This window comes from Bos javanicus, chromosome 1 (assembly GCF_032452875.1).
Source record: "Bos javanicus breed banteng chromosome 1, ARS-OSU_banteng_1.0, whole genome shotgun sequence".
NCBI classification, from domain to species: Eukaryota; Metazoa; Chordata; class Mammalia; order Artiodactyla; family Bovidae; genus Bos; species Bos javanicus.
Window position 1 is genome coordinate 148,481,393 of NC_083868.1, and position 143,815 is coordinate 148,625,207.

General features: G+C 44.7%; 3 protein-coding genes across 6 annotated transcripts in view; 2 read left to right on the forward strand and 1 right to left on the reverse strand.

Moving 5' to 3' along the window:
* Nucleotides 1-449: 449 nt before the first annotated feature.
* Nucleotides 450-44,673, forward strand: MORC3 (MORC family CW-type zinc finger 3). The gene is made up of 17 exons (XM_061424507.1): nucleotides 450-540; nucleotides 13,430-13,502; nucleotides 16,044-16,176; nucleotides 17,120-17,332; nucleotides 17,866-18,015; nucleotides 19,466-19,613; nucleotides 21,631-21,759; nucleotides 21,984-22,106; nucleotides 25,214-25,311; nucleotides 26,661-26,765; nucleotides 28,365-28,487; nucleotides 28,595-28,669; nucleotides 29,537-29,582; nucleotides 30,751-30,917; nucleotides 34,323-35,211; nucleotides 38,454-38,611; nucleotides 41,500-44,673. The coding sequence occupies exons 1-17, from the start codon at nucleotides 502-504 to the stop codon at nucleotides 41,651-41,653; spliced, it is 2,823 nt and encodes a 940-aa protein (XP_061280491.1). The 5' UTR covers nucleotides 450-501; the 3' UTR covers nucleotides 41,654-44,673.
* Nucleotides 44,674-53,119: 8,446 nt separating this feature from the next.
* On the forward strand, nucleotides 53,120-81,103 carry CHAF1B (chromatin assembly factor 1 subunit B). Of its 4 annotated transcripts, none has more exons than XM_061424521.1 (14): nucleotides 53,120-53,226; nucleotides 53,851-54,065; nucleotides 54,962-55,094; nucleotides 55,794-55,911; nucleotides 56,917-57,020; nucleotides 61,230-61,326; nucleotides 63,135-63,219; nucleotides 64,522-64,615; nucleotides 72,298-72,367; nucleotides 72,469-72,593; nucleotides 76,018-76,165; nucleotides 76,920-77,351; nucleotides 77,938-78,032; nucleotides 78,910-81,103. In XM_061424521.1, exons 2-14 carry the CDS (start codon nucleotides 53,940-53,942, stop codon nucleotides 79,008-79,010), a joined length of 1,728 nt encoding a protein of 575 aa, XP_061280505.1. In that variant the 5' UTR covers nucleotides 53,120-53,226; nucleotides 53,851-53,939; the 3' UTR covers nucleotides 79,011-81,103. The 4 variants fall into 4 exon arrangements, with proteins under 4 accessions (XP_061280505.1, XP_061280522.1, XP_061280509.1 ...); XM_061424538.1 differs by having other exon boundaries at nucleotides 72,469-72,560; XM_061424525.1 differs by lacking the exon at nucleotides 53,120-53,226 and adding an exon at nucleotides 53,237-53,766.
* A 49,147-nt stretch (nucleotides 81,104-130,250) lies between these two features.
* The window catches only part of CLDN14 (claudin 14), a 23,283-nt gene continuing 9,718 nt past the window's right edge, over nucleotides 130,251-143,815 (reverse strand). The window contains exon 2 of the mRNA XM_061424616.1: nucleotides 130,251-133,635. Coding sequence (XP_061280600.1) covers nucleotides 132,877-133,635 — 759 coding nt within the window. The 3' untranslated portion in view covers nucleotides 130,251-132,876. The remainder of the gene's footprint in view (nucleotides 133,636-143,815) is intronic.

Below are 143,815 nucleotides of genomic sequence, written 5' to 3' on the forward strand. Positions count from 1 at the left end.
TGATGTTGGAGAAGATTGAAGGCGGGAGAAGGGGACGACAGAGGATGAGATGGCTGGATGGCATCACTGACTCAATGGACATGAGTTTGAGCAAACTCCAGGGGATGGTGATGAACAGGGACGCCTGGTGTGCTGCAGTCCATGGGGTCGTAAAGAGTCGGATACGACTGAGCGAGTGAACAACAAAATACAGATTACTGTTTGGCAAAGCCTGTAGGTTCAGTTACTACAGTCACCAGGTTGAGCCTTACGCATGCGCCTTACTCTGCAGGGCCCCCGCCCGGAGCCTGAAGCCCACCCACCTCTCTAGCCGTCCCGGCTTCCTTAAACCCCCGGGGGAATTTACCTGCCCTACGCTCCCAACTACAAGGCGCCGGGAGGCGGAAGTCGGGGGGCGGGGTCAGCTACGCGCGCCCCGCCCCGGAAGTAGGCGGGCGCTCCGCAGCCACCTCCCAGTCTGATTGCGGCTGAGGCCGGTCCTGGCTTTGTAACTCGCTCAAGATGGCGACGCAGCCACCCAGCGGGATCCGCCTCAGCGCGGTGAGCAGCCGCGAGGGGTGGAGCGGGCCATGTCCCAGGAGGGCGGGCAGGCGGGCAAGCGAGGCGCGAGGGGGGAGAGGCCGGCGGTGGGCGGGGGCGGCTCGTCGGCCCGGCGCGGCGGCTTGGGGCCGTGGCGGGGCCGGGGCAGGCGGCGGCGGCCATCTCGCACCCGACGGCTGAGACGCGCGGCGGCGGCGGCGGCGGCGGCGGCGGGGCAGGGCCGGGCCGCGTCTCGTTTCGTTTCCTCGGGTTTGGGTTTCTGTTTCGCCTCCGCGGCTTCGGGGCGGGGAGGCCCCTCCTCCTTGGCTCCCTCCCCCGGTTTGCCCCGCAGCTGTCGTCCGAGGGCGAGGCCTCGGCGGCCAGCCCGCCCCTCGGCCCCCGGGGGCCCCTGACCCGTTCCCGGCCTCTGCGGGCCCCCGGAGCGTCCCGGACTGCGGGGGGAGTGGCCGTCGGCGGCCAGAAATGCCCCGCGGCCTTGACGTCCTGGCGGCTGGCCCCGGGGTGCTGCGAGCTGGGACTCGTCTTCCTCATTCATTTCAATTCCTGCCGCCTTCCCTCCTGCTTCCCTGGGTGGCTGAGACGGTCGGAGCGTCCGCTCGCAATGCAGGAGGCCCGGGTTCGATCCCTGGGTGGGAAGATTCCCCTGGAGAAAGGGAATGGCAACCCAGTCCAGTACTCTCGCCTGGGAAATCCCATGGACGGAGGGGCCTCGTAGGCTGTACAGCCCACGGGGTCGCCAAGAGTCGGACACGACTGAGCGACTTCACTTTTCCCTCCACTTCATCCATCGGGAATCCAGATCGCTCCTAGGTGGTCACCGAGCTCTCCCGGTTTGCCCCGTCTCGTCTCCTGGCGGTGTCTCGTTCCGGAGCTTCTCGGCCTCTTGGAAATCCTTGAGCGTGTTTTATACCTGTGCGTTTTTGTTTTTTGTTTTTTTTCCGGAGGGGGCAGCCACACAATAAATGAAAATTTCTCTGCCTCAAGAGTGTGGCAGAGAACCCCTACCCGATTCTCCTGAAAAAGTTGGCCTTGTTATGCAAAAATATACCTCTTCTCATCAGGGTGTTTGCTCAGGCCAGAGATTGGCTGTGCCAGTCTCATTATTCGAATGGTAATACCATTGCTTTAAAATGGTATTTTTGCCTTTTGACTTTCATTTGGCGAGATTCCTAACAGACCCCTGCTATCTTCTGACTTTTAACATTTTTTCCTGATGAGTGTGAAATTTTGCTTTACATTTGACTGAGAAGCTGAAAGTTTGTCACACTTCATTCACCCTTTTGATTTTGGGTTAAAAGAAACCTTCGTATAAAGAAAAAAAAAACAGCCCTGCATATTCCTTGCCCATTTTTTTATTTTCTGTTTCTTTTGAGGGGAACTTTTAAATTGGTTTATGAGTATTCTTTACATATCTTTAATAAAGGCTCCTTGGTTCCTAAGTGGTTTATTGAATGAGCTTGTATTTAGTAGATGGAATACAGAGAGCAATTTTATTCTTTCTTACCGCTGGCCTTAGACATTGTTGCTAATTCACCGGAGTGAATCTGGGCATATCCTGTTGCTTTCCAGTTAGCCTCAGGTACTGTTTAATCTGGGCTTCCCTGGTGGCTCAGACAGTAAAGAGTCTGTCTGCAGTGTGGGAGACCCGGGTTCTATCCCTGGGTCTGGAGGATCCCCTGGAGAAGGAAATGGCAACCCACTCCAGTATTCTGAAGTGACTTAGCAGCAGCCAGTATTCTTGCCTGGAAAATCGCATGGACGGAGGAGCCTGGCAGGCTACAGTCCATGGGGTGTAGTCCGACACGACTGAGATACTTTACCTGCACTTTCACTGTTTAATCACCGGGCTTCCCCCGTGGCTCAGATGGTAAAGAATCCACCTGCAATGCTGGAGACCTGGGTTCGATCCCTGGGCTGGGAAGAGCCCCTGGAGGAGGGCTTGGCAACCCACTCCAGTTATTCTTGCCTGGAGAATCCCCATGGATAAGGTAGCCTGAGGGCTATGGTCTATAGGATCGCAAAGAGCCGGACACGACTGAGCGACTAAGCACTTTAGCATTGTTAAATTACTTGAGAAGCTCTTCTTCAGTTTGAAGCCCGCTCCTTCCCTCAGATTGGGCCAAATTTTGGTCCAGAAAACTGGTGAGGAAAAGTGAACTGGGTTGTTTTTGTTTTTGTTTTCTTTCCCTTGCTGTTTCTGTACTTTGATTCTCTTCCCCACTCCCCAGCCCCTCCCAAGTTGCTGTCTGTCTCTTCAGGATTGAGAAGACAAAGAGAGCAAAGATAAGGGTCAGTACCATCTTGAGAGACTGGCACTGCGGTTAGCTGGTTCTCTGGGTGCAGCAGCTGCCCATGTGCTACATCTTTGTTTTGTGGCAAATACGGACTGTTTTGAAGCTCACTGTTGGAAATCTATCTGCAGCTTCTGGACTGTATTCCAAGTGGTCTGTTGCTTTAGGACAGGAGTTGGCAAACTGCAGTTTATGGGCCAAATCCAGCCTGCCACCTGTTTCTGTATGGCTACAAGATCCTTAAATGGTTGGGGGAAAAAAAGATCAAAGAATAATGTTTCGTAACATGAAAATTATGTGAAATAGATATTTCCGTTCCCATAAATAGTTTCATTTTTGAAGGTTTGATCATCCCTTTGGTATAGCTCTCAGATGTTGTTTATGGATTTGTCAAAAATCATAGAACATAAAGTGACACCCATAATGTGTGCAAATTTAAAAAAATCATTAGGTCTGTAAATTCTGAAATGGAATGCAGAGTGACAGAAACTTAAAGCTTTGCTTTTTGCCTCCATGATTCTAAGTAAATGCTGATACCATTTTGTTGTTTTCCAGAAATCCTGCTATAGATTTAAGTGACACATACGCACACTCTTCAGTTCACTTTTTCTTTTGGTTGAATTACCATATGATTTATTATCACTCTTAGCATTATTCAGAAATGAGCCAGCCAAAACTGTGATTGCTTTTTCTTTGCTGTATAGCTTTGTGTTTTCCTTGAAGTTAGTAATTGATTTGTATTTGTTTGCTTAGTTTTTCTCTGTACTGATTACTCTTTCATCCAAACTTTCAGACAACTGGAAAATTTTTTCCAGATGTGTTCAAGCACACCCAAATTTTGTCATTTTTGCTGGCTCAGTTGTGAGTTGGGGACTTCCCTTTATCATTTTTATGGACATCTCCTTCCCCTTTTCTTTGTTTCTCCTGCCTATCACATATTCCTCTTCTGGGGTTTACTGTTGGCCGCCACCAATAGCTTAGTGACTGAGAGCATGGGTTCTGGAGCCCACGTGCCTGGGTTCAAAGTCTGACAGATAACTGGATGTGTGACCTGAAGAGAGAATAATCATCTTACCACCTAAAAGGGCTGCTTTAAAAACTGAGCCAATACACATAAAAGTCTTATAACAGTCCTCTGATTGCCATAAATACTCAGTAAATATTTGCTGTCTTTGTTACTGTTAACAGTGAAGCCTATCCGTTTTTCCAAAAACAGATGTAGCTTCTTGAGAACAGAGTACATGGGAAGAACATTTATGTGTCTTTTCTTGGAAATACGTTTATGCTACCCTTGCTCTTTCTTTACATATAATCTGGCTGGGCTTGAAATTCTAGATTAGAAGTGATTTCTTGTCAGAATTTTCAAGGCATGCTTTATTGTTTAATAGAGTCCTATGCATTATACTGGGCTTCCCCTGGTGACTGAGATGGTAAAGAATCCACCTGCAATGAGGGAGACCTGGGTTCCATCCCTGGGCTGGGGAGATCCCCTGGAAAAGGGCATGGCTACCCACTCCAGATTCTTGCCTGGAGAATCCCCATGGACAGAGGAGCTGGCTGGGCTACAGTCCATGGGGTCTCAAGGAGTCAGACACAACTGCGTGACTAAGCACGCCTGCAATACATTGTTCTAGTACTTAGGCTATAAACCTGTAATAATATCAGGGAAATTTTCTCAGATTTTTGACAGCAATTTCCTGTCTGTTTTTCTGTTTTTGTTCATTTTGTTTTCTCACTGCTTTTTCTTTTCTTTTGGGGAGATTTTCTCCATTTGATTTCCTACCTTATACCATGTATATTAGAAACATTGTCTTATTCTCCAAATATCTTTAAAAACGTTTTCTCCATTTGATCTACCTTTTACCATGAATTTAATTATTAGAAACATTGTCTTGTTCTCCGAATATCTTTAAAAACATTTTCTCCATTTGATCTCCTACCTTTTACCATGAATTTAATTATTAGAAACATTGTCTTATTCTCCGAATATCTTTAAAAAACTCAACAAAATATTTATTCTTGTCACTGGCTGTATTATTCATAGTATTTTTGAAGTTTTCTTTTGTTCACTGCATTGCCTCTGTCTTCTTTATGTTCTTTTTACTGTGTGTTGTTTTTTATTCTAATTTTAACATTCTCAAGTGTGCTTATGTTTCCAGATGAGACACTAAAAGCTGGATGTTCATCCCTGAATAGAGCTTGTCGTTTGGTGGGTTTCAGTATTGGGTGATCAGGTAGGAAGAGCCAGCTTGTCGTTGGAGTACTCTGTGTCAGAGTCTGTTGATCCTAGATAATAAAAATGTTAGACCAGAAAATAAGGATGTTTCGAATAACTTTTGGAGAAGGCAGTGGCACCCCACTCCAATACTCTTGCCTGGAAAATCTCATGGACAGAGGAGCCTGGTAGGCTGCAGTCCATGGGGTCACTAAGAGTCAGACATGACTGAGCGAGTTCACTTTAACTTTTCACATTCATGCATTGGAGAAGGAAATGGCAACCCACTCCAGCGTACTTGCCTGGAGAATCCCAGGGATGGTGGAGCCTGGTGGGCTGCCGTCTGGTCTGTGGGGTTGCACAGAGTCGGACACGACTGAAGCGACTTAGCAGCAGCAGCAGCAGCAGAATAACTTTGGGGCTTCCCTGGTGGCTCAGTGATAATGAATCCACCTACCAATGCAGGAGTTCAATAGGACAACGGGGGCGGGGAAAAAAGCAGTCAAAAAGCAAGGAATTATCATTCCCCAAATCTGTCTTCCCATGTGGCTTAGGAGATTCAGGTTCTATCCCTGGGTCAGGAAGATCCCAGCAGAAGGATATGGCAACCCACTCCAGTATTCTTGCCTGGAAAATTCCATGGACACAGGAGCCTGGTGGGCTACGGTCCATGGTATTGCAGAGATTCGGATATGACTGAGCAATTGTGCACCAGTGCAGGAGACCTGGGTTTGATCCCTGGGTCAGGAAGATCCCATGGAGAAGGAAATGGCAACCTACTTCAGTAGTCTTGCATGGAAAATTCCATGGACCCAGGACCCTGGCAGGCTACAGTCTGCAGGGTTGCAAAAATGTCGGACATGACTTAGCGACTAAACAACAATAAAATAACTTTTAAAATAATTTTTTTTTAAGTGAGGGGGGAAAATGCTGTTCAGAGTAGCATGGTACAATTGTAAAAGAGCCAAATAAAAATTTTAGAAATCATTCCTTTTTCCCAGAGGGGAATTCTGCATCTGGTCTCCAGCCATGGCATAGATAATCCTGGCTCCTAGCTCTTCTGGTAGCTCAGCAGGGGACAGGAGATGGAGTGTCACGTTGTTCAGTTTGCTCACCTGGTTTTTGTTTATTATTGTGGTAAACTACACATAACATAAAATTTACCGTCCTAACCATTTTAAGCCTGTAGCTCAGTAGTGTTTTGTACATCCACATTGTTGTACAGCCAGTCTCCAGAACCCTTCATCTTGCAAAACTAAAACTCTGAACCCATGAAAAAATAACTCTTCGTTCCACTTTGCACCAGCTCCTGGCAGCCACCATTTTACCTTCTGTGAATTTGACATCTATGGGTACATCATATAAGTGGAATCATACATCATTTGTCTCTTTATGGTTAACTTATTCCACTCGGCATAACGTCCTCGAGGTTCATGCATGTTGTAGCGTGTGCTAAAGTTTCCTTCCCTTTTAAGGCTGAACAACATTCCGCTGTATATTCAAGTGTGCCACATTTGTTCATTTGTTCATCAGTCGGTATTTGTGTTGCTTTCACTTTGGCTGTTAGGATAATGCTGCTCTGATCACAGGTGTGCAAATATCTCTTCAGGACCCTCCTCTCACTACTTTACACAAAATAAACAAACAGTAAGGACCTACCTACTGTACAGCAGCACAGGGAGCTATATTTAATATCTTATAATAACGTATACTGGAGAAGAATCTGAAAAAGTGTATATGTGTGTGTGTATATATATGTATACATGTAAAATCACTTTGAAATACATATAAGACAGAATCACCTTGCTGTACACCTGAGACTATCACAGCATTGTAAATCAACTGTATTTCAGTTAAGGGGAAAAAGACCCTGCTTTCAGTTCTTTTCAGTTTATACCTAGAAGTCAAATTCCTAGATCATATGGTAAATCTACATTTAATTTTTTGAGGACCTTCCATATTGTTTTCCACACTGGCTTCACCATTTTTGTTGTTCAGTCGCTAAGTCGTGTCCGACTCCTTTTGAGTCCATAGACTGAAGCATACCAGGTTTCCCTGTCCTTCACTATCTCCCGGAGTTGGTTCACACTCATGTCCACTGAGTTGGTAATGCCATCCAACCATCTAAACTTTCTGTCGTCCCCTTCTCCTGCCCTCAATCTTTCCTGGCATCAGGGTCTTTTCCAGTGAGTCGGCTTTGTGCATCAGGTGGCCAGAGTATTGGAGTTTCAGCTTCAGTCGTTCCAGTGAATATTCAGGGTTGATTTTCTTTAGGATTGACTGGTTTGATCTCCTTGCTCTCCAAGGGACTCTCAAGAGTCTTCTCAACACCACATTTCAAAAACATCAATTCTTTGGCACTCAGCCTTCTTTTTGGTCCAATTCTCACATCTGTACACGACTACTAGAAAAACTATAGCTTTAACTGTACGGACTTTTGTCAGCAGAGTGATGTCTTTGCTTTTTAATACGCTATCTAGGTTTGTCATAGCTTTTCTTCCAAGGAGCAAGCATCTTTTAATTTCATGGCTGCAGTCACTGCCTGCAGTGATTTTGGAGCCCAAGAAAATAAAGTTTGTCTCTGTTTCCATTGTTTGCCTATCTGCCATGAAGTGATGTGACTACATGCCATGATTTTAGTTTTTTGAATGTTCAGTTCTAAGCCAGCTTTTTTGCTCTCCTCTTTCACCCTCAGCAAGAGGCTCTTTAGTTGTCCTCGCTTTCTGTGTTAGAATGGTATCATCTGCATGTTGGAGGTTGTTGATGTATCTCCTGGCAATCGTGATTCCAGCTTGTGATAAGTTAAATAACCAAGGTGACAATTTTCAGTCTTGACAGACTCTTTTCCCAATAACCAGTCTGTTGTTCTATGTCCAGTTCTAACTATTGCTTCTTAACCTGCATACAGATTTCTCAGGAGGCAGGTAAGATGGTCTGTCTGATATTCCCATCTCTTTAAGAATTTTCCACAGTTTGTTGTGACCCACACAAAGGCTTTCACATAGTCAATGAAGCAGATGTTTTTCTGGAATTCCTTTGTTTTTCTGTGATCCAGTGGATGTTGGCAATTTGATCTCTGGTTCTTCTGCCTTTTCTAAATCCAGCTTGAGTATCTAGAAGTTCACGGTTCATATACTATTGAAACCTGGATTGGAAAATTTTGGGTATTACTTTGCTAGCTTGTGAGATGAGTGCAATTGTGCAGTAGTTTGAACATTCTTTGGCATTGCCTTTCTTTGGGACTGGAATGAAAACTGACCTTTTCTAGTCCTGTGGTCGGGTGCACAGGAATTCCAGTTGCCTTACAGCCTCTCCAATACTTGTTATTTTCTGTTTTTGTTGTTGTGGGGTTTTTTGTTGTTTTTAATAATGATCATGCCTTTGAGTGTGAGGTGGTATCTCATTGTAGTTTTGATTTTCATTTCCTTAATGATTAGAGATATTGAGCATCTTTGGAGAAATATCTTGAGGCCTTTGCCCATTTTTAAATCTGTTGATTGTCTTCTTGTTATTGAGTTGTGAGAATTCTTTATATATTTTGCATACTACTTGATTTGCTGGGTTTTTTCCCCTGTTCTGTAGGTTGCCTTTTCACTCTGTAGAATGTGTCACTTGATGTAGAGAAGTTTTAAATTTTAGTACAATTCAATTTATTTTTTCTTTTGTTTCTTGTGCTTTTGGTGTCATGTCAAAATCATTGCCAAACCCAATGTCATAAAATGTTTCCTCTGTGTTTTCTTCTAAAGATTCTAGAGTTTCAGCCCTGAAGGTAAGGTCTTTGATTCATTTTGAGTTGATTTTTGTTTATGGTGTAGGGGAAGGGTATGACTTTTTGTACTGTCCAGGGGATTCTTGTGGCAAGAATACTGGAGTGGTTTGCCATTCCCTCCTCCAGTGGACTGTGTTTTGTCAGAACTCTCCTCTGTGACCCGTCTGTTTTGGGTGACCCTCCACAGCATGACTCGTAGCTTCACTGAGTTATGTAAGCCCCTTCGCCACGAGAGGGGTATGATCCATGAAGGGGGTTGAAGGCAAAAGGAGAAGAGGGTGGCAAAGGATGAGATAGTTGGATGGCATCATCGGTACAATGGACATGAACTTGAGCAAACTCTGGGAAATAGTGGAGGATAGGGAATCGGAATCCTGGCGTGCTACAGTCCATTGGGTCACAAAGAGTCAGAGACAACTTAGTGACTGAGCAGCAACAAGGGTACAACTTGATTCTTTTTATGGATATCAAGTTTTCCCAGCACTATTTGTTGCAAAACTGTCTTTTCCTCATTAAATGGTCTTTACACCCTTGTGGAAAGTCATTTGACTATTTATTTCTGAACTGTTGACTGGCTTGCTTTTAATCCACCTGTTTTTGGTTTTCTCTGAGTCCATGGCCATCAGTTTCTCCAGAGAACAGACCTCTTGTCTTTTCATGGTTTGCTGAGTGTAGTTGAAGGACTTGCTCAGGGTAAAAGGATCTGGGAATCTTTCTTCTTTAAATACTTTCAGCCTTTCCCATTTTTCATATGACATCTAGTATCTTTGACTTCAAAGGAGCAAAAGTCTTATTTCCTAAATCTTCCTGGGATTGCCAAGGTTTCTGACCTACTTGTTGGTTTTCCTGTTTCCTGCAGGCTTTGGGTTTAGCTCTTTCCAGGATATTGAAGTAGTTGTCACTCCTCTGTACTCTCCAGTTTCCAAGCTGCTATTTTGTCTACTGTTGTCAATCACTGCTTTGGTTCTTTTTGTTCTCCTGTGTTTATGCACCCCCACTCCCTTTCCTTCGTTAGGTAGCAGCTCCAAGAGGGAGCCGAGGTAAACACTGTCTGTGTGTTCAGGCATCCACATTTAAAGTCTTATATTTAAAGGATTTTTAAAATTTGGGACCGTTTGTTGATTCTAAAAATTCTGTTCATTCTTTAAAATATATGGTCTTCATTGCATCTCCCTTTTTGTGTGTTTTTTGGAGGGGAGTCTTACTTTTTAAAGGTCTAGCTATTTCAAGGGATTCTTATTTTATACGGCTTCCCTGGTGGCTCAGTGGTAAAGAATCTGCCTGCAATGCAGGAGACCCAGGTTCGATCCCTGGGTTGGAAAGATCCCCTGGAGGAGGGCATGGCAACCCACTCCAGTACTCCTGCCTAGAAAATCCCATGGACGGAGGAGCCTGGCAGGCTACAGCCCATGGGGTCTCACAGAGTCGGACACAACTGAAGCGAGCAGCAGCAGCAGTTTTATAGGCTGATATTTCTTTTTCCCAATGTTGAAGTTGGGGGTGCACTAAGACTACTGTGTCTTGTCTGCAGATATTTTCTCCTGGTGGATTGTTCCCTTAAACGTTATTTTAGATTGTGTACTCAAATATTCCCCAAGTAATGACCCAGAGAATTGTGTGCAGTCTGGTTGAGGCTGTGTCTCCACAGTGGTTCTGCAGGTTAAATGGAAACACTTAACCCAAGTGAAGGCGTGCCTCTTTACAGAACTTTATGGTACACTTTTTTTTTTTTTAACCTTGACTGCAGACCGAAACAGACAAGCTTCTCGTTGGGCATATTTCCCCTGCCCTCCTTTGTATTGAGGTAGGAGGGGGCAGCTACCTTCAAGTACATGCTTCTCTGCCATATTTCCAATCCACAGTCACCATTAAAATGGAAACCTTCATATTCCAGTTAAGCACCCCACTCTAGTCCCTAGGGTATCCCTATTTTCATATCTTATTTTTGTTTTTAATTTCTTCTTGACTTGAGGCCCTTGAGTATTATCTTTATTTATATGTGAGCTCAGTTGTGCCTTTAAAGGTATGTTCATAGTTCATTCATAGTCGCTCAGTCGTGTCCAACTCTCTGCGACCCCATGGACTGTAGCCTGCCAGGCTCCTCAGTCCATAGAATTTTCCAGGCAAGAGTACTGGAATGGGTTGCCATTTCCTACTCCAGGAGAATCTTCCTGACCCAGGGATTGAACCCATGTCTCTTGCATCTCCTGCTTTGGCACTGGGATTCTTTACCACTGCTCCACCTGGGACTTGAACGGTATGCTTACCTTAAAAAAAAAAAAAAAAGAACACACACTTATAATGCTTATTATGTCCCAGGTGTTCTTCTGAGTATTTACAAATATTAAGTTATTTAATTCTCCTAACATCTTGGTAAGCTGCTGTTACTGTCATCCTCGTTTTCACAGACGATAAAACCTGAGGCACAGAAGGTTCAGTTGCTTACCTGGGATCAGGATCACACATCTAGTTAAAAGATACTCCAGAGGCTGTGTGTGTGAGATCAGGATCATGAGTCTAATTAAAGATATTCCATTGGGCTCTGTGTGTGTGTGATCGGTGTGTATGATCTGTGTGTGTGTGTGTGTGTGTGTGTGTGTGTGTGTGTGTGATCAGATACTCCGTAGTCTGTCTGGGGTGGGTGGGTGGGTGGGTGGGGGTGTGTGTGTGTGTGTGTGTGTTGGCTGTTCTAGGGAGTTTTTCTTTCCAGCTAATTGTTTTAGAGATGAGAATTAATAATAGCTATACATAATGCTTGTGTTTAAATACACCAAAAGCCACTGTTTAGCATTCATCATTTTTCACTGACGCCTTCTTTGCTTTGTTCCACTGGGACTCTTACCCAGGAAACAATGTGTACCAACTTTTGGAGGTGGTGTGTAGAATGAAGTCATTAAATGAAAGTTGACAGTTTGCACACAGTCTGCCAGATATCTAAAATCCAAGTATTACAACAGGGACCTAAATACCCAGTTTCTAACTCCAGACTTCACCCCAGTGTCATTTGTGCCCAGTTGTGTCCGGCTCTCTGAACCCTGTGGACTGTAGCATGCTGGGTTTCTCTGTCCATGGAATTTTCTAGGCAATAGTACTGGAATTTTTGCCATTTCCTACTCCAAGGGATCCTCCCAACCTAGGGATCAAACCTGCATCTGCTGCAGAATACCCAATTTCTAACTCCAGACTTCACACCTAACAAATTCATAAAATAGAGAACAAAGACAAACTCTTCTAAGGGTTCTGGTGTCGATTAGTCATTCTTTCCTTTGGTAGCCGACACCCCAAGACCATACCCCATAGTAGGATTTAGAATGGCTGAGGAGTGTTCTTTTATAAATGGAGAAGTGATGGTTGCACAAGAGGAGGGCCTGGGATAGGACTCGGGTGGACTAATTGACAGGAGGTTTCTTGTAGAAGATGAAGGTCTGGAAATTGATTTTCTTTGTAAAAACTCTTTGTTTTAGGAAGTTCTGAAATTCCTTGTACACCGTTATTACATAGATAAATGCTGTAGAAAGTCAGAATTCCATATACTCCAGTTTGCAAACCACTCTTGTACAGAATACCTTTTCTCACATGTGTACTTCAACCTGATGGTAAACATGCTTGAGGATTGTCTAAAATCGAGGGTGGACAGAGGAAAAGCAGAGCTTTTTCTGACACCTTGTGGCAGCAGCTGAACACTACAAATGTTTGGTTATAGTCATATCTCTAGGCTCTTCACATGAAACACTTAAATTGCCTCTTTTTTCTTCCTTAAATATGAGATAATCTGTTCAAAATGAACACAGAAAAGCCCTCATTTCATGAAAATTCTCTGCATATTGAAATATCCAAGCCTCAGCCTTTTTAAACCATTTGTGCATTTTTACACATTTGATATCTACATTAGTCAGGATTAAGAGAGTGCCCTGTATGATTAACATACTCTTCCATACTTTATTACGATGAATCAGACAAAATCTCTGGAAGTCAAGGATGTTTGTTGCATTTGAGCTGTTACTTGACATTGTTTGAGGACTTTATAGATATGTTTATTAAGCTTAATGCACAAAAGGTGAAAATATCCCTTTGACAAAGTCTTAGTTTTATCTCATGGTAAATTTGAGGTGGCTCTAGTGGTAAAGAACCCACCTGTCAATGCAGGAGACATTAGAGATGTAGGTTCGATCCCTGGATCTGGAAGATCCCCTGGAGGAGGACATGGCCATCTACTCCAGTATTCTTGCCTGGAGAATCCCATAGACAGACGAGCCTGGAAGGCCCATGGGGTCTCAGAGAGTGGGACACACCTGAGCAACTAATGCTCTCAATTTTGAGGCAGGTCCAGCAGGGTGGGGCACTTTGGAATTGGGCCGTTTCTGATATGACTCTGGATTGGTGGGCCCAAGGAGGCAAGGAGTTTGTCGCCCATCTTAATGAGAAACTGGCTGATTTTCAGCCTCATTTTCCAGGAATCGAATCTGGGTTTTATCTTCCAGGTATCTCCTGGCACAAGCAGTTAAGTCATTTTTGCTTGATCTTGGTGTTAATACTGTGATGGAAGATTATTTTGGCTTCTATTTGCAAAAGTGAGACCTTAATTAATTTACATGAATCATTGATTTGTTTCAGCTTTGCCCGAAGTTTTTACATACAAATTCTACAAGTCACACTTGGCCATTTAGTGCAGTCGCTGAATTAATAGGTAAGTAAATTGATGTTTCATATATAATCTCCTGCTGGCAATTGAAGTTCTAGAAAGCTTTTTATTGAAAAGTAACATGAAGATGTGCTTTTTGAAAAAAACCAAGTGTGTCAGTGATAACATTAGTAAAGGTTACCTAGCATCACAACCATTCAGACTAGTCTCCGATCGGTCGTTGCCCAGGTTTCCCTGTATACTATTGTTTTAAGTATTTCCCTATACTACTGTCAGAGCAAAGTATTTTAATTTGCAGAGTTCCTGAAGCATTTATGTTGAAAATATTTTTTTGTCTCATCATAAAAGAAATAGGTCTGTTGCCAAAAAATGAGAATTATGTTTAAAGTTGGAAATTATTTATAGTACTTTTCTGCTATTAGTAATTAGGAGGTTTTATTTATACATACATATGTATTTGGCTGTGGTGGGTCTTTGTTGCTGCACGTAGGCTTTCTCTAGAGGTGGTGAGCAGGGGCTACTCTTCCTTGCGGTGTGTGGGCTTCTCTCGTTGCAGAGCACAGGCTCTCGGTGCACGGGCCTCAGCAGTTGCAGCTCTCAGGTTCCATCGGCTCGGTAGTTGTGGTCTACTGGCTTAGCTGCTCTGAGGCATGTGGGGTCTTCCTCGACCAGGGATCAAACCAGTGTGCCTTGCGTTGCAAGGCGGATTCTTAACCACTGGACCTCCAGGGAAGTCCTAAAAGTGTTCTAGTGAACATGAGAAAAGAGGCAAGGTCCTGATTGGATTTGCATTATGGTTTTTCTTTGGTAAAATTCATACACATGAACTGTTTGATTTAAATGTGTTTAAGAAACAGATAATAAAGGAAAACTATATTTTTGGGAATTCTTAAATACACTTTAGATTATTTGTCAAGGAAGGGTTCTAAAGTGGATGCACCAAGAATAAGGAAAGAAAGAAAGAAAATTTGAGAACCCTTCTTTTCTTTATTCCTGATAGTTCAGTTGGTAAAGAATCCGCCTGCAATGCAGGAGACCCAGGTTTGATTCCTGGGTTGGGAAGATCCTCTGGAGAAGGGATAGGCTACCCATTCCAGTATTCTTGGGCTTCCCTGGTGGCTCAGCTGGTAAACAATCTGCCCGCAATGTGGGAGACCTGGGTTTGATCCCTGGGTTGGGAAAATCCCCTGGAGGAGGGAAAGGTTACCCACTCCAGTATTCTGGCCTGGAGAATTCCATGGATTATAATAGGCCCTGGGTCACAAAGAGTCGGACATGACTGAGTGGCTTTCACTTCCTTCTTTTCTTTGGTGTAGTTAGATTTTCCAAAGTCCCTAACATGTTCTGTTGAGATGTAAACTCTGAAGTGTAAATGAGATAACATTGCAGCTATTCATGGTCACTCTTTTTCCTTTTTTATGGCAACCCAGAGGAACTACTCAGCTGGGATTGTTCATTCGTACATAGTACTTATCTAGTTTTGGGATAGGACAACTGAAAGCCGTTTTGCTCTTTGTGGTGTATCACATTTTAAGTGTGTGTTTTTTTTTAATGATGCTGAAGTGGTTGATGAAAAAGATTTATTTTGTTTTAATTGAAGGCTTACAAGAGTTTGAGAGCCACTTTTTATATTATAGTAAAGTCTTCAAAATATATCTCAAAAGTATTTTTAGTTAGTTAGAAATATTCAGATAGATTTTAGATAGTTTATAAGTTGATTTTATTACTGCTACTGTTGAAATTTTTTTCCTTTTTCTTTGCTGTATTCCTTAATACTTAATAACTGTTCTGAGAGAAACAAGTATGCTAGACAAGGATGTTAAATGATGAGGTGTACAGAGATGGCTTCCCTGGTGGCTCAGATGGTAAAGAACCCGCCTGGAATTCTGGAGACCCGGCTTTGAGCTCTGGGTTGGGAAAATTCCCTGGAGAAAGGAATGGCTACCAACTCCAGTATTCTTGCCTGGAGAACTCCATGTACAAAGGAGCCTGGTGGGCTACAGTTCATGGTGTTGCAGAGTAGATACCACTATGCGACTGTGACTTTCACGAAGATGATAAAAATGTACCTGTCGTCAGAAGCTTATGTTAGATTAAAAAGGGCTAAAATTTGAAGAAATGTGTTGTAGGTAAACATCTGTGTGTACGTTAGCATACTGCTTTCTCATTCAGTAATCCTGTGTGGACCTTCCGTGTCAACTTGAAGTGCTGTTGACACTCAGCTCTCAGTTTCCTTTATGATAGCTAGGCTAGTTCTTTGGGCAGAGACCTTCCTGTCTTGATCATCTCTTCATTGCAGTGATTCTTCTGGCTTTACACTTCTTTAGTGTAGTGGGTTCCCATCTCCATTCTTCATGTAACAAATGGAGGGCTTTAGATAGAGTTAATTCTTTAAGAGTCAGTGAGCAGTATACAGCATGGTACAGGTTAGTTTCATGTCATCAAATCTTAGGAGTTTGGAAACATTTCAGCTTTTAAATTTTCCTTAAAATATATTATTCTGTTGCTGGTTATAAAGGGTTGTTCAAAATGGATTGCTCTTCTTTAAAATCCAAAATCAAAATTTTTCAAACTTTTGTTTCCCAGATAATGCTTATGATCCTGATGTGAATGCTAAACAGATATGGATTGACAAAACAGTAATAAATGACTGTATATGCCTGACATTCACTGATAATGGGAACGGTATGACTTCAGACAAATTACATAAAATGCTAAGGTACGTAAAAGCGTCACACTCCTTAAAATCATTGTTGCTGCCTAGTTGAAGTGTTTCCTGCGCCATACTTACTGCCTGTAGTTCCTGCTTTTTAAACATGAAATGTTGTACCCATAGTGTGCTCTGTTCTCTAAGTCTTCCATCATTTTCTACTGCTGTCACGTTATTGGGCAATCCCGGCCATTCTCCTCATCCCTCCCATGCCTTAACTTAACCTAAAATTCTACCGTCCCTTTAGAGTTGTGGCACATTGTCCTCTGTTGTTTGTGCTTTAGTAGAAAGATAGTTTTAGCTACCATATCCAATAAAACCTAACACTTTGGGGAATGAGAACTAGTAAATTTAAAGTGATTCAAAGGATGAGGAAGTAGCATAGCCGTAAGGCCCTGGGCTCTAGGGTCAAAGAATAGGATGTCAGGATGAAGCCAGATGTACCTGACATGGAAGCTAAAATACATAGTACAGAATTGAGATAGAGGGAGGGTTTGGAGCAGAGGCCCTTCTGCTGTCCTCCAGCACTCCGTATGCCGCCAGAAAAGGCAGGTTCTCCCCATCAGGAGGAAGAGGTGAAATCTCAAGGTCCCAGAAGCCTAAATTAGTTCATCCATCTAGTTAGGATGTGCCAGGCAATGAACTCCTGTTTTAGTGTGTGTGTGGCAACCACTCCAGTATCCTTGCCTGGGAAATCCCATGGACAGAGGAGCCTGGTGGGCTAGTCGATGGGGTCACAAAGAGTGGGACATGACTGAGCGACTAAAAACAGCAACAATCCTTACATCCCTATAGTGTGGATTTGGCTTCCTTCACTTAAAAGATGGGGAAACACATCAGTACAGATCTTCCAGCAAGCAAGGACAGGGCCAACATTCAAACTTAGGCATTTTACTTGATATTAACAATGTTTGAATTAAAATAAATGAAATTTATACTTTTTTCTTTTTAGCTTTGGCTTCAGTGAGAAAGTCACCATGAATGATCATGTCCCAGTTGGATTGTATGGAAATGGCTTCAAGTCAGGATCTATGCGTTTGGGTAAAGATGCAATGGTTTTTACCAAAAATGAAGAAAGCATGAGCGTGGGTTTCTTGTCTCAGACGTACTTGGAAGTCATAAAAGCAGAACATGTTGTTGTCCCAATTGTGTCATTCAACAAACAACATATCCTTTTGATTTTGAAATGGAAACTGAGGAAGTGGTCTGGACCATCCCATCCTTTTGGCCTCCTCTGGTTCTTGTTTTTAAATCATACCTTCCATTCTAGCTCTTGTTCCTATCCACTGCTTCTACTCTGCATCTGGGCTAAATGTTTGTCCCTCTCTGGTCTCTGTTGGAATTGTGCCATGGAAATACTCAATATAAGGTGATTGCATTTTTATTAAGCTTCCCAGAGCTCACCTTTTTATTTCAGTCTTTTTGTGGTCAGTAAGACTTATGGTCTGGCTTGAAATTTTCACCAACAACCATGGAAAACAAGATATCTTTAGGAAAATGTCTTCTGTATAAACATTCAAATATTTGAAATCATTAAATTTGTTAGGAGTCATAATATACTTGTTCATACTGCTTGTTCATTTGAAATCACGCTGTGATTTTAAAATTTAGAGGATAATTTAGTAGTTTTTCAGTTTGAGTTGATTTCCACATTGTAATTGAAAAATGTTATTGGTCTAAGTCTTTAACTTACGATATACGACAGGTATTAGATTCAACAGAATCAAAAGCAAGCCTTGCTGCAATTCTGGAACATTCTCTATTTTCTAAGGAACAGCAGTTACTGGCAGAACTTGATGCTATCATAGGCAAGAAGGGAACCAGGATCATCATTTGGAATCTCAGAAGGTAAATGAAACGGTAACCCTCAGCTGGTTAACCATTTGGGAAGTAAAGTGCATGGAGTAATTTCATTATGTTCATCCATTGTTACACCGAGTAGAAATGTATTGGAAGGTCCTCATTTTGTGGCATATTTAATGATTTACCTTTTCCCAAGAGTGTTTCATTGAGGCTTCTTTGGCTTCAATTTGAGATAATTTTATATTATTATAAATAAATTTCCTGGCCCTGTCACTCTATCTACATAGCACTGTTTTTTTTTGCTCTTGGTTATACCATCCCTCTCCTCAAAAAAAAAGACATGACAAGATAAAGCCCAGCCAACAGGTCCCAACTTGGTAAAGTTAGAAAAATCCTTTTGGTTTATTACATAAAGCTAAGCATGATTCAGCATCTGTTGAGAAAAGTAATATAGATGAGACTTCTGTGTTGCTAAATCTTTCTGAGGATAAAATCCTTTCCAAATGAAGCTATGAACTTTAGGGTGAGTGTATAATATTGAGAGATCCAATTGATCTGTTGAACAATAGGAGTTAAGCCGAAAAAGTGATAATCTTAAAATCCTTTAATTCTTATGCTTTTCTGACCTCTTGCATTCCCTTTTTCTTTTCTCTTCCTTTCTTCCCTACCCCTCCCATCTTCACCCCCATTTTTTTTTTTAAACTTAATTTTGAGGTACTTGCAGACTCCTGTGTAGTTGTAAGAAATCTCAGGTACTCCTTCCCCAGGTTCCCCCCAGTGGTAACATCTTGGAACACTGTACTAAGATAGTACTGTTGATACTGACATTGATACAGTAAGGACATTTTCATCAACTCAAGAACCCTTTTATATCCACACCCACTCCTTCCTTAATCCCTGCCAACTGCTAACATGTTTTTCCATTTCTATGTCTTTGTCATTTTAAAGAATATTATTATATAACTGGAATCATGTAGTGTGAAACCTTTTAGGATTGGCTTTTTTCATTCAGCTTAATTTTCTGAAGATTCAGGTTCTTGCGTGTGTCTGCTTGCTCCCTTTTTCTAGCTGAGCAGTAGTATTGCATTGTATGCTTGGACCACAGTGTGTTTACCAATCTAGTTGTTTACGATTTTCAGTTACTACAAATAAAGCTGTGAAATAAGTGCAGAGAGGTTTTTGTGGGAATATGGTCATCATTTTATTGGATAAATGCCCAGGAGTGTAATTGCTGGATCATATGGCAGTTGCTTGTTTAGTTTTTTAGGATGCTATCAGAATGTGGCTCTCTCATTTGACATTCCCACTGGTAACATGAGAGTAAATACAGTTTCTGCACCTTCCTGGACTCCTTGTCTTCCTTCCTCCCTCCAACTCCTCAGATCTTGACTCTTACCATGTATTTGTTTGTGCTTTGTTTTGTTAACTAAAGGTTACTTGCTTGCTTCTCTTATGGTGGAGTTAATATTTAGCTCTTTAAAAACTTTTTTTACAGCTACAAAAGTGCAACAGAGTTTGATTTTGATAAGGATAAATATGACATCAGAATCCCAGAAGATTTAGATGAGACAGCAGGGAAGAAAGGGTACAAGAAGCAAGAAAGGATGGACCAAATTGCCCCTGAGAGTGACTATTCCCTGAGGGTGCGTATTCTGCTCTCTGTGGGAGTGAGAAAACCATCAAATGATGGAAATTACATTACCCACTTGTGTTATAAATGCTGCCAGAAATCTCTAAATGAAAGTGTCTCAGACATGAAACAGTGTATTAAATTTGTCATGCTCATTGGCTGTTTTATTTTCTTAGAAAAGTTTTTAAATTGCAAAGTCATCAGGTCTACAGTGGTTGTAAAAGTTCTTTTACTGTGTGATTAATTATTTGAATTGGGAATATTGAATCAAGATGCCCTGGTGACCATATTGGTTAATTCAATCAAAATACCAAATTGTCCTTTTTAAAAATTAAAATATTCTAGAATACATGCATTAATCGGTACTCTAAAGCAATTTTACATATAGCCTACAGAAAATGTGCATTAATATAATTTTGTGGTAAATATATGTCAGATTTGACCTTAAAGTGAAATATGCTTTTAAGATTGAAAGAATTAATATCTCAATATAATAATGTTGGTATGATAATACTGCTGTTTCTTAGTCACTGTGAGACATGCAATACTGACTCTCCCCGCCCCCCTCCTTTTTCCCTTTTGGTCAACCACATCATGGCGTGTCAGATCTTCGTTCCCAAGCCAGGAACTACAGGCCTTCCGTGCCCCCTGCAGTGGAAGTGCAGAGTCCTAACTACTAGACCTCCAGAGACTTGCCCCATTCCCTTTTTTTGTATTAAAATTATCTCACAACCCAAGCTAAGGCTAACATTTAACATTGACAGCTTTACTATGTAACTTGTTCTGAGATTTCAGCAATTACAATGGCAGATGTTCCTATTTCTTGCCTTACCCCAGTGTGATAGGGAAGTATCTTAGTGGTTAAGAAAGCCTTTCTCAAGAATATCCAGAAACAGCCAGAGCAGATGGAATAGTTTTAGTATACCACAAAGTAAAATGTCTTAAAATATCGGTAATAAATTTTATAAGTGACAAAACACTACTTTTGAAATCAGGAGTCAGGAGGAAAAAAGTGAGAGAAATGTTCAAATTTTAGTTTCGTATTGAATTTTTCATATTAATATATCCTTATTGAGTTGTTCACTTCATTTCCTTTAGAGACTTCTGATAGCTTGCAGGCAGGCACAAGAGATCATATTCTAACATGTTTTAAGATGCTAAGTTTGGTTACTATTCTCAAGTATCTAAGCTCTGATGCATTAAGAATTAAAAACACATGTACCCTCACAGCGCAGTGGTTAGGACTCGGCGCTTTCAAACTGATTGTTCAGGTTCGGTCCCAGTCAGGGTACTAAAAAATAAAAGAATTGAAAGCACATTTGGATGACTGCTGATTGTTACAGTTCCATATGGAAAAAGTGTTGTCTGTCCACTCCCGTTAAATACTGCTGCATTTCTTTTTCTTTTCAAACTTACAATAGTCCCCTTTGTTTATATTAGATTTTTGCTTATTTCTGCACAAGTAAAATTTATTGATGCTTTAAAATTACAATAACAATATATGTTTTGACAGCAGAGTCAGAAAATATAGGTCCTTTTTTGTATATATAGACATTTTTTACAAATTTATTTATTTATTTTAATTGGTTTTCGCCATATATCAACATGAATCAGCCACGGGTGCACATGTATTCCCCCCCTCCACCCCCCTCTCTGGTTTGTCCCAGAGCACCGACTTGGAGTGCCCTGCTTCATGCATTGGACTTGCACTGGTCATCTGGTAAAATGAGATTATACCATACATGCTCTTTTTAAACTTTTTTCCACATAACTTATCAGCATCTATGTGGGTCAGTTGATTGTTTTCTGTAAACCCTTTTTACTGGCTCCAGTATATTGAGCTTGTTTTTAATACAGTAATCCAATACTAACTACAGCACCTTTATAGTCTGTAGTATTTTATTGAAGAGTTAGTATTTTATTGTCAAAGCACTGTGGTAGCTTTCTTTTTAAAAACATATTAAGTAATGTTGAACAAATGCATTGGTAATTATTCAGAAACGAGAGTCAGTTGTTGTGTGTCTTTGCAGGCTTACTGCAGTATATTATATCTAAAGCCACGAATGCAGATCATCTTGCGTGGACAGAAAGTAAAGACCCAGCTAGTTTCGAAGAGTCTTGCCTACATTGAACGTGATATTTATCGACCCAAGTTTTTAGTATCCTTTACTTTGTTACGATGCTGTGTGTATATATATAGAGAGAGAGAGAGAGAGAGAGAGAGATCAAGTGTATTTCCCTTCCCCACTTCTCTTTTTATCCTGACAACAGATTCTAATCCTGTCCAACTTTGCCCTTTTTTATGCACCGTTGAACTCTATGAAATAGAGAGGATGAATTAAAGGAAGTGAGATGGTGTGTTCAGAAATCCTTAACATTTAAGACTAATAAAACTGTGAGAATTACTTTTGGATTCAATTGCAGAAATAAAGATCATTACGGAATAATGATGTATCACAGAAATAGACTCATCAAAGCTTATGAAAAAGTTGGATGTCAGTTAAGGGTAAGCTTATATCTGAAAATGTCTGAATCTTTTGTAAAAGTTAGGATAACATGTTTCGGGTCAAACATGAAATAATGTGCTTTTTGCCTAATGATTTTTATTTATTTGTCTTAAAATATGTATTTATTTGGCTGCTCCGTTTCTTAGTTGTGGGATGTGGGATTTCTTTGTTGTGGCATATAGGATCTTTAGTTGCGGCACGTGGGATCCAGGTCCCTGAACAGGGATCGAACCCAGGCCCCATGCATTGAGAGTGCGGAGTCTTAGCCACTGGACCACCATGGAAGCCCCCTGCCTTTGCCTCAACTTCTAATATCAGTGTTTTTAACAGCATTGGTGTGGGGCTTGACCGTAGAGCACTTGTGTATTATTTTCTAATTTGGTCTTGAATAATCTTACAAGGAGGACAGAGCATTTTCTCTGTTTTACAGATGAGGAAATTGGGGCTCATATGTAGCTTGCCTTAGATCTAAAGATGAGTGTGGCTCTCAGGCACAGATGCATATCTTGTCGTTACACTTGGATAAGGATCCTGGATTATTTTATATGAGAATAAAATTGATCGATTTTAATTCATTGTTGCTGCAGTAGCCTAAAAAATAGTATCTGATAGGTGATTTACTTTTCTGGAGTTAGTTCCTAAATATGTTAGAATTTTCCTCCTAAACCACTTTCATTTTTGTGGAGTTCAGTTTAGGATGATGAACATTGCCTACTGTGTCAGTCTGTTTATCTTTTACATGTTTCCACAGAAAGGTTTTTTTGATGTGTGTGTGCTACGAATTTAGTGTTAAATTCTAAAATTCAGCTGTGTTAAAAAGATTTTAAGTCCAGGCATATTTTGTTTTCCAGTTCCATGATTTTCATTTTCTGCTCATTTTATTTTACTCTGAATTCTTTGCGACAGTGTAGATGGACCTGAAGAGTATTATGCTTAGTGAAATGTATTAGAAAAAGACAAAAGACTGTATTATCATTTACGTGTGGAATCAAAAAAATAAACAACTCAATAAATGTGATGAAACAGAAATAGACTCAAATATGGAGAAGAAACTAGTGATTACCAGTGGGCACAGGGTGGTGGGGAGAGATGAGGCAGGGGATTAAGAGGCAGACTACTATGTATAAAATAAGCTATAAGGATGTATTGTACAGCAGAGGAAATGTAGCCAATATTTAATAGTAACTTTAAATGGAGTATAATTAAAAATACTGGATGTGTCATATACCTGAAACTAGCATAGTATTGTTAATCAGCTATACTTCAGTTTTTCAAATTGGGATTCAAAAAAACCAATAGGGTCTGCTACAAAATCCACATTTTTTTTTCTTTTAATGAATTTGACATAAGTAAGATGTGTAGCTCATTTTTCTAGCCCAGCTAAATTTGTGTTATTTTTGGTTAAGTTTGACCTCATAAAGAAATAAGCTTTTACAGCCAACTTTTAATGTTTTTCTGTACCAGAAGATGAACTGGTCCAGTATTTGGATTCAGTAAACAATTTATTAAGTATTTGGTATGATTTGCCGTGCTAGATGTCAGCAGAAAAAGAGGAAAAGATACACATGCCCCCAGAGCTCTTTTTGCTGAGGGGAATATGGTATCTCCTTGGAGCATCAGGCTTCCCTGATAGCTCAGTTGGTAAAGAATCCGCCTGCAGTGCAGGAGACCCCGGTTTGATTCCTGGGTCTGGAAGATCCACTGGAGAAGGGATAGGCTATCCACTCCAGTATTCTGGCCTGGAGAATTCCAGGGACTGTATAGTCCATGGGGTCACAAAGAGTTGGACATGACTGACCAACTTTCACTTTCACTTGGAGCATCAGAATGGGCTTCTTGGAGAAAGTGGTGATTGAGAGGAGACTGAGTTAATTTACTGTTTTGGAAAGTCTAACAAGAGTTTTCTAGGTCCAGAAAAGAAGGTCTGCAAAGGAAAAGAAAGAGGCTTCTGAGAGAATGGCAACCTTAAAGGGATTATTTGGACCAGATGGGCTTCCCTGGTGGTTCAGCTGTTAAAGAATCTACCCAGCAATGTTAAAGAATCCCCTGCAGTGTGAAAGACCTGGGTTTGATCCCTGGGTTAGAAAGATCCCCTGGAGAAGGGAACGGCTACCCACTCCAGTATTCTGGCCTGGAGACTTCCATAGACTGTATAATCCACGGGGTCTCGAAGAGTCAGACACGACTGAGTGACTTTCACTTCACTTTGGACCAGATGGTAATTGGGAATGCAGTAATGGGGGGAGAGGAAGGTAAGGCCAGAAACAACATGAAAAGAACTATAAGTGAAAAAAAAAAAACTATAAGTGAAGGGTGCTGTGATTTACAACTTGTATGAAATGAGGAACCACAGATGGCTTTTAGTAGAGTCACATTGTGATTAGGTTTTTATGGTTTTGACTATAGCTGTATCTATGAAAATTTTCTTTTTATGTGTCAGTATTTTACTTTTTATCATTGTACTTAGACTCAGCTACACTTACGAATAAAATACACATGTTGATCACATATAGATAATCAGAATATGATTCAGATATGTTGAGTTCAATATTTTAGCTAGCAGGTTTGAAAAATAAATTATGTCAGTTGAATTTAAAGTTTTTATTTCATCACAATTAGCAACTGAATATGTAACTTTGGATAAATGACTTTAATTTCTATCTAGCAAACGTATGGAATATTAATGTGCCAGAGCCTTTGCTAGGCCCTGATATAGGAAGGAGTTAGTTGTGGTTTCTGCCTGCTAAGATATTGCATCCCAGTAGAGAGGGGTTTTTTCCCCTTGTATAAAACTGGGAATGATAATACTTGTCTTTAGTGAATGCTTGACAGTGGAAGTGGTTTTGGAGGAAAGCTATTACATTTTTAGGAATTATCTCCCCCAGAAGTAAGTTACACTCCAGATACTGTTATTCAATCTAAATGTCATAAGACTCATGAGATTATATAGGAAAATGTTTCATAAAGTTCTTAAATTTTGGTGAAGGAATAATTGTTTTGAGCATCATGAAGCGCTTCCCTTGTGGCTCAGGTGGTAAAGAATCCGCCTGCAGTGCAGGAGTATCATATCTAATGTTTAAAATGCCAATTTCATTTTCTTTTTCAGGCAAACAACATGGGTGTTGGAGTAGTGGGGATTATAGACTGCTATTTCCTAAAACCAACTCATAATAAACAAGATTTCGATTATACTAATGAATACAGGTATGTTACCTATTAAAATGATTGATGACTGACTTTTACAATTTATTTTGGAAATACTTCCTTAACTTTTTCTAAGCTAAATTTGTTTTGTGGGAGGCTTACCTAGAAAACACATGTAATCATTGTTTTCCACCCTAGGAATTATATTCTACTCCATCGCAAATAGAAATATATTCTCCTCTGTCTTTACTAATGAAATATTTCTGAGATTTGTACTAAATAGAAGAAGTTCATGCTTTCTTGGTAACATTTTTTTGTGTAGTATAAAATCTAGAAATTTCCATCTTGGTTGGGAACATCAAGAAAGTTTAGTCCTCTGTACTTTAGACAGAAATACTCCTATCTTCTAAGAAGGATTAGAAGCCATAAAGTAAATATGATCATCAATTTTACTTGTAAATTTAGGAAGCACCAACAGCTGTCCTAATGAGCATATATTACAGAATAGAATGCAAACTTCTTATAAATAAAGAACAAATAAAGTGGAAGGAAAGGAATAATAGCAGAATCAGCAAATTAGGAAACACATGATAGAGAAAATCAATAACTATATCATTCAGAGTATAGTCCTGAGACTACAGCTACCTCTGTTGTTTAAACAAAGAAAATATAAGGAGCTGTTAACCACAGTAGTAGAAGGTGATTGCTCAAAGGGTTAAAAAGGACAGTAGCTTGTCCAGAACTGTCAGGAGCAAAAATACAACTGTTACCTCTGGGTTGAAAAAGAGTAGACAGTAAAGGAACTAGGAGAGGGTTCCCAGTCCCAGCAGTCAGAGGTTCAGATCCCGGTAGAGGTTGTGACCGACACAGGAACACAGTACCTGCCGTGGCAGGGAGCTTGCCAGAAGGCCCGATCAGTCTCTGTCTGTAGACATGGCCTGCTGTTGGCAGGAGATGTGGGGCTGAGTTGTCCTTAGAGGAAACCTGTCTCTGCCCAGGGGTGTGTGTAGGCTGGAACAGTCTCTGCTGCTGGAGCAAAGAGGGTGGCCTGAGAGCACAGCTGGAGCTCCTCCGGAAGGGCCACCGGGTTGAGATTCAGAAAGTAGTTGGTGGGTTGGTTGGCAGCATACTTTCTCAGCAGAGCACCTGAAGTACTAGTATTTTCTGTCTTATTCCTGGTGACCCTGGCTCCGTTCTATGAACTTTTAAAGATACTTAGAAGATTGCCATGACTCTGAGTGTTACTTAACTGAACATTTTGGAGAACCTTCCACTCTGCCCTCCCCACTCCCTAGTGTTCACATGATCAATAAATACTAGGTTGCTTATGCTTTCTTTGTGTTTGACAGAGATTTAATCTTTATCATTTTTTTTTCTTGAATTGATTTTATAATTTACTTCTTTTTGAGGTTAACAATAACAGCACTAGGAGATAAGCTGAATGATTACTGGAATGAAATGAAAGTGAAAAAACATGCAGAATATCCTCTAAACTTGCCAGTTGAAGATATTCAGTAAGTACATTTAAAAAATTATTGACTTTAATATCAGGATATGGTATTGGAGGGCTGGCGGTTGTACAGTGTTCATAAACTTTGGAATCTAATTCATGGTAAGAAATAAGTCCCACAGCTCAAATCAGCATACTGTAAGATGAACATATGCATTTATACACAAAAGATTCTTGAAACAGTATTTACCTGTATTATTAGTGTTGATAACACTTATTTTATTTAAAAATGCTCATCTTGACCCACTAAAGTGACTTCATGATCCACTAATGGGTTGTATCTCGTAGTTTGAAAATCTCTGGTCTTGTGTAATAGGATCGAGAGCCTAAAGCCAGATTTCAGATTACATTGTAGTTCTTGCTTAAGTAGCTGTGTGACATTGAACATGTTATTTGACCTCTTACAAGCTTCCATTTTATCATTTGTAAAATGGGAACAGTAATAGTCTTTACCTCGTAGAGTTGTAAGAATGAAAAGATAATAGTGCTCCACAGTGAAACACATAAGCCCTCTGAATGAATAATAACTCTGTGTACTGATGGAAGGATGTCCAAGATAGATAACGGAAAACAAAAAGGATGCAACTCAGTGTCTTAATTTTTCCATTGTGTAGGTTTTTTATTGTCCACATACATATGCATACTTTTATAAGCATAGAAAATTTCTACCAGGATTAAAGAAGTAAGCAATAATAACCTCCTGAACCAAGGGGTTTATATTTACTCTATAAAATTTTGGATTGTTTGAAGTTTCTATAAAACCATTTAAATGTATTTTTTAAAACTAGATTTTAAAAGTTACTAGCGTTAAGGTGAATTATTTGTATGTTAAATGAGTCTACGTAAATTCTTCGCAGGATCATAGTAATTTTTGAATGATAAAAATGTGAAAGCCTTATTTTATGAACTAAAGAAATACGCAAATTTAAGTTGTTCAGAGATATGCTATAGTAGAGGGTAAAATGTAATACAGTTATGAAAATTGCTTAAACTGCAATAATACAACTTGCCTATTTTCTGTACTTGAGTTGTTATTGTGCTAAGAAGTATATTGGATTTGACACTACAGATGCTAACTTAATATGAATTTCAGAGTAAGTCATTTGTAGTATTTTCTTAGGTTTTTGAGTTCTTACTATAGAAAAAAATTAATAATGTGCTATTAAACAAGACATTTAAATCACTTTGTTTAAATTAGTCTGTCACTTCAATAGTAGCCAGAATTGTTTTTAAAAACTAATTGTCCACCAAAGTAGTTATGTTACGGAATTTTCAGGGACAGAATTAATAGAATTTTGCGGGAGAAAGTCCAGTGGAAAGTCCAGTGAAGTACTTAGGTCGGTGAAAGTGAAGTCGTTCAGTCATGTCCTACTCTTTGTGACCCCATGGACGATAACCTACCAGGCTCCTGGTCCATGGGATTTTCCAGGCAAGAATACTGAAGTGGGCTGCCATTTCCTTCTCCAGTGGATCTTCCCAACCCAGGGGTCAAACCCAGGTCTCCTGCACTGCAGACAGACACTTTACCGTCTGAGCCACTAAGGAGGCCCTAATACTTAGGTCGGTATTTCCATGTTAACATTGAGCTGTTATTTTGTTACAGGAAACGTCCTGATCAGACATGGGTTCAATGTGATTCCTGTCTAAAGTGGCGAAAATTACCAGATGGGATAGATCAACTTCCAGAAAAATGGTATTGCTCCAATAACCCTGACCCACAGTTCAGGTACCATATAGTTGGTAGTACCCTTTTTTGGAAAGGCAGAAACTACTGTTCAAGATGTATGAATAGGCACTGGTGACGTGTTATTCCCATGTGATTTTTCTGACTAGAAATTGTGACGTTCCAGAAGAACCTGAAGATGAAGATGTGGTGCATCCCACTTACGAGAAAACCTACAAAAAGAAGTGAGTGTTATATTAATGTATGTGGGAGGATAAAACCCAGATCATCCGCAGTGCTTTGTCTGCAGCATCAGTCAGTGCGTTTCTGAGAGACAGCAGTATAGCCACAAAAGATGACTCCAAGATGTGGAGTGTATACCATCAAGTGCTTTTTAAGTTTATGCTGTGGATACCTGCTGGTTATTGCTGTCCTGTCTACAAGATACTTTGCATATGTGGTATAGTTTTGTCTTTTTGGGCTAAACACCAATGAATCAGAAGTGAATACAGCCCTTTTAACAGAGAAGGTGAAACGTGTGTCGTTACCAGTGTGAAGTTGACGACTCCTGTAAAAGGCCTGACTCTGTCCTGTGAAGAAGCCCATAAGGATAAATTCCTTTGGCTGGGGACATGGATCAGGAAAATTCCTGATGGGTGGAATTTGTTGGGTGGAGAGCAATGGGATTTGTTGGGTGGAGAGCAATGGTTTGTTCAGCTTAACCAGAGTAAATAATGTGAATGGACCTAATGGAGAATAGAGGTGCAGAGAGAAGCTGGGAACAGCAGTGAGCCACGGGGAACATTAGGCTTATGTACTGCTCGTGGAAGGTCGAGTTCATGAAGATTTATAGTGCACTATTCTTGAAGATAAAGTTTGAAGCAAGATTGGAAGACATTAGGGTGTTACTGAGATAAGAGGTAGAAAGCACCTACCTGCCTAGGGCTCAGCCCTGATTATAAGGACACTGAAGCAGAGTTCAGTGTACCTACCTGTCTTAGTGACTTAGTAGAAGTGGCAAGTATGTCATTGGAAAACAATTGGAAAATGAAGTAAATTTAAATTTGTTCATTTTTCTTTTTCTTTTTCTCTCTCTCTTTTTTTTTTTTAAGAGACAGGGAAAAGTTCAGGATCAGACAACTGGAAACAGCCCCTCGGGTAATGAGGCCTTCCATGTTACAGCTGTGTCCTGGATTGGGTGGTGATTAACTTAGTACTCAACTTTAAACTTAGGAGTTATATAGCAGATTGAAGCAATCTTGTTCATTGAGTTCACATTCTCTCTCTTCTTGTACCCACTTCTTACCCTCTTTCCCAACCCTGACTTCCTAACCCAACAACTTCACTCAGATGGTTCAATTTATTCTTAAGTTGGGCATCTGGGGAAAGACAGATGTTCTTTTAAGAATCTTCTCGTTAGGTAGACAGTCAAGGAAAAATTAATAGGAACACCCAGGGGGCTGCATTCTAGTACTGACTTAGACCAAAGCTACATCATTGACCCTCCCTCCTGTTCTCTCTCTTTTTTTAATTGAAAGTATAGTTTATTTTGTAATATTAGTTTCTGGTGTGCAGCATGTGATTCAGAATTTTTACAGATAATACTCCAATAAAAGTGACTACAAAACAATGGCTATAGTTTCCTGTGCTGTTCAATAATGTATCCTTATTGCTTGTCTCTTTTATATATAGTAATTTGCCTCTCTTAATCCCATAGCCCTATCTTGCTTAATGGTGGTGAGCTTTTTTTTGGTGTGTTAAGTAGGTAGTTGTACTTCTTATATAGGAAGTTGTGGGCTGCTGCATTGGTATATGTATGCTTATCAATACATTGAAATGTTTTCTTATATAAAGGCTGAGGGTTTGAGAGTGAGAACAGAACTGGGAGAAAAAGAATAGTGGGCTTAGGTTTTTTAAAGGCAGTGTCTTTGTGACTTGATCTTCCTTTATATTTATGTTTCTTTCTCTTGGAAAAATGTTTTTATTACGTATCTGTGTAAGCTCTCTATATAATCCAAGGTCAACAGATCTTTCTGTAAAAGTCCAGGTGGTATTTTAGGCTCTGTGGACCCCACATACAGTCTCCGTGGCGTATTCATTCTTTGTTTTGTTCATGCGTTTAAAAATGCGAAACCAGTCTTGACTCACTTGCAGGCTGGACTTGGCTCTTTGTCGCTCCCTGGTGCAGTGTACACAGCACAAGCTCACGTGGTTAGGATAGTTCTCAGTGCCTCTGGTTTAGGGAACGGGGAAAAAGTACTTTGTGTTTGGGACAGGACACATTTTAAAATCTCTTCTTAAGATCAGTTTTTTTTTCCTTCAACAGATTCATGCCGAACTCCTATTTCCAAAAACCCCTGTGTCAAGTCAAACCTTTACTCCCGTTAAGGAAGGTGTTCCACGAGGACATCTTTCAGAAGTAGCAAATACTTACTCAACAAGGCTTATAAATCATCATCGGGGTTCACCCCAGTCTGAACCTGAGAATAACAGGTCAGTGGCTAAAATGTGTTTTTCGACTTGGGAAACAAGTATGAGACAGCCTTTACTTGACACTTTTATGGCAATAATGCACTGCTAAGAAAGTGTAGTTTATACGCATATTAAACAATTCTTACGGATGAGTTGGTTTTTGTTCAGTTGCTAAGTCATGTCCGACTCTTTTGCAACCCCATGGACTGTAGCGCGCCAGGCTCCTTCTGTCCATGGGATTTCTCAGGCAAGGATACTGGAGTGGGTTGCCATTTCCTAAACCAGGGGATCTTCCCGATCCAGGAATCAAACCCATGTCTCCTGGGTGGGCAGGCGGATTCTTTACTGCTGCGCCACAAGGGAAGCCATAAGGATGAGGTATTTTGCTTTTATTGTCTAAACTTACCTCTACCCTACTTATGTTACTGTTTAAATCAATTAAAAGAATATTTTTTTTCATTGTGGAAATTGATCGTATTGTCACTTCTTTGCAGTTCTGTATAGTGAGGAAATTCCTGCTTTTAAGATTATCGGTATCTGAGTAAAGAAGAACACGAAGCAATGGCAGCTCACAGTGCAACAGTATAATGTCAGCTGTGACCCATACGTTCTCAGCATAGCCCGTGACATGTTATGTACTTGGATGAGTGGAATGAAGAAGGAGAGAAAGATGTATGATAACCTGAAGTGAACAGTTAGCGCTCTTGACCGGAATGGTCAGGGAATGCTTTATGATGAGGCGGTGCTAGGTTGGTTCCTGAAATTCTAAAAGCAGTACTCTGCACAGGTTGCCTTTACAAAGTGAGTAGAAGGAACACAGGTGAAGAATGAAGACTGTGATGCCAGTTAACTAATGCATCAGACTCTGGATGGATTTGTTGTTTGAAGAGAAACACTGAAACGAGATTCTCTGAAATAGTGATACCAGACGTTCTGAGAGGTTTTTCTTTAATTTGTTAATTTCTTTTTGTCTGTGCTGGGTCTTCGCCACCGAGAGGCCTTTTCTCTAGTTGCGGTGCACGAGCCTCTCGTCGTGCAGTGGCCCCTCTACTTGTGGAGCAGGCTCCAGGGCTGCGGGCTTCGGCAGTCATAGCATGTGGACCCAGCAGTTGTGGCGTGTGGGCCCCGCTGCCCCAAGGCATGTGGGATCCTCCTGGGTTAGGAATTGAACCCACGTCTCCTGTACTCGCAGGTGGATTCTTTACCACTGAGCCGCCAGGGAAGGCCTTCAAAAGAATGTTTGAAAGTTGTGAAAAGATTCAAAATAACTGCCTTTATGCATATATACATCATGGAGGGCATGTTTTGAAATAGTTTGCTGTTTATATATAGCCTGCATTTTGAGATCTTGTTTTGTGGCTGGATTGCTGCTTAACTGAGAACATGTATGAATTTTTTTAAACTAGTCTCCATGATATTCTTGGCTTTTCTTCATAAAGCTGGTTCCAGACAAAGTAAGAAAAAAGTAAATTTTTTGTAATGTTTACAGACAAGGTAATAGAATTTATCTTTAAAAGTGACTACCATCACTAGAGGAGGGTATGACAACCCACTCCAGTATTCTTGCCTGGAGAATCCGGTGGACAGAGGAGCCTGGCAGGCTACAGTCCATGGGGTCGCAAAGAGTCAGACAGGACTGAAGCGACTTGAGTGCACACACATAGCCACCAAAATGGTAGAAGAGAACAGAGCGAGATTTTTCATTTGTAAACCTCTGTTCCTAAATTCATAGAGCCAAAGTCTATGGGGAGATGGTCCCTAAACTAAGTCTTGACAAACAAATAGGAATTAGCCTGGTAAGAAAAAGAACAGGGCAACTTCTAATTAAATGCTCAACTGCTTGGATCACTAGACTGTCTCAGAACTTGGAAGCACTGGACATTTCTGAAGGTGGGAAACTGGGGGTAAGACCAGGAGGCTACTATGAGAGTTCAGGGGAGGGTAGTTCCCTGGGCCTTTTCACAGCCTGCAAAGGCCAGAAGTGCTGCTGCTCTTCCTCTGTCAGAAGGTAGGGAGCTTACTCTCTGGAGCAGCTTTCACTGCCACTGTTTCGGAAGCAGAAGGAGTCGGGGAGTGTTTGAATACTGAATGGTGAGGGGCCTGTCTCCCCTCCTCCCCTCCCTGGCTCCCAAGAGGAAGGCCCTAGGTGGTGATGATGGCTTCCTTGGGCTCCCACACCCCGCCCTCACTGCTTCCAGTCCGAAACAGAGATATAGCCGAGGGTCCCCAGAGGCACATAGCTCAAACAAAGGGAGCAGAAGAGACCATGCGGAACTAACTTAGAGCTGGGCAGATGTTTAACAGGTAACTCTCCCAGAAGGAGGAGATAAATGGAAGACAGGAAACAGAAGACAGGGTACTGGAGGGAGCAACCTCTGAATAAGGGTATTCCAAAATGGGACATCAGAGAAGGGAGGAAATAATGGAAGAAAGGCTTAATTTCCACAGTGTAATGTCTGGGGAAAGATAAGAAATATCATCATGAAGTTTTAAAGCACTTGGGGAAAAGAATTTTTTGTTTAAGAGAGAACGCAGGCTATATTCAAAAGATCAGGAATCAGAGTGGCAGGAACAGTGACTGGAAGGTAATGATGGGATGATGCTTTTAGAGTTTCGAGAAAGTAATTCCCAACCTGGAAGTCTGTATAAAAACCAAACCATTAGTGAACTTGAGAGGTGAAAAGAATATTTTCACTGTGCAATATTTTACATTTTTTATGTCATGTGTACCCTTTCTCAAGTTCTTATTGAAGATTATGCCCCACCCCCATACGAGAGAGTAAGCCTAAGGAAAGGGGAGATCTTTCTCGAGAAATGAGGTCTTAACACCTAAGACCCAAGTGGCAAATCAGTACAAATATCCCTCTTAGGTGGGACAAAAAGTGATCAATTGGTGATAAATTCACAGAAAACTAATCAGATGAAGAAAACAAGGCAGTTTTTAATGCAGGGGAAATTGTTTTCCATGAAAGGGTAGGGCATGCTGGTTTACCTTGTGACCCACCTTTGATCCCTGAATGTTGATGGAATTATGATGGACAGATGGGAATGGCAGTGCCGTTCAGTGACCTCTAGGTTACAGACAGCACTCCTGGGGTGAGTGGTGGTATTCTGTTTCAAGATGTTAAATTGAAATGCCAGAAGACATCAAATGAGATAATTGGCAGTATAAGGATGTGGTACTTTGAAGAGGTCTTAATAGTCTTGTTTCCTCATCTGTAAAAGGAGACAATAATCTCTGCTTTATTAAATCATTGATATTTTTCTTTTGATATTTTGATATTCAAAATATTCTGCAAATATATTGTTTAAAAAAATGAACGTGGGCATTTCTTAGAATTCAAGATAGATTACTTCAAGGTCATCTTATTTTTTTCCATATCTACATTTTATAATCCTATATTTCATATATGAAATTTTTTCCAGCCTGAAACGAAGACTCCCTACTCGCTCCTCAATTTTGAATGCAAAGAATCGGAGATTGAGTAATCAAGTATTTGAAAATTCTCATCAAGATGATGATGATGATGAAGATGTCATCATCTTAGAAGAAAACAGCACTCCCAAGCCTGCAGGAGATGACGATACTGAAGTGAAATTGCAGCAGAGCCCCATGGAGCAGAGTGGTGTGGAAGTGGAGCCTGTGGGTGACAGTGAACCTTGTGGCCAGACTGGCTCCACAGGTACTTCGACATCCCAGTGTGATCAGGGAACTACCACAGCCACCCAGACTGAAGTGCCAAGTTTAGTCGTTAAAAAGGAAGAGACTGTTGAAGATGCGATAGATGTAAGAAATGACGCAGCCGCACTGCCAGCCTGTGTGGAAACTGAAGGAAAGACACATGAAACCCAGGGAACCTTTGATAAATCTGCTAGTGACGCTAGTTGCCAGTTAAATGAACTAAGAAATGAGCTGCTTCTCGTTACCCAAGAAAAAGAAAATTATAAAAGACAGTGCCACATGTTCACTGAACAAATCAACGTGTTACAGCAGAGGATACTGGAAATGAATAACAAATACGTGAAGAAGGAAACTTGCCATCAGTCTACTGAAACTGATGCTGTATTTTTACTGGAAAGTATTAACGGTAAACCTGAAAGTCCAGACCATGTGGTGTCTCAGTATCGTCAAGCCTTGGAAGAAATCGAAAGGCTGAAAAAGCAGTGTAGTGCTTTGCAACATGTAAAGGCTGAATGCAGTCAGTGTTCCAGTAGTGAGAGTAAAAGTGAGGTGGACGAAATGGTTGTGCAGCTTGATGACGTATTTAGACAGCTGGACAAATGCAGTGTTGAGAGGGACCAGTATAAAAGTGAGGTGAGTTATATCCCTCAGCGTAAGGAGAGGTGTAGGTGTCCAGGGGCATCCCAGCCTTAACTCCCCAGTTGCTAGATTGCAATAAATCGCTTCATAATATTTCCATTTCTCGACTACCTGCTAATCCACTGGTTCTCGACTGGGAGTGGTCCTGATGTGGGCATCTGGAAATGCATAAGGTCATTGTGGTTCTTTCAGCATCTTGAAGGCATGGGCAGTGATGGAATTGAAAGGATGGGGACCACGTCTGGTAAATGTCCTGTATATACAGGACCCTGCTGTACCACAAGGGATCATCCTGCTGATTGGCCCTGAGACAGTCAGTTACTAATACGCTGGGAGTTCCATGTTATTTGTAAGCTTGAAAATAACCATATGAGGTAGATGACGATGTTTGTTATTGTTGTTCAGCCACTAAGTCGTGTCCGACTCTTTGTGACCCCATGGACTGCAGCACACCAGGCTTCCCTGTCCGTCACCAACTCCTGACCTTGCTGAAACTCATGTCCATCAAGTTGATGATGTTATCCAACCATCTCATCCTCTATCATCCCCTTCTCCTGTCCTCAATCTTTCTCAGCATCAGGGTGTTTTCAAATGAGTCGGTTCTTCACATGAGGTGGCCAAAGGATGGGAGTTTCAGCTTCAGCATCAGTCCTTCCAATGAATATTCAGGACTGATTTCCTTTAGGGTGGACTGATTGGATCTCCTTGCAGTCCAAGGGACTCTCTAGAGATTTCTCCAACACCACAATTTAAAAGCATCAGTTCTTTAGCACTCAGCCTTCATTATGGGCCAACTCTCACATCCGTACGTGACTACTAGAAAAACCATAGCTCTGACTCCTTGGACCTTTGTTGGCAAAGTGATGTCTCTGCTTTTTAATAGGCTGTCTAGGTTTGTCATAACTTTCTTCCAAGAAGAAAGTGTATTTTAATTTCATGGCTGCAGTCACCATCCCTGGTGATTTTGGAGCCCAGGAAAATAAAATCTGTCACTGTTTCCACTTTTTCCCCATCTATTTGCCATGAAGTAACAGGACCAGATGCCATAATCTTCTGTTTTTTGAATGATGAGTTTTAAACCAGCTTTTTCTCTCTCCTTTTTCACCGTCATCAAGAGGCTGTTTAGCTTTCCGCCATTAGGGTGGTTTCATCTGCATATCTGAGGTTAGTGATATTTCTCCCCGCAGTCTTGAGTTTCATCCAGCCTGGCATTTTGCATTACTCTGCATGTAAGTTAAATAAGCAGGGTGACAATATATACCCTTGACGTACTTCTTTTCCAGTTTTGAACCAGTCCATTGTTTCATGTCTGTTTTTAACTCTTTGCTTCTTGACCTGCATACAGGTTTCTCAGGAGGTAGGTAAGGTAGTCTGTCTGGTATTCCCACCTCTTTAAGAATTTTCCACAGTTTGTTGTGATCCACACAGTCAAAGGCTTTAGCATAGTCAGTGAAGCAGAAGTAAATATTTTTCTGGAATTCTCTTGCTTTTTCTCTGGTCCATTGGATGTTGGCAATTTGATGTCTGGTTCCTCTCCCTTTTCTAAATCCAGCTTGTACATCTGAAAGTTCTTGGCTCACAAACTTTTGAAGCCTAGCTTGAAGGATTTCGAGCATTACTTTGCTAGCATGTGAAATTAGTGCAATTGTACAGTAGTTTGAACATTCTTTGGCATTGCCCTTCTTTGGGATTGGAATGAAAATTAACCTTTTCCAGTCCTGTGGCCACTGCTGAGTTTTCCAAATTTGCTGGCATATTGAGTACAGCACTTTCACAGCATCATCTTTTAGGATTTGAAATGCCTCAATTGAAATTCTGTCACCACTACTAGTTTTGTTCGTAGTGATACTTCCTGAGGCCCACTTGACTTCACATTCCAGGATGTCTGGCTCTAGGTCAGTGATCACACATTGTGATTATCTGGGTCGTGAGGATCTTTTTTTGTACAGTTCTGTTTTCTTGCCACCTCTTCATGATATCTTCTGCTTCTGTTAGGTCCATACTGTTTCTGTCTTTTATTGTGCCCATCTTTGCTTGAAATATTCCCTTGATATCTCTTATTTTCTTGAAAAGATCTCTAGTCTTTCCCATTCTATTGTTTTCCTCTGTTTCTTTGCATTGTTCACCGAGGAAGGCTTTCTTATCTCTCCTTGCTATTCTTTGGAACTCCGCATTCATATGGGTATATCTTTCCTTTTCTCCTTTGCCTTTAGCTTCTCTTTTCCCAACTATTTGTAAGGCCTCCTCAGACAGCCATTTTGCTTTCTTGCATTTCTTTTTCTTGGGGATGGTTTTCATCACCACCTCCTGTAGAATGTCACAAACCTCCATCCATAGTTCTTCAGGCACTCTGTCTATCCGATCTAATCCCTTGAATCTATTTGTCACTTCCATTGTATATGCATAAGGGATTTGATTTAGGTCGTACCTGAATGGTCTAGTGGGTTTCCCCTACTTTCTTCAATTCAGGTCTGAATTTTGCAATAAGGAGTTCGTGATGTGAGCCACAATTAGCTTTCGGTCTTGTTTTTGTTGAATGTGTAGAGCTTCTCCATCTTCGGCTGCAAAGAATATAATCAATCTGATTTCAGTGTTGACCATCTGGTGACGTCCATGTGTAGAGTCGTCTCTTGTGTTGTTGGAAGAGGGTGTTTGCTATGACCAGTGCATTCTCTTGGCAAAATTCTATTAGCCTTTTCCCTGCTTCATTTTATACTCCAAGGCCAAATTTGCCTGTTACTCCAGGCTCTTGACTTCCTACTTTTGCATTCCAGTGCCCTATGATGAAAAGGACATCTTTTATGGTGTTGGTTCTAAAAGGTCTTGTAGGTCTTCCTTTAAGTGAAACTAAACAAGTGAAACTTTATTTATAGCATGCTGTTTTTTGTCTACGTTTTCTTGGTTTTCTTTTTGAGTGTAAAGTGAAAGTGTTAATCGCTCAGTCATATCCGACTCTTTGCGATCCTGTAGACTGTAGCTTGCCAGGCTCTTGTGTCCATAGAATTCTCCGGGCAAGAATACTGGAGTGGGTTGCCATTCCTGTCTCCAGGGGTTCTTTCCAGACCAGGTCTCCTGGATTGCAGGCAGATTCTTTACTGTCTGAGCCACTAGGGTAGTGTCTTAATTTTTTGATGGAGATTTTCATCAAGCAGGGTTTTGTACATTTCTTAGCTTAAATTTGCACTTTGATAGTAGTATTTTAAAATTTTACAGTTATAAAATTAATTTTTTGTCAGATTGAATTATTGGAAGTGGAAAAATCACAAATCCGTTCGCAGTGTGAAGAACTGAAAGCTGAAATTGAACAATTAAAATCTGCAAGTGGACAAGTAGGAGCTGATGTATCAACTTCAAGTAACATCGAGGAGTCTGTAAATTACACTGATGGGGAAAGGTAATATGAGATGAGGCAGTTTGGCTGGGGCTGCAGTTCTGGTTAGCATGATACTTGCTGCTGCTAAGTCGCTTCAGTCGTGTCCGACTGCACAACCCCACAGGCGGCAGCCCACCAGGCTCCCCCGTCCCTGGCATTCTCCAGGCAAGAACACTGGAGTGGGTTGCCATTTCCTTCTCCAATGCATGAAAGTGAAAGTGAAGTCACTCGGTCATGTCTGACTCTTCGCGACCCCAGGGACTGCAGCCTACCAGGCTCCTCCATCCATGGGATTTTCCAGGCAAGAGTACTGGAGTGGGGTGCCATTGTCTTCTCCCTAGTACTCCTCAAAGCTTGTTCTATCAAAAGAAGTTGCTCACTGCTGTTATCCCAGCATTACGATAGATACGAAAAGAAGTACATGTCATCATCCTTTCCTTCAGGGAACTAACAGTTTAGTGAACCTAAGTAAAATAGGAATTGAAAGGAATAAAGCTTTGATTGGTCAGAGTGGTTAGGAATATTTTGGGGTGAGAAACTGAAAATTGTCCCAGATGTTAAAGAATTAGGCAGTGACTAGAGGATAAGGGTCCATTTCATGAAACTTAGTTTTTTACCTTGATTTCTTTCTGTATTTACTTGGCAATACTTATTTATGGTTTGCTATCTCATTTAACTACATGCCTTCTGCAATTTTAACTTAGGAAATCCATAATTACTGAAAATTGCCATTACAGGTGATAATAAGGAAGAAGTTCTGTGAAAATAAGAAAACAATAAATGAATGATTACTCTCAGTAAGGTATTAAATGGACTTGGGGTTCTGACAGTATTGGTGGTTATTATTCAAAAATATTCATTAAGAAAAAAGAAAAGTCAGTAAGGGATAAAATTGTATAACCCTTCCTACTAATGTAATAAGACTTGGTACCTAAAACATACTGTTGTTGGGAAATAGTTTACCATCCTTACCTGACATTTAAGTTTTTGAAGGATTTCACTAAACCTGTTTATGGAAATAGAATGAATAGAATAGTACATATAACTATGGGGCCAAAAGTTCGGAAAATAAACTCCCAACTGGTGTTTCGGAAAACGTTAACCACAAACATCTGTAGTACTTGTAAAATACAGATCCTTGGGCCAAAGTATGGGTTATTGAATTGGAAACTTTTAAACAGTTTTCCAGATGATCCACTTGCACACTGAACTTTGAGTCATTGATGATCACTTAGATTTGTGCTTTCCAAGACAGTATAGCCACATTTGGCCACTGGCACTTGACATGTAGCTAGTCTGAGTTGAGATGTGCTTTAAATATGAAATACATGCTGGATTTTGATGCCCTCATATTCAAAAAAAGGAGAAGAAAACGCCTCAATATTTTGATTATATGATGAAATGATATTTCATATGTCACTTAAATTTATTGCTTCATTTTAGTTTTTAATGTGGCTACATTCTTTAAAATTGCATGTGGAGCTCACAGTGCTTTCTCTCAGTGCCGTTACATACCCTGAAATAGGGTCTTGTGATGTGTCCTGTAGAGAAGGGGAGTTAGCCAGGACAGTCCAAAGACTTAAAGGATAGGAAGGTCAGAGATGGCCGTAGGGTCATCCTGGGACTTTGTCTGTTTTTTATATAGAAATTAGGCATCTGATTGAAGATGAGTGGGTAAGCTTGGACAGAAAGCAACTGTTATGGGAATGGTATAAAATTTTATCCAAGATCCAATGGAATCCTAAGATAAGCTCACAAACCAAATGTAAAATCTCATTTTTGTGTGTTGTCAACCTAAAGATGAGCATCTTGTTCCTTCAGAGATTTCTACCCTAGAAAGATCAGTGTCTAAACTAAAGATGAGATCAGATCAGTCGCTCAGTCGTGTCTGACTCTTTGCGACCCCATGAATCGCAGCACGCCAGGCCTCCCTGTCTATCACCAACTCCCGGAGTTCACTGAGACTCACGTCCATCGAGTCAGTGATGCCATCCAGCCATCTCATCCTCTGTCGTCCCCTTCTCCTCCTGCCCCCAATCCCTCCCAGCATCAGAGTCTTTGCTTCTTATACTTTGGAGGAGACAGAATAGAAACAACTGTAACATTCTCTTAATCCATGTGTTTCACTCAATCTTCAAGGAAAGACCACTTGCTGAATAGTTGTAGGTATGTATCTAAAATCCAGAATGTTGATATTCAGATAGCTACATGTATGGAAATCAGGAAGGAATGATAATGATCATTTAATCTAGAGTTTCCCAGTGTTTATAATGAATTCATAGTACAATTAATAGTGAACTTTAGTATGTGATAGGTTCAGAGAAATCCTGCATTTAAAAAAGATCTTGTTTAACATTATTTAACCCAAAGTTTATTAAGCTTAGTTAAGCACAAATCCATTTATACAACTATGGATATCTCATAACCAGATATCTCATACCGTAACCAGAACATGGTTTAGGGAACAGTTGAGTTTACTTTCCTCAGAAGGAAGCTGAAACTCAAAGAGCTACGTCTTATTCTTAGACCAGTGTTCTCACTAGTATATCAATACTCTTTTCCAGGTAATAACAAGATTTTCAGTTGTAAATAGCATCTTGTTATTTATGTATTTACCAGTCCACATTTTTTCCAGTCTCGAATTAAAATTATATTAGTTGGAACCAAACAGAGCCACTAGTTTTACGAAACATTCTATTTACCAACAGATAAATATTTAGTTGTTAAATAATAAATTATTAAGTGAATTATTAAATTCAGTTCTCTTGAGGAAGTTTTGCTTTTCATTTAGTTTGTGTGCCATTCTAGAGACTCCATTTTAATATTTCTCTTAAATTTTAAGCCCTACGTGAATATTAAGCTGTATTATTATAATGTTCATCTAATAGGTGTAATATTTGTATTTTCAGCCTCAAACTTCGATCTCTTCGAGTTAACGTAGGACAGCTCCTGGCCATGATTGTACCTGATCTCGATCTTCAGCAAGTGAATTACGATGTTGATGTAGTTGATGAGATCTTAGGACAAGTTGTGGAACAAATGAGTGAAATCAGTAGTACTTAAAGTGTATTTGAGATAATGAAAAATATTTGCTCAGTCTTCGGGTTGTACAGCTTTCAAAATGTAAACAATTTTGTTATAAGTATGATAGGTAACAGACTGAAGAACCATATTCTTTGCTGTATTCTATGCATTCAAGTGTGGACACAAATACTGTGTTCACATTATCACACCTTTTGAAATGCCTGTGAATCATTGATATTGAGCAGCTACACAGCTAACTCATGATTCTGCTTTGAAATGTAAATACTTATAATTAAGTCTGCACATATTTTTTTAATCACCCTAATGGACTCAAGTGTTTTTCACCAAGAGGTTTTCAGGTTGCCCCTAACCTTTGTGCAATCTTTTCTGGTTCCCTAAAGTGTATTTTTCTCTGACTTGGGGGCTGTGCCATAATACAAATGGAAATGTTACCTTTGATTTTCTTACAGAAAAGTTTAAAACAGGGTTTTTTAAAATGGAATAACATTCCTGATAAGTTTGAAGTGAATTGAGCATTAATGTTTCTTTTTTTATAAATTCTTATTTCCTGAAGTATTTTATTCATGAAAAGAAAGTAAAGCAGAAACTCCATTTTTGCCGGGATGTTTTGTGTGTTGAGATTGCCAATCATGATCAAACGCAAAGTGTTTTTTACAGAAAAAAGCAACGATTTTTAGTATAAAAGTATCAAAAATATTAAACGTCCCACCACATTTACCTTGAAGCCCATTTTTGGCTGCTTAGTTCGCATGGAGTGGGCACAATAATTGTTTAATATTTCTTTTTGTGAAATTTCCTGTACAGCCTTTTGTAGAATTACTACAGGTTAATATGAGTTGAGGAAGACAATCTTTCTCCAGCAGTACTGCATACTTTTTATTATATTGCAAACCTAAGTGTTTTGTATCCTGGAGTTAAGCAGCAAACAACCTAGGATTATAGTATTACATGCCCTAAAAATTATGCTTTATTGGTCCCATGTTTTGTGCAATTATAAAGAGATGGCTTTCTATTAAGTATAACTGTGTATATAATTAAGAATCGTATTTTCCACAACTAAAATGTGCATTATTTTTTTCAAAGTTTTATCATTGCTATTTATTTTTACTTTTGTTTCTGAACATTGAATACATGTTCCTTTTATATGCTTAATTACATGTCTGTCAGGTACAATGTTAAATTTTTATTGTACATTAACTTCTAGAAAAAGCAAATAAGTGAAATTTTATTTGCTTGATAAGGTAATTGAAAGTGTATTTTTGGTATGAAGCTGGTTTTCTGTCACAATTGTATCTCCTCAGAATTTAAAAATCTTGTAATAAAATAAAAATATATATGATGGCTAACATTTCAGATATTACTTTTAAGGAATTCTATATTCAAGTTATATTTTGAAAACTAAGATTGTGTCTGTTAAGACCCTCAAGTTGAGCTCATTATATTCATTAGAAGTTACATTTAGAAGACTAATACTGTTTGTTTCCATTACGATTCTCAGACTGGGCTCACCTTGAAAGTGTGTGTGTGCATTTTACACTGAAAAAGAAACTTTCTTTGTATAAATCATTTTAAAAAACCTTGCCTAAATGAGAGCAGCTGTGTATAGCATGTCTAAGTTTGTGAATATTTATGTAGCACTTATTTCTGGAATTTGCAATTTTCCCTTTCCTTTTGGTCAGCTATATTCTTGCAGAAATCCATATTATATGGCTGTTAACTGGCTTAATGGGAAAATTAATCATAGAATTAGTAAGAGAAACTTGCTTGCTAAGTTGATTCTTTGACTATATTTAACCTAATATTCACTCTTTAAGAAAATATTGCCAAGATAAGACTGAAAATGTGGCTAGCAGATTTAAGAGAACAACATGGACCCACATCGCATATATTGAGGTACCTCTACTTCTTTTTTGTTGTTGTTAAATTTTTTAAAAGGCTAGTGTGAGAGGAGTGTGCCGCTTAAACCACTTGTTTAAAGCTTTAAAACAAAAGCAGTATGAGGACATAAACTAGAATTGCCCACAGTCCCTACAGACAAGACCTCAACAGAGACTACAGACTCAGCAAACGCTAAATGTTCTCACAGCAAGGCCAGTGTGGCACATCGCTGTTGCCTTTATTTGGCCTCAATTCCTACTGTGAGCAGGAGGCGCTGGTGACTGCCCACAGTCTCTGACACTTGACTTGTGCTATTGCATGACCCATTAGGTCATTATTTGACATGGAGGAATAATCAAAGGTGATACGTACTGGTGGTTCTCCACTGGCTGCATTTTAGAATCACTTGTGGGGTTCTTAGGAATCCCAGTGTGAGGATGCTCCCCGTACTATAAGAGTTTTGAGGGTTGAACCAATTGTCAAGACTTTTTTTAAGGCCTCCCAGTGCACTATCAGAGCCAAGAGCCATTGAGCTACACCCTCTAGTGATGAGTGTGAGTGTTGAAGTCAAGTGGTTCCTGAAACCAACCCAGAATCTGCATGGCCACTTTCTCACTGGGGTACGAGGTCAGGGAAAGGGAAGCAGAGCTGGTGCCCAAGTTAGAAATATAAATAACAACAGAATGGTATACTGTGAAAAGACTTCCCCACTGCCTCCCTGAAGGTGACCAGTATTTTTTTGTATGTCCTTCCAGAAAATATTAGCTGCATACATATACACATTCATATATATGCATTCAGTTTCTATTAAATTTTATATCTTTATATTTGATTATATATTTGTATCAAATCTACACAGGTATTATACCATGTAATTGGTAACATTTCCATATTACTCTTTGAACAGCTTTAGTAGCATTTTAAAATGACATGAATACGCTCCCAGTGTTCCTTTTCTTTCTTTCTGGAAAAAACACTACTGTGAAAATAAATACCCACCACACATACTTTTTCAAGCGTATCCAGAATGTAAATTCCTTGTCATGAATACTGATTGGTCAAAGAGTATATGGTATGTTAATTTTAATAAATGTTGCCATCCAGAAATCGTTGTACTTAAACTCCTATGAAAAATAAATGTACGAGTGTGTTTCTTCCTATCTCCATCAAACTTACTAATAGTATGTTGGAAAATGGCAGCTTGCATTTCTTTGTCCCAGGTTGAACATGTTTTCATGTTTTATTGGCCACTTTAATTCCTTTTTCTGTGTTCTCCATCATAACTCTCTGCCACCTCTTTTGGATTCTTCGGTTTATTTTTTTAAAGAAGCTGAGTGTCTGTTAATGTGGCCACAAATGGCTCCAAGCTTTCAGAAAACCTACTGTTGGTTAAATCTTACTTTGCACGGTGTTACACAGATTCATTGGGATGGAATGAGAGACTCACTGGAGTCGTGTTTTTCTGGCCCTTGAATAGCATGTGGCTTTATGGGTGCTGACCCCCATTTAGTAAAAAAATCCACATACTTTTGACCCCCCAAAGTTACTAATAACTTGATCAGAAGACTTACTGATGAATAGTCAAGTAGCGTATGTTATGTGGATCATTTACTGTATTCTTAAAGTAAGCTAGAGAAAGAGTCATAAGGAAAATGTTTAAAGTACTGTACTACCAGAACTTGTCATTTGTTTACAAAAAGATGGACCATCTCAGTGTGTACGTCAGTATTGTCTTGTGTGATAGATACTGAAAATGGGAAGGTAATGTGAAGAATTCATATTTATTTACAGGTATAATGATTCATGCACCGATAATGAAGAAGCAATAACATGATTGCTTTATGGCAGCCTAGTGTAACTGATATAATTGCTTCCTGGTAGCCTATTCTGTACACTAATTATTATCAAATTTTTATGGCATACAGTATTATAGTCATATTCTTAATACAGCATTGGAAATGTTGCAATTTTTTTTTTTTTTTTGAAACTTACCTGTGATGATACGCAGTTCTACCATACTGTATGGTAATATAATTCTTTGAGAGCAAAGTTATAAAATAGGAAACAACACATTAATTTTATATTAAGTTTCACTCACCCTATAGTATCTATGTATATTTTATACTTTTATGACATACCTAAATTTTCCTTATTAAATAAATCATGCACTGTTATATATGAATTCTGAAGTATAAATGATTTACAACATGTTAATTTCAGGAGTACAGCACAGTGATTCAGTTATATATGTATATTTTTAGATTCTTTTCTCTTATAGGTTATTACAAAATGCTGAGTATAGTTCCCTGTGCTATACAGTAGGTCTCTTTTGGTTAGTAATAAGTATATATTGATGCCAGCCAACTAATTCAGCCCTCTCCTCCAACTTTTTCTCAAATTTTTAGATATTTCTGGGTCGTGCAGCTCAACTGTATTTTTAAATTGTAATCTCGCCCCCAAATTTTCAGTATATTGGAAAAAATCCGCATATAAGTGAACCCAGGCAGTTCAAGCCTATGTTCAAAGGTCAACAGTATTTGTCTTTCGGACATTGGTCACAGCTCACAAAGAATGCCGTTAATATCCTTCCATTTGGCATAGAGGAAAATATATACTGTTTTCCAGGATTAATTTTGTGATCACAAAGTTAATTTACATATACTGGCCTCTAGAGAGAAATTCAAGACCAGAGAAGACGTCTAGTCCTGGTAAATTCAAGCCATTCAAATGCAGGTGAAGTTTTCAGGTGAGTGGAGTCATAGAGAATGAATTAGCTATTATAATGTGTGAATCACAAGTTAAATTTCCTGCACAAGCATTCTACTAAGAATGGGCTGAGTAAATTTAATTAGCTATTTCAAACAGATAAAACAAGTTGAAAGTTCAGTGTTAATTTCTTGCAAAGCTGTCAGGACTCAGTATTACGGTAACAATACATAGACTCAAAAGAACTTTGTACCACAACCTGGCTAATCCTTAGGTTGAGTGTCTTCAATAGGTAGGTGTTATCCAGAACTCATATCCTCATAACAGTGTAATGGTGCTTTATGTTCACAAAGTATTGAGTACATGAGTCAACAGTCTTACCTATGGGTTTCTTGTTAAATAGTGTTGAAAATTTTGGCCTGTGTTTTCAACTATGTGGCCGGTTTTCAAAGTGTTTGCTGTGATCTGAACCAGGGCTGACTGGAAGGAAGTTTGAGCTTTTTGTCTTCTTTTTTTGAATAGACAGTTGTCCCATGTTTTTTCGAGTCCCTTGGTGGAGTGTCTCTCTGTGCAGACAGCTGAGACACTAGAGGGGGCTCTTCCCAACTTGCTGTGTAACTTGTGAGTTGTCTGAGTAGCTCACAGTCTGACCTTTTCCTGGGCATAGAATTAGAGGGGTCTAGGGTCCAACTCAGCAGTGGCCACAGGACTGGAAAAGGTCAGTTTTCATTTCAATCCCAAAGAAAGGCAATGCCAAAGAATGCTCAAACTACCGTACAATTGCACTCATCTCACACGCTAGTAAAGTAATGCTCAAAATTCTCCAAGCCAGGCTTCAGCAATACGTGAACCATGAACTTGCAGATGTCCAAGCTGGTTTTAGAAAAGGCAGAGGAACCAGAGATCAAATTGCCAGTATCCACTGGATCATCAAAAAAGCAAGAGAGTTCCAGAAAAAGATCTATTTCTGCTTTATTGACTATGCCAAAGCCTTTGTGTGGATCACAATAAACTGTGGAAAATTCTGAAAGAGATGGGAATACCAGACCACCTGACCTGCCTCTTGAGAAACCTATATGCAGGTCAGGAGGCAACAGTTAGAACTGGACATGGAACAACAGACTGGTTCCAAATAGGAAAAGGAGTACGTCAAGGCTGCATATTGTCACCCTGCTTATTCAACTTCTATGCAGAGTACATCATGAGAAACGCTGGGCTGGAAGAAGCACAAGCTGGAATCAAGATTGCCAGGAGAAATATCAATAACCTCAGATATGCAAATGACACCACCCTTATGGCAGAAAGCGAAGAGGAACTGAAAAGCCTCTTGATGAAAGTGAAAGAGAATGAAAAGTTTGGCTTAAAGCTCAACATTCAGAAAACGAAGATCATGGCATCTGGTCCCAGTGGAAACAGTATCAGACTTTATTTTTTTAGGCTCCAAAATCACTGCAGATGGTGACTGCAGCCATGAAATTAAAAGATGCTTACTCCTTGGAAGGAAAGTTATGACCAACCTAGATAGCATATTGAAAAGCAGAGACATTACTTTGCCAACAAAGGTCTGTCTAGTCAAGGCTATGGTTTTTCCAGTGGTCATGTATGGATGTGAGAGTTGGACTGTGAAGAAAGCTGAGTGCCGAAGAATTGATGGTTTTGGACTGTGATGTTGGAGAAGACTCTTGAGAGTCCCTTGGACTGCAAGGAGATCCAACCAGTCCATTCTAAAGGAGATCAATCCTGGGTGTTCATTGTAAGGACTGATGTTAAAGCTGAAACTCCAATGCTTTGGCCACCTCCTGAGAAGAGTTGACTCATTGGAAAAGACTCCGATGCTGGGAGGGATTGGGGGCAGGAGGAGAAGGGGATGATGGAGGATGAGATGGCTGGATGGCATCACTGACTCGATGGACGTGAGTTTGAGTGAACTCCGGGAGTTGGTGATGGACAGGGAGGCCTGGCGTGCTGCGATTCATGGGGTCGCAAAGAGTCGGACGTGACTGAGCTACTGAACTGAAGTGACTGAACTGAGGGTCCATGGAGTCGCTAAGAGACAAGACTGAGCGACTTCTCTTTCACTTTTCTCTTTCATGCATTGGAGAAGGAAATGGCAGCCCACTCCAGTATTCTTGCCTGGAGAATCCCAGGGACAGGGGAGCCTGGTGGGCTGCCGTCTATGGGGTCACACAGAGTCAGACACAACTGAAGCGACTTAGTAGCAGCAGGGCAATAATAAATACTTACTGTATATCATTACATATTATCTATAATTACATTATGTAAACTATATGATAATATTCACTGTAATCACTTAACCGGTAGTTTCTCATTTTCTACTAGTTTACTGTGTTCTTAAATTTTTTTTTTCAGTATCAGATATTTTAAGCTCTATAATGGAAATTTTGGGGGGGTTTTTTTGGGAGGTGCATACTGGGTGGCTTATGGGATCTTAGTTTCCTGACCAGCAATGGAACCAGGGCCCCCAGCAGTGGAAGCACAGGGTCCTAACCACTGGACCACCAGGGAATTCCCTCTATAATGGGAATTTTCAAATGTATACAAAAGTACAGAAACTGTTCACTGCAGCCCTGTTTACAATAGCGAGGACATGGAAACAACCTAAATGTCCATCAACAGAAGAATGGATAAAGAAGATGTGGTACATAAATCCAATGGAATATTACTGAGCTATAAAAAAAAGAATGAAATAATGCCATGTAGAGCAATGTGGATGGGACCTAGAGAGTGTCATTGCGAACTAACAGAAAGACAAATATATTGGTTATATGTGGAACCTAAAAAAGATACAAACGAACTTATCTGCAGAACAAATAGATTTATAGATGTAGAAAACAAATTTATGGTTAACGGGGTAAAAGGAAGAGGGAGGGATAAATTGGGAGATTGGGATTGATATATACACACCACTATATATAAAATAGATAACCAAGGACTTACTGTATAGCATGGGGAACTCTTCAGTACTCTGTAATGGCCTATGGGGAAAAGAATCTAAAAAAGTGGGTGTATGTGTAACATTCACTTTGCTGTACACCTGAAACTAAAAACATTGTAAATCAACTATACTCCAATAAAAAGGAAAGTAGAAAAACTGTTACAATGAACTCATGTGCACCCATCACTTCAACAGTTTCCAACTCATGGTCAATCTTGTTTTACCTGTATTCCCATTAACATCCCTCTGGTAATAATTTGTGTGTGTGATTGTAAATATTGACTAATTTTTTATTGTGGAAGTATATACCATTTTTAAGTGTATGATTCAGAGGCATGCAGTACATCCATATCATTGGGCAGCTACCTACACCATCCATTTCCAGAACTTTTTCATCATTTCGAATAAACTGTGTATCCTGTAAACAATAACTCCCCATTCCCACCTGTCCCCTGGTGGCCTCTGCTTTCTGTCTCTACAAATTTGCTTATTCTAGATATCTAAGTGGAATCATAACGTATTTGTTCTTTTGTGTCTGGCTTATTTCACTTTGCATAACATTTTTAAGGTTCATCTATATTGTTGCAAATATCAGTTTGATTCCTTTTTAAGGCTGAATGATACTACATTGTATGGATGTACCATATTTTATCCATTCATCCATCCATGGACATTTAAGTTGGTTCCACTTTTTGCTATTAAGAATGCTGCTATGGACACTATTGTATAAATATCTATTGTTGTCTTTGCTTTTAATTCTTTTGGGTACATACCTAGGAGTGGAATCTTCCTTTTTTTCCCTCCTCTTATCTGTGCTTTTCAAACAACTAGATTATCTACAGCACATATTAGTCATTCCCACTCCCAAGTCCTCTAAATTCTAGCCATAACTCAAGAGAACATCTAAAAACTACATTGTCCTAGCTTCCTGTAGACTTAAGGACCATCCAGTCGTATTCATCAACATGAGACATCGTTTGTAGACAATTTGTATACCTTTTGTGAAACTGGCTAAAAGTGTTTGACTAGCATTTATGTAAGAATCCATGACAACTCTTGACTAAAAATGCCAGAAAAGAAAAATTTTTTAAAAAGTCATCACAAGTTGGCTGCTCAGATAAACTTGTATTTCTTTTCATCAAGGCTTTGCATCACAGGGTATTTGTTTCCTTGCCTTCCAGGAAACTCACAGGTAAAATGTCACATTCGGAAAATTAACCCATTTCAAAAGGCCATGCTACATCCATTTCTGCCTTCTGATTAACAACCTCACTTTAAAATGTTAAATTCTATTTTAGGAAGTGTTCATAAGCACATCTGTTAATTGAGGTACACTGTAAGCAATCCAGGTACTGAACAATCGCATAGTTTTGAATTCTCCAAAATTATCTAGAAAAAAGCAAAATCCCAATTTTTGTTTGCCAAAGGAGCAAGAGACCTGATTGAATTCAGGGCCAAGACATCCAGAGAGAGAAGAGCGGAAAGCTGGGGAGTGGGAGAGTCACGGGGGGAGGCTGGCAAGCCGTCTTCTGCAAGGTTGCACAGGATAGGACTTGCTTTACAAAACCCCTTGGATTTGAAGGCCCAGAAACCTGTCAGTCAGCACAAGGAGATTGTCTGTTTATCTAGACCAATGTCATTTCAACCAAACTCCCAGACTAATGTATGGAATCAGGATTCCAATTAATTTAAGGAGAAATGAAACCCCTTGAAGAGGGCATGGCAACCCACTCCAGTATTCTTGCCTGGAGAATCCCATGGACAGAAGAGCCTGGTGGGCTACAGTCCATAGGGTCACAGAGAGTCAGACACAACTGAAGCAACTGAGCACACATGCTCGCACATGAAACACACATGTCCACAAGACCTGCTTGTTTATGTCCAGAGACTTCTGGGTCATTGATCCACCCGTCCTTTCCCACGGCCAGGTCCCACTGCCTCTTTGTATCTCTATTGTTGACAGTGAGTTTCTTAACCTTCAATTCTCATTTCCCAGAGCTGCTCATTCCAAAACTCTTATCACTTGAAACCCACTTTAAGTGTCTCCTTTTCAAACTTTCTTTGATCCTTCAAATCTAAAGTAAGCTCACATTCAGGACTGTAAAAGCACATTCTTCCTTTCATGTTCCTTTTCACTGTATTTTGTTGCTGCTTTTGTTCAGTTGCTAAGTCATGTCTGACTGCAACCCCATGGACTGCTGCCTGCCAGGCTTCCCTGTCCTTCAGTATCTCCCAGTTTGCTCAGACTCATGTCCATTGAGTTGTTGATGCCATCCAACCATTTCATCCTCTGTCACCCCCTTCTTTTGCCATCAATCTATTCCAGCATCAGGGTCTTTTCCAATAAGTTGGCTCTGTGCATCAAGTTGTCAAAGTATTGAAACTTCAGTTTCAGCATCAGTCCTTCCAATGACTATTCAGGACTGATTTCCTTTAGGATGGACTGATTGGATCTCCTTGCAGTCTAAGGGACTCTCAAGAGTCGTCTCCAACCACAATTCAAAAAATCAGTTCTTCGGCGCTCAGCCTTCTTTATGGTCCAACTCTCACATCCATACACGACTACTGGAAAAAGCATATCTTTGACTATATGGACATTTGTTGGCAAAGTGATGCCTCTGCTTTTAAATATGCTGTCTAGGTTGGTCACAGCTTTTCTTCCAAGGAGCAAGCATCTTTTAATCATGCCTGCAGTCACTGTCCACAGTGATCTTGGAGACCAAGAAAATAAAATCTGTCACTGATTCCACTTTTTCCCCATCTATTTGCCATGAAGTTATGGGACCAGATGCCATAATCTGTGTTTTTTGAACGTTGAATTTTAAGCCAGCTTTTCCACTCTCCTCTTTCACGCTCATCAAGAGACTCGTTAGTTCCTCTTCTCTTTCTGCCATTTGAGTGGTATCATCTGCACATCTGAGGTTGCTGATATTTCTTCCAGCAATCTTGATTCCAGCTTGTGATTCCTCCAGCCCAGTATTTCGCATAATGTACTCTGCATATAAGTTAAATACACAACCTTGACATACTCCTTTTCACTTTATTTTTTAATTATAATTATTTGGATACATGACAGGAGGCCTGAAGACCATTTCTGTGGTTTATTTATTTTGAAACACTAGTGACCAAAACAGGTTATAGCTGTCAGATAGTCACTGCACTAGTGAAAGTCGTGGTAGTCTTGGGTGAGCCTCAGAGTTACAGTGTCGCCACCTGTCCTAGAGGAGGGCCCTCCTTTTTGTTTTACCAGACTGCAAATTCTCCTGAGGGTAAGTCTGCTTTTGAACTGTGGTGTTGGAGAAGACTCTTGAGAGTCCCTTGGACTGCAAGGAGTTCCAACCAGTCCATCCTAAAGGAAATCAGTCCTGAATATTCATTGGAAGGACTGATGCTGAAGCTGAAACTCCAGTACTTTGGCTACCTGATGCGAAGAACTGACTCATTGGAAAAGACCCTGATGCTGGGAAAGATTGAAGGCCGGAGGAGAGGGGACGACAGAGCATGAGATGTTTGGATGGTATCACCGACTCAATGGACATAAGTTCGAGTAAGCTCCGGGAGTTGGTGATGGACAGCGAGGCCTGGAGGTGCGGCCGTCCAAAGGGTCGCAAAGAGTCGGACACGACTGAGCTACTGAACTGAACTGAAGTCTGTGTCAGCTTCGCTCTCCACTGTGTATCCAGGTCCAGCATAGGGTCCAGCATATAGCAGATGCTCAGTAAATGTTTGCTAAGAATGTTTGCTAAATTAACAAGGGAAGAAGTGATTGGACTCCCTCATTCTTCCACCGATGCGTCGGTCCGCAGGGAAATAAACCGGCGGGAGCCAGCCCAGTGTCTGAGGGCGCTGGTCACGCCTCCGCGGCGGGGCAGGGCCTCTGTGGAGCCCCGCCCACGAGGAGGTGAACACTCAGTCTTTAGAGCCCCGCCCACGAGGAGGCGGGGAGTCCCGAGGCCCCGCCCACAAGAAGGCCGGGCCTGCGGCGCGCGGGAAGCGGTGCGCGCGCGGCGGCGGGAGCTGGTGGCCCAGCGGCCTGAGCGTTTCTCTTCAGGTACTGGTTCTCCCGCGCGGACTCTCGCGTCCCCACGCTTTCCAGGCCGGGCCTGGGTGAGGGGTGAGGGGCCAGGTGAGGGTGGCGAGCGGCCCTCGCCGAGGGCCAGCCGCAAGGACCCGGGAGAGCTTCGGAGAAGCGCGCGTGTGCGCGGCTGGCCCCCGGCCCGGCCTCAGTGCCCCCGGCGGCCTCCTCTCAGCCAGGTCTCAGGTCCGGTTCCGGCTGCCCCCTCGTCCCCGGCCTCGGTCGGCTCGCCGAGCAGCCCTTCCCCCGCGGCCCCGGCCCTCCCTCACCCCCGGTACCCGTCGCCCCGGGGCGCCCACCCCCTGATCCCTGGGCTCGCCCCCCTCTCAGCTTGGCCTGGCCCGGCCCGGGCCTTGCTTTCCCCTCCCTGGGTGTCCGTCCCTCGTTGCTTTTCCGGACGTTCCCGGAGAATAAACTGAAAACAACTGAGGACTCCGCGAACCACTTAAGGAGGAGCTGCGAGGGTTGCGTCAGAGGGCCGCACTGACATCCTCTCCCAGGGCAGTGTCTTTAATGGTAGGCAGGGCTCCTGGCTCAGGCTTGAGCGTTCAGTGCCTAATCCTCGGCTCGAAGATTCATCTCATCACTAACCATTTGCAGCTCTCTCTCCTCCGTCTTTGGAGAACCAACGGGGGCACTCCCCACCACCCCCTGAGGAACTGTGTTTCGCTCCTTGAAGACCCCGGAGGATGAAAGTCATCACTTGCGAGATCGCCTGGCACAACAAGGAGCCGGTGTACAGCCTGGATTTCCAGTATGGAGCCGCCGGGAGGATCCACCGGCTGGCCTCCGCTGGGGTGGACACGGCTGTCAGGGTAAGTGGGGCACGGGGAATGGGAAGGGCCCAGGAAGCAACGTTGAAGTGGCGTTCTCCACTCTTGTGTTTTTATAATGACTGTTAAACGCAGGGCTTCCCAGGTGGCCGGCTCGGCGGTAAAGAATCTGCCAATGCAGGAGACGCAGGTTCGATCTCTGAGTCTGGAAGATCCCTCTGGAGGAGGGAATGGCAGCCCACTGCAGTATTTTTTTCCCCTGGGAAATCCCATGGACACAGGAGTCTGGGGTTGCAAAGAGTCGGACAGGACTGAGCATGCACACTGCAGGCAATCATCACAAATTATTGTACTAAGTTACCTAGCCCAGGGGCTTCCCAGGTGGCACTAGCGGTAAAGAATTCGCTTGCTAAAGGCAGGAGGTGCCAGTTGGATCCCTGGGTGGGGAAGATCTCCTGGAAGAGGAAATGGCAAATCCACTCCAGTATTTTGGCCTGGAGAATCCTATGGACAGAGGAACCTGGTGGACTACAGTCCATGGGGGTCTCAAAGAGTCGGACACAACTGAGCAACAAAGTGTATGTATATGTGTGTCCAGCCCAGATGGATAATTTGTCAGGACCTTGAGTCAACAGTGAGGCAATAGAGAGCAACTTTCTTCCTAGGGTCCTGTTACATAGACTGATGTCACTGGATGTGGTGATGTTATTATTTCAGAACCCTGAGGCCAGTTTCCTCTAGGGGAAGAGTTTGCACAAGGAGGAGGTGGGAGGCAGTGGCACAGGAGGTTTATGTTTCAGATAGGAGTTACTTCCTCTTACGTTTCGAAACAGAAACTAAATTTTCTTTCTGAAAATCAGTACAGGGTTGTTTTAGTAGGTGCAGTATGAAGCCTGCTCACTACATGTTTCTCTGAATGAGTGTTTTTGTATCAACAGGTCTGGAAGGTAGAAAAAGGACCAGATGGAAAGGCCATCGTTGAATTTTTGTCCAATCTTGCTCGCCATACCAAAGCGGTCAATGTTGTACGTTTTTCTCCAAATGGGGAAATTTTAGCATCGGGAGGGGATGGTGAGTATTTTACTTTGAATCTTTAGAAACCAGATACACACATGTCTCATAGTCAATACTGAGATTTGAGCTAGATATACTTTCTCATTTCAGAGGTTGCTTGACCCTCTGAATCTGTCATTTAGATAATTTAGGGGAGTTACGGGGATATGTTATGGGGAGTATTTCATTCTTTTTTTATAGCTCAGTAATATTCCATTGGATTTATGTACCACATCTTCTTTATCCATTCTTCTGTTGATGGACATTTAGGTTGCTTCCATGTCCTCGCTATTGTAAACAGGGCTGCAGTGAACAGTTTTTGTATACGTTTGAAAATTCCCATTATAGAGGGAATTCCCTGGTGGTCCAGTGGTTAGGACCCTGTGCTTCCACTGCTGGGGGCCCTGGTTCCATTGCTGGTCAGGAAACTAAGATCCCATAAGCCACCCAGTATGCACCCCCCCAAAAAAAACCCAAAATTTCCATTATAGAGCTTAAAATATCTGATACTGAAAAAAACAATTTAAGAACACAGTAAATTAGTAGAAAGTTTTGTTCAGAAGGGAAACTTGCTGTTCCTGCCAGAATTCTTAGAGGTAAATCCTCATGGCCATAGTGTCTGTAGATATTGTAGATATTGTTTAATGTCCTAAAAATCCAGAAGTGAAGAGGCCACACAGGAAAGCATGACTTGCGTTTAACCGACTCACTCTGCAGATGCTGTCATTCTGCTCTGGAAGGTGAATGATAACAAGGAGCCGGAACAGGTTGCTTTTCAGGACGAGGATGAGGCTCAGCTGAACAAGGAGAACTGGACTGTCATAAAAACCCTGAGGTAACCTTGGGAGGGACCTGCGGAGGGGTTAGCTTTAGGACCTGAATGCATTCAGCTGATAGGCATTTAGACTTTCATATCTCACTTAAAACTTTTACTTGTGCAAGACAGTAATGCAGGCATAGTTTAAAACAGCAGCCCCCCAATATTTTTGGCACCAGGGACAGGTTTTGTGGAAGACAGTTTTTCCACAGACTAGGGGTGAGGGGTGATTTCAGGCTGATTCAAGTGCATTACATTTTTTGTGCACTTTATTTCTGTTATTATTATGACATTATAATATATAATGAAATAATTATACAGTTGTCACTTGCTGCTCAGTGATAGAGTTTGCATATGAGTCTGCAGGCAGTTGATTCTTCATGGTCTCCCGCAGTCCTTCTCCCCAAGCCACTCCCCAGAGCTCACATCATGGCCTGAGCTCCACCTCGGATCATCAGGCATTAAATTCTCACAAGGAGCCTACCACCTGGGTACCTCTCAAGCACCATCAGGGCTCGAGGCCCTGTGAGAATCCAGAGCCACCTCTGACCTGAGAGGAGGCGGGGCTCAGGCAGTAATACGATCGCCAGGGAGTGGCTGGAAATACGCAGGAAGCTTCACTCGGCTCCTCCTGCCTCCTCAGGCCTCCTCCTAGCCTCCTGCCGGCCAGCTTAGTTCCTAACAGGCCACGGGCTGGTACCAGTCCAGGGGTTGGGGACCCCTGGCTTAAAAAGATAAAAATATGGATTAAAATGGATTTTCCATTAAAAGCCATTAAAATAGGTTTTCCTAGTTTCTCTTATAAAATTTTCTTTAGTAAACTTGAATCAATTTTAAAGATACAAGTATCCTTGAAGGTAGTAGTTTATAGCTACAGCTAATATAGCTATGTAGCTCTAGTGGGAATTCTACAATCCCATTGCATGGGCCTTGAGTTTGCCTTTAAATTTTTGACATTTGTTTTTTTTCCTCTCCTCAAGACAAGAATTGCTTTTTCTTTTCTTTTTCCTCTTTGGATTCTAGGGGCCACTTAGAAGACGTGTATGATATTTGCTGGGCAACTGACGGGAATTTAATGGCTTCTGCCTCTGTGGACAACACGGCCATCATGTGGGACGTTAGTAAAGGTAGCTGATGTGTTTTTGCTATTGTTGGGGGAAAAGTGCAAGTGTTAGTCGTTCAGTCATGTCCGATTCTCTGCAACCCCGTGTACTACAGCCTGCCAGACTCCTCTACCCATGGAATTTCCCAGGCAAGAGTACTGAAGTGGGTTGCCATTTCCTCCTCCAGGGGATCTTCCTGACCTAGGGTTGGAACCAGGTCTTCTGCATTGCAGGCAGGGTCTTTGCTGTCTGAGCCACCAGGAAAGCCCATTATTAGGGGAGCAATATTCCAAGTGGCTGAAAAGCTGAACCATGAAACGCTTCAGAAGAGTTTCTTTAGCGAACTGAAACAGAAGTTTAGCTGGACAGCTTAGGGATTATCCCCGTATGCCAGGGATGCAGTCGGAATGTATGAGGTTTAGCAGTGGTGTTATGAGTCATGAGTTGCTGATGCCAAAGCAAGGTAGACACCGAACGCCTGGGGGTGCAGACATGACGAGGGAGCAGGTGGGGAGGGACAGGGCTGATCCCGGCCTTCACGGACCTGAGGATCTTGGAAGGTTATCAGGTCATCATCATCAGTGGGGCATTGCCTGCTCAATGTAGTGGTAGCTGTGATCAGGTTTCCCTTGTAGCTCAGCTGGTAAAGAATTCACCTGCAATGTGGGAGACCTGGGTTTGATCCCTGGGTTGGGAAGACCCCCTGGAGAAGGGAAAGGCTACCCACCCCAGTATTCAGGCCTGGAGAATACCATGGACTGTATAGTCTTTGGGGTCACAAAGACTCGGACACGACTGAGTGACTTTCACTTCACTTCATGGTCAGGTTTACATTTCAGGACATCAAATAAAGCAAAGGATACCTCGCTGCTTTGAAAGAACCTGTTTTGGAGGGGTGTTGGAGGAGGTGGGAGGTAAACATGTGAGAAGTTAACTACAATTTGAAAGTAGCAGTGGTGGCCAGTGCCTAACCACTTTTCCCCGCCGCAGTCCTGCAGTCAAGCTTGGTGTTTTCTCCCAAACCTCTTCCTCTCCTCTCCTTTATCTGGTCATTCTCCACCAGCCCAGATACCCAGGTCAGGGGTCAGGCTGTGGCTGTTGGCATCCTCTGCAGTCTCAGTGCTGCATCCGCCCAGTTTCCGTCCACGCTGTAAAAGCCTCTCTTGTGTTAATAGTTCCGTGCTGTCCACTGAAGCAGCTTCTCTTGCCTCCTCTGTGTCACACACACTCTTTCTAATCAGTCCGCGACATTTCTGCCGAGGGGAGGACCAGCGTGACCAGCATCCTCATCTTCTTTTTCCCAAACCTTGATATTTTGGTGTCTGCGGACACTCCATCCAGCACCTCTGAAACCAGCTGTAATGACCTTGAATGCTGCCAGCACTCTGGGCACTCTTGCAGGTGCTGGAAAATACCCAAATATGATGGTCAAGTTCTAGCAGGTTGTGAATAAGTATGCAAACGTCCATCCAATGTTAGGAAGTGATAGCGCCCTGAGGGGGTCAGAGAGTGGTCGGGTGATCAAGAAGGCTTCTCTGAACACGTGGAGTTTGAAAAGAAACTGGAATGAAGTTGGGGAGTGAGCTGTGTGCATTGTTTCGGGGAACGGTGTTCCCGCGTGTGGGAACAGCAAGTGCGGAGGCCCTGTGGCTGGAACGGCTTGTTGTGTCCAGGCAACAGGAAATTGAGGGTGTGCAGGAGCAGGAGGGGGAAGGAGGACCTGAGGCTGGAGGGTGGTGGTGGGCCCAGCCACCCGGGTCAGGTCTCAGGTTATCCTAGGTGTGATCGTGAGCTGCCAAAGGGCTTTGAGCAATAGAGCAACCTGATTTTACTTATTAGCACATGGCATGCTGATCCTGGGACAACAGAGAAGGGGGCAGGGGGAGGAACAGTTTTTAAGGAGTGTGGAAATAGAGACTTTATTGTAAGCCTTTGTTTTAAACGTGTAACATGGGCAAGGTTATTCAAAGTCAGTAAGTTTTTGTATTTGTGGATTTGCACGTGCTGTGATTCTATCTACTGCCCATCACCTTCAGTTCAGTTTGGTTGCTCAGTCCTGTCCTACTCTTTGTGACCCCACAGACTGCAGCAGGCCGGGCCTCCCTGTCCATCACCAACTCCCAGTTTACTCAAACTCATGTCCATTGAGCCAGTGAGGCCATCCAACCATCTCATCCTCTGTCATCCCCTTCTCCTCCCGCCTTCAACCCTTACCAGCATCAGGGTCTTTTCAAATGAGTCAGTTCTTTGCATCAGGTGCCAAAGTATTGGCGTTTCAGCTTCTGCATCAGTCCTTCCAATGAATATTCAGGACTGATCTCCTTTAGGATGGACTGGTTGGATCTCCTTACAGTCCAAGGGACTCTCAAGAGTCTTCTCCAACACCACAGCTCAAAAGCATCAATTCTTTGGCTCTTAGCTTTATTTACAGTCCAACTCTCACATCCATACATGACCACTGGAAAAACCATAGCTTTGACTAGATGGACCTTTGTTGGCAAAGTAATGTCTCTGCTTTTTAATATGCTGTCTAGGTTTGTCATAACTTTTCTTCCAAGGAGCAAGTGTCTTTTAATTTCATGGCTGCAGTCACCATCTGCAGTGATTTTGACTCCAGAGCTGAAAAATGCCCACTTGGTCCGCACTTGTCTTGTCTGCTGTCCGCTGTCCCAGAACTGGGCATCTGTCTCTGAAGACCTGTTCTCTGACAGCTCTGATAGGGACACCTCAGGCCAGGCGGCCTGCCCCCCACATCAGCACATCTGCGGCTGGTCCCTCAGCACCTCCACTTCTTGCTCGTCTCCTTCCAGGAGCCCCGCAGTCCACTGAGCCCTCTGCTTCCTGGTCTGTCGGCCCCTCCGGCCTCTTGTATTCTCCCTGTCCAGCTTGTTTCCCAAGGGGATCATGTACGAACACAGACCGTCTTCGTCCACCTGCCCCACCAAGACAAACCCCAGCCCAGGATCGGCTGTGGTCCTGGTCCCGGGCTGAGCACAGCTGGTCATAGACCCACACGCTGCACCCCGAGCCCCTGCAAATGCGTCCCCAGCAGCCTCCGGGGGCGGGTGGGTGGTCCCAAGGTCCCTGCCCCTTTTGCTTGTGAGGTCCAGTCCCACCCCTGTTTCTTCAATAGCCTCCCCCACAAACCTCCGAAGATCTCCTGAAACTACTTCTTCACCCCCAGCCACCTTAATCTCAGCAGACTCCCAGAGAAGAGCCTCATGAAGGGGAGGGGGACGGACAGTTACTCTGACATCTGTGGTGTGCACACGAAGGTCCCTGGCGACCTCGAGGCCTGCGGTTTTAGGGGGCAGTGGTGGGTGTGGGGAGCGGGTGCCCCTGGCAGAAGATTGAGTAAGTGAGAGGCGAGGAAATCGCCAGAGTGAGTGGCCAGGTGTAGAGTGCTCCCCCCAAAAGAGGGTTTTGTTTCTCAAAGACTGACCAAGGCTTCCTAACCCCCTCCTCGGTTCTTCCAGGTTGTCTTTGTGTGTGACTGGTTTTATCCTCCACGTTTCTCCCCCACAGCCCTTTCCCATCCTGGCCCGCCTTGCTTTGGGGCAGACCCTTGGCTCTCACCCAGTCTCCTGTCCCCTTCCTACTAGTGACACTTCCTGTGTGTGCTCTCTTCAACCCTCAGCTTCATCCTTGACATGCAGGTCACTTCCCAGCTCAGCGTTGCGCGAGCCTCACTGTGAACCCCCAGAACCTTTCTCTCGCACATGAGGGTGTTGCACACACCAGCGGTCTCAGCTGCCTGTCATTTCCCCGAATGCCAAGCTGGCTTTCACCCTGTGGGTTTGCTCAGAATGCTGCCTTCTCTCCCCGCTGGCCCCGCATGTCCTGCCTTACCTGGAGACCTGAACTCTGAGCTCACGCCTTCACCCTTGCCCCCTGCTTTCTTGCGGCTGCCCCTCGTCCTCCCCATGGTGTCTGTGTGTGCCCTGTGGTGGTCTGTTCCCCCCTCCCACTGACCCTGCCACTTGTATTCTTTCTCTCCAGCTTGCTCTCCAAGGGGATTGTGTGTGCATAGCTGCCACCGGGAGCTCTGAGCTCCCTGGGAGCGGGCACCACGTAAAGTTATCTTTGACCCCAGAGCCTGACGTGGGATTTGGTACAGAGGCTCAATCGCCCGGTGCTGAATGATGGAACAGCAAAGGAATAATACTTAAATTGTGGTTTATACCATTTGTGCATTAGCAGGTTTTAGTAATGTGTTGTATGCTTTATCCATAGGCCAGAAGATCTCAATTTTTAATGAACATAAAAGTTACGTACAAGGAGTAACCTGGGATCCTTTGGGTCAATATGTTGCTACCCTGAGCTGTGACAGGTAAGTTAGTGTTTGATTAGTTGTCCTCATCTCTGTTAGCTTTAAATTTTCTTCAGAGGTATTTTTATTACAGCTTAACCAATATAAACCACAATCTAGCTTTGATTCTTTTGTTCCTGATTTCATAGAAAGCGTTTTATTTTACTGTTATTCTTAAAACAGAGTAAGAAATTGGAAACTGATTAGGACAAAAGCCTTACACAAAGTTAGTACTTAAGTCTTTATTGAATGGGTGAGTGAATGCAGAAATGGCTCTGAGTTAAATCTGAACTTTTTTAAAGAAAAAGTCTTTTATAAATATGACTTAGGAAAGAAGAGATACCTAGTGGTAAGGTTGGATATTTATTTCATTTTTTTGATTAGTGTTTACTGCTGCAGTGATTTTAACAACTCCGTTTAAATTAATTTGAAAAGAAGATATTTTGTCTTGTTTTCCTCCTTGTTTCAAAGAGGTCCTGTTGCTGTATTTACTGGTGTAATTAAATACAGTAATTTAATTGTGTTCTTGGAACAAAGAATTTTTTAAAAAGCCAGGAGGATTTCCCTGGTGGTCCAGTAGTTAAGACTCTGTGCTCCCACTGCAGGGGACCTGGGTTCAATTCCTGGTCAGGGAACTAGATCCTACAGCTGCAACAAGACCTGGTGTGGCCAAATTAAAAACAACAGCAACAACAGAGGCACCAGTCATTGCTCACCAGTCATAACAGTCCTTTTTCACGTCTCTTCAGCTTTGCTTCTCAGATTTATAATGGTCCTGCTCTAGCCATTTGCAGATTTGTTTTAGATTGAAAATTATCACCAGAAAAAAAGTACATAATGACATTTTTAATATAGAGCATATAGAGCCAAATTATACTAAAGTCTTTTGTTAGGTTTATTACTGCCATAATTGAGAAGTGCCTCCCCTGGTGACTCCAATGGTTAAGAATCTGCCTGCAGTACAGGAAACCCAGGTTCAATCTCTGGGCCGGGAAGATCCCCTGGGGCAGGAAATGGCAACCCACTCCAGTGTTCTTGCCTGCAGAATTCCATGGACAAAGGAGCCTGGTGGGCTGCAGTCCATGGGGTCTCAGAATCAGACACAACTGAGTGACTAAGCACATATGGCTAATTTTAAGTATAACAAACTGGATTTCAGATAACCCTGGAATGAAAACACTAAGGAAGAATTAGTGTTTATCTTTTGAAGAATCTCCTGTGACATTTCAGATGTCATTTATTTTCTGGTATATGTGGGGGAATTCTTTGGCTTTGCCCCAGTGACGTGTGGGATCTTAGTTCCCCAACCGGGGATTGAACCCATGCCCTCTGCAGTGGAAGGGCTGAGTTATAACCACTGGACTGCCAGGGTAATCCCCTGGTGTATGTGTTTTATTCAACACTCAGGAGTGAAACAGTCTGATTGGCTTGGGGAATAATATATTACCAACAACCAGTTTACCTGCTAGTGTTTTCCTTACTCTTGCAAATCCCTGAGGCCAAGACCCTTCCACACAAAATCAACTTCACAACAGTCGTGCAGATGGCCATTGGGCCACACGTCCAAGACCCGAAGTTCATCTCCCTTGACAAGTTGAAACATTCCATAAAAAAGTGAAATTACAGCGTATTTCCCCCCTTCATTAGCAGTAGCCTTTCAATTGTTAATATTTGCCCGAGTCATTCAGTTAAGTGTGAAAGTCTTTGGTCAGTGGTTTTGCAGGCCGCAAGTTGTTGAAGCAGTCTTTAGTTCTGGTACTAGATTGTTTCTATGGGAAACGTAATTCACTTACTAGAAGAGATAGGTCAGACTTGTCTTCTTTGTTTAGGATCCTGAGGGTGTACAGCACGCAGAAGAAACGTGTGGCTTTTAACGTCTCAAAGATGCTGTCTGGAGTGGGGGCCGAAGGAGAGGTACAGGATTGACATTCATCCCACCTGTGCTTAAGTTGGGACCCAGGAAGCCGTGAGCACCTCTGTATCCTGCGGCTAAGCCCCTGGCGGCCAGGCCCCCACACCTGAACTGCAGTGTGACTTCCTCTCAGACTGCCGAGTCTCAGTGTGGGGGTGCTGGGCTGACCTGAGTGGGAGTGGGGACCTCTGGGGGCCAGGGGAAGAGTAGGTGGTGAAGCTCAGTGGTTTCCAGTCCTGCATGAGCTATGGAGTCACCTGGGCAGCATGTAAAAGTACAGGTGCCTGGGCCTCACCCCCAGAGATGCGTTTCACGTGGCTGGAGGCAGCCAGGGCCCCAGGTCTGAGGTGCAGTGAGGGCCAGGAACCACTCACCAGGAGCATCCCAGCCCTAGGCAACAGGAAGGCAGGTGGGTCCAGCACCTTCCAGGCAGGTAGAGGGGCAACGCGGGCCACTGGGCTGGTACCCAGGAATGGGAAGTGTTCTGATCTTTGGGAAGAAGCGGCAAATAAAGGTAGCACCCTGGTCCTTGAGATGTCAGATGACGGAGTACTAAGGCAGACAAGGAGCTGAAAGGGAGCGAGCTGGTTACTGGAGCAGAGGAGGGATAACTGCAAAGCAGTCCTGGGCAGCAGGTTAATAAGGCAGAGTGAGCTGCGGGCTGGGCTGGGTCTGGAGGGTTAAAAGCTTAGTGTTTGTAAAGTGTTAGGTGCATGGCAGCAAAAACTGTTCCACATAGGTGTTCAAGCAGTGTTGTCTGGGAAGATGATGGGGTTCCTGTTTTCTTTTTAAAAAGGGTTCATTCAGTGGGAGATTCTAAATATATACACACAGATAACAAACAAAAGGGCTCCTAGTTACCTTCCTGCCTTTTCCCAGTCTCATTTCCCAGGCAAAGCACTGTTCACAGCGTGGTGTGTTCTTACAGAGGTATATCATTTAATAATTGTTAAACCACACAAACACGTAGACCCACTTCGGTATTCTTGCCTGGGGAATCCCAGGGACAGAAGAGCCCGGCAGGTCGCAGAGTCAGACACAACTGAACAAATTTACACTTTCACTTTCAAACACGTAGATACACACACACACGCACACGGCTTTCCTTACCAACAGTGGGAGATGAGTTCAAGACTGATGGCCTTTGCAGTCCTGTGTGATTATTTGAGTTGTAATGTGTTTCAATTTCATACTTATTATTATGTCAGTAATAGATGACAATATGTAGTGAAGAGATAGGAATTGGTAAGCCTTTATTGTGAATGTGAAGATTCGGGATAACATGTAAACTTCATGTGCTGCAGGCGAGAAGTTACCGGATGTTCCACGACGACAGCATGAAGTCGTTCTTCCGAAGACTGAGTTTCACTCCTGATGGATCTTTGCTCCTCACGCCAGGTGTGTTTCACGAAGCTTTGGATTTGAGGGCAGGAGGGCAGCAGTGCTGGGGTCTGTGCTCCTCATTCTGGGCTGCTTTTTGCAGCTCAGGGAATTCTGATGAAAGCACTGATCCCAACTTGTCCACACACTGAACTCTGTTAAGTCGCTTCAGTTGTATCTGACTCTTTGCAACCCCATGTAGCCCGCCAGACCCCTCTGTCCACAGGATTCTCCAGAAAAGAATACTGGAGTGGGTTGCCATGCCCTCCAAGGGGTCTTCCCGACCCAGGGATTGAACCCACGTCTCTTAGGTCTCCTCCATTGGCAGATGGGTTCTTTACCACTAGCGCCACCTGGGAAGCCCTTCCAAAACCTCCAGGGAGCTTCCAAAAGTCCTGGTACTTGGGTCCCACCCCGCTAGAGATTGTATTTTAACTGGTTTGGAGGGTGTGATCTGGGTTTTGGAATTTCAAAAAGATCCCCAGTGGTATTAACACACAGACAATTTGGGAGCCACTAGACTAGAGTGATAAATGCATTCTCTTAGATAAATTCAATTAAAAAAATTTTTTTAACAAATTCCTTTTCCCTAGACATGTATACCGAGGTCATAGTTCTAAAACTAATGAGAAAGTGCCCTTATCGTGTTTATTCTGAGTAATGAAGCATCCTATTGTGACAGGGTCTAGACACAGACATGTCAGGTCGGAATAACTTGTGGCAGTGTAGTGGTCAAGTCTGACAGGTCAGCAGAATCAGTGAGGACATGTCAGGCTCGTTGCCTGCAGGAGGGCAAGAGGGTGAGCCTAGCAGAATCAGCCAGGACAGTGCTATGGCCAGCGTGGTCTCAGAGACCAACCCCTGCGCTCCACTGCTCAGGTACCATCCTGTGTGTGATTCAGTGATGTGAACCCCGGGCTCAGCCAAACGGGAAGGCGTGGGTCAGGTTTGCCATTACGTGTTCCAGCCAGGCTGGGTGGGGGCCCCAGGAGTGTGTGAATCACACAGACGTGTGGATCAGACTGTAAAAGGACAACAGAGAACATGTGGGAATGACATTGGCTTGGGGGTGGTCCCAGGACCAAGAGTAAATAGTTGCTTAAGTATATTAAAAGTTACTTACTAAACTCAGTATCAAATCCTTTTTCTAAAGGGCAGCTCTAAAGACATTTTCAGTTCAAATCGGATACCAGATGGGTTTCTACTGTCACTGTTAACGATTCTCAGTGGTGTTAATAAATGCAGGAAATGCAATGACAGAGATTGGAAAAGAAGAGAGAAAACGTTGTGATAGGATTATGTTTCTAGAAAATCCAAGAGATTAAAAAAATACTATTGGGATAAAAAAAGAATTTGATAAAGTGGCTAAATATTGTAAAAATACATAAATTCTGTATCTGCTACACTAGAATAAGTACTTAGAAATGTGAAAAGGACAGTTGTTCCATTCATAATAGTGCAAAGTCCAGAAGACATGGGACTACATAGGAAAAAATTTAATAAGGCACAGAGCCTTGATGAAGAAGACTAGAAAGTCTTATTGATGGTTATAAAACAAGTTCTGAACAAATAGATATTTCGTGTTCTAAAAATTAACATACTCATTGTTTTCCATTTAGGATCCCATTTAAGGTTTTTTTGGTTGTTTCTTTTGGTTTTCTGTTTTAATTGGATGACATCTCAGATTTGTTTAGTTGAGTAAATGCAAAGAATAATGCAACCAGCTTCCCATGTGGCTCAGTGGTAAAGAATCCACCTGCAATGCAGGAGATGCAGGTTCAATCCTGGGAGTCCTCATCCAGGGAGTCCGGAAGATCCCCTGGAGAAGGAAATGGTAACCCACTCCAGTATTCTTGCCTGGAAAATTCCATGCACAGAGGAGCCTGGCAGGTTACAGTCTATGGGGTCACAAAGAGTCAAACATGACTGAGCGACTGAGAATGTAGCACATATGAAAGAAGAATAACACTTGAGCAGCATCTCCTTGTCTGAATGTCAGAGATTTTATAGTGCAAAAAAAGATGTGCTTTTCATCATAGGGGACTAGAATGCAGAAGTAGGAAGTCAAGAGACACCTGGGGACAGGCAAGTTTGATCTTGGGATACCAAATGAAGCAGGACAAAGGCTAACGGACTTTTGCCAAGAGAACACACTGGTCATAGCAAACACTCTCTTTCCAGCAACACAAGAAAAGACTATAAACGTGCATCACCAGATGGTTAATACTGAAATCAGATTGATTATATTCTTTGCAGCTGAAGATGGAGACGCTCTATACAGTCAGCAAAAACAAGACCAGGAGCTGACTGTCGCTCAGATCACGAACTCCTTATTGCCAAAGTCAGACTTAAAATGAAAAAAGTAGGGAAAACCACTGGGCCATTCAGGTATGACCTAAATCCCAGCCCTTACAATTATACAGTGGAAGTAAGAAATAGATTCAAGGGATTAGATATGATAGAGTGCCTGAAGAACTATGGATGGAGGTTCGTAACATTGTACAAGAGGTGGTGATCAAAACCATCCCCAAGAAAAAGAAATGCAAAAAGGCAAAATGGTTGTCTGAGGAGGACTTACAAGTAGTTGAGAAAAGAAGAGAAGCGAAAGGCAAAGGAGAAAAGGAAAGATATATCTATTTGAATGCTGAAAGATATACGCATCTGAAGAGTTCCAAAGAATAGCAAGGAGAGATAAGAAAGCCTTCCTCAGTGAACAATGCAAAGAATTAGAGAAAACAATAGAATGGGGAAAACTAGAGATCTTTTCAAGAAAATTAGAGATACCAAGGAAGCATTTCACACAAACAAGGGTACAATAGACAGAAATGGTATGGACGTAACAGAAGCAGAAGATATTAAGAAGAAGTGGCAAGAATACACAGAAGAACCATACAAAAAAGATCTTCATGACCCAGATAACCACAATGATGTGATCACTCACCTAGAGCCAGACATCCTGGAATGTGAAGTCAAGTGGGCCTTAGGAAGCATCCCTACAAACAAAGCTAGTGGAGGTGATGGAATTCCAGTTGAGCTGTTTCAAATCCTAAAAGATGATGCTGTGAAAGTGCTGCATTCAATATGCCAGCAAATTTGGAAAACTCAGCAGTGGCCACAGGACTGGAAAAGGTCAGTTTTCATTCCAATCCCAAAGGAAGATAATGCCAAAGAATATTCAGACTGCCATACAGTTGCACTCATCTCACACGCTAGTAAAGTAATGCTCAAAATTATCCAAGCTAGGCTTCAACAATACGTGAAACAAGAAATTCCAGATGTTCAAGTTGGATTTAGAAAAGGCAGAGGAACCAGAGATCAAATTGCCAACATCCATTGGATCATAGAAAAGGCAAAAGGATTCCAGAAAAACATCTGCTTCACTGACTACGCCAAAGCCTTTGACTGTATGGATCACAACAAACTGGAATATTCTTAAAGAGATGGGAATACCAGACCACCTTACCTGCCTCCTACGAAACCTGTTATGCAGGTCAAGAAGCAACAGTTAGAACCAGACAGAGAACAATGGACGGGTTTCCAAATTGGGAAAGGAGTACGTCAAGGCTGTATATTGTCACCTTGCTTATTTCACTTATATGCAGAGTACATCATGTGAAATGCCGGGCTGGATGAAGTTCAAGCTGGAATCAAGATTGCGAGGAGAAATATCAATAACCTCAGATACGCAGATCACACCACCCTTATGGCAGAAAGCCAAGAGAAACTAAAGAGCCTCTTGATGAAGGTGAAAGAGAAGAATGAGAAAGCTGGCTTAAAACTCAACATTTAAAAAACGAAGATCATGGCATCCGATTCCATCACTTCATGGCAAATAGTTGGGGAAATAATGGAAACAGTGACAGACTTCATTTTTCTGGGCTCCAAAATCACTGTGAATGATCACTGCAGCTAGGAAATTAAAAGACACTTACTCCTTGGATGAAAAGCTATGACCAACCTAGACAGCACGTTAAAAAGCAGAGAGATTATTTTGCTGGCAAAGATCTGTCTAGTCAAAGCTATGGTTTTTTCCAGTAGTCACATGGATGTGAGAGTTGGACCATAAAGAAAGCTGAATGCTTAAGAATTGATGCTCTTGAACTGTGGTGTTGGAGAAGACTCTTGAGAGTCCCTTGGACTGCAAGGAGATCAAACCAGTCAATCCTAAAGGAAATCAATCCTGGATATTCATTGGAAGGACTGATGCTGAAGTTCCAATACTTTGGCCACCTGATGCAGAGTCGACTCATTGGAAGAGACCCTGATCTTGGGAAAGATTGAAGGCAGGAGGAGAAGGGGATGATAGAGAATGAGATGGTTGGGTGGCATCACCAACTCAATGGACATGAGTTTGAGCAAACTCAGGGAGATATTGAAGAACAACAGCGAATTCTGATGTGCTGCTGTCCGTGGGGTCACATAAAGTTGGACAGAACTGAGTGACTGATCAACAATAACTGTTATCAAATCAGTATGGTATTGGTATGGGTGCTCAGTCACTTCAGTCATGTCCGACTCTGCCACCCTATGGACTAGCTCACCAGGCTCCTCTGTACCCGTATTGGTATAGGAATAAGCGTATAGATTAGTGGACCAGAGCAGAATCCAGAAATAGATCTTGGGACAAAAGGAAATTTAGTAGGTAACCTGAGGGTATTTCAGTGGGAAGAATGGGTTAGTGAGTGAAGAATGCTGGAATGTCTAGATGTATGGAAGAAAATGAAATTGGATTCCTAGCTTATGTATAAAAATAAATCTCAGGTGAACTCCGTACTTAAATATAAAAAGTGAAAATGTAAAACTCTTAGAAGAAAATCTAGAAGGCCTTTCTAGGACTGGGAAGGACCAAGCAAAAGACTGGAGACCCAGAAGCTCTTAAATGACAGACCTACTTGGCTGTAGAATGTAGATCTTGCCTATAGGCAAGAGACGCAGTAGACAATATCAGTAGTCATGATGGAGCTGGAAAATAATGTTCATGGAACAGGAAAGAAAGTGCTAAATGATACCGTATGTGAGCGCTCTTCCAATTGGCAAGAAGAACAGAAAAACAAAGGGAAAAAATCTGGAAGAGAGAAATGAGAGCCAGATACAAAAGGCAGTTTGTAGAAAAGCAGATCTTCATGTGATATCAGCACACACAGGAGAATGTTCAGAAACCCAGCAACAGTCAAGGCAGTGCCGGTTACCTTGATACAAGTTAGGTATGGCTCTATTCATGTCACACTGAAAAACAGTGAAAATACCTATGGCTGAAGGGTGTGGGTGTGGCTATTGCTGGAGGGAGTGTGGATTATCAGAGCCTTTCTGGAAAGCAGTCTAATAACCGTTCAGTGCATCTGCTTTGCTGAGTCGTCTGAGATTCACTTCGTTAAGAAATGAAAACAGTTCATAGGGTATATGTCCAAGCGTGTTTATTGCAAACATGGTTTGTAGTTGTTAAAAAAAAAAACAAAAAGCAGTACTCACTTAGAGAGGATGAATTACGGTATTTTCATACCAGTGCACAGCAGGCAGCTACTAACGAAAGGATCCATTGGTGCCATGCAGGTAATGAGCACAAGTGTGAATAACATCTCATTTTGTAAAACAGATTTTAAAAAGCCACTGTATAATATACCTGCAGTTGAGTTATAACTGGTTGTGATGATTATGTGAGCATGGAGGAAATTAGCAGTGACCCAATGGTTTGTTAAGATGGATTATTTAGGGATGGAAGGATGGGTGAGCGGGAGAGGGTAGGGAGACACTGGGTCTGTCTGCTGCCCTCCCCTGGGGGTATGGAATGGTCATGTGGAAGACTGTGTGGTTGTATAGGTGTGTGGAAATGTTAGTATAAAACAGGGAGATGTTCCCAAGAGTAGCTGTGTGTGACTGGCATTCTCCAACAAGGTCTGACCTGGTTTTGAGTATAGCTTGAGGTGAGCTCTCAGATGTGGACTGCTCCCCAGGGCAAATGCAGCTTCTGCGGGGGCTGGAGATGTCAGCAGAGGGCTGGTCTCCTGGCAGCCTCAGGGCGCCATCAGGCAGATTGAAGAAACCCAAGTCTCAGTGCCGGGGACCAGCCCCGGCTGATCCAGGGTATTCAAAGGAGAGACGGCATAGGCGAAGATCAGGAAACAATTGCTTAATTAAACGTTAATTAAGGATATAAAGAGTAATAAAATGAGGATAGCTCAGTGAGGAAATTCAGTGGAGGAAAGAGGCTGAAATAAGGATAGCTCAGTGAGGAAATTCAGTGGAGAAAAGAGGCTGAATAATTCAGCCAGAAGGTAAGAGAAAGAACGACATGGTGAGACCAAGTTTCGGTGAACAAGGCCCGCACTTTATTTTCCAAAGTAGTTTTTATACCTTAAGTTATGCATAGAGGATAATGGGGGAAGGGGTAGAGTCATGCAGCAAGCCAGGCTTTCTTCCTGCAGATTTATCATATGCAAAAGCTTAGGTGATTTGCATCATCTTCTGGCCCGGAGGCCTGTTAACATTTTAAGACCCTTTCTTCAGAAAACTTATTTTTCTCTAAAGGTGATTGGTCAGGAGCCACCCTCCAAAAGCATTAGATAAAGTTGCATTCCTACTGAGTAAAGGTGTGGTGGGCTATAACATGAAAAAGAATTAACTCAAGGGTCCTAGGTTACAAACATTAAAGCTACTACTTACACCAATTATATTAATCACTACACTGCCAGGGACACAGCAGGTAAGGGATATGGAAACTTAGCAGCAAACATTGGCCCAACAAGTGAAAATCCCTTCACCAATACAATTTCTAATCAATCTTTTAACTACTCAAAGGAATCTGTATTTAGACAGTTTAGAACATCTCATGCCTCTCACAGTTGGGAGGCTCTGAACAATCACATGTGGCCGGAAAAACCTATTCAGGCAGGCTAGAGGATTTCCAAAGGAGTTTGTAGGTTAAACACTGTCACACCCAGGAATTATTAACTGGAGCTGTAAGCTAAGTCTTTTTTTCAGAGAGGTAGTGGGGGACAGCCCCTCGTAAAGTCAGAGGTGTAGGTGAAGGCACAAAGCAGAAAGTAGGCAGATTCTGGTTTTGAGGATATATGCTCGAGAATTTCCAGGGGGACTCCTGAAGCTCGATCCCGCCTTTGCGTATGCCGAGCCTCCTTCCTCATGACCTTTGTCATGGGCGGAGTTCCTCACGCTGGCTCCCGGCAATGATAGAATTCCAGTTGAGCTATTCCAGATCCTGAAAGATGATGCTGTGGAAAGTGCTGCACTCAATATGCAATATGCAATATGCACTCAATATGCGATATGCCGGCTCCCGGCATCTCAGGCTTTGCGTGGCAGCTGGGGTCAGAATCGAGGGGGACAGCAAGCCGAGCGTCTGATCACAGCGCTTCACCACAGGGATTAGCTGGATTCCCAGGCAGAGGTCCGCTGAGGCCAGGGTCCCTGCTTTCTGTTCTTCCTGCCCAGGCCTGGTAGGGGCTCCCAGGTGGCTGAGCCCCTTGGGAGGTGACACTCAGGGGGGTGACAGGTGGCTAGAACCGCAGTAAGGGCTGAGCCCAGACAGGGACGAGATGTTTGCATTTATCCTCAGACATCAAACATTGTACAGGAAATAATCTTTCTGGGGAATCTTATATAAACCAGAACTGATGCTCTTGCGTCTCTGCTGGTGAACAGTCTGATAATAACACAGACCTCACCTTCCTCTCCTGCTTCTTCAGCTGGGTGCGTGGAATCCGGTGAAAATGTGACAAACACGACTTACGTTTTCTCCAGGAAAAATCTTAAAAGGTAGGCAGTTAAAGAAATATATGAAACGTTCACCCATTCTTTTTTTTTTTGCTTTTGTTAAGTGACAGTGCCTTTTTGCAAAACCGCAATTCATCTTCCAGGCCCATCGCCCACCTTCCGTGTCCTGCGAAGGCGACGCTCGCTGTCCGCTGCTGCCCCGTCTACTTTGAGCTCAGGCCGGTGGCAGAAGCAGGTGTGTTAAGTGACCAGGGCAGGGAGGGAAGAGGTGAGTATGGGGGTTAGTTCCATTTGACCAATCTTAGGAGCAAAGATGGAGAAGGCAGTGGCACCCCACTCCAGTACTCTTGCCTGGAAAATCCCATGGACGGAGGAGCCTCATAGGCTGCAGTCCGTGAGGTCGCTAAGAGTCGGACACAAGTGAGCGACTTCACTTTGACTTTTCACTTTCATGCATTGGAGAAGGAAATGGCAACCCACTCCAGTGTTCTTGCCTGGAGAATCCCAGGGACAGGGGGGCCTGGTGGGCTGCCATCTATGGGGTCGCACAGAGTCGGACACAACTGAAGCGACTTAGCAGCAGCAGCAGCAGCAGCAGCAGGAGCAAAGATTGACGTTATCAAAATACGTGTCAGCGTACGCATTGTCTAGAATACACTCTTTTTCTTTTGCTACTAGCATCTGTAAAGGAATGAAAGTAGGAGCTTTGTCTCTCTGCTGCTTGGCTGACTGTCATTCATCATCAGTTCCCTGTGCAGGAAAACTGATACATGAACTGGATTTCTGTGTAACTGTTTTCCCTCCACTGGCTGCTTTTAAGATTTTTCTGTTTGTCGGTGGCTGTAAGTAGTCCTATCCCAGTGTGCCTGCCACAGTTTTCTTTGTGTTTCCTGTGCTTGGGGTTCATTGACTGGCTTAGATCTACAAGTTTATAGTTTCCATCAAATTAGAGGAGCTTCTAAAAAGAATATATTTATTTATTTGGTTGTACCTGATCAGCGGCTTCCCTGGTGACTCAGATGGTAAAGCATCTGCCTGCAGTGCAGGAGACCTGGGTTTGATCCCTGGGTCGGGAAGATCCCCTGGGGAAGGAAATGGCAACCCACTCCAGCGTTCTTGCCTGGAGAATCCCATGGACGGAGGAGCCTGGTAGGCTACCGTCCATGGGGTTGCAAAGAGTCAGACACGACTGAGCAACTTCACCCAGTCTTAGCTGTGGGCACGGGATCTTTAGTTGCGGCACGAGGGAACTAGTTCCCTGACCAGGGATTGAATCCCAGGCCCCCGGTGTTGGGAACACAGAATCTTAGGCACTAGACCTCCAGGAAAGTCCCGGATGTGGGGAACTTCGCCAGTTACTTCTTCAGAGACTTTCTGCTATCATCCTCTCTCCCCTCTTCTTCAGGGACTCCAGCCACACATGTATCCCGCTGCTTGAAGCCACCCACGGCTCACTGATGCTCTGTTACTGGACTCCCCCACCTCCGCCCCCTGCCTGCCAGCGTTTTATTTTGGATAGTTTCTACAGCCGTGTTTTGAGTTCACGCACCTTTTCTTCTCTGTCACCTGCCCTTGGTGCCATCCAGTGTATTCCTGTGACAGTGTGGTTTTCATCTCCAGAGTTCAAGTTGGTTCTTCCTTATGCATATCTGCTTTCCTTTTGCTTCTAGAACACGTGGACTACAGTGTTTTTTGTTTTTTTTTTGGACTACAGTTTTTAAAACAACTCTTTTAATGGCTTTGTGTACAAAGGGTTGGTTTCGATTGACTTTTTTTCTCCTCATTATGGATATTTTTCTGCTTCTTGGCGTGCCTGATAATTTTTTATTAGACATTGTGGGGATTTTACCTTAGTGGATACAGGTGTATTTTCATTCTTTTTTTTTTTCTTTCTAAATTTTGGCTGTGCTCCCTGGCTTCAGCATTTGTTGTCTGTAGCCTTTTAACAGTTGCCGCTCTGACCAGTGTGAGGTGGTAGTTTAGATTTGCATTTCTCTATTAATTAGCGACGTTGAGCAGCTTTTCATCTGGGCCATCTGGATGTCTTCTTTGCAGAAATGCCTATTCAGGTCTCCTGGCCGTTTCTGATAGGGTTGTTTTGTTGTTGTTGTTGAGTTGCATGAGCTGTTTGTGTATTTGGGAAATCAAGCCCTTGTCCGTAGCATCAGTTGCAGATACTTCCTGATTGTCTGTCTGATTGCTGGCCTCCTTAGGGATGGCTCTTTCTTTCCCATAGTTTTCTCACGTGTGTTTACTGCCAGCGTCGGCTGAAGACTCTGGAGGCCCCTGCAGTTCTCTCTCTGCCCCGCCACCGCATGCTCCACCAGGCCTCTTGGCTCCCAGCTCGGGGCGTCTGCTGGGCGCCGCCTGGGTCTCCTCCACCTTTGCGGGGCCTGGAACCTACAGGCAGAAAGCGGGGGCAGTGGCGGGGCTCGGGTCTCTTGCTTCCCATCTCTGTGAGATTGCTGTCCTTCATGGGCTCGTGGACAGTGTCCCCCGGACCCTGGTTTCAGTGTTCTGCCAGGTATTTTAATTCTTTCAGGGGAAGGGTCAGTTGGTCCCTGTTACTCCAAGGCTAGATGCAGAAGCTATTTTCAACTTTCTAAACCTTTACATGAATGACTTTCCTGCTAGTTCAGCTGGTAAAAGAATCCGCTTGCAATGCAGGATATCTCGGTTTGATTCCTGGGTCGGAAAGATCTTCTGGAGAAGGGATAGGCCACCCACTCCAGTACTCCTGGGCTTCCCTGGTGGCTCAGCTGGTAAAGAATCCGCCTGCAATGCGGGAGACCTGAGTTCAATCCCTGGGTTGGGAAGATCCCCTGGAATAGGAAATGGGAACTCACTCCAGTATTCTTGCCTGGAGAATCCCCACGGACAGAGCAGTCTGGTGGGCTACAGTCCATGGGGTCGCAAAAAGTCGCCCATGACTGAGCAACTTAGCACAGCGCAGACAGCATGAAAACATCCCTTGATAAGGCGTTTCTATGTGACCCTGATTTTTCCTCGTCAGGTGCTGACCACAGGGTGACTTGCCTCATCCACACACCTTCCTTCCCTTCTTTTCAGGTCTCAGGTGCCCGTGAGTCTCAGATCAGAACATGGTGTCCTCATTGGTTCATGCATGGTTCTCCTTGATTCTTACATGTGTGTTAGTCGCTCAGTCACACCCAACTCTTTGTGACCCCATGGACTGTAGCCCACCCGGCTCCACTGTCCATGGGATTCTCCAGGCAAGAGTGCTGGAGTGGGGTGCCATTGTCCTCTCCAGATGTTGTTATCTTAGTCTGCTGCTGCTGCTAAGTCGCTTCAGTCGTGTCCGACTCTGTGACCCCATAGATGGCAGCCCACCAGGCTCCCCTGTCCCTGGGATTCTCCAGGCAAGAATACTGGAGTAGGTTGCCATTTCCTTCTCCAGGGGATCTTCCCAACCCAGAGATCAAAGCCTGGTCTCCCACACTGCAGGCAGATTCTTTACTATCTGAGCCACCTGGGAAGCCCTGGATTCTGATATTCATATATAAAATAAGACAAAAGTGAATTCTGTAAGGCATACAGCAAACTAGTCTTTTATGAAATTATGTCACTTATGTCCCCAGGGGCGGGGCTTTGTGGGGGAGGGGTGGAGATGTGTTTGATCTGAGAGCTTGGCTTGTTTGACCTTCTCTGCCCCTGTGTTCGCCCGTCACCAGAACCAGGCATGGAGCTGGTCAGCCTGCCGTACCGCCTGGTGTTCGCCGTCGCTTCCGAGGACTCGGTGCTTCTGTACGACACCCAGCAGCTGTTCCCGTTCGGTTACGTGTCCAACATCCATTACCACACCCTGAGTGATATTTCCTGGTGAGTGGACAGTGAGGACACGTACCCTCCCCTGGGGTAGCCCTGCAGTTGGCTTGGTTGGCTCTTATTTACCAGCTTTTTTTTTTTTGAAAAAAAGTATTAACAAGGAAAGCTGTGTCTCACTTGCTACAATACTGCTTCTGGTGGTCATCTCAGTGGGTGTTGATGCCACACGGATCGCCCTGTGGATTCTTCTCATTCTCATAAACCGAAGGGAAGACGCCTGGGCTCCCTGGTCGTCCAGGGACTTGCCAGGCCCCCGGGAGGAAGGAACCCCAGACACAGAGAGGGCCCCAGAAGTGGGCCTGTCCTGGGGGGTCGCCGCCCTGGCCTTCCTGCTTGGGGTTCTCAGCACCCCGGGCGCCTTCCTCCGTCTCCCCGCCCGCTGGGGCCCAGCCTGGGCCTGGCCGCCCCACACCCGGTTCTTGCTCTTTGTAACTCTTGATCTTCTTTTAGTCCTCTTCTGATCTTGGTGGGCGAGAGGAGGCCGTCTCACCTAGATTCCCTGGTGAAGTTCATGACGAGGCAGAGATGCTGGGGCCCTGAGAAGCTCGAGGCGGGTGGAGCGGGGGGTGGGGAAGGGGTCACACTAGCCCTTTCTCAGCCGGGCCCCCTCCCCACAACGACTCTTGTCTTCAAACAAAGCTGGGGACGGTGCTCGCACTTCCATTTTCCTGCCTGGTGATGAGCGCGCCCAGAGTGGCCAACAGCGTTCGGTAAACTTCCTCCCTTCTGCTTCTTTTTGGGAACGAAGGTCCAGCGATGGGGCCTTCCTGGCCATCTCTTCCACAGACGGTTATTGCTCCTTCGTGACGTTCGAGAAAGATGAGCTTGGAATCCCCCTGAAAGAGAAGCCGGTTCTGAGCCTGCGAACTCCCGATACAGCGAAGAAAACCAAGGGTCAGACCCCCTCTGGATCTTCGCCAGGACCCAGGCTTGGGGAAGGGACCCCCACCGGCAGAGTCCAGGACCCCAGCAGCCCTTCCACCACCCCTCCACAGGCGAAACAGTCTCAGGCCCCCCCGGCGGCCAAGGACACCCCCATGGCCGCTCTTGGTGCCAGAGGCTCCCCAGCAGGGCCTCCCAAGGAGAAGCCCCTGCAGCCCAGCGGTCAGAACGCCAAGGCCCAGCCGTCCCGGAGGGTCACCCTGAACACCCTGCAGGCCTGGAGCAAGCCCACACCCCGGTAAGCACGCAGACGCAGAAAGAACGCGTCCTTGCGGTTGGAAAAACAGCAAGAGCTGAAAGCCCCCCGCCTTGTACTGTGTGAGCTCCCACACGGCGGCCAGAGAAACGTTTCCTGACGTCCGAGGGGCCCTGTCCTTGCTCAGACCTCCGTCCACCTCACTTCTGGTGGTGGAGGGGAGTGGGACGGTGTTTGAAGTCTTTTTGATATTAAAGTCCCCCCTTAATTTCCTGTGAGCTTCTTGCAGTTAGAATTTTAAAAAAGTAACTGTTGAGAATTGAGACTGTGGATTTTTTTAAAAAGAACCATCCGTGTCTTAGAGCTTTCATACTGGAAGCCACATCCGATAGGCTTTATATGAAGCACCTAGCAGGGTGGTTAGTGTGTCATTGGAAGTTAACAAAGCATGGATTTTGAAGCTTTTAGATGACTGGTTGACTATTATTTATGTGACGATTTAACTGAGTACATGATCCTTATTTACTGAGTAAGGAGGCCTTAGTTTCCTTGTTTCCTCGGAAACTTGGTACCATATACGGTCAACCTCTGTGATGCTCACGACCTTTTACTTCTCTTTTTAATCCAGGAGAATAAACTTAATACCCTTAAAGACAGATTCTCCACTGAACTCCATATCAACCCCTATAACTTCCAGCCCTTCCACAGAGGAAATTCAATCAGGTAAGTGACACTGTGGGCTTCCCTGGTGGCTCAGCTGGTAAAGAATCTGCCTGCAATGCGGGAGACCCAGGTTTGATCCCTGGGTCGGGAAGATCCCCTGGAGAAGGGAATGGCCACCTACTCCAGTATTGTTGCCTGGAAAATCCCGTGGACAGAGGAGCCTGGTGGGCTGCAGTCCATGGGGTCACAAAGAGTCAGACACGACTGAGTGACTTAACACTTTGACTTTCAAGTGACACTGTTACTGGTCTAATATAATTAACGAGAATATTGTCTCTTTTGGAAATGAACACTGCGTGACTTTAAGTCACTTCTGAGAAAGAAGGATGCATCTTGGGACTTCCTGGTGGTCCAGTGGCTAAGACTCCACTCTCCCAGTGCATGGGGTCTGGGTTCAGTCCCTGGTTGGGGAACTAGATCCTGTGTGTCTCCACTGAGACCCCACACAGCCATATAAATAAAAATAAATAAAACCTGGCTTTAAAAAAGGATGCATCTTACCAGGCTTGTCGTTTAAACCTGAGGTGGGGAGATGGTGTAGAGCTGGTTCTCAGTTCAGCCCTGTTGGCGCTGTGGGTGTCAGTCCTCGCTGTGGGGCTGTCCTGTGGATGCAGGTGGCGTAGCAGCACCCCTGGGCACGCTCATCCCTTCTCCCTGCTGGTGACATTCTGCAGTGTCACCAGACTCTGCCCACTGTCCCTCGAGGGGCACAGCCACCCCTGGCTGCAAACCGCTGGGTCAGATCTCCCCCTCAGATCCACGAAGGACCAGGCCAGGCAGTCCAGTTCCTTTGTCTGGACACGAAATTTATCTCGTAAACTTCAGCTCTTAACTTAGAGACGTCTTCACTCACCTGCCAACCTTGTGTGTGTTTAAGCCTCAGAGACGCCTGCAGACCCTCAGGTCAGCCCCCTGGAGCTGAAGCGGCCCCGACTCGGTGAGCATGGAGAAGGACCCCGAGTCATGGACCCTCAATGAGACCTGTCCTGTGCCTGAAGGCGGCTAGCTCTGGGGCACCCGGGTGCCAGGGAGGGGCGGGCCTGAAGGCAGCTGAGAGCAGCACCGTCCGTCGGAAATGGATTTCTGTAACGGAAGATACACGTGGACTGGTCTTCTCCAGAGATATGTCGCCTCTTGTATTTAGGATACATTTTTCCCTCGGAGATGTGAACATCTTAATAGATTATATTCTCTTTTTCTTGAGTTTCTGAGATGGGAGCCCTGTATCATCTGTGGGGTCGCAAAGACTTGGATACGACTGAGCGCCTTTCACTTTCAGTGTTACCTGATGTGAAAATGAGTGACTCCTGCCTTGGAGTATTTGTATGAAAACGCAGACAGTTGACGGTGGACTCTCCTCCAGCCGGAATTAGAGGAGACAGTACTTTGAGGTTTATTCCATTGGGTTTTAGTGTGTTGGATTATTTGATCAACTTAGCTTCTAAATAGTTGATTAACTTTTGGAAGTTTGTTATGTTTGCTTTCAGATTTTAAAGGTAATAATGCTCTTTTTAGAAAGATAGTAAACTAGAGTGAATTAGGGGGAAAAACCGGGGTTGGAGGTGGAAATCATCCATCTCACCACCTGAAGGAAACCCTTGCTACTGTTTCAGCATACTTCCTTTTTAAAATCTTTTTTTTTCTGTTATTTTTGGGAAGAGGAAGGGTTGCAATTTTACTGTATATGCAGTTTGGTTAACACATAGGTTACCTTCTTGATTTTTCAAAGCAAAAGAAGTACCTATCCTTGGTGGCCTGTGCTTCTGCTCACTCAGCACCTGGGCTGCTGGTGTGGTCCTTTTCCTCCTGTGGGTAAATGGGCCTTGCGGGCTGAGATGTGTGATGTGCCGTCCCTGCAGCGGGCGTCACACATTTGGAGGCTCCTCTTAGCACAAGAGACGCTGGCTACGTGACTGAGAGGTGGCGACGGGCACAGCCCCAGGCGCCGGTGCGGCTGCCTCACGCTGAGCGGAGCTAACAGCTGCTTCCACGACGCCTGAGGCCGGTACCCCGCATGAAGCCCCCGGGTGGGGCTGCACCAGCGCCCCCTGCCCTGTCTGAGCCAGACCAGAGGGCGAGTTCAGGACCCGCACATCCCACCTCTGGCGGGGAGCCCCTGAGGGTGGGAGAACGACCCTCCTCAGCTCAGGCCAGCAGCAAGCAAGAGAGTTGGAAAGAATTTGGTTCTTTGTTGCCTCATCCACAGCCTGTGCACGTGTGTGCGCTCAGTTGTGTCCGACTCTCTGCGACCCCATGGACTGTAGCCCCGACAGCCTCCTCAGGCCATGGGATGCTCCAGGCAAGAATACTGGAGTGGGTTGTGTGTCCTGCTCCAGGGGATCTTCCCGAACCCGCCTCTCCTGCATCAGGCAGATTCTTCACCGCTGAGTCACCTGGGAACCTCCGTCCACAACCCAGTTATCAGGAAAAAGAGCCCGCCTCCCTCTCCACGGGAAAGAGGCAAAGGGGGTGATTTACAACGTGGAGAGCTTGCAGGTGAATCGACGAAGAGTTATAGTAACACGAGTGTGGGTCACATCCAATACGAAGATGTTTTCAGAGGTCGAAGAGCAGCTGTTTTGACCAGGGTTCCACCTTGAGGTCCCCCAAAGAGCTGTCAGACGTCGATGGCCGGGTCCTGCGGCCCAAGTTTGGCCTTCTTGGTCTGGGGTGCCAGCTGAACCTCAGGATTCTTGAAGGCCCCTCTGGCGATCTGAGGCGCAGCCAGGATTGAGAAGTCAAGAGAGGGAAGCTTCCCCTGGAGGCAGTCTCTGCTGGTTAAATGCATCTGCACGGAAAGCTTTCTCTTGTTTCTCTGGTCCATCACTGAGGGACAGCAGCGCTTCTATCCAAACCGAAAGGATAACAATGTGTGGGAGATGCCATCAGCTCTTCAGAGGAAAAATGACCTTAAATTTCCTGCAGCTAGGGACTTCCTTGGCGGTCTGATGGCTAAGACTCCGGCGTGCTTCCAATGCAGGGGCAGGGCACGGGTTCAACCTCTATTCGGGGAACCAAGATCACATGTGATAGGCAGCTCAGCCAAAAAATAAAAATATCCTGCAGCTGGAGTGACGTATCTTTTGTAGGGACTGGTCCCATGCAAACAGGAGTCACTGTGGGTCCTGCGTGCCTCGGTGAGCAGGTCTGCTTCTCTGACCACCCGCAGCAGAGGGGCGACAGCAGGAATGGGGAGGAGGCAGGGTGCTTGTTTATAGGCACAGTTATTACCCGTTTGCCACCCTGACTATAAATTACACACTCGGCAATAAGAGCCCCAGCAGCAGCACCCCCACGTCCTGATCCAAAGCCTCCTGCTTCCACCCAGGTGGTGGTGGGGGAGCTGCTGCTGTATCCCTGCTGAGTGCAGCAACCTGCTCGCCATTCTGATCTGTAGGCAGGTGGGTTTTGTGTCTGAATCCCGGCTGCCTGCTGGGTGGAGAGAGGCCTGGGAGAACTTGATAACAAGTTTCCTGGAGTCTGGGGAGGAGTGGCCTGTAGGCCTTCGGGGAAGCCGGTAGCAGAGGTGATGGCTTCATCACACCAGGCCTGGGTGACCAGGCCTGTCAGGGCGCCCACCAGGGCCAGGGCCCCCCGTGGGGAAGAGGCAGGAAGGGAGCAGGAGGGTGAGTCAATGTCTAGTCCTCTGACTCATTTTTGCCCCCTGCCAGCCACTGTCGTCCTTGCTGAAAGCACCCCTGTCTGCATGATCATGATGCTATGGGCCTTTCTTACCAAAATGATTTGTCAGTGTCCATTTAAGTAACGAAGGTCTTGAGTCCTGGGGGTGAGTGAGGGGTGCAGGATGAACGGGTCTGGCCCCCCGTCCCAGCTAGACTCTCCCAGCACTCCTGCATCTCCCCTTTTGGGTTATTTTTGCTGTATTGCAGTCTCAGCTCCCTCTCCCCTGATGTGTGTGTGTCTGTCAGTCTGTGTGGGAGAGGCAGGACCTCGGACAAGCCGCTTCATCTGAGGGAGTTTCTTCACAGTTCTAAAGACTATGCGTCCTTTGGTAGGGGAGAAGGGTCAGAGAAAAGGCAGGAGGGCAGAAAGGAGAAACAGAATTAAAGGGCTGAGGGTAAACCAGATCCAGTCTCCTCCTTTTTTATGGGGGTCATAGGCACAAGCGCAGAAGGCAATGGCACCCCACTCCAGTACTCTTGCCTGGAAAATCCCATGGACAGAGGGGCCTGGTAGGCTGCAGTCCATGGGGTCGCTAAGAGTCAGACAGGAATGAGCGACTTCAATTTCACTTTTCACTTTCATGCATTGGAGAAGGAAATGGCAACCTACTCCAGTGTTCTTGCCTGGAGAATCCCAGGGATGGGGGAGCCTGGTGGGCTGCCGTCTGTGGGGTCGCACAGAATCGGACACGACTGAAGTGACTTAGCAGTAGCAGTAGCATAGGCACAAGGGCTTCCCTGGTGGCTCAGCTGGTAAAGAATCCGCCTGCAATGTGGGAGACCTGGGTTCAGTCCCTGGATTGGGAAGATCCCCTGGAGAAGGGAAAGGCTGCCCACTCCAGTATTCTGGCCTGGAGAATCCCATGGACAGTCCATGGGGTTGCAAAGAGTCTGCATGACTGAGTGACTTTCAATAATAGACACCTGGTGTCACCTAAGTATGAACTCTCATGTGCACTAGAGGGTGCTCTCTGCCCTGACCCGGCCTGGTACTAGAGTCTGGGCTGGTACTGGAGTCTGGTACTGCCTGGCTCGGAGTCTCTGCTGCCTACTTAGTTCCATCTCTCCCGGAGGGGTCCACGTTCCTGTCAGGCTTGACATGAGTGTCCTTGGATGCCAACTTCAGCCCCTGCTGGCCAGACAGAGCAACAGATGGAGAAGGGAGAGGATTATGGAAGTAATCCATGTGTCCTCATCTGCTCACTTGGTTCATCTATTCATTGGATACCTAGATACCCTGATAGCTCAGCTGGTGAAGAATCCGCCTGCCATGTGGGAGATGTGGGTTCGAGCCCCGGGTTGGGAAGATCCCCTGGAGAAGGGCATGGCAACCCACTCCAGTATTCTTGCCTGGAGAATCCCTGTGGACAGAGGAGCCTGGTAGGCTACAGTCTATGGGGTCACAAAGAGTTGGACACGACTGAGCAACTAAGCACAGCACAGCATGCAGACACCAGTGGATACACGAGCACAAAACAGACAAAGCTCTGCCCTCCCTCCCGCAGCTTATGTTCTGCCTGGGGGAGACCAACCATAAAGCTAGTGCATACAAAAAGATGACTTAGGGAAAAAAGAGAAAGGTGAGGGGTGTTATGGGAGCTGAGTGGAGGGTGGGTTGCAGCTTTCAGTGGGGAAGGCCTCTCGGGAAGGCGGGAAAAACAATAAAGGAGGGGGCGAGGAAGGAAGGAGGCAGATCAGGCTTTCTAGGCATTCCCAAGAGCAAGACACCCTTCTCAGCTCATCTCTGATGCATCCAGTGGGCATCCCCTGGGCTCAGGCTGCTTCTGAGTGATGGGGGTGAGGACAGATGCAGTCCCCTGCCAGTGAGGAGCCCACCACCAACTCGGCCTCCCTTGGCGCCTCAAGCTCACTTGGCATTGAGAATGGGATCAGTTCGGTTCAGTTCAGTCGCTCAGTCGTGTCTGACTCTTTGCGACCCCATGGACTGCAGCACGCCAGGCCTCTCTGTCCATCACCAACTCCCGGAGTTTACTCAAACTGATGTCCATTGAGTCAGTGATGCCATCCAGCCATCTCATCCTCTGTTGTCCCCTTCTCCCACCTTCAGTCTTTCCCAGCATCAGGGTCTTCAAATGAGTCAGCCCTTCGCATCAGGTGGCCAAAGTATTGGAGTTTCAGCTTCAACATCAGTCCTTTCAATGAACACTCAGGACTGATCTCCTTTAGGATGGACTGGTTGGATATCCCTGTGGTCCAAGGGAATGGGTAGGCGTTGTGAAATCCGGATGATATGCCAATGATTGGCATTAAAATTCTTTGGACTCACTGATTTCATAACCTCCATATTCAACTACTCAAGAAGAAGCCGAATCCTGAAGAAAACTTTGCTCTTCCCCCGCGCCCCAGTGTCACTCTGCTTCTAACCCAGAAGTTACAGGAATGAGTTAATGCTGTGCTGTTGGAGCCGCCCCCCAAAGCGAGAACCAACTCTCGGTTACGGGTGGGACGAGCGCTCCAACAAGCCACTAGGGGGCGATATTGCCAGGTCTTAGCTCCACTGTCAAATTTATTAACTCATTTCAAATATTCACTGAAAGGGTTTCTAATCCCGTTGTTATGGAAGTAGTATATTATCTATTAGTTTTCACGTTTATTACTTTCTAGATAATTAAATGCTATTTTGTCTTCTCAAAGAGCTCTATAAATCCAAGTCACATGCTGACTCAGAGCACACCAGGAGAACTTCACATACATGTAAGTTAGGTTGAAAAGGCACTTATAGTCAGCGTACCAAAAGTATAATGAGCTTGAAGACACTAACTTCAGAAGGGTTTTAAAATTTTTAAACCAAAAAATACAGCCTTAATAATGACATTTCTCTACATTAGCAGCAAAGGTAATATCCACTACACCTCCCAACTGTACAAAGACATGCACAAAGATTCGTCACAATGTTTGGAAATGGAAACAAAGTGTCTGCCAAAAGGAGATTAAGGCACAGTGTAGCTATATGTGATGCATATATGTGATGCAGCTGTTAGCTGGACCTTGTTGCTGCTGTGGAAAAATGTTAATACTGACCATAGTAATGTGCTTTTTGTTACGCAAACGTTACTGACCAGAGATGCTTCGGTATTCACCTACATAATAAATCATTGGCCACAGTCTTTAGTTTCTGCAAAAATCCCCTGTTCAATAATATGACAAGTGCAGAAACAAAGATGAGATTCTATTTATCACGTTCCCTGCAAGCTGACGGGACTGACCCGAAAGGCTCAGGGGTAAGCAGGCACCGTGCTGGGATCGGAGGAGCGTTTGGCTCTGAACCTTTTCCTCGGGAGCTGAGTGAGAGGGTAGCTTCTGCTTAGGACACTCGAGACCCTTCCAGTTTTATTTTTTAAATTTTTCCAGGCTCCTCTGTCCACGGGATTCTCCAGGCAAGAATACTGGAGTGGGTTACCATTTTCTACTCCAGGAGATCTTCCCAATCCAGGGATCAAACCCGGGTCTCCTGCATTGCAGGCACGTTCTTTACCTTCTGAGTCACCAGGGAAGCCCCTTTTTAATTTATTTATTTTTAATTGGGGGATAATTGCTTTACATTACCGTGTTGGTTTCTGCCGTACATCAACATGAACCCTTCCGGCTTTAGACTTCAAGCCAGCACCTAACAATTTTAGCCCTCGTTCCACTTGCTGGCAAGGGCGTGGTCCTAGATGGTGGCGGGGGAGCTTAGGCCAGCACGCCAAGTGACTGTGGGGTTCTCACCACAAATGGGGCTGCCAAGTGTATGAGGCGGTGTGAAGAGGGTCCGGGGGAGCATAACCAGGCGTGGACTTTGGGTCTAGAAAGGGTAGGGTTTCCGTTCAGGCTCAACTGCTAAACTGCTGTATGACTTGGCGTGTTTTACGTCATCTCCCTAGGCCTCAGTTTTCCCATCTGTAAAACAGGAATCCAGCCTTTGCCTCATATGGTGGTTGAAAGGATTGAGTGGGACATGTACTTTCCTCTTAAACTGAGACTTGCATTTTCTCAGGGGAGAAATTTTGTGATCCCTGGGGACATATTTAATCACTATACTAGGGTTCTCCGGACAAGTACACGATAGGATATGTGTGTATACATAAATATGCACATATCTCTATATATGTACATATAAATATACACACGCTTCCCGGGTGGCACTGGTGCTAAAGAATCCACCTACCAATGCAGGAGACTCAGTAGATGCAGGTTCGATTCCCGGGTCGGGAAGATCTCCTGGAGAAGGAAATGGCAACCCACTCTAGTATTCTTGCCTGAAAAATGCTATGGACAGAGGATCCTGGTGCGCTACAGTCCATGGGGTCGCAAAGAGTTGGAAATGACTTAGTTGACTGAGCATGCATTCACGTAAATATGCACACATATATATGTACACAAGTATACACACATGTATGTATATAACTATACACACGTGTGTGTATATAAATATACAAATATGTGAATTTATACATACGTATAAATACACAAGTGAGAGGGAGAGAGATTCACTATAAGAATTGGCTCACATGATTATGGAGGCTGGCAAGTACCGAATCTGCAGTGTGGGCCAGCCGCCTAGAGACCCAGGAAAGCTGATGCTGAAGTTCCAGTCCAAAGGCTGGCAAGTGGAAACCCGGGAGAGCTCCCTCTTGCTTAGTGAGGCTGGACTTTTTGTTCTACTCAGCTCTTCAACTGATTGGACGAGCCCCACCCCCAAGTTAGGGAGAACAATCCACTTACTCAGAGTTCACAAATTTAAATGTTACTCTCACCCCAAAACACTCTCTAAATGCACACTTAAAATTAGCCATCACGTAAATGACAAGGGCCTACTGTATAGCTCAGGGAACTATATTTGATATCTATATATTAGGGATCAAACCTGGGTCTCCTGCACTGCAGGCAGATTCTTATCTGAGCCACAGGGGAAGCTCCATATAATGAAAAGAATCTGGAAAAAAAATGACAACTGAATCAACTCTCTGTAGATCTGAAGCCAACACAACATTACAAGTCAACTCCACTTCCCTAAAAAATTCGCATAAAAAATATTCACCACCACAACCACCAGTTTTGGCTAACCTTGGAAATTGAGAATGCTCATGGTCTGGCGAGCAGACCAGCAGACTGGACTCTGGAGAGTAGGAGATCTGGGTCCCTAATTCATGGTTAGTTCAATATATCTTAGATATTTAGGTAGAATGCCTTCTCTCCACCCAAATAACTAATCTATGAGACTACACGATATTCTGACAGCTCCTCGAAGAGCAATTCAGGAGCTATTAAAATAGCATGGAGCTGGTTTACTATGAGAGGTACAAGCGGAAGCACCTGTGAGTTAACCTGTGGCAGCTGGACCCAGCAGAACCCAGGTTCTCAGCAATTGCAGGGTTTGAAGGTCATGGGCTCTGGGGCCAGCCAGCCTGTCTGGGCTTGAACCCTAACTCTGCCACTTGCTGTGTGGCCAAGGGTTTGCTGCTCAGCCTTGCTGAGCCTTGCCTGTCTTGCTCACCTGTAACATGAGATGACAGAGTGCCCCTTCCTCACGGACTTGCAATGCCGATTCAGTGAGAAGCATGGAGTAGGTGCCCCCCACCCGCCGAGCCTCAAACACATCAGCCATTCCTGCTCCAGTAACACCTCCATCGCCTCCACCACTGAGCGTGACGCCTCCTCATGGGTGCATGCTACAGGGCTTTAGGATGGGGTAGGGCAAGGACTTGGAGAAGGCAATGGCACCCCACTCCAATACTCTTGCCTGGAAAATCTCATGGACGGAGGAGCCTGGTAGGCTGCAGTCCATGGAGTCACTAAGAGTCGGACACGACTGAGCGACTTCACTTTCACTTTTCACTTTCATGCATTGGAGAAGGCAATGGCAACCCACTCCAGTGTTCTTGCCGGGAGAATCCCAGGGACGGGGGAGCCTGGTGGGCTGCCGTCTATGGGGTCACACAGAGTCGGACATGACTGAAGCGACTTAGCAGACTTAGCAGCAGGGCAAGGACTGACTTGAAGATATTTAAGCCAAGGCTTGAAATATGAGGAGGTATGGGTAGAAGAAACAGCCAGAAAGATCCCAAGGTGGGAAGGCCTGACCTTTCAGGAATAGACAGATAGACTGATATTCATGTGGATGGAGCTTTGTGAACCAGCCAGTAAATGGTGTGTGATGAGTTCAGAGATGGGGGCAGTTAAGCATGGAGAGGAGCCTGAATATATTCAAAGTACAAAGGGGAACCCCTCATAGGCACCCACTCCCCGCTGTGTTTTAGAAAGAGCCCTCTGCATGCACACTGAGAATGGTGCAGAGAACCCCTCAGGAGGCAACTGCAATGGTCCGAGCAGTGGTGATGGGCCTGGGCCAGAATGTTGGCCTGGTGTGGGAATGGGGGGTGCCCACAATTGAGGAGCATTCTGGAAATCAAGATGACAGTCCCTGTAGCTACTCTGACTCTGATGACTGTGATTATTCACTCGTGACATGAAATTCCAAGACTGCACACCAGGAGGGCCTTAGAGATTGGAGTTACAGAGCTGGAAGCCATCAGCGTGGTGGGATTCGCGCATGTTTGGCCAATTGCCCTTCTTACAGGAAGAGGAGGGTCCGAGGCCCAGGAGGGGTAGGTGCCCACGCTGGGCTGTATAAGGGGCAGAGGCCGAACTGGCTTCCAGGAAAACAGAGCCCCAGGGCCAGGCCCTTGACCACCACCAGCAGTCCTGCTCAGGTAATTCCCCCCTGCTCCCAAGTGTGGTTGCTGTGTGTTGAGGCTTCATCTCACCCAGCCTCAACCTGGACCCTCCCAGTGATGGGGAGCTCACCACCCTGTGCTCCATCCCTGCTCAGCCTAGGTGGACGCATCTCCCACCTATGGAATCAAACCCAGGTCTGCTTATGTCCACACAGAGCAGCGCACACCCTTGTTCCAATGTGTCATGGAATTCCACCGCCTCATTCAGGGTGCTCTCTTTTCCAGGCTAAACATGCTCCAGGAAGAGCAGGGTCTCCGAACATACAGCTGCCAAACTGCTGGCCCACCCCGGTGGTGGAAACCACGCCGGCAGCAGCAGCAGCAGAAATGACAGCGTCGAGGGGCAGCCTGGCCTGAAAACAAACCCAGGTCTGTCCGGTCCCCGCTCGGCTGTGAGTCACTGGCCATTTTTACTTCTAAGGCCAGACCTTCAGCTTCATCAGGGGTCTCCTGTCTCCTGGCTGACGCAGCAGACGGAGGAGACACCATCTGGCCATCCAGCTGCTACTGCTGCTAAGTCGCTTCAGTCGTGTCCAACTCTGTGGGACCCCATAGACGGCAGCCCACCAAGCTCCCCTGTCCCTGGGATTCTCCCGGCAAGAACACTGGAGTGGGTTGCCATTTCCTTCTCCAGTGCATGAAAGTGAAAAGTGAAAGTGAAGTCGCTCAGTCGTGTCCGACTCTTAGCGACCCCATGGACTGCAGCCCACCAGGCTCCTCTGTCCATGGGAGTTTCCAGGCAAGAGTGCTGGAGTGGGGTGCCATTGCCTTCTCCAGAGGCCTCCGCAAAAGGTGTGAGACCCGCAGGGTGTTTGGGGGGTCGCGGCCGGCGAGGTGGGCGGACACCAGGTCTGTTACCCCAACGGCCTGGCCTTCACCTGCAGCTTTGGGTTGGCTTCTTGCGCTTATCTGCTCAGCAGCGTAGCGAATTGTGCAACCAGAGCTCTCTTCTGTGTGACATGGGGGTGCCATGCTGTGCTTCACTAAACGAGAGAGTTGAAAGAAGGGCCTTGGGACTTTGTGGGGTGATCCAGTGGCAAAGACTCTGCACTCCCAATGCGGTGGAGCGGGGGGTCCAGGTTCGATTCCTGGTCAGGGAACTAGATGGCACGTGCCACAAACACAATGAAGATCCTGCATGCGGCAGCTAAGACCCAGGGCAGCCAAGTAAACAAATATTAATGTTTAAAAAGAAAGCAAGAAAGAGAGCCTCGGTGGGGACGCACACCTACCAGCCACCTTGGGGAGGGAAGTTGGTTTCTCTGGGCACGAGCCATTCAAGGCTCAGCTGAGATGCTGGAGGAATCAGGGCTGGTCCGTTGTCCTGGGGTCTTTTTTTCTGTTCCTGGATGTGCCCGCTTGAGCCCTGAGTGCTGGCGGAATATGCAGTGGAGGGCCTGGGGCTGCCAACACACTCAGGGGGACCCCAAAGGGGAGACTGAGCTTGTGGCCGCCTGCCTGGCCTGGCCCGGGACCCCTTCCTGGCAGCTAGGATGGATCTTCTGGGCTCTCCTTGGCAGAAAGGGGGCGGCCCTGGGCCCAGAGAACTGGCCTGGAGGCCCGTCCCCACCGATTAATGCTTGTGGCCGTGGGCAAGTCACGTGGCCTCGCTGCACCTCGGGTTCCCTGGGGAAGGCCAGGGTGCCGACCGCTCTCATCTCCTTGGTTCTGTGAGAAGGAAATGAGATGGTGAAGGGCCTTCTGCATAGTAGACACTCACTGAGTATCAGGAATGGTGAAATAAAATTCATATTTTTGGCAAGACAAGAAAGTTTAGACGTAACGTTTTCTTGGCTCCTTTGGGCCTCCTCCCTCCCCTTCCGTGTGTCTTATGCTGCCTTAACCAGACTTCCTTAACTTCCTGCTTAATTTCATAAAGGGTCACAACTCCTTAGGAGATAACCTTCCTTTTTAATTTTTAAGGGACCACAGTGAGCCATAACCCACTACTTGCTTTGTACATGTAGCTCTAGATTGTATGAACTGCCAATGTGTATAATGATGTATAATGCTTTGTCTTAAAAATGTATATAACTGTGCTGTAACAGGCAGAACGATCCTCAGAGCTTTCTGGAAGATTGTCTCCCAGGTTGTAACCCTCAGGTTGGTGCAAATAAAATTTTCCATGCCTATCTTGCTGCTGCTGCTGCTAAGTTGCTTCAGTCGTGTCCGACTCTGTGCGAACCCATAGACGGCAGCCAGCCAGGCTCCCCCGTCCCTGGGATTCTCCAGGCAAGAACACTGGAGTGGGTGCCTATCTTGCTAAGTTGCTTCAATTCTATCTGACTCTTTGCGACCCCATCGACTGTAGCCCACCAGGGTCCTCTGTCCATGGGATTCTCCTGGCAAGAATACTGGAGTGGGTTGCCATGCCCTCCTCCAGGGGATCTTCCTAACCCAGAGATCGAATTAGAGTCTTTTAAGTCTCCTGTGTCGGCAGGCAGGTTCTTTACCACTAGGGCCACCTGGGAAGCCCATTTCTTTCTTTCTTGAGTATTAGTAGCTCAGTCGTGTCTGACTCTTTGTGACCCCCATGGATGGTAGCCAGCCAGGCTCTTCTATCCATGGGATTTCCCAGGCAAGGATATTGGAGTGGGTTGCCATTCCCTTCTCCAGGGGGTCTTCCTGACCCAGGGGTTGAACCCAGCTCTCCTGCATTACAGGCAGATTCTTTATCTTCTGAGCTACCAGGGAAGCCCATTTCTTTCTTAAATTGATTGATGTATTTCCTTTAACAGTGTTTTGCTTTTAGATTTGAAAACCATTGACAAGAAGTCACCTTGATCTCTCTTGGACAAGCCCTTGCATGGCCTGGGGTTCCCACCCATCACCACCTGAACCTCCAGAGTGCCTGGGAGCCACTCCTTCCGGCCCTTGTCTAGGGTGATGCTGCCCCCAAGTCCGCTCCCAAGGGGGATTTCTGGAGCAGAACCAGCTCTCTCTCCAGCTCCATCTCTATGCCACTCCCACCCCACCACCCATCTGAGAGCCCATAGAAAGCAGGGACTGGATCTTCTCTTTTAAAGTTATGAAAGAAAGTGAAAGTGAAAGTTGCTCAGTTGTGTCTGACTCTGCAACCCCATGGACTATGTAGTCCATGGAATTCTCCAGGCTGGAATGCTGGAGTGGGTAGCCTTTCCCTTCTCCAGGGGATCTTCCCAACCCAGGGATCGAACCCAGGTCTTCTGCATAGCAAGTGGATTCTTTACCAGCTGAGCCAGAAGGGAAGCCCCAGAAAACTGGAGTGGGTAGCTTATCCCTTCTCCAGGGGATCTTCCCAACCCAGGAGTCGAAGCGGGGTTTCCTGCATTTCAGGCAGATTCTTTACCAACTGAGCTATCAGGGAAGCCCAAAGTTATCATAACGTATATAAAACATAAGATTTGTCATTTTAGCCATTTTAATTTATTATTGTCAAAGATGTATCAATGTTTTTTGTTACCAGAACTTTATTCACCAGAGATGCTTCAATAGTCACTTACATAACGAATCACCACAGACATTAATTTCTGCAAAAATCCCCCTGATCAACAATGTGTTAAAGTATACAACTCAGTGGCATTAATTACATTCATTATATTGTTACCACCACCACCATCTCCAGATCTTTTCCATCACCCCAAACAGAAGCTCTGTACTCATTCAACAGCAACTCCCCATTCCTCTCACCCCACAGCCTCTGGCAACCTCTGTTCTACTTTGTCTGTATGAATTTGCCTATTCTGTATGTTTTGTATAACTGGAATCATCACTATCTGTCCTTCTGTGACTGGCTTACCTCACTTAGCATAATATTTTTGAGGTTCATCCATGTTGCAGTATGTACTAGAACTTAACTTCTTCTTATGACCAAATAATATTCCAGTGTATAGGTATAACACATTGTGTTTATTCATTCATTTGCTTATGAACACTTGGATTGTCTCCACTTTGGGGCTAGTATGAATGATGTTGCTATGAACCCTAGTATACAAGTATCCATCTGAGTCTGTCATCAGTTCTCTTTTCTTGGGCTCCAAAATCACTGTGGATGGTGACTGCAGACACAAAATTAAAAGATGGTTGCTCCATGAAAGAAAAGCTATGAGAAACCTAGACAGCATATTAAAAAGCAGAGACATCACTTTGAGGACAAATGTCCTTATAGTCAACTATGGTTTTTCCAGTAGTTATGTACAGAGGTGAGAGTTGGACCATAAGAAGGCTGAGCACTGAAGAATTGATGCTTTTGAATTGTGCTAGAAAAGACTCTTGAGAGTCACTTGGGCAGCAAGGATATCAAATCAGTCAATCCTAAAGGAAATCAACCTTGAATATTCACTGGAAGGACTGACGCTGAAACTCTAATACTTTGGCTGCCTGATGTGAAGAGTCGACTCATTGGAAAAGACCCTGATACTGGAAAAGATTGAAGGCAAGAGGAGAAGCAGACGACAGAGGATGAGATGGTTGGATGGCATCACTGACTCAACGGACATGAATTTGAGCAAACTCCAGGAGACAGTGAAGGACAAGGAAGCCTGGCGGGCTGCAGTCCATGGGGTTGCAAACAGCTGAACACGACTGAGCGACTGAACAACAACAACAACAATAGCACAACAGGTTGAATTGTGTCCCCCAAAAAGATACATTGGAATCCTAAGCCCAGCAGCTCAGAATGTAATTTTATTTAGAGATAGGATCTTTATTTAGAAATAGGATCTTTACAGAGACAATCGAGTTAAAATGAGGTCAGTGTGGGCCTTTATCCAACACGCCTGTGTTCTTATGAGAAAGGGAAATCTGGACACAGGGGTGGAGATGCACAAAGGGCAGACAACATGAAGACCCAGGGAGAAGAGGACCACGGAGAAGCCCGCGAGAAAGGCCTCAGGGGCCCGCACAGCCGCAGAGGGAACCAACCCTGCCCACACCCATGGTCTTTGACTTCCAGCCTCAGAACTGGGAGACCAGACCTTTCTGTCGTCTAAGCTGCCCAGCTTGTGGTTCTTTGTTACGGCAGCCTGAAACGAATACAGGAACTTCCCCTGTGGTCCGGTGGTTAAGACTCCCCCTTCCAGTGCACAGGGTCAATCAGTGAGTTCGATTCCTGGTCGGGGAGCTTAGATCCCACGTGCCTTGTGGCCAAAAAACAAACAAAAACCCCCACCAAGACATAAAACAGGAGCAATATTGTAACAAATTCAGAAAAGACTTTATTTTTTTTTTTTCAGAAAAGACTTTAAAAATGGTCCACATCAAAAAAAAAAATCTTAAACCAGTACATATGGTAATTACCATTGTGATCTTGATTCACATTTCACTGATGACAGGATGCTGAGCATCTTTTTGTGTGCTTATTAGCCATTTGTTTGTCTTCTCTTTTTAATTTTTTTTTCTCTTTTTCATTTTTAAAATCTCCCGTGCATAGCACAGTGTCTGACACGCTCAGGAAAGAGATTTTAACTTATGGACGGATCATGGTGAAATTCCTGGTCTTGAATCTCCCAGCTGCCTTTACGTGTACAAGGTACCTGAGAAAGTTACAGGAGTCCTATCCAGTGGTTTCTCAGTGTGCAGAGACAGAATTCCTCATGCAGCCAGCGCGCTTGGCTCCCAAACTCCCCTCTGATGTATTTATCACTTGCCTCTTATCCTCAGGGTGACCCTGAAATAGATTGCCCCAGGGCACTTTGGGTAGATACATTAAGATACCTGATGAAGCTGGGATGGTACCAACACGCCGTATATGAGGTCAGCCCGGACAGCACACTGGGGCCGTCCTGGCCGTCCGTCTGACCTGAACACCGAGCGCTCTGCCTGCACAGGGCCTTGCGTATGCCACACCTTCTGCCTGGAGGCCCCTTCGCTGCTGTACTCCCACCTGGCTCTTTGCTGACCCTCAGGTCTTGGCTTCAACCTCTTCTTTTCAAGAGGTCCTCACTAACCTCTTCCCGGATGAGACCCACCTGTCATTCTCTCATGACTTCATGGCACTGATCACAGTGTATGATTATAAATTAATTTACTTGTATGCTTTTTGTCTGCCTAGACTGTCAGGATTTCCCTTTTATTTGGAGAGGAAAAAAATAGAACAAACATATTGCATGGTGCCTGTCAAAAGTGAGACAATGAATAAATAGCTGTTGAAGGCTGCTGCTGCTGCTGCTAAGTCGCTTCAGTCATGTCCGACTCTGTGCGACCCCATAGATGGCAGCCCACCAGGCTCCCCCGTCCCTAGGATTCTCCAGGCAAGAACACTGGAGTGGGTTGCCATTGCCTTCTCCAATGCATGAAAGTGAAAAGTGAAAGTGAAGTTGCTCAGTGCTGTTGGACTCTTTGAGAACCCATGGATTGTAGCCTACCAGGCTCCTCCGTCCATGGGATTTTCCAGGCATGAGTATTGGAGTGGGGTGCCATTGCCTCCTCCAGCTGTTGAATGAATGAGCCATTAAGGTACGAAAGGCTCTGTCCTGCTACTCTACAAAGGACAGCTGGGAAATAATAAAAACTTTGCTGAAAGAGACAAGTTCTGTGAAGAGCGAACTCACAAGGTGGAAAACATTAAACCAGTGAGGAACATTTGTCTCTTAACCTGCTGTTTAGCCAGAGGATTTTCTGGAATCATTGTGAACACTGATCATTTCTCTCTAACAGCTATTACGAAGCGACTTCCCTGGCGGTCCAGTGGTTAAGGCTCTGCATTTCCACTGCAGGGGGAGGAGTTCTATCCCTGGTCAGGGAGCTTAAGATTCTGCATGCTGCTCCCAACGTGGCCAAAAAAAGCTAGTATGAAAACGGTCTCTTTTCTGTAGACACACACTCACCCATCCACCTATCCACCTGCCATGACCCAGCCTCATTCCAATCAACATCCATCCATCCATCCGTGCACCATTTCCCTGCCATATAACCATACCCCCCCGTCCCTTTCATCTCCCTCTCACCTTCCATCACTTGTTCCCTTCCTACCAACCTACCCAGGTCCCTGTCCCTGTTACTTGGGCTTGGACATGTAGTCCTGTTGGCTCTGAAATCACTCCAGCACGAACAGTAGTTTGCTTAGCCTGGTGCCCATTCGAGTCATCTGAAGATGAAGATTACCTGCATTCAAAACAATGAAGAGAGGGACTTCCCTGGAGGTTCAGTGGTTTAGAATCCGCCTTCTAATGCAGGGGACATGGGTTCGATCCCCGGTCAGGGAACAAGATCCTGCAAGCCACGGAGCAGCTAAGCCCACATACCACAACTAGAGAGAAGCTCTTGAGCTACAACTGGAGGAAACTGTGCACCACAGTGAAGAGCCCACACGTTACAAGGGAAGATGCCACATGCAATAGCTAAGACTCAACACGGCCAAAAATAAAAAAATCGTATATTAACGCATGTGTGTGGAATCTAGAAAAATAATACTGATGAACCTATTTACAGGGAAGCAATGGAGATGCAGACGTAGAGAAGGGACTTGTGGACAGAGAAGGGGAAGGAGAGGGTCGGAGGGACTGAGAAAGTTATGTTGACACATATAGATGAGCACGTGTGAAATAGACAGCTAGTGGGGAGCTGCTGTATCACACGGGGAGCCCAGCCTGTGTCTCTGTGATGACTTGGGCTGGGGGGACAGGGGTGGAGGCTCAAGAGGGAAGGCATATATGATTATGAAGGATTCGCCCTGTTGCACAGTAGAAACCAACACAGCGTTGTAAAGGAATTCCATTAGTTCCATTCAGTCGCTCAGTCGTGTCCAACTCTTTGAGACCCCATGGGCTGCAGCATGCCAGGCCTCCCTGTCCATCACCAACTCCCGGAGTTTGCTCAAATTCATGTCCATTGAGTCGGTGATGCCATCCAACCATCTCATCCTTTGTTGTCCCCTTCTCCTCCCCGCTTCCATCTTTCCTAGCATCAGGGTCTTTTCTAATGAGTCAGTAAAGCAATTATCCTCCAGTTAGAAAAAAGAACAAACCCATGAGTTGACTCCTGGGGTTTCCTCACAGACCGCATCAGTTGGGGATACAGATAGCAACCGGTTTGGGTATTCTGAAGGTCAGCCTGCGAGTCTGTCTGGACCCAGTGATTTTGTGCTTGCCCTTCTCCCACTAGAGGGAGAGATGCCACGAGTCTTAGGGGCCCTTGGAGGGGCTCCCTGCACACCCACCGCTCTCCCTTTCCCCCCTTCCTCCTGAGAATGCAGAAAATGTTGGCAGCCAGAGAACACAGAGTGGGCTGGGACTTCAGGGCTGCTCTCGGTGTCCTCTTGGTGTCCTCGGTTACAGAGGAGGAAACTTGGGCCTGAGCATCTCAAGGTCTCCTGAGCAGGGAGCTGCTGTTACCAGCATCCAGCCTGAAACTTGGGGCGGGGGCCCTGCCAGGCAGAAGCAGAAGCTCTGTGGGGGCTTCCCTTTGCCTGATGCGACATCCAAGCCAGAGACAGCACTTGCCAATGTGCCCTGAAGCTGGGAGCAAACAGACTTAATATTATTATTATTTTTTTTTTTCTGTAGCTTTAACACCAGGAGGACAGCATCTGTTAAATAAATCACATGGATGCCAGCTGGGGTTTTAACTTGCACGGCCATACCTTATCCCTAAGATAGTCCCTTCTGGAAGCATCCAGATCAAATGGAAGCCAAAGCCTTGGTTCAGGAGAGAGAGGTTTCCAAGAATTAGGCAGGTGGTGGGAGGCCCCACAAGCCCCCATCATCAGGAGTCATATATAACCGGGCACTCCCCTCCCTGCGGGCTCTCAGCGTATCACTAACACCTTCTAGGCTGTTCTGCTGAGACCTGCGTCCGCGTCTGAGCGTCCTGCCGAGCCCGGGGCTGCTGAATGCTATTCCTCTTGCCAGACAGACTCAGGCTGTTTCCCGGATTCCAAAACACACCTCCAAAGAGAGATGCTTTATCGACTCCCTGGCAAGTACATTTCCTGCTCGGAGAGCTCAACATGTCCCCCATATCCTGCTACGAAGTCAACCTTTCACAGACTTATTTATTTAGTCCATTTAGAAAAAAGAAAATGTACCTTTGGAGATAAAAAGTGGAGTAAAGAGAGGAAATTACTGTGGAAATGCAAAAACCAAAAGGCGGTGACCAGCGTGTGTTAAAAAGTCAATAAAACGCCTGGCTGAAAGGTTCTTCTTTTTTTGTTCCCTTGTAAGGAGTCCAGCGGATTGATCCCCCTCTCGGTGGTGCTAATGCTCAGTGGAAAAAGTGTTTTTACAAGTGGGCCCCATTTGCAATGACATTCTGAAACACGAAACACTGTGGCAACCTCCCGGGGTGCCTGGAGGTGCATATTTATGAACTTCATAACCAGTTACAGTTGAGATTTCTTCTGTGTACGTTGGTTACTGGCTCCCCATTTTCCAGGCTGAGGATCAGAGAAGGTGTCAACTTCTGGATGCTCAGAGAGCTCTCAGATTTATTAGTTTTCCTTTTTTCCTTTAAAAATCATACTGCAGCAGACCAGCATTCAAGATGAAGGGAACAGGAGGGGATCCTATGGTTTACTGAGTCTTGAGGACATTGATTAGTCTGTTTGTAGCTAATTTCCTTTTTTTTTGGCTGCACCAGACAGCCTGTGGGACCTTAGTTCCCTGACCAAGGATCAAACCTGGGCCCCCTGCAGTACAAGTGCTGAGTGCTAACCACTGAACTGCCAGGAAATTCCCCAATTTCCAATGTAGGAGGACAGAGAAGCTGGACCTGGAATGCAAAAGCACAAGGATGGCTAATATCAGTTTTCTGGACAAACGGTAGCTAATCAATTAAACTTAAATTGTCACTTTTAAAAAGGCACCTTACTGTATATACTTGGTATCGGATGGTCGAAAGATTTAAACACAAAAAACAACTACGTCGTGTGTGTTGCTTTGTGGCCGTAAAGTGGCTGCATGCCACCAGTGTCACATCTGTGTTCCAGGGGTTGATAAAAAAGATGCTAAAGATGGCTTTCCAGAAGCCTTAGCAACTTCCACTTATATTTAATTGGCCCAGGTCTAGATATAAGAGGTTTGGAAATATAAATGTGTTTTTCTGGGTACATTGCTCGTTGTCGCATTAGTCACTCAGTCGTGTCCAACTCTTTGTGACCCCATGGACCATAGGCCGCCAGGCTCCTCTGTCCATGCGATTCTCCAGGCAAGAATACTGGAGTGGGTTGCCATTTCCTTCTCCAGGGGATCTTCCCAACCCAGGGACTGAACCTGGGTTTCCAGCATTGCAGGTGGATTCTTTACCTTCTGGGCCACCAGGGAAGCCCAGGGCTACCTCCAAACAAAACTGGAATCCTGTTGGTACGAAGAAATGGAAGAAAGGGTGACAGGCGCTCAACTAGCAGCATCTCTCCAGCGTCTCACTGCCCAATTGTTGCAAGATGAAAGCACGGACGATGCTGGGTTCAGGACTAAGAGGCCAATGACACCATGGATCGAGATGGGGGAACCTTTCGGTCTGGGAAGACAGCCTGGTTTCTTTCAGCCGTGTTGCTGGAGATGCCAGGAGACTTGTGAGTACGGAAATGGAGGAGGCTGTGGAGTGGTCAGACCTGGCACTCTGGAAGAGCAGCATGTGAATGAAATTTTAAAATCAGGGGCTGAACAAACTCACCAGTCAAGGAACAGAAAAATGCCAAGGACGGAGATCTGGGTCTGGAGGGGAAGAAGAGCAAAGAGACTGCAGTAGAGCAGGCGGCAAGCGGGAGGAGGGCCTGGCGACCACGTGTCCTCGGGTCTAAGGAAGAGACTTACGGAAAGGATGGGGTGGTTCCCATGCGAGCATAATGAGCAAGGTTAAGGACAAGAACACTGGCCAGTGGTTTTTGGAAAGTAAAGGCCATTTGTAACCTTGGGGAGAGTTTGGTTTTTTATTTATTTTTGGCTATGCTGGGTCTTCTTTGTGGCTCAGAGGTTAAGGAGTCTGTCTCCAATGCAGGAGACCCGGATTCAATCCCTGGGTCGGGAGGATCCCCTGGAGAAGGAAATGGCAACCCACTCCAGTATTCTTGCCTGGAGAATCCCATGGACGGAGGAGCCTCGCGGGCTACAGTCTATGGGGTCCTCATTGCTGGGCACGGGCTCTCCCCAGCTATGGCGAGCAGGGGCTACTCTCGAGTTGGGGTGCTTGGGCGTCTCTTATTATGGAGCACCAGCTCTAGGGTGCGTGGCCGTCAGTAGCTGCAACATGTGGACTCAGTCGTTGCAGCGCCTGGCCCATAGAGCACAGGCTCAACACTTGTGGTGCACAGGCTTAGCTGCTCTGCAACATGTGGGATTGAACCCATGTCCCCTGCATTGGCAGGTGTATTCTTGACCACTGAGCCGCCAGGGAAGCCTGGGAAGAGTTTTTAATAGGTGCTTAGTGGTCTTAGCATGGTTTCCTTAATCATTTCCCCCATTAGGTGCCCCTGAGTCATCTTTTCACTTTTTTCCTTTTCTTTTTTGGTAGTGAAGACGACAAGAGCTTCCCAGATGGCTCAGAGGTAAAAGAATTTGCCTGCCAATGCAAGAGACACGTGTTCGATCCCTGGGTCGATCCTCTGGAGTAGGAAATGGCAACCCACTCTAGCCTTTCTTGCCTGCAAAATTCCACAGACATTGGAGACTGCTGGGTACAGTCCATTGGGTCACAGAGTCAGACACGACTGAGCAAACAAACACACATGAGTGAAGACACATGCCACAAGGGATATCTTGGGCAGCTACTTTTCTTCCATGTGAAAGGATTCCTTCTGGATAAGGCCTAGAAACCACCAAGTCAAAAGATAACGCATCTGCCAAAGGGTGATCTGTATTTTCAAATGCCTACAAAGCGGTCAAAGTGGTCCACACTCCCACCAACCATGTGTGTGTCAGTTTAACACACAGTGCAATCTTTGGTAGTTCGGTTCAGTTCAGTTCAGTCGCTCAGTCGTGTCCGACTCTTTGCGACCCCATAAATCGCAGCACACCAGGCCTCCCTGTCCATCACCAACTCCTGGAGTTCACTCAAACTCACGTCCATTGAGTCAGTGATGCCATCCAGCCATCTCATCCTCTGTCGTCCCCTTCTCCTCCTGCCCCCAATCCCTCCCAGCATCAGAGTCTTTTCCAATGAGTCAACTCTTCGCATGAGGTGGCCAAAGTACTGGAGTTTCAGCTTCAGCATCATTCCCTCCAAAGAAATCCCAGGGCTGATCTCCTTCAGAATGGACTGGTTGGATCTCCTTGCAGTCCAAGGGACTCTCAAGAGTCTTCTCCAACACCACAGTTCAAAAGCATCAATTCTTCGGCACTCAGCCTTCTTCACAGTCCAACTCTCACATCCACACAAGACCACAGGAAAAACCATAGCCTTGACTAGCCGGACCTTTGTTGGCAAAGTAATGTCTCTGCTTTTGAATATGCTATCTAGGTTGGTCATAACTTTCCTTCCAAGGAGTAAGCATCTTTTAATTTCATGGCTGCAGTCACCATCTGCAATGATTTTGGAGCCCCCCAAAATAAAGTCTGACACTGTTCCCACTGTTTCCCCATCTATTTGCCATGAAGTGATGGGACCAGATGCCATGATCTTCGTTTTCTGAACGTTGAGCTTTAAGCCAACTTTTTCACTCTCCTCTTTCACTTTCATCAAGAGGCTTTTGAGTTCCTCTTCACTTTCTGCCACAAGGGTGGTATCATCTGCATATCTGAGGTTATTGATATTTCTCCCGGCAATCTTGATTCCAGCTTGTGTTTCTTCCAGTCCAGCATTTCTCATGATGTACTCTGCATATAAGTTAAATAAGCAGGGTGACAATATACAGCCTTGACATACTCCTTTTCCTATTTGGAACCAGTCTGTTGTTCCATGTCCAGTTCTAACTGTTGCTTCCTGACCTGCATACAAATTTCTCAAGAGGCAGATCAGGTGGTGGTCTGGTATTCCCATCTCTTTCAGAATTTTCCACAGTTTATTGTGATCCAAACAGTCAAAGGCTTTGGCATAGTCAATAAAGCAGAAATAGATGTTTTTCTGGAACTCTCTTGCTTTTTCGATGATCCAGCGGATGTTGGCAATTTGATCTCTGGTTCCTCTGCCTTTTCTAAAACCAGCTTGAACATCAGGAAGTTCACGGTTCACATATTGCTGAAGCCTGGCTTGGAGAATTTTGAGCATTACTTTACTGGTGTGTGAGATGAGTGCAATTGTGCGGTAGTTTGAGCATTCTTTGGCATTGCCTTTCTTTGGGATTGGAATGAAAACTGATCTTTTCCAGTCCTGTGGCCACTGCTGAGTTTTCCAAATTTGCTGGCATATTGAGTGCAGCACTTTCACAGCATCATCTTTCAGGATTTGAAATAGCTCAACTGGAATTCCATCACCTCCACTAGCTTTGTTTGTAGTGATGCTTTCTAAGGCCCATTTGACTTCACATTCCAGGATGTCTAGGTGAGTGATCACACCATCGTGATTATCTGAGTCGTGAAGATCTTTTTTGTACAGTTCTTCTGTATATTCTTGCCATCTCTTCTTAATATCTTCTGCTTCTGTTAGGTCCATACCATTTCTGTCCTTTATCGAGCCCATCTTTGCATGAAATGTTCCCTTGGTATCTCTAATTTTCTTGAAGAGATCTCTAGTCTTTCCCACTCTGTTGTTTTCCTCTATTTCTTTGCATTGATCACTGAGGAAGGCTTTCTTATCTCTTCTTGCTATTCTTTGGAACTCTGGATTCAGATGCTTATATCTTTCCTTTTCTCCTTTGCTTTTTGCTTCTCTTCTTTTCACAGCTATTTGTAAGGCCTCCCAGATAGCCATTTTGCTTTTTTGCATTTCTTTTCCATGGGGATGGTCTTGATCCCTGTCTCCTGTACAATCTCATGAACCTCATTCCATACTTCATCAGGCACTCTATCTATCAGATCTAGGCCCTTAAATCTATTTCTCACTTCCACTATATAATCATAAGGGATTTTATATAGGTCATACCTGTATGGTCTAGTGGTTTTCCCTACTTTCTTCAATTTAAATCTGAATTTGGCAATAAGGAGTTCATGGTCTGAGCCCCAGTCAGCTCCTGGTCTTGTTTTTGCTGACTGTATAGAGCGTCTCCATCTTTGGCTGCAAAGAATATAATCAATCTGATTTTGGTGTTGTCCATGTGTAGAGTCTTGTGTTGTTGGAAGAGGGTGTTTGTTATGACCAGTGCATTTTCTTGGCAAAACTCTATTAGTCTTTGCCTTGCTTCATTCCGTATTCCAAGGCTAAATTTGCCTGTTACTCCAGGTGTTTCTTGACTTTCTACTTTTGTATTCCAGTCCCCTATAATGAAAAGGACATCTTTTTTGGGTGTTCATTCTAAAAGGTCTTGTAGGTCTTGCAGGTCTAGAACCGTTCAACTTCAGCTTATTCAGCGTTACTGGTTGGGGCATAGACTTGGATCACTGTGATATTGAATGGCTTGCCTTGGAAACGAACAGAGATCATTCTGTCATTTTTGAGATTGCATCTAAGTACTGCATTTCAGACTCTTTTGTTGACCATGATGGCTACTCCATTTCTTCTAAGGGATTCCTGCCCGCAGTAGTAGATACAATGGTCATCTGAGTTAAATTCACCCATTCCAGTCCATTTGAGTTCGCTGATTCCTAGAATGTCGACATTCACTCTTGCCATCTCTTGTTTGACCACTTCCAATTTTCCTTGATTCATGGACCTGACATTCCAGGTTCCTATGCAATATTGCTCTTTACAGCATCAGACCTTGCTTCTATAACCAGTCACATCCACAGCTGGGTATGCTTTTTGGCTCCATCCCTTCCTTCTTTCTGGAGTTATTTCTCCTCTGATCTCCATTAGCATATTGGGCACCTACTGACCTGGGGAGTTCCTCTCTCAGTATCCTATCATTTTGCCTTTTCATACTGTTCATGGGGTTCTCAAGGCAAGAATACTGAAGTGGTTTGCCATTCCCTTCTCCAGTGGACCACATTCTGTCAGATCTCTCCACCATGACCCGCCCATCTTGGGTTACCCCACGGGCATGGCTTAGTTTCATTGAGTTAGACAAGGCTGTGGTCCTAGTGTGATTAGATTGACTAGTTTTCTGTGAATATAGTTTCAGTGTGTCTGCCCTCTGATGCCCTCTTGCAACACCTATCGTCTTACTTGGGTTTCTCTTACCTTGGGCGTGGGGTATCTCTTCATGGCTATTCCAGCAAAGCGCAGCCGCTGCTCCTTACCTTGGACGAGGGGTACCTCCTCACCACCGCCCTTCCTGACCTTCCACGTGGGATAGCTCCTCTAGGCCCCCCTGCGCCCACGCAGCCACGGCTCCTTGGAGGTGGGGTTGCGGCTGCGACGACCGGCGCACTAAGTGCGGCTGAGAGGAGCTACCCCGCGTCCTGAAATCTTTGGTATCATATCAGATCAGATCAGTCGCTTTTGCTTTCATTTGGAATTTCCATTAAGTTTTTAAAAGTTTTTGGTTTTTTTTGATGATGACCATTTTTAAAGACTTTATTAAATTTGTTACAATATTGTTTCTGTTTTATGTTTTGGTTTTTTAGCCATGAGGCATGTGGGATTTTAGCTCCCTGACCAGGGATCAAACCGGCACCCTCTGCTTGGAAGGCAAAGTCTTGACCACTAGACCACGAGGGAAGTCACCCATTAATTTTTTTTTAATTTGCCGTTTTTATGCCCATCTTTCCTCCATTTTTCTTTTTTAGCTTTTTTTCTTATCAGTTTATCAGAGTGCCGTTATATATGTATTATTATTTTTTTCCCTAGTTTGTCTTGATTTTTTATGTGTAATTTTTGCTAGCTTTAAATTCTACATTGTATATAGTTAAGTTTGTTTTTTCTCTTTCTGCTTAGAAAGGCCTTTGTCACCCCAAGACTATAAAAATGTTCACTCTTTCTCTTCTGGTTTATCATTTATTTTTAAGAGTGAATCTTTGATCTCTATGAGATTGATTTTATGGCAGTGTCAGAAGTGAAGTTGAAAGTTAAGCTTTATTTTCCAAAGTTGGCCAGGCACTTCAACACCTTTCCTCGAGTAATTTATCTTTGCCCAATTAGTTTGAAGTCACCTTTTTTTTATTTCATACATTTCCTTATGTCCATAAATCTCTTTCTCTATTCTTTTTTGTCCCATAAATCTACCTAGGGATATGTCTACTGATACTGTTTTAAATAACTGCAGCTTTATGTATCAGTTAGGGTGTGTTTCTGTTGCCAGTGATGGAAAGATCCATCTCAAACTGATTTTTGCACATTGATTTTGTATCCTGCAACTTTACTAAAATCATTGATTACTTTCAATAGGTTTTTTTTTTTTTTTGGCTGACTCTTGGGATTTTCTGTATACAGAATCTGATCATCTGCAAACCACAATTTTATTTCTTCCTGATTTTTTTGGCCTTGTCTCACTGCTCTGGGTAGGCCTTCCAACACTGTGCCAAGTGAGAGTGTTGAGACCAAATGAGCAGAGATTAAACCAGAAACCAAAAATCTCCCAACACAGAGAACCTCAGGCCCAGATGGTTTCACAGACGAATTCCATCAAACATCAAAGAAGAATTAACGCAGGTCCTTCTTAAACACTTCCAAAAAATCGAGGAGGGAGTACCTCCAAACTTTTTCCACAAGGCCAGCACTGCCCTGATAAACCAGATAAGGACATCCCAAGAGAAAAACTATAGACCAATATTCATGATGGATGTAGATACAAAAATTCTCAACAAAATATTAGCAAACTGAATTCAGGAACACATAGAAAAGATTATATACCATGACCCAAGGGGTTTCATCCCTGGGGTGCCATGGATGCAAATCAATAAGCATAACACCTCACACTAAGAAAATGAAAGATAAAAATCTCACAACTATCTCAGCAGATGCAGAAAAAGCATTTGACAAAATACCTCTCTTCATATATAAACCTTCAATAGACTGGCTACAGAAGCGACGTAACGTCAACATAATAAAGGCTACATACAACAAATCCACAAGGAACATTAAACTCAGTGGAGAAAAACGGAAAGCTTTACCTCTACGATTAGGAACGTGACAGGGATGCTCGTACCTGCATTTCACCTTTTTTGTGTTTGTTTTGGCCGCACCACAAGGCTTGTGGGATCTTAGTTCCTCCACCAGGGATCAAACTTGGGCTTCCTCTTCCCACCCCCCACAGGGAGCGTGCCAAGTCCTAACCACTGGACCGCCAGGGGATTCCCATGACATTTCTCCCTTGGAAGCTGACTGTGCTTTCGTTTCTGTTAGCAGCAGCTCAGAGGGAGACCACAAGGCTAGAGAAGGTGAGCTCACATCTTCCTTTGCTTGCCATCTTGTTGGTATCACCTTGCAGGACCCTCAAGGGCCCTGGTGTTGGTGCCAGTCTGCACCCCCTGAGCCAGCCCCCCGCAACCTTCAGTGGTCCTAGCTCTGCAGACCTGTGCTTTGAGCTTCCAGACCTCTCAGCTCTTCCCCTGCTTCCAACACTGCAGAGCTCAGCTGCTTCCTGATGTTTCTTTCTTTGTATTAATTCACTGTCCCCACGCTGGTTTCCTGTGACTCCGGCAACAAATGGTCACACACTTAGTGGCTTAAAACAATGCAAAATAGGGCCTTCCCAGGGAGTCCAGTGGTTAAGGTTCCATGCTTTCAGTGCAGGGGGTACAGGTTTGATCCTTGGTCAGAGAAAGGAGGACATCAAGGCAGTACATTGTCACCCAGCTTAATTAACTTATATACAGAGTACATTATGAGAAATGCTGGGCTGAGTGAATCACAAACTGGAATCAAGATTGCAGGGAGAAATATCAACAACCTCAGATACACAGATGATACCACTTTAATGGCAGAAAGTGAAGAGGAATTACAGAGCCTCTTGATGAGGGTGAAAGGGGAGAGTGAAAAAGCTGGCTTAAAGCTCAACATTCAGAAAACTAAGATCATGGCATTCAGTCCCATCACTTCATGGCAAATAGATGGGGGAAAAACAGAAATGGTGACCGGCTTTTATTTTCTTGGGCTCTAAAATCACTGCAGATGGTGACTGCAGCCATGAAATTGAAAGGAAAGCTGTGACACACCTAGACAGCATATAAAAAGCAGAGTCATCATTTTGCTGACAAAGGTCTCTAGTCAAAGCTATGGTTTTTTCAGTAGTCACGTATGGATCTGAGAGTTGGACCATAATGAAGGTTGAGCACCAAAGAATTGATGCTTTCAAACCATGGTGCTGGAGAAGACTCCTGAGACTCCCATGGACAGCAAAGACATCAAACCAGTCAATCCTAAAAGAAATCAATCCTGAATACTCATTGGAAAGACTGATGCTGACGCTCCAATACTTTGACCACCTAATGCAAAGAGCCGACTCATTGGAAAAAACACTGATGCTGGGAAAGATTGAGGGCAGGAGGAGAAGGGGACGACAGACGGCATCACTGACTCAGTGGACATGAGTTTGAGCAAGCTCTGAAAGACAATATAGGACAGAGGAGCCTGGCATGTTACAGTCCGTGGGGTCACAAAGAGTCGGACGTGACTCGGTGATTGAATGACAACAACAGGGACCTAAGATCCCACGTGCTGCAGGGCACGGCCGAAACATTAAACAAAACGCCAAGTTATCATTTTACGGTTGTGGGGGTTAGGCGTCCAGTGCTGCTCTCCCTGGGCTGAAATCAAGGTGTTGGTAGAGCTGGTCCCTCCCGGAGGCTCTTGAGGAGAATCCTTGCCTTTTCCAGATGCCTCATTTCTGGGCTCATTCCCCTTGTCCACCTTCAAAGCCAGCAGCAACGCTGGGCTAAGTCCTTCTCAGGCTGCCAGCCCTCCGCTGGTGCCTCCTCCCTACATCCCCTCCCCACCCCGTCCCCCTATAAAGACCCTTGAGAGTAAACTGGGCCCACCTGAAGAATCCAGGCCACTCTCCCTATTCAGTTCAGTTCAGTTCAGTTGCTGAGTTGTGTCCGACTCTTTGCGACCCCATGAATCGCAGCACACCAGGCCTCCTGGTCCATCACCAACTCTCGGAGTTTACTCAAACTCACGTCCGTTGAGTCAGTGATGCCATCCAGCCATCTCATCCTCTGTCATCCCTTCTCCTCCTGCCCCCAATCCCTCCCAGCATCAGGGTCTTTTAGAGTCCCCTGATTAACACCTTAACTCCACCTGTAACCTCAGTTGCTCTTGCCTTGTCACCCTCCATGTTTACAGGTTCTGGGTGTTACAATGTGGACATCTTTGGGGGGACATTATTCTGCCTACTACAATCACCTTCTCCTTTTCGCCATCCTCCAATACCTGTTTAACTAATTCCTCGTGTTAACTACTCTCTCTTACAACAACTGCTGCAGTTTCTGTATCCTTAAATAGATCCTGCCTTGATCTGAATGCAATGCCTATTGCTTGTTATATAAAAGTTTTACATCTCTCTCTATCTCCCTATCATCTATCTATTTATTTGTTTTTTATATATTTATGTGACTTCACCAGGTCTCAGTTGCAGTATGTGGGATCTTTGTTGCGGCGTGTGGGTTCTAGTGTCCTCGGAATCGAACCCAGGCCCCCTGCACTGGGAGTGCAGAGTCTTAACCCTGGACCACCTGGGAAGTCTGTTTGTTTTTAACCAACCATCTTATGGAACTAGATTTTCTAGGCTTTCAACCATATTATCAGGAAATAAGTATAACTTTCCCTCTGATTTTCAGTGATTTATTTCTCTTCTTGATTCTATTGTTCAATAGTCTAGTTCAACACTTTCATAATAATGTTCAACCATGAAGCAAGTCCCCTCTTTTCATATCTAAAGAAGTGCTTTTTTTCCTGACTTTGTTTTCTGCTTCCTTCTGTAACTAGAAAAGGCAGTGGAAAGGGAGAGGGAGGGATAAATTCGGGATTTGGGATTAACAGATACTACTACATATAAAATAAATGGCAATGTCCTATTGTACAACACAGGAAACTATATTCAATATTATATTTAGTGGAAAAGAATCTGAAAAAGAGGATATATATATATATATATATATGAATCATTTGGGGCTGGATGAAGCACAAGCTGGAATCAAGACCTCAATAACCTCAGATATGCAGATGACACCACCCTTATGGCAGAAAGCAAAGAGGAACTAAAGAGCCTCTTGATGAAAGTGAAAGAGGAGAGTGAAAAAGCTGGCTTAAAGCTCAACATTCAGAAAACTAAGATCATGGCATCCGGTCCCATCACTTCATGGCAAATAGATGGGGAAACAGTGGAAACAGTGGCTGACTTTATTTTTCTGGGCTCCAAAATCACTGCAGATGGTGACTGCAGCCATGAAATTAAAAGACGCTTACTCCTTGGAAGGAAAGTTATGACCAACCTAGATAGCATATTAAAAAGCAGAGACAGTACTTTGCCAACAAAGGTCCATCTAGTCAAAGCTATGGTTTTTCAGTAGTCATGTATGGATGGGAGAGTTGGACTATAAAGAAAGCTGAGCACTAAAGAATTGATGCTTTTGAACTGTGGTGTTGGAGAAGACTCTTGAGAGTCTTTTGCCAACCAGTCCATCCTAAAGGAGATCAGCCCTGGGTGTTCACTGGAATGACTGATGTTGAAGCTGAAACTCCAATACTTTGGCCACCTGATGCAAAGAGCTGACTCATTTGAAAAGACCCTGATGCTGGGAAAGATTGAGGGCAGGAGGAGAAGGGGACGAAAGAGGATGAGATGGCTGGATGGCATCACTGACTCAATGGACATGAGTTTGAGTAAACTCTGGGAGTTGGTGATGGACAGTGAGGCCTGGAGTGCTGCAGTCCATGGGGTTGCAAAGAGTTGGACATGACTGAGCGACTGAACTGAACTGAACTGAAAGTCTATCTGTCTTAATGATCCTTGTGGTGGTCTTACTTTTTTTCTTTTTTGACCTACTGAGACCTCTGAGATCTATTTAGAATAAATCATTTCATTTACGGTATAAATTTATGTAATCTGTTTGCTAATCTTTTACAAAGGAACTGTATCAGTGTTTATAACTGAGATACTGAGCTTGGCCTAGTGTGTGTGTATATTATATATTTTGCTGTCTTTGCTATCCTGCAGGTGTGGTCAGTCACTCAGTCCTGTCTGATTCTTTGTGACCCCGTGAACTGTAGCCCGCCAGGCTCCTCTGTCCATGGGATTCTCCAGGCAAGAATACTGGAGTGGGTTGACATTTCCTTCTCCAGGGGATCTTCCCAACCCAGGGATCGAACCCGAATCTCCTGCACTGCAGGCAGATTCTTTACCCCTGAGCCACCAGGGAAGCCCCAGCTTTGGCCCTTGGAGCAGGAGAAATGAGAGGGCACAGGTTGGGCCTGCTCTGAGTCACAGCTTAGGTCTGAGGAGAATCTACTTGGCTGCCATGTCACTCTGAAGAGGTGCAGCGAAGCTTGTCCAAGGCAAGCCAAGGGTCCCAGAGTCAGAACCAGGGGCGGTTACTGGCCTGGCTCCCTCTGGCACCTCCTGCTGGAGTCTGAATGGCAAAGGGGTCCTAGCCCTTGGGTCTAGCTGAGCACAGAAGGGTGCTTTAGACTTGAGAAATGGGCTCCCCTGGTGGCTCAGACGGTAAAGAATCCACCTGCAATGGGGGAGACCTGGGTTCGATTTGATCCCTGGGTTGGGAAGATCCCCTGGAGGAGGGCATGGCAACCCACTCCAGTGTTCTTGGCCTGGAGAATTCCATGGACAGAGGAGCCTGGAGGCCTACAGTCCACGGGGTCACCAAGAGTTGGACACTGAGCCCAGAACAAAGAATCCAGGGGCTTTCCCTCTTTCCCCGGCCCTTCAATAATTTTTTTTTTAATTGATGAATAAACTGTTTTTCTTTACTCATGTTAAGGGACATAAAATTTACACCTTTTTTTTCTATGCCTGGTCTCCCTCAGGTGCTCAGTAACTGTGAAAGGCACGCTTTCCATGTGGGGCTTGTTGACTGTGTTCTTACCATCACCCCAACCTCCCTACTGAATGGCCCGCATCAGGTTCATGCCCTTGGTCACTTCTCCTGGGTCTGTGTTTCAGTGACTTGAGCGTCAAGCCACACTGGATCTAAATTTCTGCTTAGTCCTCCTAGATTTCTTTCTTGGGCTGTTTTTCTTCCATCCATCCTTCTGTGTTGATGTTTCTCTTCCTTTTTTTGAAAAATGATTTTATTTATTTTATTTTGAGCTATGCTGGGTCTTTGTTGCTTTGCGGGCTGTTCTCTGGTGGTGGTGGTGTTGATGGGCTCACTCTCCAGTTGCAGTGCTCGGACCTCTCATCACGGCAGCTTCTCTTATCGCCAAGCACATGCTCTGGGAGGGAGGGCTTCGATAGTTGCGGCACGTGGGCTCGGGAATTGCAGCTAATTTGGGCTCTCAGCCCAGGCTCAACAGCTGTGGCTCCTGGCTTCGTGGCTCAGAGGCAAGTGGGAATCATCCCAGATCAGGGATGGAACCCATGTCTCCTGCATCGGTAGGTAGATTCTTATCCACTGTGCCGCCAGAGAAGAACCCCCTCTTGCCTTTTCCTCCTGTGAGTTTCTCAGGGGTGAGCTAGTAGATCACCTACCTAAGGCATCAGCTACCACTTGTGAGCTCACATTCCCCAGGCTGTGTCACTGGCTGATTATATGGTTCTTCTGCGATCGGAACCTGTGATGGGGAAGGCCGTTCCAAATTCAAACGTGCTGATAAGTTTCAGCGGGAACTCTGCCTCCCTTTATCCTCCACACTTACAACCGTCTTGAGTGGAAGGAACCACCATCCATTGACAAGTTTAAACAGCCTGGAAAGTGCTTGTTTTTTCAAAGTTTGAAAGACTTGCCATCAGCCTATCTGAGCATGAGGCTTTTGTGGGGGAACAGTTCACTGCCAGCCTTTACTATTTTTACCCAAATTACTGATTTAGCTTTCCCATCTTTTCTTCAGTCCAGGTTTATGTAAAATGCACTTTCTCAGAAGACCATTAACTGGCAAGAGTTGCCAAAAGTATTGTTTAATAATTGCTTCCCCTGCTTAATTTCGATTTTATGTATTTGTGTTCTCTCATCTTTATCTTTCTTTTTTTTTCAAAAAGTGATCAAGCTGGTTTGTGGTCTTTGTACTTTGTTTTGCAAAACCCTAAATCTTGAATTCATTATCAATTCTTCTGTGTTTTTTTTTCTCTATGTTTTCATTAAGTTTTGTATTAATTTTTCTAGTCCCCCCCACCCACCCAAGTTCGTGGTTCATTTTTGCAAGAAGTGTTTAAGGATATGATTATTACTTTGCCTTCAACTTTGACCTATCCCCTGGGGTTTGGTATTTAATACCCTCATTATTGTAATTTCCTAGATAGGCTGCAGTTATAGTTTGATTTCCTTTTTGAAACAAGGAAAAACAGACTTTTTTTTTCAACATTTCCGATAGCTTGGGTATTAATATTTTTTTTGCTTCAACTTTATTATTTTTAGTTTTATTATAGCTTTAGAATGTGGTTTCTATTTCACTTCTTGGAAATTATTGAGGTTTTCTTTGTGATCTAATATATTGTAAAATTTTATAAGACTGCCATTGTTTTTGAAAAGACAGAGTACTGTATTTTCTCTTTCTTTTCAGGATGCAGAATTAGACATATATGCATAAGATCAAACTTCTTCATCCTATTATTCAGGTCATTTTTATCTGAGGGTGTTTTTTTTTTTCCACTTTGTTTTATTTGGCTTACTTGATAATAGTGACTTAAAATGTTTTGCTACGAATGTGTTTCTGCCAGTTTTTTCCAGTTCATGAGAGAGACTTTTTCATTATGGATTATAAAATTGACCATGATGAAGTGACCCTTATGTATAACCTAGTTTTCCTTCAAAAAATTCAAGTTTCTTTAGTTTTAATATTATATGTCTTCCCTTGCTTTATTTTTATTTGCCATGATTATACTCACCATTTATCTATCATTTTGCTTGTAATTTTGCTTTTAGCTTGTCTAAGTTATTTTGTTTTAATATTAATATATGGGCATATACTTAGATTTTTTAAAATCCAGTATGAAAATTCTTACCTTTTAGTAAGTTTACCTGATTATTTTTTAAATGATCACATCTAACTGAAAACATATTTGTGTGTGTGTACTTAATATTGCCTTTCTGTTTTTTCTATTTCTAATCATTTGCTATGTTAACTTTTTTTCTCCTTTGAATTTATAAGGCACATAGTCTGTTTGGATTCCAAATTAACCTTTATAATTTAAACAATATACTTAAGCCTATTTTCTCACAATATATCAGTTTCAATAACACAGTTATCTCTTTTTTATTTTCTCTTATGAAAGATGAAAAACAGAGCATCTGTCCTCCTCTTCCCCAGTTTTATTTGCTTGTTCTGGAGTTTTTGCCCTACTTTATACTATTGTCAATTAAAAATTGACAATTTAATTCTTTTCCAGGAATTAAAACAATTATATTCTTGCAATTAGAATGTCTGCCTTATTTAGAGGTAATTTATATTTAACAGATTAAAGACTCAAAGCTGATATTTCATCCTATGACTTCCTCATTTCTAGTTACTTATATTTATTTTAACTCTCAAACAGCTTACATTTTAAGTAATCTTTTTTCAATTTTATTGAGGTATAATTAAAGTATACCAAACTGCACGTTTACAAAGCATGCCATTTGATCCGTCTATGTACACAAACACACACTTCTGTGAAGCTGTCACTGTGATCATGATAACAGCCCTTTCCATCTGAAAAAAGCAGGGCTCAATGTGGAGGACTGACAACCCAAATATCCAACGTACAGTTAATTTTGTAGACCTAAAAAATATAATAGAATAAGCTGAGTAGAAAAAAAACTAAAAGGTATAATAAAAACCAGAATTTCCTGAAGTGGAGGAAAACACACACACATTTGTACATTGAGTCCTTCATTATTTAGGACAAAAATAATAAAGAACTATAAAGTCTGAGTGAAATTACTGAAAGGGTGAGGTTAAAGGGCATATAGCAAAAATAGTTATATACTAAAAGAAAATGATCTGATTTCAGATTTATCCTTAGCAGTTTTAAAAGAAAGAAAGAAAATGGAACAGTGTCTAATGAGGGTTTTGTTTGAGGAGTTCTGTGTGACCCAATTTTCCATACCCAGTCAAGTAATCATTCCTATGACAAGGCGACAGAAATATGTTATCAAACAGTCATGAATTCATGAACTCTAAGGCGGGAGGAGAAGGGACGACAGAGGATGAGATGCTTGGATGGCATCACTGACTCAATGGACATGAGTTTGAGTAAGCTCCAGGAGCTGGTGATGGACAACGGAGGCCTGGCGTGCTGCAGTCCATGGGGTCGCAAAGAGTCGTACACGACTGAGCGACTGAACTGAACTGAACTGATTCATTCATATCAGGCCTTGAGAACCCTATGAACAGTATGAAAAGGCAAAATGATAGGATACTGAAAGAGGAACTCCCCAGGTCAGTAGGTGCCCAATATGCTAATGGAGATCAGTGGAGAAATAACTCCAGAAAGAAGGAAGGGATGGAGCCAAGGCAAAAACAGCACCCAGTTGTGGATGTGACTGGTGATAGAAGCAAGGTCCGATGCTGTAAAGAGCAGTATTGCATAGGAACCTGGAATGTCAGGTCCATAAATCAAGGCAAATTGGAAGTGGTCAAACAAGAGATGGCAAGAGTGAATGTCGACATTCTAGGAATCAGCAAACTCAAATGGACTGGAATGGGTGAATTTAACTCAGATGACCATTGTATCTACTACTGCGGGCAGGAATCCCTTAGAAGAAATGGAGTAGCCAACATGGTCAACAAAAGAGTCCGAAACGCAGTACTTGGATGCAATCTCAAAAACGACAGAATGATCTCTGTTCATTTCCAAGGCAAACCATTCAATATCACAGTAATCCAAGCCTATGTCCCAACCAGTAATACTGAAGAAGCTGAAGTTGAACGGTTCTATGAAGACCTACAAGACCTTTTAGAACTAACACCCAAAAAAGATGTCCTTTTCATTATAGGGGACTGGAATGCAAAAGTAGAAAGTCAAGAAACACCTGGAGTTAACAGGCAAATTTGGCCTTGGAATACGGAATGAAGCAGGGCAAAGACTAATAGAGTTTTGCCAAGAAAATGCACTGGTCATAACAAACACCCTCTTCCAACAACACAAGACTCTACACATGGACAACACCAAAATCAGATTGATTATATTCTTTGCAGCCGAAGATGGAGACGCTCTATACAGTCAGCAAAAACAAGACCAGGAGCTGACTGTGGCTCAGATCATGAACACCTTATTGCCAAATTCAGACTGAACTTGAAGAAAGTAGGGAAAACCACTAGACCATTCAGGTATGACCTAAACCAAATCCCTTATGATTATACAGTGGAAGTGAGAAATAGATTTAAGGGCCTAGATCTGATAGAGTGCCTGATGAACTATGGACGGAGGTTCGTGAGATTGTACAGGAGACAGGGATCAAGACCATCCCCATGGAAAAGAAATGTAAAAAAGCAAAATGGCTGTCTGGGGAGGCCTTACACATTCATTCATATAGTCTTCTCTAAAATATACTTGATCGAAGCTAGTATGTTAGTTGCTCCATCATGTCCAACTCTTTGTGACCCCTTGGACTGTAGCCCACCAGGCTCCTCTGTCCATAGAATTCTCCAGGCAAGAATACTGGAGTGGGTAGCCATTTACTTCTCCAGGGGATCTTCCCGACCCAGGGATCGTGCATGGGTCTTCTGCACTGTAGACAGATTCTTTACTATCTGAGCCACCAGGGAAGCCCAAACTCATATTGTATCCAATGGTGAAAGACAGTTGTTTTCTCTGAGATTGGGAGTAAGGCAAGGATTCTCACTTTCAACACTTCTATTCAACATTGTTCTGGAGGTTACAAATATTGCAGTAAGGCAAAAAAAAAAAAAAAAGGACATAAAAGTCATAATGATAAGAAATGACAAAGTGTAATTATCCCTGTTCCTGTCTTTTAGAGTTTCTTTTTCAAAGTTGAGATATAATTCATGTATAACATTGTATACATTTAAGGTGTGCAGCATGTTGATTTGATACATTTATATGTTGCAATATGCTTACTGTCTAGCTTTAGCTCATACCTTCATCATATCACTTAATTATCTTTCTGGGTGTGATGAGAACACTAAGATCTGTCTGGAGTTTTCTATAAAGAGCACCACATAGTAGTTACCTGTGGGTGAAGGTGGAGAGATGGATAGACTGCAAAGAGGCATGACGATACTTTTGGACATGTTTGTTATCTGGGTTGTTCAAAAGTAATATTCGAGGAATTTGTCTTTTTGTGTTCCTGAGCACTATTTGTGCCATCCCTTTACTATTTATTCTGGCATGTGGCATGCTGATAGTTCCTATTCTCTGTTTAAATCTTCAATTGTTTGGGGGTTTGGAAGGGGGAGCAAGGCTATGGACAGCAGTGTTCTGGAAACTCTCACCCTGTGTTTTCATTCTGAACTTGTTGACTCCACTGGAAACTGGGTTGATGTCTTAGGTTGTTCTGTGCATGAGGGGGTTACCCTTGGATTTCAGTTTATTCCTCTGCATCGGTTGAGTTGGAGAGGTTGAGCTGGAGCAGCCTGGTTTGCAAGATTTTTCTTCTATTAGCACTTATTTTAGCCACCAGTTGCCACTGGTCAGCAGCTTCCAGATCTTCCTAGAGAGGAAAGGAGGGCATCTTTGAGGAGTTGACATTTGAGAAGGAGCGTGAGTGAAGGAAAGTAATAAGCCATTTGACGATTTAGGGGAGAGAGCATTCCAGGTAGAAGAAACAACAGATAAAGAGTTCCTGAGCTGTGAGAAAGCTTGATGCTGAGTTAGCTGAGAGTCTTTTCCCTAAGCCCTGATGCAGCTGCAGTGGAGGAACTGCTCCCAGCAGTTCCCTCCTTGTTCTTCTCCCCCACAAACCCTGGGAACCTCCGATCTGGTTGGGCTGGTCCAGCAGGGAACATACCCAGCACATCTAGTTTAGCTATACAGTGGAATATTATTCAGCCTTAAAAAAGAATGAAGTTATGGTACATGCCCATGTGGATAAATCCTGAGGACATCATTCAAGTTCATATAATTGCAATCATACAGTAGGTGACCCTGGTGTTTGGTCCCTTTTACTTAGCATGTTTTCTTTGAGGTTCATTAACATTAAAGCTCCCCAGGTGGCGCTAGTGTTCAAGAATCTGCCTGCAATGCTGGAAACGCAGAGACGCGGGTTCTATCCCTGGGTCGGGAAGATCCTCTGGAGGAGGAAATGGCAACCCACTCCAGTATTCTTGCCCGGAAAATCCCATGGACAGAGGAGGCTGGCGGGCTACAGTCTGTAGGGTCGCCAAGAGTCAGACACGACTACAACAACCGAGCATGCACACACGCGTGCACATTAAGGCATGCATTTGTACCTTCTTCCTTTTTGTGGCTGGGTAATACTCCACTGTGTGGATATACTGGGCGGGAGAAAAAGTTGGCTAGGGTTTTAAACCTGAACAAACTTTTGGCCAACCCAATACCATATTTTGTTAATTATCCACCTGTTAATGGACGTTTTGATTTTTTCCACATTTTGGAAAATGTGAGTGATGCTGCTATGAACATTCATGTACAAGGGTTTGTTTAAATATCTGTTTTCTTTTCTTTTCTTTTAAGCTTTTTACAATTAGTTTGGGTATTTGCCTAGGGGTGAAATTACTGGGTCATTATTACATTTTAATTAAAAGGATTCTCTTTTCAAAATGTGTTGCTTGCAATTTTCTATGGCTTCCTATAGTATTACCATCCATCATTTAACACTTTCTCAATTTCTCAATCCTCCAGTCTCACCTACTTGAAAGGTTCCCGTGGAACCCATGGTGTGTGCTGGTAGAGTTTCTTAATCCTGTAAGACCTAGGCCCTCATACACTGCTTGGGCTTTGCAGTTTGGTGTTTCAGGAGTGGAAAAAAGCAGGTGGCTGAAATGGAAGGAGTGCTTCAAAAGGGAGGATTTCTATGCCAACGTGGCCTGGCCAGTGTGGAAAATGCAGGCAAGGGACTGAATTTAACTCAAGCTCCAAAGGCAGCTTTTGGGCTGAGACCTCTTCCAAAAATGTTCTTTCGTTGGATAGGCTGCCACGTGGTGTAAGGACCCAAGTAAATCTTGGTGCCTCTTTCCCTCCACCCTCAGGCACTTGAACTTGCTGAAGTAGCAGTCATTTACACCATAGTATGAGTCAGTGCTGGTCTGCTAACTTTCCAGGGAGAGGCTCATGCCTCCTGCCTTCTCTGCTTCCCTCCAGTTCAAACACGGACTTATTTTCAGCCTAGGCCTTTGCCAGGCCTCACACCTACAATACTGAATAAGATGGACAAAATTTCTGCCTTGAAGGACCTGGAATCTAATGGAGGAGACAGAAAAAAAACCATATGTGTGAATTAATAAAAACAGTCACACAGTCTAAGAAGGCCTATAGGGGAGTGGACAGTATGCTAAGATAGAGACTAGCTAGAATGTAGGACTGTTTTGAATGAGAAAAAGCCAGTTATTCTTTCTATATGATCTGGAGATTTTTTTTTCTCTCTGGGGTTTTTTTAAAAGTCTTTTCTTCTTTTACTCTGATGTTCTGAAATTTCATGGGGATGTATCTTATTAGTGTAAATTTTTGATCATTCATTCCATTTCACACATGCTAAACCCTTTCCAATTTGGAAAATTCAGGTCTCCCTTCTGTTTTGGGAAATTTTTTTCACCGTTTTTTCCACTGGTCCTTTTCCTTTATTGCTTTCAGGAACTCCTAAGTTGTCAGATTTTTCATCTCTTAAAATGATGCTTTGTGTCTTTCGTATGTTTTATATGATGTATTCTAGTTTCCGGTTCCATTTTATTTGTACTTTAATCTTTGTTATGCTCTGGAACATTTTCTCTACTTTATGTTCCATTCCCTCTATTTAACTGTTAAAAATGTATTCTATTAGAAAAGCTTTTGCTTAAGAGCCTTTTCCGTTTTCTTACCTTTTTCATGGCATTCTGTTGTTACGGATGGAATAAGATCTTGAATTTCTCTGAGAATATAGAATAGAGATTTTAAAACCTTCTCTTCTCTGAACTATCTGTTTCCTCTGGTGTCAGTTTTTTCTCTTTTCTTTCTCTTTCATGTTGCAGGCTTTCCTCAAATGTCTGATGCTTCTTTGAAATGTAAAGCAATTCAGAAGCTGGCAAGCAGTGTTATTTACAGAAGCAGGGCTTGGCAAAAGGAAGTCTTCCCTTACGCCAGAGGGAGCAGGAAGCTGGTTTTACCCCCAGTGACTTCTCAAATGCCCAAAGCAGAAGCACCTACACTACCTCCCTCTTCCCAGGTAATGATTCTCTCCCCAGTTTGTCCACTTGCTTTCATGTTCTGTGTGTGTGGTGGGGCTGGCGGGAGGCAATAAACAAGGAATCCCCTGACATTTTGCATTCTCCTCTCCTCTCTTCTCTTCTGCAAGCCTTCATTTTGAATATCCCTAGGGCCTGCCATAGATTGAGTCCCTCTTCTTAACTGCAGACTTTTCACTGGTACTCTCAGCTGTGTCTCTCACCATCCTGATTCAATAATTATATTTTTCATATTAGCTTTCTATCTTCATGAATTAAAAAAACCCTGATGTCCCTTCTCCCATTCTCTTTGTTGTTATATTTTGTCCTTTTTTTAAATTACTATTTTGATGGGGTCTTGGGAGGGCTAGGCACTTAAACACATGAATTTAGTCTGCTGTCCTGAACTCAGTTCAGTTCAATCACTCAGTCATGTTCGACTCTTTGCGACCCCATGAACTGCAGCACGCCAGGCCCCCCATCCATCACCAACTCCTGGAGTTTACCCAAACTCATGTCCATTGAGTCAGTGATGCCATCCAACCATCTCATCCTCTGTCGTCCCCTTCTCCTCCTACCCTCAGTCTTTCCCAGCATCAGGGTCTTTTCAAATGAGTCAGCTCTTTGCATCAGGTGGCCAAAGTATTGGAGTTTCAGCTTCAGCATCAGTCCAACCAATGAGTATTCAGGACTGATCTCCTTTAGGATGGACTGGTTGGATCTCCTTGAAGTCCAAGGGACTCTCAAGAGTCTTCTCCAACACCACAGTTCAAAAGCATCAATTCTTCAGTGCTAAGCTTTCTTTATAGTCCAACTCTCACATCCATACATGACTACTGGGAAAACCATAGCCTTGACTAGATGGACCTTCATTGACAAAGTAAAGTTTCTGCTTTTTAATACGCTGTCTAGGTTGGTCATAAGGAGTATGATCTTTCCTTCCAAGGAGTAAGTGTCTTTTACTTTCATGGCTGCAATCACCATCTGCTGGCAGCTCCCAATTTAAAAATATTACTTTCGCTGTCTTATGAGAAGGAGCTGGAAGAGTGAATAATTCATATCCAAAAGAGTTCAGAATTGTTATGACTTCTTCATCATTATTTTAACCTTTTAACATCCATGTTAATTTTCTCTGGTCTAAAACCTATTTTGTCTGATATTAATATAGCCACTCTATCTTTCTTTTAAAAATTAGTGTTAACAATGTGTATCTTCCCTTTATTTTGCCTTTAACTTACTTTGTCTTTTGAAAAAATTTTATTTTTAATTGGAGGACAATTGCTTTACAATGTTACGTTGGTTTCTGCTGTAAAGCAGCATGAACAAGCCATCAGTATACACACATGCACTCCCTCTTGAACCTCCCTCCCGTCCCCTCGTCCCACCTCTCTAGGTCATCACAGAGCTCCCTGTGTTATATAGCAACTTCCCACTAGCTATCTGTTTTACACGTTGTAAGGCGTATATTTCAATGCTACTTTCTCTCTCAATTTATTCTACCCTCTTCTAGAGACACAGACATAGGAATGGACTTGTCTTTATTTTTAAAGTGGATTTCTACATTAGGCATCTTATAGTTGGGTCTTGCTTTTTTATTCACTTTGACAACCTCTGTTTTTTAATTGAAATATTTGGACCATTTACATTTAAGGTGACTTGATATGGTTAAGTTTAGATCAATAGGACATAATTCTTAGTTTATGCAGCTGATAACAGAGCTTCAAAATACATGAAGTAAAAACTTAAGAACTGTAAGGAGAAATAGACAGATCCTCAATTTACAGTCAGAGATTTCAATATTCCTACCTCAACTTTACATGACCCCCTGGACTGTAGCTCACCAGGCTCCTCTGTCCATGGAATTCTCCAGGCAAGAATAGTGGAGTGGGTTGCCATGCCCTTCTCGAGGGGATCTTCCTGACCCAGGGATCGAACCTGAGTGCCCTGCATTGGCAGGCGGACTCTACCATCTGAGCCACCCAGGAAGCCACATCTCAATAACTGATAGAACAAATAGAAAATCAGGAAAGATATGGAAGAATTGAATACCACAGGACAGAGAGAGATAGTCAAGGAGGCAGATCTAGAGAAACCTGGAGGGCTGGGGACCCCAGTTCGTGTGAAGACGGTTTTTGAGAGGAGGAGAGAGGAACACAAAGGAAGCAGGAGATGGGAGTAGCCGTAAATAAGGTCGAAGATTTGGAGGTGATCAAATGGGGGAAGCTTAAAGCCTTTTCTTTACGTATGAATGGAAAGCCTTTGCTTTCATGAAAAGAATTTTGTGTAAAGGCATCTGTGTGCAGGTATTTTCGAGCACCAGAATCATACTTCAGAGCTTCTCTTCAAAGACACCGGTTTAACCATAACCCTGGCCGCATTTGGGCATGGAAGGAGCATGTGTCTATTTCTGCAGTCTACCGCTGGCTCTCCTGGTGAAATGAGGGTCAACCACCACTTGGGAAAAGGGATGGGTTCTCGGGCACCGTATAAAGTCCGTCAGCCGGTACTTGCTCCTCCCTTTCAGTGTGAGTGAAGTCCTTTGCCCTGTGGTGGAGTTTCCATTAGCGGAGTGGCCCATGGTTCTAGGAGGCCTTGTGTTCCACACAGTGTGGTCCCGAGAAGTTCTGTGCAAATGGATTTTTTTAAATAAAATGCTGTGTGGTGTGGTTTAGTCGCTAAGTTGTGTCTGACCCTTTGTGACCCCATGGACCTTAGCCTGCCAGGCTCCTCTGTCCATGGGATTTATTTCCCAGTCAAGAATACTGGAGTGGGTAACCATTTCCTTCTCTAGGGGGGTCTTCCTGACCCAGGAATTGAACCTGGATCTTCTGCATTGCAGGCAGATTCTTTATTGACTGAGCCATCAGGGAAGCCTCAAATAAAATAATGTCATAGGTAAAATATATGAGTGGCATATCTAAAGGGATTCAATAGTGGCATTCTTTTGTAAAGCCCAAAGCCATGCCTTCAACCACAAGTCACTTGTTGAGGAACTATGATTCCTCACTCCCGTACAAGGGTACGTGAGTCAAAAAATGACTAGAACAATCTGGTGGGGAAAGGAGACAAGCATAGCATGAGTTGTAAAGAGAACAAACATTGAAACAGAGTACCTCAATTGTTAGTGTCCATCTGGATACATGATTCCAGAATGAGTACAGCTGTGTAGCTACCTCCCAGGTCGAGAGGACATTACCAACACCCAGAAGCACCCCCAAGTGCCCCCTCGGAATTATCAAAGCAGTGGTTCAAATTTACAGTCTACTTCCCAAGAATGTAAGTTGCAGTTGCTTCACTTCCTTGTCAACATTTGATGTTGTTAATCCTTTAAATTTTCAGCAGTGGCCACAGGACTGGAAAAGATCAGTTTTCATTCCAATCCCAAAGAAAGGCAATGCCAAAGAATGCTCAAACTACCGCACAATTGCACTCATCTCACACGCTAGTAAAGTAACGCTCAAAATTCTCCAAGCCAGGCTTCAACAATACATGAACCATGAATTTCCAGATATTCAAGCTGGTAAGCTTTTAGAAAAGGCAGAGGAACCAGAGATCAAATTGCCAACATCCGCTGGATCATCGAAAAAGCAAGAGAGTTCCAGACAAAGATCTATTTCTGCTTTATTGACTATGCCAAAGCCTTTGACTGTGTAGATCACAATAAACTGTGGAAAATTCTGAAAGAGATGGGAATACCAGACCACTTGACCTGCCTTCTTGAGAAATTTGTATGCAGGTCAGGAAGCAACAGTTAGAGCTGGACATGGAACAACAGACTGGTTCCAAATAGGAAAAGGAGTATGTCAAGGCTGTATATTGTCACCCTGCTTATTTAACTTCTATGCAGAGTACATCATGAGAAACGCTGGGCTGGAAGAAGCACAAGCTGGAATCAAGATTGCCGGGAGAAATATCAATAACCTCAGATATGCAGATGACATCACCCTTATGGCAGAAAGTGAAGAGGAACTCAAAAGCCTCTTGATGAAAGTGAAAGAGGAGAGTGAAAAAGTTGGCTTAAAGCTCAACATTCAGAAAACTAAGATCATGGCATCTGGTCCCATCACTTCATGGCAAATAGATGGGGAAACAGTGGGAACAGTGTCAGACTTTATTTTTTGGGGCTCCCAAATCATTGCAGATGGTGACTGCAGCCATGAAATTAAAAGACGCTTACTCCTTGGAAGGAAAGTTATGACCAACCTAGATAGCATATTGAAAAGCAGAGACATTACTTTGCCAACAAAGGTCCGTCTAGTCAAGGCTCTGGTTTTTCCAGTGGTCATGTATGGATGTGAGAGTTGGACTGTGAAGAAAGCTGAGTGCTGAAGAATTGATGCTTTTGAACTGTGGTGTTGGAGAAGACTCTTGAGAGTCCCTTGGACTGCAAGGAGATCCAACCAGTCCATTCTGAAGGAGATCAGCCCTGGGATTTCTTTGGAAGGAATGATGCTGAAGCTGAAACTCCAGTACTTTGGCCACCTCATGCGATGAGTTGACTCATTGGAAAAGACTCTGATGCTGGGAGGGATTGGGGGCAGGAGGAGAAGGGGACAACAGAGGATGAGATGGCTGGATGGCATCACCGACTCGATGGACGTGATTTTGAGTGAACTCCGGGAGTTGGTGATGGACAGGGAGGCCTGGCGTGCTGGGATTCATGGGGTCACAAAGAGTCAGACACGACTGAGCGACTGAACTGAACTGAACTGATGGGCATGTAGTGGTATCTCATTATGGTTTTAAACAGAACAACAAGTTTTAATTAAAAAAGAAAACAAACGCAGGTGATATTCTTACGCTTGGCGGTTGTGTGCGTGCTAAGTTGCTTCAGTTGTGTCCTTTGGATTGTAGCCTGCCAGGCTCCTCTGTCCATGGGATTCTCAAGGCTAGAACACAGGAGTGGGTTGCCATGCTCTCCTCTTATGCTCGGGTATTATGGAGCAATTCATAAACCCTACAACGGTGAATGATGAACGTCATAGCAGAAATATCTATGGAGCTATGGATGGAAAGGAGACTACCCCTCCTGCTGAGAGGGTTGTCTGAGCGGAGCGCTGGGGTCAAGGACTCCCAAGGGCACACTGGGTCTCCCCCTTCCCACAACCTCTTCTCTGTCCTAGGAGCCCCTTGACTCCATCCCCTGATCAGCAAGGTCACAGTGAGCTCCTACGCATGGCAGGTATCAGCTTCCCCAGACACCTGTTGAAGCCACTCAACCAAAACTCTCCAGTGTTTTCCTGGCTGTTAAGTCTTGCCTTCTTGCTATTTATTATGCTGGATAGGAATCCTATGCAAATGCTTTATTTTGGAAGAATGCCTGGGATGACTAAAAAAAAAAAAAAAACATACCTCCCTAGAGCTGGAGGCCAGTGATGCTCCCTGCAGGGGCTCCAGTGTGCTGGGAAGCTCCAGGCTGTCAATCATTTATTGACATTTATTGAGCTTCATAAATAGAAATGCTTCAGGAGAGAAGAATTAAGGTGTGCCTGGTGCTGAGCTTTCCTGGGGCAGAACCGGCCGAGTAGGAGGAGAGGATAGGGTGCAGGTTACACGCCCCGGGGGGGCTGGGCCCTCTTGCATTTACGGGGTGACCTCCACCGGCCTTTCTCTGGCAGGAAATGGGCTGTTTGCTAATGCCTTGCCCCTGCCCACAGGCACCTGCAAAAGCCAGTTGGTGTTTTAAAATAATTTACTAGAATGAAATTTCTGTGTTTTCCTTTGGATATTTGCCCAGCAAATGGCTCTGTGCTTGTGATTCAAGAAATGGCTTCAAATATTACAGGACCTCAGATTTCACTCTCTCTTTCCTTCTCTCTCTCTTTCACACACAGACAGACACAGACACACAGACACACACACATACACTCCTGTGTCTCTTGGGTAGGAAAGAGTGAGGATACTGTAGAGGAGAAGTGCAGTGGCTTTTTTTTTTTTTTTAATCTTCCAAGTCTTAGTTAAATCTGTTTCACTCACTTGTCATCCCTTCCCACCCCACACCCCCCGGCCTGGGTTTTCTCTGCTTGTTCCTCTCTCTGCCTTCAGTGGCTGTTCAGTTTCAGAGCTCTGCCAATTCTGATTTCATTTGTCTAAAATGGATGTTTTCTGCAGAAAAGATGTGCGATGGGCTTGCTTGCCTGGAAGCCCGATTTGGTTTAGCAAGCGTCTCTCCAATCCTCCTGTGTGTTACTGTTGCTCAGTTGTGTCTGACTCTTTGCAACCCCACGGACTGCAGCATGCCAGGCTTCCCTGTCCTGCACCATCTCTTGTTCAGTTCAGTCGCTCAGTCGTGTCCGACTCTTTGCGACCCCAGCACACCAGGCCTCCTGTCCATCACCAACTCCCAGAGTTTACTCAAACTCATGTCCATAGAATTGGTGATGCCCTCCAACAATCTCACCCTCTGTCGTCCCCTTCTCCTCTCGCCTTCGCTCTTTCCCAGCAGTAGGGTCTTTTCCAATGAGTCGGCTGTTTCCTGTAATCAAGGAGATGAGGGACACAGGAAGGCTCTGTGCCCCTGTGCCCCCCAGCCCCCGCCTGGTATCATTAATGGAGGATCCAGCCTTCTGCCGTCTTCAGGAACGGTGCTCAGCTTTCCCCTGCGGTCCTGCTGCCCCCACCCCAGGGCCCCCAGGCAGCATTTAATGAACAATCACTTATGTGCAGAAGGAAATTTGGATTTCCTGTTGCATGAATGTCTTCTCACGCTTAAGGAGCTTTAAGTGTCTTCAAGTCCCCTGAGCAAGTTGCTTTACACTTTTTTTTTGGTATTCCAACCCTTGAGACTTTGAAAATTGCAAATATTTTCATATCAGATTGCAATTGTTGCAAATTTCTTAAAATATCCTTTATACTCATTATTGCTTTGAAATTGCAGTGTTTTTTAGACTTTACTTTCTGGATAATGTCATTTCGTGCATGAATAAAGGAGTCCAAATATTACTATTGCCATATTTTAAAAATATCCTGATAACATATTTCAGTATAATGGTTTCCTCTTGAAATCTTACATATTTACCTTGTTTTTCCCTTTATGTTGAAAATATTAATCTGAGGTGAGTCCATAATCACCAAACCTTTCTAGGGTGCACAGTATAAACCTCGGTGAGAAGACTCAGTTCTATTACCTGGAAAAGAGTCTGTAACTAGGCCTGTCTTAATGTTTCTGCAGAAAGAGCAGGAACACGCATCTTTTCCTTAAGGGTTATTGCAACTGTAAATGAGAATTTTCTAATCTTGTGTGTATGTTTCTCTCCCAGGCAGCTTACTCTTTCCATGGAGCAGTGCTCAGCAAATCCCTTTCTTTCAAATATATATATATATATATATATATATATATATATATATATATATATTACATGAAATCCATGACTAAGAGGTCCTGGAAACATGGTCCTTGTGGACTTATATGTTAATGACGTTATGCATTTGTTTAGCTTTCCTTTTGGCTGCGCTGGGTCTTCACTGCTGAGCTCTCTAGCTGTGGCGCAAGAGCTTCTCACTGCAGTGACTTCCCTTGTTGCGGAGCCCGGCTCTGGGGCGAGAGGGCTCAGTGGTTGTGGCACATATGGAATCCGTTGCCCCGTGGTACGTGGACTCCTCCCGGACCAGGGACAGAACCCACGTCCCCTGCGCTGGCAGGCAGACTCCCAACCTCTGGGCCACCAGGAAAGTCTGCCAGTGCCTTTCTTTCCAAAGCCCCATTTCCTCATCTGGGAAATGCAGCGATCGCGGTGGCTAGGTTCCTTGTGGCTGAACACTGCGGATGGCTCCCTTCTCCTGGCTTCCAGAGCCTCCCCTCTTTGGCACTCCTAGCTCACGGGGTGTTTCTCATCTGGTCACCTTGCCAGACCCCCCTCGCCCTCCCAGACCCAAAAGTGCAACCCTCAGCCTCTCTGGTGGCTCATCTGTGTTCGCATCCCATGGGACCCTTTCTAGCTGTGCAGCTAATTGCATCCCAGGCTGAGGCCCCACGTGGGGCTGTCCCTCAGCTCCAAGTTCACACGTGTGAGGCCCCAGTTGCTTTCTCCACTCGAGGCAGCTCAGATCAAACACACGCCAAACAAATCTACCTCACCAGAACTCTTTCTTTCTCTTCCTTTCTATCTTCCCTTCTTCTCTCCCTCCCTCCCCTCCCCTCCCCTTCCCTCCTTCCTTTCTCTCTTTCTTTCCAGAGTCTCCTTTCAGAAAATGGGGATCCTATTCTTCCACTTAATTCAGTCCCAAATCTTGGCACCACCCTTTAAGCCTTTTTTTTTTTAAGCCTCTTTTTTTTCACACCCCACAACCAAGCCATCAGCAAATGTGATCACCTCTGTGCACCTTCAGGCACATCCCAATCTCTTCCCCTCTCCATGGCTGCTGCCTAGTCCAGGCCTCCATCTCATGCCCGGATTGTCACCATCCACTGGAAAAGACCCTGATGCTGGGTCTGAAGGCGGGGGAGAAGGGGATGACAGAGGATGAGATGGCTGGATGGCATCACTGACTCAAAGGGCGTGAGTCTGAGTAACCTCTGGGAGTTGCGATGGACAGGGAGGCCTGGGATTCTGCAGTCCATGGGGTCGCAGAGAGTTGGACACGACTAAGCGACTGAACTGAACCGCACTGAACAGAGTCGTCACAGGTGACGTTCCTGCCACCCGGGAGTGAGGAAGCACAGAGGGTCCAAGGCAGGAGAAGCAGGATGTCACGGGGCTTTGTGGCCATTTAGGGTGCAGACCCCGGTTTCATCTTTGGTACACAGTAAGTCCTCTGCATACAAATGAGTTCTATCCTGAGAACTAGATCATAAGTCCAATTTGTTCACAACTCCAACAAAGTTAGCCTAGGTACCCAAAACACAAATGGCCATCTGGGACTGTACTGTAATAGGTCTATATACTTTTCATACCAATAATACGTAAAGAACAAACACAAAGACTAAAGCAAACATTTTAACCTTCCAGTACAGTACTTTGAAAGCACAGCAGTGCAGCACACCAGCTGAGACCTCCTGGCAGTGCCGGTCACAGCGGTGCTGCTTTTATGCAGCCTGGACTCAAACTAAAGACACTGTACCGCTGTACTCTATACAGTCCTGTGCAGGGAATCACACGAAAGACAAGCACTCGTAATGGGAGCACACACATGTGGTCACGTACAACAGACACGTGAGCTACCTTAGGTGACGACATGTGAATGCTTTAAAAGTTTGAAACTTGAAGGTTCGTATGTAGGGGAGTTATTGTATTACTGTCAAGTAATGGACAGTTATACACATTGTGAACGTATCATATTCACAAATTATTTCTATTCAGGACAACAGTGGCTGATATGAATGTAGGATTCTCTGGGGATTTCAGAGGTTTTTGTGTTTTTTTTTTTTTAATTTTTTTTATTTCAGAAGGCTTGAGCTTCCCAGGTGGCCAAAGTGGTAGAGAACCTACCCGCCAATGCAGGAGACATGAGATGTGGGTTCAATCCCTGGGTCAGTAAGATCCCTGGAGGAAGGCATAACACTGCTGATTTCAGAAGGCTTAAACAATTAGGGTGTCTTATCCAAGAAGGAGGACATCTTGGTGCTTTGAGTATAGGAGGGGCATGGATCTATTTCAGGAAGTGGATTCCTGGAGACTGGGCCTGGGTCTAGTGTTCCCTGGGGGAGAAGATTCCTGCGCCCCTTCACACAGAAGGGCCAGGGAGGGGCTGGGTAGTGGCTGAGGACGGATGGGCTATGACCTAGGAGCAGCATTGGCGGCCCTGGGTTGTGAAGGTTTCAGCACCTGGCAGTCAGCAGGTAACCAGGGCAACTCCAAGGACTAAAGCTGAGCCTCACCCCTCCTCCAAGTCCAGGGCCTCCAGGAGAGCTGGGGCCCTGAGCCTCCCAAAGGCAGGGGAGGGAAGAGTGAGACATGGCAGGGTTTAGACCTCTCTGGATTGGAGCCAAATTTGATTTGATTTAGGGAAGCAAAGACATATAGCATTCCCTGTCCCAGGAGGGTCATAGGGTAATTTACATTCATAACAACGGTTTCCTGGAACACATCAGAGTCTGGCTCATGTTTCCTTTTCATTCGGAAATTTGGGACTATGCGTTGTACCTCGAAAGGAGACCATACCTCAGTCAACACAGCCTTGGTTATGGGCAGAAACAGGCATTTGCAGGATGGCCCCGGTGGTTGTCACGTGACAAGAAAGGGGAATCGCAGGATCTGAGGTCGTGTCTTGGGTGTGAACGAGAGCAAGAGAGCAAGAGGAAACCGGGAGCAGCGTTCTTACCCACTTATGTGAAGGAGGGAATGAGGTCTTCGCTGGTGGGCCCGCTGAAGGCCAGAGTCAGGTGTGTGTCACTTCCTGCCTTCTATGAGGATTCAGGCTTGGACCCATGGGTCCTCTACAACATTTCATCTAATCCAGCAGAACCCAGTTAACAGAAGCTTTGTGGAGTGATGGTTCTGGAAAGAACTAGATATGGTCATGAAACGATTCACCTGTTTGGAAATAGTCTGAATGAAAGTAATTAGGCTACGGGTCATGCCTGTGAGCTTCCCAGGTGGCGCGGTGGTAAAGAAACTGCCCGCCAGTGCAGGAGAGGCAAGAGAACTGGGTTTGAAACCTGGGTCAGGAAGATTCCTGGAGTAAGAAATGGTAACCCACTCTAGTATTCTTGCCTGGAAAATTCCATGGACAGAGGAGCTCCAGGGAGGCTTCCATAGCCTGGCAGGCTACAGTCCATGGGGTTGTAAAGAGCTGGACATGACTGAGCACACGCACACGCACACACACACACACACACACACGTTTCTACTTGAATTAGTGTGTGTGCTTCCTGCTTACCTGTCTGGGTTCGAATCCTGGGTCTTTTGCTCACTAGCTCTGTGACCCTGGGCAAATAATTTAATCTCTATGAACTCTGATGTGCTCTTTTGTAAAATGGGGTTAAAATAGTCTTTATTCATTGGGTTCTCATGTATCTCTTTAGATCAAATTAGTAAATAAAAGGTCTGCCTGGAACATAGTAAGTGCTTAATAAATTGTAATCCTGATTATTATTAGTCTTTCACCTGATAAGAAGAGAGAAACATATTTTACTTGAGGAATGACAGAAATCAGAGAAAGAGTTTGGTAAAAGCTATTTTAGAACGGAATATTGCCATTTGGGGCAACAGGGGATGGACCTAGAGATTTCCATACTTACTTCAGACAAAGTAAGTCAGACAAAGACAGATACGCTCTCACTTACACGTGGAATCTAAAAAATGATACAACCAAATCTATATACAAAACAGAAACACACTCACAGACATAGAAAACAAATTTATGGTTACCAAAGGCTGGAAAGGGACAGATTAAGAGTACGGGATTAACAGATGCAAATTATTATATATAAAATAGAGAAATTTACTGTATAGCACAGGGAAGTATACTCAATATCTTATAATAACTTTTAATGGAAAATATTCTGAAAAAATATATAATAATCACTTTGCTGTACACCTGAAGTTAACACAATATTATAAATAAACTATACTTCAAATTTTAAAAAGCTATTTTTATCTTTAAATTTGTAATCGATCTATTAACTAGAACAACTTCACTAAACACATTCTAGATTGCGATCACCAAGTAAGGACTGTAGAATATCACTTTATTTTAAGGAGATTTTGTTTCTCTTCTTTATTGATTCAGATACAATTTGAAGAGTAGAAATTGCTTGTTTTATCATAAATAAGTGATGATCTTTCTGATCTAAATCCCTGACCTAAATAGGATAGCATATCCCAGACCCTTTTAGCTTCTCTAGGATTGCTGGCATGCATGCTCAGTCACATCTGACTCTTCGCGATCCCATGGACTGTAGCCCACCAGGTTCCTCCATCCATGAGATTCTCCAGGCTAGAATACTGGAGTGGGTCACCATTTCCTCCTCCAGAGGAACTTCCCCACCTGGAATCGAGCCCAAGTCTCCTGTGTCTCCTGCATCTCCAGGATTAGATGGAGGCTACAATGTATGGTACCCTCTCCTTCCTAACAGAAGAGGCTCCTGTTGCCTGGGGTCTAGAGGTCAGCACAAAATAGAAAAGAAACGTGTCTGTGTTGGACTGTCCTTTATACCCCGATTTTGCATGTTGCTCGAAGGTTTTCCTGTTGTTAGATCTCATCAATGGTGCAACTTATTAGGTGCAGCTGGTGAGGCTTAAAGGAATCGGCAGAGCGTAGCTGGGTGCACACACTTTCCTGGTGGGAGCCTCTGCCTTCAGGGAAGCGCATGGCAGCTAAGCTTCTTGTGATCCTCTCGGTGACCCCGACAACCTGGTCAGGAGGAAGTGTGCAGTTAGGGGAGCATCGGGCAACCTCCAGCCTTGCTGGATCCAGAGCGGCAGGGCTGGGCCTCCCCTTCCACCCTCCTGGTCCCCGGGCCAGGAACTCACCAGGCCAGGCCACCAAGCCTGGCCACCCGGCTCCGTGCTCATGCTGACCCTCTGTGGCTCTCTTCCCTGCAGACAGTGACAGCTGGAGCCCTGGTGACCCTCTTCCAAGACCCCTTGAGAACGGAGGGGCTTCATGGGACAACCCTCAGACTCAGCTGCTCCACGGGGTCGTGAAGAGCTGGACACGACTGAGTGACTCAACAACAATAGCCCTTCCCCGGGACAAGGTGCTTTCTTCTGAATCACAGCTTGAGGCTGAAATAGAGGCTGGAGCAGGGTGCCTTCGGGGCGTGTCAACAGACACAAGCTCCCTGGCTAATGGGGTAACAGCAGGTGTGTGTGTGTGTGTGTGTGGTTTAGATCACAGCCAGAAAGCAGCGTCAGGGTCCTTAAGGCAGTCAGCCTTCGCCTGGCCCTTCCAGCGGTTCTTTCCAGCTGGAAGAGCCTCAGCAGGCTCCCGTGTCTGTTCTGGAAGCAGCTGCCATCACACTTCTGTCCCGAGAAAAGAAGCCTGTACGTCCTGCCCCAGGGGTTAGCAGCTTTCCTACCTGGGCCTTGTGCCAATGCCTGGAAAGCAGGCGCGTTCCACTCTGTCATTTTTTTTTCCTTCTGACTTTTGCTGCCTTACCATTGGGGCCCTAATGTGAAAGGGCAGAAGATGACTTTGTCCTTCTTCTTTGGTTTATGGCAATTACCTTTTTTTTCCCCCCAAAAAACCCCTGGACTTCCTGCCCGGCCTCTCAAGCCAGGACAGGGTGGCAGTTTCTGGTGATGTCTCTCAGGCATCTCTGGGATGAACACCAGCTCAGCCCTCCTCTGCTTTCCCATCCTGCCTCAGGCAGAGCCTGGAAGTGGGCTGACCATGGTTACCAGCATCTCAGCAGACAGAATAACAGCCTGGAAACAGACATGGATGTTGTCCATTTCACAGACAACCACATCCAAAAGCTGTCTTCCCGGATTGCAAAACAAACCCCACTGACCAAACTCCCAAGTCGCTTTTTTATTCAGCTGTCATAAACCACCACATAAATACATAGAATAAATACAAAACCAGTAAGGATTACTTTTAAGCCTTTGGTATGGAGAGCTTTTCTCCTCTTCTTATTTCCCCCTTTCCCTGTGGTTCTAAGCCCCTTTCCTCAGGTTCACATGATGCCTTTGGACACCAGAGCAGCCCAGAAGTAAGCCTGGTGCTGGAGGGCCTTGAATCCATCAGTGGACAGGCTAGGTTCTTGCAGCCTGTCGGGGTGGGGGCTCCTTGCAATGGGGGGTGGGATAGTGGGGTGGAGACAGCCCCCTCCCCCACAACCGGACTCACACATAGTCGTCCAGCCTGATGTCTTTGGATGCTAAAGCAGTCCACAAGGAAACCTGGTGCAGGCGGGACTTGAAACCATCAGTAGGCAGGCTAGGTCCTCGCAGCCTCTCGGGGTGGGGGCTCCTTGCGATGCGGGGTGGGATGGGGGGGTGGAGACAGCCCCCCCACCCTGCACCGGACTCACACATAGTGGTTCAGCCTGATGTCTTTGGATGCTAAAGCAGTCCACAAGGAAACCTGCTGCAGGCGGGCCTTGAATCCATCAGTGGGCAGGCTAGGTCCTCGCAGCCTCTCGGGGGTTGCCCAGGGCGCTCCGGAAGATGGGGGGTGAGGTGCGGGGGGAGGACAGGCCACCCCGACCCCCAGGGGGGGCACTCACACATAGTCGTTCAGCCTATAACCGCTGTGCGAGGCCGAGACGGCCGAGGGGGCCCGATTGTCCTTGTAGGCGTCGGGGGGCCGGTAGGCGGGCGCGGGGGCGCCGGCAGGGGCCGCGGCGGCCCGGGGCGGGGCCCGGGTGGGCGCCTCCTCCTGGCAGGCCAGGCAGAGCAGCGTGCCGCCGATGAGCGACAGGGCCGAGGCGATGAAGCCGAGGTAGAGGGCCTGCCCGATCTCAAACTTCATGCCGCTGGGCAGCAGCGGGTTGTAGAAGTTCTGCACCACGTCGTGGGTGGTCCAGGAGACGGCCACCAGGCAGAGCAGGCCGGCCAGCAGGAAGAGCGCGCCGCCCACCGCAGCGCACGCCGTCTTGGCCGGGGTGCCCTTGGCGCAGCGCGTGCACTGCATGCCCACCACGGCGCTGGCGCACGCGGCGCCCGACAGCAGGCAGGACACCACCATGAGCGCGCGCGCCGCCTGCAGGTCGCGGGGCAGCGCCAGCAGCGAGCGGTAGATCTGGCACTGGTAGATGCCCGTGCTGTGCCACACGCACTCCATCCACAGCCCCTTCAGGTAGGACACGGCCGTCAGGATGTTGGTGCCCACGTGCGCCGTGCGGCGCCAGTGCGGCAGGACGGTGGTGATGAGCGTGCCCACCAGGCCCAGGAAGCAAAGCAGGAAACCCAGGAGCTGCACGGCGGTGTTGGCCATGGCCTCGCCGGCGGCTGCCCGCTCACTTGGGCGCCGGCTGGAGTCCTAATGAAGCCGGGAGGCGGGGCGGGGAGACAGGAAACGAGTTAAAGATTATCTTCAGGCATGCCATTTCTGCCCCCGAAAGCCAGATTTCCATAAGCCGTTGGTACCACGATTAACATATTAAAAAAAAAATAGCTTCTGAGGCTTGATTGGGTGCAAGAAGAGCTGCTTCGTCTAAGCTTCCGTGGAAGGCCAGAGCTAGAAGGAGCGAGGGTCATGAGGCCGGCCTGTGCTTTCCAAGGACCGCAGGGCCCCCATTTGTCTCAGTGCTTACCAGCTGCACGTGGGAAGTTCTGCCTTATGTCTACCCTCACACTAGGCTGCTGCAGACTCGTACTTTGTTCTGTTTGATCAATGATCCACTAAGGTTGTTAGGGATACCCTTGGGGCTCAGAGGGTAAAGAACCTGCCCACAGTGCAGGGGACCCAGGTTCGATCCCTGAGTCAGGAAGATCCCCTGGAGGATGACCTGGAGGGCAATCCATACCCTCCAAACCCTTGTTTGGAGCATCCCATGGACAGAGGAGCCTGGTGGGCTACAGTCCACGGGGTCACAAAGAGTCGGACATGACTGAGCGACACTCATGTACTTACTGCTGCTGCTGCTAAATCGCTTCAGTTGTGCCGGACTCTGTGCAACCCCATAGACGGCAGCCCACCAGGCTCCCCGTCCCTGGGATTCTCTAGGCAAGAACACTGGAGTGGGTTGCCATTTCCTTCTCCAATGCATGAAAGTGAAAAGGGAAAGTGAAGTCGCTCAGTCGTGTCTGACTCCTAGAGACCCCATGGACTGCAGCCCCCAGGTCCCTCCGTCCATGGGATTTTCCAGGCAAGAGTACTGGAGTCATGTACTTACTGGAGGCTGCTAAATCAACAATGGACTGATCATTGTTAACAAATGGACTCATAAGCCTGTGCTGCCTATGGCTTAGAAAATAGCTTAGAGTGCCTGTCAGGACGAAACATTTTCTGAAAGTGGGAGGCTTCCCTGTGTGCTCAGGAAGGGAGGGGGTTAGCACCCTGGGCAGGTCAGATGCTGCCTTCCAGAATTCCAGGCATGACCTTAGAGATCATGACGCCAGGGGACAGGAACTACCAAGGCATCAGCTTCTTAGGTGCTATGGCCAAGACCATAAACCGATGGCCCTTCCCTCCAGGCAGGGCACCTCTCCTGACACCACTCTGAAGAGGGGTGGGCTTGTTACAGACAGAGGCTGCGACCTGGCTTTCGGATACAGGGTGGGGGTGTGCAGAGCCATTTCGTCCTCATTAGGAAATCAATTTTCATTAAATTAATTCCTTGTCTTGCCAAATGCTCAATCAATCCCTTAGTTTTCTTCTATTTTCACTTTAAGACCCTTCCTAGAACTGCCTGTTAGAAAGTTTGCATCTGGGACACTTGTGCGTGCGTGCATGCATGCGTGCTAAGTCACTTCAGTTGTGTCTGACTCTTTGTGACCTCAGGGACGTAGCCCGCCAGGCTCCTCTGTCCATGGGATTCTCCAGGCAGGAAAACTGGAGTGGGTTGTTAAGCTTTCATCCAGGGGACTGTTCCCACCGGGGGATCTAAATGGAGCCTCTGATGTCTCCTGCATTGGTAGGCAGTTTTTTTTTTTTTTACCACGTGTTACTTGGGAAGCCCCCCAAACGTGCTAACCACAGCAAAATCTCAAACCCTTCTTGGGGGCAAGGACCCAGCACATGTGTAGTAAGTGGTGGCAGGCATGTACAGGATACTCAGGAAATACTGGGAGGGAAGAAGGAGAGAGGTGGGGCGGGGGAGGGAGAAGAGAGGATGGAAGGGAGGGCGGAAGAAGGAAGGAAGGGAGGGAGAGCGAAAGCACCCGAATGGACACCCCAGCTCCTCTCTCCTGCAGGAAGAGAGTCAGGAGTCCTGTGCGCAGGGCCACCCCCACCCTCTGGGTGACTAGGGGCCTGTCTTTAAAACGAGGGAGCTGCAGTGACAACCTCAAGGGCTGGGAGGGGTGGGGGGTGGGAGGCAGGGTCAAGAGGGAGGGCCATATGTATGCCTGTGGCTGATTCACGCTGATGTACGGCAGAAACCCACACAGCATTGTAAAGCAATTATCCTCCAATTAAAAATAAATAAAACAAATAAACCATTAAAAAAACCCAGCAACAAGGGACTGGACTTCATGGCCCCCAAGTGTCTTCTGATTCTGAGGGGAGGAAAAGGGAAGGGTCTCAGCTGGTGACAAGTCACTTCTGCAACCCAAACTGGTGAGAATTCAGAAGGCACCCCCACCCCCATCTTCCTTCTTTCTCAGGGCATTTTTCTGCAATTAAGTGCAGAAAGGAAGCAGCGGGCAAAAGTGGGCTGAGAGGGAGTCTCCCAAGGCAATTCCTCCTGTGAGCTGTCTTTGGGGTCCCCCAGGACCTCTTGGCTTTAATCCTGGGTCTGTCGTAAAGAAATCCTCCCACTAAATCATAATGCAGGATTGGGTTAGTAACAGGTGATGCTTCCTCTGGGGACCTCAACGATAATCTTGCTGGATTTAAAAATTTATGCCTAGAGGTGGGAGGAACTGGCAGATGGGGCTGGACACATATACACTATTGATACTATGTGTAAAATAGAAAATAATGAGAACATACTGTATAACACCGGGAACTCCGCTTAATGCACTGTGCTGATCTAAATGGGAAGGAAGTCCAAAAAAGAGGGGACATATGTATACGTAAAGCTGATTCATTCTGCCATCCAGCAGAAACTAACATAACGTTGTAAAGACACTATACTCCAGTAAAAATTAATTTTAAAAAAGTTATGCCTACATGTCTTAGCATTGTTGGAAGTAATCTTAGATCTACCCTAGAAGGGTGGGGGTATGGGAACAAGGCTGGGGGTTTTGCTGATGTTCAAAGTGACTGTTTGCAATAAATGCTGGAGAGGGTGTGGAGAGAAGGAAACCCTCCTACACAGTTGGTGGGAATGTAAATCGGCACAGCCACTACGGAGATGTTCCTTAAAGAGCTACAAGTAGAGCTACCGTATGACCTTGCAGTCCCACTCCTGGGCATATATCCAGAGAAAAACATGGTCCATAAGGATACATGCAATGTTGATTGCAGTACTTTTTACAATAGCCAAGACAGGGAAGTAGCCTAAAGGTTCATCAACAGAAGAATGGATAGAAAAGATGTGTGTGTGTGTGTGTATATATATGTATATATATGTGTATATATATATATATATATGGAATATTAGTCAGCCATTAAAAAGAATGAAATAATGCAGTTTGCAGCAACTTGGACAGACCTAGAGATTGTCATACTGAGAGAAGTCAGACAGAGGAGAAATAAAGTATGACATCCCTTATATGTGAAATCTAAAAAGGAATGATACAAATGAACTATTTTTTACAAAACAGAATCAGACTCACAGAATTAGAGAACAAATGTATGGTTTCCAGAGGGAAGGATTGGGGGAAGGGATAGTTAGGGAGTTTTCTGATTGACATGTGCACACTGTTATATTTAAAATGGATAACCAACAAGGTCCTACACTGTAGCACAGGAAACTCTGCTCAGTGTTTTGTGGCAGCCTGGATGGCGGCGGGGGGCGGGGGGGAGTTTGGGGGATCATGTATACATGTCTATGTATAGCTGAGTCCCTTCACTGTTCCCCTGAAACTGCCACAACATTGTCTATTAATCAGCTATCCCCTAATACAAAAGAAAAAGTTTTAAAAACTAAAATAAAAATAAATGACTGCTTGCCCAGGACCCTCCTGTTCGTCACTCACGCCTCGAGCTGATCGACCACACGCATCTAGTTATGGGGCTGGCCTTCCTTCGGAGGCCTTCTTCCCTCCATTCAGCAAGTAGCCACTCTGTGCAGGTGCTGGGCTTGCAGTGGCGGGATGGGGGCGTGGGGGAGACCCCCCCAGTCCCTGCTGCCCAGGGAAGGGTAGGGGCCAGCTGTCCCGAGGTCACTGCCAGGGAGGCGGCGGGGCCAGCAGAGGAGGCCGCTCTGATATGGGGGGCCAGAGCCGATGCGTGGAACAGCAGCTGTTCCCTGCCCTGTTTTCCACACGGGGGACCTGGGTGCAGAAATGAAAGTTCATTTTCTGGCCTGGCTAGAATTTTCCCTGGTTTACTTCCTCCTTTTTGAATTCAGCAGGATTGAAGTTAGAGTAAGGGCTAGCAGTGGTGTTATGAGTATATCCTCTGTGGCTGACTCTCCCCACCCCGTCCAAAGACATCTTTCTACAGTGGTTCAGGTGGCCAGGGGTGGGGGAACTTTCGGTGCTGAAATCGGGACAGTCCCAGGCAAACCAGGACGATCAATTCCTCCAGGGAGTCTGGAGGCTGGGGACTTCTCCAAATGACCTCGGATCCTCCCAGTAACGCCCCCAGGCCACCTCCAGCCGGGTGGCTGCACTGTCTGTCCCTGATCCTGGGCCTTCTGAGGCTCCTCCGGGAACTTGCTTGTCAAGGTCAATCGCTCAGTATCCTGAGCCTAAAGAATGTGGCATGAAAGCTAAGCCTGCTGACCCCACTGGTCTAGGGAGGGGGACTGGAGTTTATTGGGTCTCTAAATATTTATGGAGAGCAAGGACTGCTAATTTTAGAAACCATTAGGTTGCTATATTTAAACTCCTGCCAGCAGGAGTTGCTAATTTAAGAAGTGAGTGTTAATGAGCCCCCAACTCCCAGACCCCAGCTCTCCACCCACTTCCCCCAGAGTTACCAGCAGCTGCTACTGGTCTTAGGTCATAATTCAATTTCCCAGCCCAGCCACTTTTCACTTTGGGGCCCCTGGATGGAAAAACAACCTCAAGTGAATGAATCTCCTTGGAAACCACTCATCTTGGAGCTTCCGAAGGAAACTCGCCCAAGCATGGCCTCCCGAGGGGAGGCAGGGGGCGGTGTGTGGAGAGGTCAGCTAGTCTGCAGTTGGCTTCACCCATGAGCTACCCTTTTCCTGCAGACGTGCGCGTGCTCATAGAGAGATGTGCGTTTGGGACAAATAAGGGTTCTAAGGATCAGGTTCTGAAAAAACCTTGACCAGCTGGATGGGTGGGGCTGCATGTAACAAGAAGACGCCTTCCAGGAAGAAACACTGGGCCTGCGCTGGGGTTCACAGCCCTAGAAGCACCCTCCTGGCGGAGCAGTGTGTGGCTTAATGACACACACGAGCAGGATTTCGGGCCAAGCTTCCCAGTGGCTGCTTCTTGAGGTGCTATGTTGGCAGGATGCCTCATGGAAGACATAAATGCCAGGTTGCTGTTGTTCGGCCACTAAATCATGTCCAACTCTTTGTCACTCCATGAACTGCAGCACGCCAGACTTGCTGGTCCTTCACCATCTCCAAGAGTGTGCTCAAACTCATGTCCATTGAGTCGGTGATGCCATCCAACCATCTCATCCTCTGTCGTCCCCTTCTTCTCCTTTTCTCAATCTTTCCCAGCATCAGGGTCTTTTCCAGTGAGTTGGCTCTTGGCATCAGGTGGCCAAAGGACTGGAGCTTCAGCTTCAGCATCAGTCCTTTCAGTCCTTTAAAATGGACTGGTTGGATCTCCCTGCAGTCCAAGGGGCTCTCAAGAGTCTTCTACAGCACCACAGTTCAAAAGCATCAATTCTTTGGCACTCGGCCTTCTTTATGGTCCAGCTCTCACATCCATACCTGACCACTGGGAAAACCATGGTTTTGACAGGTATGTTGGAGAAAATCTGGTAATGGCAGGACCTCTCATCGTTGGCCACATGCAACCATGCATTGGAATCTCCCAGAAAAGTCTCTTGCGTGGCATTTCCTAAGTTTATTTGACTGGAGACATCCTCCCCCCGATTTTGCCAAAGGGCAGCTTAAAGTCAGATCACTTCGGAAAGTGGACTTAGAGGGTGGACGTCTGTTGAAAGTTTAATGGAGGAATGATGAGAGAGGGTTGATTTTTTAAAAGGATAAGTTTGATGTTGGTGGGAGTTGAAAGAGCACAAATAGGAGGGACAGCGAGACATGCTGATGTGCCCCCGGAAAGTCTCAGGGAAACCCAGGGCTGTAAATTGATGTGAAAGTCTGCGAAGGGCAGCTGTGAAGTGCAGCAGAGTGACTGTGGGCCCCCTACACTGGATCTGGTTTTATGAGCGCCACATCCGAAAGGCGAGGGTTTGTTTCTTTTTCATATAAACTTTTATGTTGTCTCCTTCCTCTGTTGTCTGTAGGCTACATTTTTTTTTTAAAGGAAGGAATTTTTAAAAAAAAACAAGACAGGAACCCAGAGCACATGGTGGGTTTCCTCCCCGCCTGCCTGGACCCCAGCTGTGTCAGCTTTGGAGCTGGCCTCTGAATTAGGTCATCTCAACAGCCCTGGCCAGCGGGGGAGCTTTGCCAGGACGAGGGACGTGCGGGTTGTTTGCCTGGCCCCTGCTGCTGCCCCTTTACTGCCCCAGCTCCCTCTGCCCCTTTTGTGATGAGCTCTGCAGTGGACACACATGTCCTGTGTCCTTTCCACCCACACGGCTGAAGGGCATGTCAGCCCAGGAGCAGAGGCCGTGCAGGTTATACCCGGGATGCTGGGGGCAAGCCAGGTGTGTGGAAGGCTCTACACCCCAGAACCACTGGGGCCTTCCTGCCTTGGCAAAGAGCTGGACGACTTGAGCTCTTGCACCTCATTTCAGCTTCTGGCTACCCTGCAGTCACAGTGGATCTACAGCCAGTTGAGAACAGGCCATCCCCTATAGGACGGCTCCACGGGCTCCTGACACCTGTCGGATCCCCTGAGACACCTTGGACTTTGTTTCCTAGAGCTTTATCAGAAAAATGAAGAGCTGCCTTTCAAGCACAATGGTTGCTGGACTCTGAAAGAATGCTGAGTTGCCCCAGCTCTGATGTTCAGCAATTACAGAAGTCTGGCTCAACCAATTGCAGTGTTGGGAGGGGTAGATTGGGCGTTTGGGATCAACATGTACGCACTGCTATATTTTAAATGGATGACCAACAAGATGATTGCTTCTTGGTGGGAGAGTGATGACAAACCTAGACAGCGTGTTGAAAAGCAGAGACATTACTCTGCCGACAAAGGTCCGTATAGTCAAGGCTGTGGTCTTCCCAGTGGTCACATACAGTTGTGAAAGATGGACCGTAAGGAAGGTAGAATGCCAAAGAATTGATGCTTCTGAACCGTGGTGCTGGAGAAGACTCCTGAAAGTCCCTTGGACAGCAAGGAGATCAAGCCAGTCAATCTTAAGGGAGATCAACCCTGATTATTCACTGGAAGGACTGATGCTGAAGCTAAAGCTCCGGTATTTTGGTCACCTGATGCGAAGAGCCAGCTCATTGGAAAACACCCTGATGCTGGGAAAGATCTAGGGCAGAAGGAGAAAAGGGCATCAGAAGATAAGATGGCTGAACAGCATCACAGATGCAACGAACATGAACTTGGGCAAACTCTGGGAGATGGTGAAGGACAGGGAGGCCTGGAGTACTGCGGTCCATGGGGTTGCAAAGAGTCCAAGACTGGGCGACTGAAAACAACCACCACCAACAAGGACCTACTGTATAGCACAGGGAACTCTGCTCAATGCTGTGTGATAATAACCTAAGTGGGAAAGAATTTGAAAAACTGATAGATACCTGTATATGTATAACTGAATCACTTTGCTGTATACATGGGAAACTAACACAGTATTTAACAATATCAATGATGCGTGCGTGCTCAGTCCCTTAGTCATGTCCAACTCTTTTGTGATCCCATGGACTGTAGCCTGCCAGGTTCCTCTGGACTTCTCCAGGCAAGAACACTGGAGTGGGTTGCCATTTCCTACTCCAGGGATCTTTCTGACCCAGAGATCGAAACTGTGTCTCTGGCATCTCCTGCCTTGGCAGATGGGTTCTTTACCACTGAGTCAACTATACTGCATTATAAAATAAAATTATTTTAAAAATATCCTTCCTGTCATGCCAATTAAACTTCATTATAGCTTAGATATTTCATAAATGCTAAATCTTGGGAAATAAAAACTCCAGGGAAATTTGGATTCATCTAAATGAGCTACATTAGCCAAACTACCCAACAGGAGAAAAGAAAAAGAACTTTTATGCACTATCGGCATGAAATAATTCCAACCAGTAATGCTTAAATCACATGCTGGATGCTTGCTACTTCATAATGTGCAAAGGGAGGGGATCTCTTTCCTAGAAATGTAGGTATTCTCCAAAGGTGCTATTTTAGTACTTCTTTTTGTGCAAATATGTCAAAATTATGACAAAGTGATTAAGCCATACCTTGGAAAAACCATTTCATATTCATTTAGGATGGGCTGGACTATGGGTTTTTTGGCTCTAAAAACAAAGTTTCCTTCATTAGTATTCCAAGCTTTCTGTAACTTTCCTTGGGTTATTTTTCAGACTGGCAGCCATCTGTATTTTAAGCTTATGAGGACTTTTATGCCATGTACATACTGTGTTGAAGAACTGCAGTCTTTCCATAAGAGGCAGAGTCAGAAGAATTATATAATTAACTTATTGACTGCTTGGATAGTTGATATTATTCAGGAAAACTGGTGTGAAATATCTTGCTCAAATCATATAGAATGACAGTTTATAGATGAAAACTTCCTCTCTATTTTGGATGAGTAAGGAAAAATCTATTTTTTCATAACAAGAGCTGGTTTGGGGGAAAATCCTGTGTTAATATGAATAAAAGTCATGGGATGTGGTTAAATGCTTGCAGAGGCCGTTTTCAACTCAGCGAGATTGAACAAACTATTGATTTAGTGAAATCTACAAGATTAAGTTACCATTACTGTAAATTCCTAAACCGTTTCCCAGGAGGCATTATCTCTCTCATTTCAACTCACCAAATTTCATTAGAATCCATTAAAAATGCAATAGATCAACATGTTTAAAATGAAGTGATTGAATTTCATTTAATAAAATACCCTGGTGCCTCTGCATAGGTTTTTTTTTTTTCCTGACAAGATAGTTGTATAGATTGGCTATGTTGTTTTCATTTTTCAGGGGATAGGTGACTAAAAAAATCTGCCATACAAGAAAAATATTAGAAAAGCAAAAAACAAAACTCATAGGTTATATGGTTATTTTCAAAAGTGTTAGATGATGATTAGGTAGCTACTAGTTTGAGTGTTCTCTAGGAAAGCTTTATGTAAGAGAGGCTATGGGTTGCACTGTTTCCCCACTAAGATATGCTGAAGTCGTAACCCCTGCGTACCTGTGCTCAGTCACTTCAGTCGTGTCTGACTCGGTGACTCCATGGACTGTAAACTGCTGGGCTCCTCTGTCCATGGAATTTCCCAGGCAAGAATACTGGAGTGGGTTGCCATGCCCTCCTCCAGGGGATCTTCCTGTCCCAGGGATAGAGCTTGCATCTTCTGCATCTCCTGCATTGCAGGCGGCTTCTTTACCTACTGAACCTCCTGGGAAGCCCCATAATCCCTAAGACCTCAGAATGTGACCTTATTGGGAAATAGGGCCATTACAGATGTAACTTTTAGTTACAATGAGGACCTATGGGGTAGGGTAGACCTTTAAACCAGTAAGACTGGTGTCTTTATGGGAAGATGAAGAAACACGGATGACACCATCTGAAGATGAAGGCAGAGATTGGAGTGATGATGCTGCTACAAGCCAAGGACAGCCAAGGATGACCAGCAGCCATCAGAAAGGAGGAGAGAGGCCTGGAGCAGATCCTTCCTTGTGGCCTGCAGAAGGGGCCAGCTGGCTGCTTGAGTTTTGGACTTCTGGCCTCTAGAACTGTGAGAGGATACATTTGTATTGTTTTAAGCCACCTAATTTGCAGTGCTTTGTTAAGGCAGCCCCAGGAGACCAACACGAAGGATCACTGAATGGCGGCCTGGGGAATTACAGAAAAAAAAAGAAACAAACACCCATGTTTGAATATGAGAAGTGAGTTCCCTTCCAGAGGAGGCACTGAGCAGGGTCTAATGGCTTCACATCCCAAAGTGCGGAGGACAGAATCCAGGGAGAGAGGGAACATGGGGAAGGGGCTTTGGAAGCCCTTCTGTGGTTGTAAAAACTCAAGAGTGAGTGCCAACTACAGTAAGTAACCCAGACAGCGGTCAGATGACTCAGCTTCTCCAGCTTGGAAAAGTGCATGAATCCACTGACCCCACAAAGAGTTTGGGGGCTCAGTTCTTCACTTTTGTGTAACTGGCTGGGCTGCGTTCAGAGACA

Coding starts and splice junctions, on each gene's coding strand:
- MORC3 (XM_061424507.1), top strand. CDS start 502: ATGGCGACGCAGCCACCCAGCGGGATCCGCCTCAGCGCG. Junction 13,503..16,043: donor TGCAGTCGCTGAATTAATAG/GTAAGTAAATTG, acceptor TTTGTTTCCCAG/ATAATGCTTATGATCCTGAT. Junction 16,177..17,119: donor AAATTACATAAAATGCTAAG/GTACGTAAAAGC, acceptor TTTTCTTTTTAG/CTTTGGCTTCAGTGAGAAAG.
- CHAF1B (XM_061424521.1), top strand. CDS start 53,940: ATGAAAGTCATCACTTGCGAGATCGCCTGGCACAACAAGGAGCCGGTG. Junction 76,166..76,919: donor ACCCTGAGTGATATTTCCTG/GTGAGTGGACAG, acceptor TTGGGAACGAAG/GTCCAGCGATGGGGCCTTCC. Junction 77,352..77,937: donor TGGAGCAAGCCCACACCCCG/GTAAGCACGCAG, acceptor TTTTTAATCCAG/GAGAATAAACTTAATACCCT.